This window comes from Boleophthalmus pectinirostris, unplaced genomic scaffold (assembly GCF_026225935.1).
Source record: "Boleophthalmus pectinirostris isolate CB_2022bp ecotype Guang Dong unplaced genomic scaffold, ASM2622593v1 HiC_scaffold_16, whole genome shotgun sequence".
NCBI lineage: Eukaryota > Metazoa > Chordata > Actinopteri > Gobiiformes > Gobiidae > Boleophthalmus > Boleophthalmus pectinirostris.
This window is the reverse complement of record NW_026571095.1, coordinates 8,246,160-8,380,894: the sequence shown is the minus strand read 5'-3', so window position 1 is coordinate 8,380,894 and position 134,735 is coordinate 8,246,160. Positions and strand designations below refer to the sequence as shown.

The following is a 134,735-nucleotide window of genomic DNA, read 5'->3' as shown; positions in this document are numbered from 1 at the left end:
TTAAACCAGGAAAGACTGCAAAAAGACTCTTACTGCAAAATTAAAAGTAAATCCAACATTATAAAGGCTACACTTCATCTTGTTACTGGAGTAATTTGAAAATATTTTAGTGGATGGTGTACCAAGGTTTGTTTTCAACAATAAAAATGTGCCACGACTCAAAAAAGGTTGAAAAACATTGCTGCCATAGCCCAAGCAGCAGTGGTGGAAAGTAATAAAGCACAAAAGTAAAAGTGCAATACTTAAGTGCACATTTCTGGTATATGTACTTACTGTAGTAAATTCACTGTTGTATACATTTTACTTTTACTTCATTACATTTGAGAGCAGTAGGGTGACCAGATGTCCCTATTTACCTGAGACAGTCCCAATTTTAAGCCCTGTGTCCTCTGTCCCTGCAGATTTATCCAAAACCATTGATTTGTTCCAGTTTCACAGAAGAAATGCTCCAGATGTACCTATTTGTGACAAATATGATACGTGCCAACAATAAAGCGAGGCAGAAATAGTTATTTAAGTAAAATACAGAAAAGCTGCTTGTGCTGGTCAGTCCCGTATACTGGGCACAGAGAGTCAGCCAGTCAGAATGAGCCTGTCATCTGTGTGCTGCTGTGTTGAAGCATATCCAATCAGAATGCAGAGATTAGTGCTCGTTCATAAAATAATTGCCGCAGACCTGGGTTCAAACCCTGCTTGGATCTGAAAACAAAACTGCAGTACTGAACAAAAACTAAGATTTGATCAAATGTTTAAGTTAGTTATCACTGTTTGTACATTTAAAAAGGTTAAGTATTAATTTAAAGTACAGAGCATACATTATTTAGAGAATCACTACTACATTTTGGACATTTCTGGACTGAGAATTATGTACTGGGTACTTTTCTAAATAAGTACTTTTCTTTATGGTTTGTGGTTTATGGAGGACCTGCTGAAATGGCAGAGACTTTATTTATTTATTTATTTTTTAAGACATTTAATTTGAGTTTTTGTGCCAGCTTTGAGCAACACAATACACAATAGCTAAAAAAATAAGTCAGAATCACTTAAAATCAGTAAAATTCCTTTTTCAAAATCACAACATTTCATCCTTTATATTCTAAAAATCTCTGCAAAATACGTTTAGTTTTTACTCTTTAAGTACATTTTTAAACAGGAACTTTAACACTTTTGCTTAACTAGATTTTTTCATGTGATACTTTTGCTTGAGTAACTTCTTGAATCTGAAATTTTACTTAAGTAACAAAATTGAGTACTTCTTCCTCGGCTCAAAAAAGGTTGACAAACACCGCTACCATTGCCCGTGTATGCAGCAGACTAACTTTTCTGCAGTGTCCGATGATCCACAGACGGGTCCGATCACTTCTATGTAAAACCACGTGTGCTGTTGCTAGGTAACCAGAGCGTCAACAGAGCGCGCTGCAAAATGTCCAACCCGCGGAGGAAGAAACTAGTGCTCAGGCCGTAAGTACACTTAAGTTATGTCATATTTGTAGTTCAGTTTGAGGAGCTAACTCTGCATGCTAACCGCTAACGCTAACCGGTGTGGTGCTGTTGTGCAGCTCGTCTCGGAACGTGTCCGTGTCCCACAGCAGACTCACGGGCAGCAGGCGCAGCTTCAGTCTGGGAGCGGCCAGTAAACTCCTGGACAAGAGCACCGTGCCCACCCCGAGGCAGCACATACGGGTAAAACACAGGCACACCGGCCGCTAATGTCGCCTCCAACAAGTTTTCACGTATTTAACTTTCACATGGACACTTTCTGCTAATTCCTCCAGAGAGAGAGGGATGTGGCTGCAGACCTCCACCCAGAGGTCCCACCCCACAAAACTCCACCAGGATGCACCTTCACTGACTTCTCTTTTCTTCTCTATTCTATTTTATTTTATTTTATTTTATTTCACTCACAAATATTATTCGGTCCATAGTTACAAAGAAAAACTTAATTACTAAACATTTATAAACTACTTAATGACACTTTATATCAGTTGTTGCCTTAGTTCATTTATTAAAGGCCATTAAAGTTGATAAAGGTGATTTCAAATTTCTTATAACAAAGTTTTTCAAAGACAATTTATCTCCAATAGGCTGGATTTGTATTTATTATAAATATTTATCTATTTCTCTGTTTGTTTATTTATTTTTATTTGTTAAATTTGATTCAAATGATTGGATCATTAATACTTATTAATATTATCATCATTATCATTACTGTTAGTATTTATTTAATAGTATTTATTAATATTCTAACAGAATATTAAATTATGCTCAAAATGTGGTATTTTCAAAGGATAGAGCAAAATCATATCTGAGGGAGCTCAAACAGTTTCATATTCTCACATAAAACTTTTGTCACTTTAGAATTACTCACAGCAGGAAGAGGAACCCAAACTTTCAAAGCAACGTTTAATGTGCACTGTGTAACTTTTCTGGTAGAGAGCCTGCCAGTTATTAGTCTCCATGAAAAGTGCTTTATCTTTAGTATTCCAAAGTATGGCATTACATTTTTAAATCCCCATAGAAACAGTAGGAGACAACCCAGGCCAATTTACAAGTGAGATCTGTGAAGAGGCGATCCCGCTCACAGTCAGGATACCTGTTTTTAGGTATTTTTGAGCTATAAAAACACATAACTGCATAAATGCATCTTATATAAGTTTCATACCATATTGTGGAACATTAAAGGCAAAGCAATAGCATCTCCATGGTTGCAGACCCACAACCTGAGAAGTTTCGCAGTGCACATTTAAGAGCCCTGTTACTTCATACAAAATACGGTATTTCTCAAGCTAAAGTAAAACTACTATCCACCACTGCAACTATTTGTAGGTGTTTGATGAAGAGGAGAATGATGTCACTCCCCAGCCTCTTTACCAGGGGGAGAGTGGAGCAGGTCCCCCCAAAAGCAGTCGCTTCTTTCTGGACGAGATCTCGGCTGGACTCAGTCTGGACCAGATGACCACCACGGGCAGCAGCTTCAGCCTGCCCTTCTCCAGGTGAAAGGGACTACACCAAAAATACCCCTAACCCTAACCCTTCAGTTATAGTACTATTTATTTGTCTTGACACGATACTATGGAATCAATTTTTACTGGCTATGTAAATGTAATCGCTGAGAGGCCTCCAACAATACCATGTGTTTTAGCCATCAGCATTTAGCACAATTGGTCTATTTTATTTAAGTTTTGTATTGTTATGTATTTTTGCTTTATTTTTCCCTGTAGGTCCATTTTAAGCAGCAGTAAATTCTCCAGTCAGTCGTCCTTAGATTCTGTTAACCTGGAAACAGAGGACGCCCTCTCCAAACGAGACCTGCCCCTCCACATCCCAGGTTTGAACAGATTGTAAATTATATAGACCCTTCTCAGAGTGACATGTTTAAAGTTCATGTTAATAGGACAGTGAAATAAAAGCAAACAATTTGACACATGAAGACAGCACAGACAAATTAATTGTTCCATAAATGTTTTACAGTCAACATCTACCATCCAGCTCCAGTTTCTAAAACTCACTAATGTATGCAGGATTTGTGGTGCTGAATGAAATAAAGCTTAAGTTCAGTTGTCAAACTGTTGCGGTGCACTATATTTTTGGTGCATATTTATCCTGTATAATGTTAGATTTAAGAAATGTTTATTACATATTTGTTATGTTATAATTTATGTAACTATTTTTATATCGTAATGCTGTATTACTGCATCCATACTTCGTGAAATGTTTTGTAATTTTGTCCTCATATTTCAGATGTTCAGAATAAGAAGGTCCCAGTGAAAGAGGAGGTGACTGGACAAAGCCTGGATGATGTGCTGGACGTGTTCCTCACAGAAACAGACACAATCTCACTGCTGGACCTGCCCTCCAGATATGTGTCAACTGAGGCTGCAGATGCAGAGACTATCACGTGAGTTTACCTGTCCTCACCTGTCCTCACCTGTCCTCACTTGTCCTCATTTGTCCTCTCCTGTCCTCACTCTGTCTGAAGGGTTTAAACTGGACCTAAACTCTAAATCCCCTTTTCTGCTACTAAATAATGTATATGGGGTTTTGATACACTGTAAAATCTAAAAAGTAGACCTTACTTGAAAAAAACTAAAACAAAAAAAACCTGTGAACTGTGAATCTAAAACTGAGCTTACAAGTAATTCCTCAGTGTAGTGTAAAGTAAATTCCTCTTTCATATAACTAGGTTGGGCAAGTTAAGTTAACTAATCAGTCAGTTCCTCAAATCTGAAATATGTAGTAACCTTTACTTTAAGAATTAGTTCATCTTACTTGGTAAAACCATGGAAACCACGTGTCTTGAATTGAGCAAGTAAATGTTACTTATATACACAAGTTAGAGTAAAAGCAGGTTCTATTCTACAATAATGTCATCTAGATCTTCATCAGGTACAAGGATTTGAATATTTATTAGTCTTTGAAAAAAACTTAGCAAAACTTTTGTTCATCTTATGTTCAAAACACATCGTAACATGTGTAACAATAAAATAATAGAGCTCGGTCATTCCATGTCAACTCAACCAAGGCCTTAGGAAGGACTTAGGAAACAAACAAAACTACACAAAACAGAAGAACAGGTGTAATCCAGTACAGACTGACTGAACAGAGGGAGGATAAAGGGACAGCACTGGGAGATGAGAGAATGAGTGGCAGCTGTAGGAAAAACAGGGAGGTAGCAAAAGGAGGACCGGAACAGACTGGGAAATGAAGCTGAACTGGGGAAAAACATACATCACTGTTGAAGTTACTTCTCTCATTCAAGCTGACCTTAGTCTAATTGTAATGTTGTAAAAGTAATGTGCGTTTTTCACCCTGAAATTTACTTTACCACAATCATTAAGATCCACAAATTGGTAGCTGTGAGTAAAGTAAACGAGCTAAATGCGAACCCTGGTGTTAGATTTTACAGTGCAGCGTTATCTGCTTTTTCTTGTCATTTTTTGTTCAGGTCAGTTTGCAGCTTTGTGGTCAAAAAACCTAAATCAATGTTTGTGCTGCCTACAGTGGCTTCTGTAATTTCCAGCAGTTGGTGACATCACACAGAATTACCTTAATTAAACTTAATTAAAAGGTGTTTGTATCAGAAACACCTGGCAGTAATCTGGGCAGTCCTGCGTAATGTTACATAGTACTTGAAATTGCAAATGTCACTGGAGGCAGCACAAACAAGTGCTGATTTTGACCACAAATCTGCAAATGTACATTGTTTGCCCTAAAATTGTTCAAAAAAGCCCCAAGAACAGTAGATGCTGCTATGCAAAGCATCATATGCAGAGTTTAGTTATACATTTTTGGTAAAATTTTTGGTTTAGTGTTTAGTTTTACTTTAAACATGTATACGTGTGATGTGTGTGTGGGATTAGGGAGAGGAATAAGAAATATGCTGAGATCTGCAAGAACAGACCTGGCAACGAGAAGTACACAGAGCGCTCGATGCAGACTCTGGATCCTCCGTCCAAACATAAACAGATCCAGAGTGAGAGTGTCAACACGGCAGAAACAGGTGAGGCCAGAAGAGGGAGGACATCAGTGTTTTAGCTCTAGAAATGGATATAAAATTGAATACTTTGATTTTTTTAGACTTTACTGTAAGGTTGACTGTACTATATCTAATTTTGAGCAATAGAAACACCTGTAAAGAATATATGATATACAGATATGTTTAAAGTCATACCATGGAACATTCCAGGCAAAGCATTAACATTTCCATGGAGACAAGTCAGTAGTGGACCCTCCACCAGAAAAATGGCGCCATACACCTTTAAATCATTTAGCGTTCTTTATTTAAATAAACTGAGATAGATTATAAAATGGCTGTGTGGTTGTATGTCTTTCCCATGCGTCATGTCTGACCCACAGGTACATTTGTGTCCACCTGGGAGATGTTTGACTCACTGTCCGGTCTGGAGCAGGAGGGGGCAGTGGATGCAGAGACAGAGCCTGATCACCAGGGGGCAGAAGGGATCCTGAGCTCCAGTCAGGCAGAGCACAGCACCTCTCTGAGCAGCTCCAGTGGGACAGGTAACTGCGCCATGCACTGTACACAATCTGAACAGAGGTGGGTAGATTAGACAAAAGTTGTAGTGTTATCATCACTAATGTCAGACTGTAAAATACTTCTTTACTCTTACTTGAATAATTTCTTGGACTGCTTTTCACTTCTGCTTTAGACTAATAATATTTTAAAGTAACATTACTCTTACTTGAGTATATTTTTGGCTGCTATACTCTGTTCAGAAAGTGCCTCGAGCTCTGTGAAGGACTTGGACGTGTGTGTGAATGAAGGCCGACCTGCAGCTGCTCTTGAGCTCAGACTCTCTGCTCTACAGTCTGATGGTGATGGAGAGGAGTCTGGTGAGCAACACTCTACAGGACAAACTGGCTGCATACAGACTGTTGCCCGTCCTACCAGGTCTGTTCATGAGTGTAGCTGTAATGACATGTTATCCCTGCAATATCTGAAATTTTATAAAAGCAATTCATGTTCCACAGTCCCCTGTAAAGCTCTCATCATACTTCTGTGCTGTAGACCCAGATGCAGCTCCAGTGTGTGAAGCCCCAGAGGAAGAGGCCCCTCAGAGGTCTCCAGAGCCTGAGGTCTCTGGTCCAGCTCTGGTCCATCTGTGGTCCTTCTCATGTGACCTGACCCAGGGCCGCAGGGTCAACAGCATGGTCTGGAACAAGACCAACCCGGTATGTACAAAGAGGAAGGCTACACACAACTTTTTTAACACAAGTTTGACATTATCAATGTTCACAAATAAAATATCCTGAGGATTAATTATATATAATTATTCTCATTATAATGAAATAATATAAATATGCAAACTTTTCAAAATTAACAATAGTTCAAAAGACGAAGATGAGTTGTCTAAAATCAGAAGCACAGTGGCCTCACAGCAAGAAGGAGTTTGTTTGTTCCTTTTATTTAGAGAGGTTTCCTTTGGGCTCTTCAGTTTTCCCCATCAACACAAAACATGGACCATAGATCAAATCCTCCAGCTAAGGCAATCCTGACCAAAAAGAGATCTGGAGCTGGCTTCTGGCCAAAAACATTTGATACCGGGGTGCAATGGATTATACTGAGTGCATATAGGCAAGACTAACTGACAGAAAACCAGACAGGCCACTATAAGTGCTTTAATGTCCTTTTTGTGAATAATGTCCTTTTATGAATAATATCTGTCTCTTTGTGTGATGTACAGGACCTGTTGGCTGTGGGCTATGGAGCGTCAGAGTGCAGTTCCTCTCCAGGTCTGATCTGCTGCTGGTCCCTCAAGAACCCCACTGTAAGAACCCCAGGACACTAGAGTCAAGCATGAGTATAAGTATGAACATATACCAAGCACTGAAAAAAGATAAAGCCACACCTGACACAGCTGAGGTTGGCATCTCTCACATGATTTAAATGGGTTGAAAAAGAAGAAATGGCACCCCGTTTTTCAGTCTTCATTCCTTATGTAGCATCTATCAGACTTGGCCCTGAGTCTTCCCTTGTGCTTATCTGTTGTTTAAATGTGTGGTGCAGTGGCCGGAGAGAGTGGTCTGGTGTGACAGCCCGGTGACCGCTCTGGACTTCTCAGTGAAACGTCCATGTCAGTTGGCTGTGGGGATGCAGGACGGGACAGTCATGATCTGCAGTGTCCAGAGTCACCATAGTAACAGCTCTGCCCTTCACAGCAGGTCAGGGCGCAGTACCACACATGGACACAAGGAGCACTACTACATAGGGTTGCCAAAAGTATTGAAAATCAGATACTAACTGATACTAAAACTAAAATCATCTTGGTATCAAAATCAGTATCAAGTCAAGGACTTGACTTGATACTGTATGTATTGAATTTGAATGAGTTATTCTTTGATTATAAAACATAGTGTGTGGTGTTTATTTGGTGTGATTTGATTCCAGGGCGTGTCACAACAAACACGTGGACCCAGTGCTGCAGGTGAGGTGGACCCTCCAGGAGGTCAGTCTGAGAGAGGACAAGGACGAAGCTCTGGTCTCCGTGGCAACAGACGGACGGGTCTGCAAGTGGTTTGTGTCCAGTAGCGGACTGGACTGCACAGGTGCTGCTATACTACAACTACAGCTATTAACTACTACAGTCTCTACTACTACGAGCTACTTTCTACTACTACTATCACTTGCTACTACTAACTGCTAGGGATGGGATGAGATCAGGTGCTTCCGTCTTTACACTTGGCCTAGTCATGAAAGGTTTACTCCTCACTCAAGCTCTGGAAAGTTGTATCTTTGAGCAGCTGTGGCTAAAAGACTCCTCCACATAGAGACTTGTAGCTCACACATTCAGACAGAGAACACTTAAACTCTGCCCTTTTTTATTTTTTTTTGTGATAAGACCACTGATGCAAATAAGCTTTGTAGAGCTTTGTAGAAAATTTGTAGAGCTCAGAGCTTTGTAGAAAATTGTCGTGAAAAAATACAATAAAGCACAGTACATGTAACTGTAACTTTAGTGGTGTAGGGCCTGTCAGTTGCTTTTCCCCATGGAGCTGTTATTGCTTTGTCTGGAATGTTTCACAGTATGGCATCATTAAACATTTTTATCTTCATGGAGACCAAACCAGACCATGTTACAAATCAAATCTGTGGAGAGGCGACCCTGCTCACAGTCAAAATACCTGTTTTTGAGCTATAAAACCACCTGTAACAGGTGACAGAACCCCAGCTGACACAGTGCACCTTTAAGTGAAAAGTTAAACATACTGTGAAACAAGTTAAAATCCCTACTACTAAATGTTAAGTCTAATCTAGTCAGAACATTTGACTAGAACGGATAACTGAGATAAATTACCAGTTTTTTTTTTCTTTTTTTCATGGTACCAGATTGTAAGCATGGTAGTATAACATGGAAAGAGCAGTTCTATTCTGACTTCACAGCGATTAATAACTGATATATTTTTCTTGCAGATATGATGAAGCTGAAAAGAGTTAAAAGCGCTAAAAAGAACAACGCCGAAAACAAAAACGAGACTAAACCTGAGAATATTCTATCAGCTCTGACCCCAGGAATGTGCTTCGACTTCCACCCAAAGGTACAAAAACATTTCAGTAAAGTCTGTCATATGTAGGGTTGTATAATCAAACACTAATCAATACTAAAACTAGAATTGAAACTAGATACACCTCTGAGCCAATATCGATACCGATTTCCTGAATGTATTTAGAATGCTCTTGAGCTGTATCAGAATAAGTATAAGAGCACATAGACTAGTATATAAAATATGTAATATTGTACTGTATGTATTTGTGTTTGCGTGTGTGTTTTGTGTGTGTAGGAGTCGGGCTTATACCTGGTGGGGACATGGGAAGGGCTTATCCACAAGTGCTCTGCCTCCAACACTCAGCAGTACATAGACACTTACAAGAAACACTTTGTGAGTATTTTCTTTTTCAGTATTTTATAATCTTCTGTATCTCTTAAAATAAATTTATTAAAATGTGATTTATCTAATTTAATATATGTTACCAAAAATTGTCTCTTGTGAGCTTTAAGCCATCATCAGAAACAGACCTGGAATTTTGTTTTGTTTCATTCACACATGAGTTTGAATAACCCTTTATTATTAGACTCTACATCTCCAAAGCTCAAAATGCTCTGTTCCACCTTGTGATGTAATGAAGATTTCTCATGTAGTTTTGAAGTTATCAAGTTAAGAACTGAGCCTAAATATGCAGGGTTTGTACGTTAAACATGTGCATTTAAAGCTGACAACGTTTTACTCTGACTTATAAACCAGACGTCTTCACTACAATGAATAAATAAATCTGAATGATCTATTTTCCAAAATATCAGACAACTTTATTGAGCATATGAACTGAAGATCTGGCTCCCTCTCCTTGAGCTCAGATATGGTCTGTCTCTTCAGTTCTGCTTTCTCTCAGCTCGAAGAGCCTAACAGACATTTAACTCCACTTACATTATTTCAGATAGACAATTTCAGACTGTCACTACAACTACTAACTATGCTACATTTACCAATCACTGCACTTCTCCTGAACTTATTTTATCAATATGCCTTTTGTGTTATCGGAACATACTGGTAGAATTGGATATCCACATATGTTAAATTACTTCAATTAAGAATGTTATTTTTCTTGGAGGAATTAGACAAGTTACTGTTAGAGAAAACTACTTGCCATTTCTGAAGCAACTGTATATTAACAGTAGATGGATTAAATGTAAAATAGCTCTGTCTTCTAATATTCAGTGTCATTCAGAGACACCTTCAACCCTCTCTCACCTGATGAACAACATTTTGTGCTTCACCTGTTCATGTTAAAACTAGCTCACATTGTTTCTCAGCCCTTTCTCTGTGTATATATGTTTCATTTCTAAAATTCCTTGATGCATATGTGAGACATAAGACAAGACAAGCAAGAATATGGGGTCTAAAAACAGATTTTATTTTCAAAACAGAATAAAAAGACAAAATGCAATGTCAGGTAAACGCTGAAAGTTAAAAACAATACAACGAAGAACAGAAGAGCAAACTTCAGCAAACATATGTATCATACATCTGTATACGTGTCTATATATGTGTCTACATACACGTCTACATACATGTCTATATATGGTCTATATACGGTCTATATACGGTCTATGGCCTTACCTGAAGTAATCGCTGCAGATAGTTGAAATTTTAATCATCTGCTCGTTCCAATCGCTTCTTCCAATGGCTTGTAACAAGACGTCTCTTGTTTGCCTTGAAAGGGGTGCGAGTTGATGGAATTCTGTAAAACTTGCACATTTTGTTGCTTTTATCAAAACAGTTTGTGCATCCAACAACGCAACAAGACATGGCAGCAGCTCTTACTGCAAACAACATGCACAGTAGAGCAGCAAATGACATAGTCTGCTAATCCCTTATTGACTGTTAAACACATTTGTTCATGAAACGCTGTCAGAACGATCTCAAAAATCCACAAATAAATGCATAGGTAGTCACAAATATGTACGTGGGTTGTAAATGCAGGTTCATGGGTTTGCAAATAAATGTAACTGCACTGACATTTGCGAGTTGCGTAACATTTTATTTAGAGTCAAGAAATGCTTTTGTGAATGTTGTTACATTTATTTGCAAGTCTTGTGAATATCATTATTCTTCTGGACCAAGAAATGTATTTGTGAATCACGTGATATTTATTTGATAATAAAGACACTAATCGATCTCCAGGTATGTTTATGAGGAGGAAACATTATAACATAGAAAATTAGTGTAATATGGGCCATTCATGGTATGTGGGATTCCTTTTTCACTTTAACATTACAAACTCAACCTGATACTGCACCTGTCTGATGTTTTTTGTAGTGCTGTCATCATCGTAACTCTCGGTTCTTCAGGGCCCGGTCGTGAGCGTGTGGTGGAGCCCTCTGTGTCCTGGGGTGTTCCTGAGCTGTTCTTCAGACTGGACGGTGCAGTTGTGGAGAGAGGAGCGTTTCAGCCCAGCCCTGAGCTTCTCCTCGGCTCACAGGGCTGTCCTCGATGTGCAGTGGTCCCCCAAAAACGCCACTGTGTTTGGGGTTGTAAACGAGGCCCAGTTGGAGATATGGGATCTCCAGCACAGCATGTGAGTGGACATTACTGTTGATACCCAAATGATGTATATTTTCAATATTAGACAATATTGTAATTTTCATCACAAAATAATTGTAATTATTCATTGCAGCCTTACACTAGTTCTGATCAAATTCAAAATGAAACTGTTCAGGAAAAGTCCAATTGTATTCAGTTCTGTGATTTATTTTTAGTATTTGTATGTGCTTAAATGAGTATCTAGTTTTGATACTAGTTTTAGTATCAGTTAGTATCAGATTTTTTATACTTTTGACAACCTTAACCGGTCACAATGTCAGCCTGGGGCATAAGATGATTAGGAGAGGAGAGTGTACGTAGAGGGGATTGGCTGAGACAATTCATATTTTTCTTTGACTTAATTCAAGATCAGGCATGTTCAGAATATGGCCCAGGGGGCAAATGCAACTGTCAGACCAGTTTTCTTCCTGGAGAAATTTTCTATCACAAGTAGTGCATTTTTTAACAAGTTTTAAAAATCTGCCTCTTATAAAGCCATTATTAAACATGTGAGTATATTCTTTTGATGTTTGGCTCAGTCTAACGTCTGCTGAATTCATCCATTTTAATTATTGTCTGTATTGACTAGAGATGAGACACAATTTCCACAAGACAAGACAAGATTTTAACATAATTCCTATTATATAATTTCACGATTCAGTTTCCTTACAATTTTTTGTTTTTCACATATTTTTGTTTCCATTCTAGTATTGCTTTTTGGAACTGTAAGAGATGTAACTCACCAACACGTATCTCTTTTTTGTCCACTCCAAATCTAAACACTTGGAATAAAATCTCAATACAATTTTGCTCACATGTGTATAATCTTGTAGCAATTTTGTCTCACGAGATCTTGTGGCATGAGATCTTGTTCCATCCCTAGTATTGACCACCAGCCTATGCTCCTCAATCGACCCTTCATTTAATTCTATATGAACTGAAAATGAATACATTACTTTACTGTCTGTTACGACCCAGCTCGTTTGGGTAAGGGAAGTAACAAAATTAAAACCAAGATGTAAAATGGAATAAATTAAATTATGTTTAATTAACAGGAATGTAAAGGTAAATTAACAAAAGACTAAAAATATACAGAAAGCAACCTAAACTAAGAAACAGAACAATAGAATAAACAGAGTTTTGTGCCACAAAAGCACGCAGGCTTACAGAAAAAACGAGTGGTAAAACTTAGGGACACACACTAAACCAAAACACAAGTTCCCCAAATTAAACCGCATAAACCCACAAACAGAATCAAGTGACCAAATCAAAAAAGGCACAAAACAGAACTAAACTAAACTACATACACAGAAACAAAATGGCATACTGGCCACCAAGGCCGGCAGCCCCAAACAGGTGCTGGTAATCTCCTTAAATAGGGGGAGGTGGCTGCAGGTGAGGTGGCCGTGGACTTGCCCCACCAATCACAGACCAGGGCTCGTGCAGCAGGAATCAAGAGAACTCTGCAGAAATATTAGAACTAAGGCCTGGGGCCGTAACACTGTCCCATGATTCTCTCAATTTTTCATTGTCTCCCATAAGAATCATTCTTGAAGTGTGCATATGTTTCAGTTTGGACCCCCTGGTGGTGCTGGTGGCCCCTCCTTCTGTCAGCCTGACCTCTGTGCTCTTCACGTCTCACACAGACTGTGCTCTGGTGGGGGACACCAGTGGATCAGTGTCAGTGTATCTGCTCAGAAACATTTACAGTGCGCAGGGGGCACAGGTAACTCAGCACCATGTCATTCAATAGAACTTTATTTAACCCTGAAGAGCAATTTAAAGGTTCTATATTGTGATTTGTGAGTTCTTAGCCATGTTATAATGTTGTTACCCCATCAAAACCATACCTTGAGTTGTGTTTTGTTTATTCTCACATGTTTGATTAATCCTGGATTATTAATCTGTCCAGGTCTCCAGGTCTGTTTGTGATGAGGAATAAACATTAGAACAGAACAGTATATTGGCCATGACTAAAAGTGTATAATTGTTATGCATAGTATGTTTTTCCTTTCTTTCAGGTGGAGGTCTTGGAAGAAATCATCAACTCTTCAATTTCCAAATAAAGACTCATGACCAGAAACAGGACATTTGTGTAACAGCGATATTACCAATTGTTTATTAGAACAAAGTTTATTTAAGAGTGAGGTGTGGCCATATATTTAAGAGTGAGGTGTGGCCATATATATATATATATATATATATATATATATATATATATATAGTCGAGAGACCAGTGAGGGGAGTGGGGATGGGAACAGCTTGTAAAAAAAAATGCAATGTAGATGGTAGATTTAAATTCCAACTCCATTTTTATTTCAGTTGGATTTGTAGTGCTTTATGAAATAAAAGCAAAACTTCATGGTCAAACTTCTGTTTTTATATTTTAGAATTTTTCTACCTGATAATGTTCCCTCATGAAAAAGAAAGGACATTTGTGTAACAATTACAAATTCTTTATTATAAAATAGTTACAATAGTAGTACAATTAGCCAAAACAATTTTTACAGATTCAGATGTATTGTAAATATCTTATTACTTTGATGTTGAACTTGCTAAATTACAATTATGCAGACACAGATTTAACTGAAAAATGTCAAGTAATTTTTCTGATTTCTAATATACATTAAAAAAAACTATTCTTGTATATTCATTATCAGTCAATATTCTGCACTCTGTTAATGTTAATCAGTTTGTTCACAGATGCTCCATAAAATATTATTGCATTTTTGTTATAGTAAAATGCCTGATCCTTCCTGACTCCAGCTTTTAGAGGTGCAGTTTCTTGTCTATTTTTGTCCATTTAGGCCTCTGTAGAAAGTGTGAGGACTTGATTGTGATACTAAGGAACAGACTCAATACTGATTCTGATAGCACAATGATAATAAAAACACTTTAGACTATAATATGTCATTTTCAACAATCATAGTACTTTCTTTCATAATACCCAGATACAGCTTAGGATCATTGTAAAGCTTCAGGAAAGCTTCATTTCTATCCTGTGAATGTGCCATTTTTATTTGTATCGTTACCTGCTCAAATGAGTATCTAGTTTCTGATTTTCGATGCTTTTGACCACCCTAGTGAGGACCATCAAGTCTTCGACCTCCTCAAAGCCCCAGTAAAAGATCCGACCTCCGGACCAGGCTCCACATGAACGTGAAGAACCAGGAGATCAAGCAGATAAGAGCCGGACGAGTGCTGAACAGACTGAACGGACTGTGGACACAAAATATTGAACAGCTGATTTCATTTAAAAAAGATGTAGCTGAAGTCATCAACCTTCCCTGGAGGTGGGACGCTAACTGAAGGCACAGCTTTGTCTGAAATCGTGTTACTGATGTTAGACTTTAAGATGAATTTCATTTCAACACAATTTGAACAGAAAGAGCTGATATAGTTGGAACTATAACAGGTGAACTGATTTTTGCTGTGATCTCGATTCACCGGAATATTTGTCATTTCACATGAACAGTTGAGCGTGTCCATTGACCCACCTCTTGATGTGATTGGAGGACAGGTGACGGACGGTCTTTGCAGAGAAGGGCAGGGGAGGTTTGACTGGAAGGAGGGCAGAGCCTCGAGGCACTTTGGACAGGTTCAGCCTGAAATAAGGACACAAGAATAAACATGCATATTCAAGGAGGGGGAATCTAGGGACTTTTTTTTAATACAAAGTTCAGTCTGGTCCACACAATACTAAGGAATAGGGACTGATTCTGATACACAATTTCTTTAGACAATAGAATGTGATTTGTCAGCATCAAATCATAGTATTTTCTTTTATATTACCACATGGTCATATATGTGTCTAATCCCTCAGTGGTCCATGGTCGCCTACTAGTCTATGTGCTCTTATATTTATTTATTTTATTATTTAATTTTATTTATTTATTTTAATTCAGTTATTAACAAAGTAAATTATATTTCACATCTTTTTCAGTCATCTCTATTTTTTTCCCCTTTTTTTCCCTGGTAAGCAGCCATATTTGTTTTAATACATATAGACTATGCTTGTCTCTGATTGGCTAATCCACCTGTCAGTCCTACCCATCTGAACTCTGGAAGATTCACCAGTGATCAGACTCACATCTTTGTAAAGTATTGGAGAAGTGTGTATTCTGGATCCCAGGCAACAAAACACTGTGTGCAGGATTTACCTGGAGGAGGTGGAGAGGGAGCGAGGAGGGCGCCCCCCCTTCAGAGCACACAGTCTGTCCCCCTGAGAGAGGCCACTGTCCTCACATGTGTTCTGTTCAGGAAAGAAAAACAAATAACATATCTTAATATAATAAATAATTTTCATAATCATTCATAGTGAATAACTGAAAGTAAATATTTTCCCAACACTGTGACTTGTATGTATGTATTTTCTGATCTATGTTATAATGTTGTTTCCTCATCAGAAACAGACCTGGAGCTGGATGTTTAACACACAAACCCTGCATAGTTAGGCTGAGTTCTTCTCAACGTATCAACATGATTTATAAGTTTCACTTTTGTTTTTGATGCTCTTAGACTCTTTGTGTTAAGTCACTCCCCCTTCAGAGCACTATCACGACACAATCAGCGTGCATCCTGCCAATGAACCTACTGCACATTGTTTGTGAAGTTGTTCTGTTCAGTTTTGTATCATGATTTTTATATATTTAGGGAGAATTGTCCTAGCCTGATTCATCCGCCGGTTTCGCTTTGTGGAAATTGTCTGACCTCACAGCATTAGGATTCGTTCGCTTGATGATAGGCAGGTACTTTTTTAATTTAACCAATCGCTGCTGTTTGGTTGTGGTGTATGTAATGCGCCAAATCCCGTAGGAAAAAGGGCAATAACGTCTTTCCCCTCGATAAAATTCACCAAACAATCTCTTTGTTTCGGGTTTAAATCCTCGATCTCGGAAATCGTTGCCAACACAGAATGTCTGTCTTTGTCTACATCCATCTGTTGTGCTGTACCACAAAAGGGACCCAGACAGGCACGATGACAGCTCTTTGCTGATTGGCCAGTGTGCGGGCTACAACTTCTGGGGTTCTTGCAAACTGTCTAGTGCATTCTGATTCCTGACCTAGTCGCTGGAGACTAGGTTAGAGTGTAGGAAGAGCATTGGACATAATTTTATAGCTAACCATAAGGAGGTTTTGGATAGGTAAATAGGTAGTTGCTAAATTACTGGAACATGCATGGACCTTTTCACCTCTTCAGGCAGGTTTTTGATAAACATTATAACATGGTAGAAAGCAAAACAAAAACAAAAAAACTTTTCATAATGACACCCTCTATGAAAAACTGTAATTAAACCACTGAGGAATAGCATTAAACTAGTTCATTCATCTAATTGGTCATTCAAACCTGTTTTTACTATGTACATTGTATTTTCATAGTCCTGACCTCATCGTAGCTGTAGGACCTTTGGAGGCCGTTGCTGTTGATTGACAGGTCCTCTACGCCATTGAGGAGGCGGGACATTGTCTCCGGTTGGTGCTTCTGATTGGTGGAGGCGTTGTCTTTTCTCTGCTGCAGTTGTTGCTTCCTGATCTGCCTCTGCTCCTGGAGTTTCTGTTTGGAGCGAAACACGTCTCCCTGCACCCAAAGGCTCTGCTGCTTCCTGCACACACCACATTTGATTTTTGGTGATTGAAAGATAGAAGCAAGATCAATTCAAGGTCGTAGTGTGGATATTATGTTATTTTCAGATCTGTGTTATAACATTGTTTCCTGATCACAAACAGACCTAGAGTTGTTTTTCTTCATTCGCACTTGTTTAAAACACAAACCCTGCACACTTACTCTGAGTTTTTCTCTCAAACTGAAAATACTCTGCTCCAACTTGTGATGTCATGTGGTAATACAGGAAGTGCTCCACTGTGTTTTTAAACTCCACACACCTTCACTAGAATCATTTGGATCATTTCAGCCCTGGAATTGTTAACCTCTGAAGAAAACACAGCAAAAAGTGGACTGTTAAAATTGACTCTCACAGAATCAGTTTTAACATTTTCTCTGGGTTTATATGAGTCCAATCTGTTCTAGAGTTAATTTAACATTTTTGGAAATGTTAATTAAGTAACACTGGACCAAAGTTCCTGATTAACCCCGAAATCAGGAGTTATATTATTGTTTTGAAAGTAAACACATAACACTTTGTAGGGCTATCCTGACTTAGCTAAACAACACACAGAGGTATTTTATTTTTACACTTTATTTTAGTTAATTTAAGATGAATTTATATACAAAACTGGTTCAAACTGGTCATCTCTCGCGGGAGTTTGAAGTGGTGGGTGGGAGGTGCCAAATTAACACTAAGGCAAGTTGACTGAACACAAGGGAAAGTTGAATTCACTTCAAGCATATCAACAACTTGAGCCCCCATTTAACTTTCAAATAGTTAAAATAATGCTTTCTGTGTTAAAAACAACTCTGAAATATGTTACCCTGAAATTTTATCCCTCCAGTTTTCGCTGTGAAGGTAAACGGAGCTGTTGACTTAATTTAAAACTACCACTACATGACATCACGAGGTAGAACAGAGCATTTCGAGATTTAAATATGTAGACAGACTAATAATAAAGTGTTACTTAAACATGTGTGAATGAAACAAAACACAACTGCAGGTCTGTTTTTGAGGAGGTAACAACATTATAAAAAGGCTTAATGGTGCACTATGCAGCTTTTCTGGGTCAGGGTCTGCCACCTCCTTGTCTCCATGGAGATGCCAGCATATTGCTTTGCTTGCTGTATTCCACAGTAGAGCATTTAAATGTATCTTTCACCAGTGAGACAGCCGGTAACACAGCTAGGCCATGGTACAGGTCAGATCTATGGAAAGTCAAGCACACTCAAAGTAAGAGTGCATGTTTTTCAAGGTGTTTTTAGGTCATTAACACAACTGTTACTCAGTAAAATATGATGGATAAGTTTAATGTTCACTGGAACATCCCAAGAAAAGCAATATCTCCATGAAAACCCAACAAAAAGTTACACAGTGCACCTTTAAAGCTCACAAGATTCAATTTTATGTACTATAGGTATAACTTTTCATGGGAAGGATCCACCGCCTGCTTGTCTCTGCAATGACTTTATTAGTTTGTCTGGAATATTCCACAGTACGCCATTAAATGTATCCATCTTCCATTCATAAAGTTGTTTTTATTGCACAAAAATACCTTTATAAACATGCATTTTACTGTGAATGTAGTCATCTCTCCATAGTACTGATCTGTAACTTAGCTTGATGGCATCGCATACTTGTTTTTATGGAAATAGACAAACTTACACAATGCACCTTTAATAATTATGTTTTTTTTTCACCATAGCGACGTAACCACAGTATCAGAGACTCACATCAAGAGGAAGTTCTGCTGGGGTCCGATCACAGAGCCGGGCCGACAGATCCTGATCCACGCGATAGCCTCCGCTGCCGTGAACCAGAAGTGCTTCATCAGGTAACAGCCAATCAGAGTGCCCGTCCTGCCCAGGCCCGCTGCCATTGGACGAAAAAAAGGAACAACAGTTTAGAAGGAGTCATATGGTACAGAAGTACAGGAAAAGAGAGGCTGAGGAGGCAGGTGGGTCTGCTGCTGTAGTGGGGATGGAGTGAAGGAGGCCTCCCTCATGTTTACTCCTTCCTTCTGTGGTTTGCTGCCTATTCATTATGACATGTCTCTATTTAGACGTGCTGGTTTTCCGACACTTTTTAGTATCGCTATACTGACATGTCACCTGTGCATATTCAAGCTGCTGTCCATGGTGCTGAATGCAGCAGATCGATCAGTAGGTAGGTAAGTTTTTTCCCCAAATATAATTAGCTTATGCAAAACAGACATCCTTAGGCTTATATGTCTACAGCCCCGTTGCCCCCTTCTATCAGCCTAATATCTCCCTTTTGCCAAGTTTCTTATCTGTTCTGTAGCGGTGTGGTGTCCAAATTGCAATGCGTAGCCAAGCTTGGCCAGCAGCCACCTAGATGAGACTGATTTGGCCAAAAGAAATAGGGGCCTAATCCGTCTACAATCAAATTTCATCACCGCGTAGGTTGTCAAATATTTGTTTTGGGCTGCGAGAGTGTCATCTCATTGACCTGGTGCAATGAATTTGACTAATTATTTATTTAGGCCATATGGTGTTCTCCGCAGATGGCCTAAGTGACGAAATGTACTACTCCACTCCGACAATTAGTCGTTAATGTCAATGTCTAAACAGTGGCATGTTGAAACAGCAGCATGTAACTCTATGACACATTTGATGGACAGCTGAAAAATGTGGCCTGGCTCTCCTTATCATCAGACTGAGCTAACCTTTGCAGTGCACCGCCACAGCTCCGGGGGCGCTCTCGCACACATGCAGAAACCTCCGCATGATGAGGTCAGAGGGCGTGGAGCCATCCAGGAAGAAAAGATCGTGATGAGTGAATCCGGCTCCATCAAACCTGCGAGCGTCGTACATCTTTTTGTTGAGCCTCACCACATCTGTGACCCCGTGCTGCCTGAAGAAAGGGAAGTATGCCTCGGGAGCGTGCACTGGATAACCTAGCAACGCACAAACAAAAACATTTACCTTTTTAAAATTTTATGGAGAAACAATAGTAGTTTTGCTGCAGCTTGTCAAAGCCTGATCCTGTCAGATCTCAGAAGCTCAGCAGAGCTGGGCCTAGTCAGTATTTGGATGGGAGATCACTGGGAACACCAAGTGCCTCAGTGGGGTGCTAGTGGTAAAAAAAACAAAAAACATAAGCACCCACATTGCATAGTATGAAAGTGGTGTGAGCGTGACAGATAATAATGGTTGGAGGGACCGATGCTGCAGATAGGCAACCTTGCTTCTGTCAGTCTGCCCCAAGGCAGCTGTGACTACAAAAGTATCTTACCACCACCGAGTGTGGAGTGAATGAATAATGATCTGAAAAAGCGCTATATAAAACTGTTGCATTATTATTATAATTATAGAAATACAACTGTACAAAATTTGCTTTATTGACTTTTGATGCATTATTTATTATTAACAAAAGGTAACTATTAACTTGAAAACTACTGCTTCATGACATCACAAGATGGAACAGAGCATTTTGAGCTTTGGAGACAAACAGAGTAATGATTACATTACTCAATGAAACAAAACACAACTCTAGGTATATTTTTACAGAGGTAAGAAGATTCTAACATGGCTTAAAACTCACAAGAATCCATTTTGAGTCATATAAGACCTTTAAACTTCTGAGTGAACAGGAGCATCTGTCCCTGCAGAAGATCTACAAGCAGCCCTCTCTGCGACAGGCCCATAAGATCCCGACTGAGGCTCTGCTGTTGCTCAGAGTGTGAGTCAGGGCTCCACGCTGTCGCATGAACAGACTTAAGAATGCCTGTGTGCCAGTGTCTATTAAGCTACTGAATATGACTAGGCAACTGTTGATCATGCACTTTATATGGAGCAATGAACTGTAATTAACTTGTGTTTATTCTGTATTTATGGACTACTTCACAGTATATATTGCATTGATTGCAGCATAGGCGGAGAGCCTGAGACAAATTGCCCACTCGTGCAACCATGAAGTTAATCTTGATCTTGATCTTATTCTCAGACATCACCTTCGTCATTAGAAACTCACATGTTGTTTCCTGTTGTAAGGAGACTTCCCAGCAGGCATCTGTGCTCTAGTGATCCTGTTAGAGCTGGATTAAAACATCACCACAGTGACCGGCAGCAACAAGCCAACCTACTTTTAATGAGGCAGTCTATGTAAAGCTGAGTCTGACTCAGACACTGAGCTGAACAGACTCCAGCAAACAGCAGAGTTTAAAAGGCCCTTGTTGTGATCTATGTTCTAATGTTGTTTCCTCATTAAAACAGACCTGGGGTTGTGTTTTGTTTCATTCACACATGTTTAACACACAAACCCGGCATTTTTAGGAGTTCTTCTGTTCACTCTGTTCCACCTTGCAACGTCATGTGGTAATACAGAAAGTGCTCCACTGTTTTTACATACATCTTCATTAGAATCATTTAGATAATTTCACCCTTTGGAATTGCCATTTTTTTACAAAACAAAAGGTAAAAGGAGCTGTTCACTTGAAAACTACAACTACATGACATCACAAGCTGGAACAGAGCATTTTGAGCTTTGGAGATGTAGACAGACTAATAATGATGGATGACTCAAACATGTGTGAAACAAAACACAACTCCAAGTCTGTTTTTGAGGAGGTAACAACATTATAACATGGCTTAAAGCTCACAAGAGTCAATTTAGCAGAATATATGGCCTTTAAAATGATTGACTGATGTCCAGTGATCTCTCTATGATTTAAAATGGTCCATATATCCTTTGTTACTGACCATTGTCCATCTTGCTGCGCTGGTGTGGGCTGCTGAAGGCCAGGAGTTTCCCCGGGATGATCCAGTTCAGGTCCCCATTCTCCACTCTCTGCAGAAGGAGCACATGGTCACACATACACACACGAACAGATAGAGATATGGTGGTAGTTTGGAGGTGGGAGCGGTTGTTCTGACCTCATAATGCTCATAATCCTCCACCTTAAACTTGTCAAAGTCCAGGAAACCATGCTGCACAGCCTGAGGGAACACACAGACAAAAACACAAAACATATAAACAATTTATATTCTGACAATAGACCTTTTGCACAATGGCTGGAGGTGCCCCACTGTAGGTTTGAGGAACTTCCCGTTGATACAAAATATCTGTGGAAATGTCTCGTGTATTCTCAATCAGCTTCATAAATCTGCCCCATCACCAAATTTTCATCCAACAAGGTCCACAAAGGATAAATTATGTCCATGAAGAATTTATCCACAACTATCGAGGTAAGAAAGATGAAAGCTTAAAGGCTAAAAACAACTAGCATTAGTGAATTACTCCCGAGCAAAACTAATGTTATAATCATGAATAACGTGAGTAATAAGTCATTCTTTAAGAGGGTGGGTAAATAGAAGCACATGCCGTTCACAGACACCAGAATGAACATATTCACAGTTCATTCATCAGACAGTAATACAGTGCATTCAGTTCATGTTCGCCCAAAATATGATCTCGTTCATGAACTATCATTCAGTGAACGCAATTATGCACAACACTGGTGCTAGGTGATATCAGTCCGCCGCTGCCAAGCTTTCGATCAGCAAGTACAACTGCTGCTGCTCAGACACAAATCCTTCAAATGCAAGGTTGGTTTTAGTTCTACAATTATTCTATTGACACAGACATTCACATCAACAGTCTGGTGTTATAATTGTTTTGCCTCGGTTTTTTTGTGAAGTAGGTAAGTCTGTTTTTAGTGGCAGGCTAACTATGACCATTGACATGCACTAGCCTAGCACCAGCAACCTCTGCAAATGCAAGGACTGAATTGAATATTTAAAAAAGCATCTCCACACGTCTCCAACACTCTGGCTCAATAGAAAATGAGGTCCTATGTCCAAAATTCCGAACTGTCCCTTTAATAATAAATGATAATACATAGCACTCGTATAGCGCTTTTCAAGATACTCAAAGACGTTTTACATGAGGAGACAGACGCAGATTTCTGCAGTTCAAATGCTACAGATGTTCACAGATTACATGTCTAACATTCAAACTGCACAAATTTATCTATGTTAATACCTACATCATGAAATCGATTTTTAATATTCATTGTAGAATCAGTCTGAGTTAATAAGTTACTTATGTTTTATTCATGACCATAATGTTAGTTTTGATCAGTAGTTCACTAATGCTACTCTCGATTTGCCTTTACATTTTCATCTTTCTTACCTTGATAGTTGTGGATAAATTCTTCATGGACAGAATATGTCCTTGTTGAATGAAAATACGCAAGACATTTCCACAGACTTTTTGCCATAGAAAACCATTAACCGAAAGTTCAGCTAAACCCTACAGCGGGGCACTTCTGGTCGCTGTGAAAAAGGTCTGTCCATCTATTTACCCTGTACCCATTTTTTTCACAGTGTGTCATAGTCCAGTACAGATAAATTGTATAAGCAACTCTTAAGCCAGTACTGTCTTTATTATTAATTAGAAAGCAATTTATTGTTCAGTTATCAGGTGCACATTAGCATTCTAGTTGTCCACTGTTGTGAAAGTGGTGGCTTCTTTCTGTATGTGGTACCTTGTGTATTCCATGTAAACAGTCCAGCACAGACAGGTTAAAGGAGCACTCCCCCGCACCAGCGTCCCTAAACACAAACAACACAAGTCTGTAAATGTACTGCGAAAGACTACTGCAGTACTTTACTTTATTGTGAAGTATGGTGAAAGTCTGTTGCCATGACACCGACCTGAAGCAGATGAATCCTGAGCAGTTTCCACTGAGCAGACTCCTGTACGCCTCGTCTGGACCCCTTTTCAGGTAAATTACCTGGAGAACAGGTACAACTTTAGTTAGAGCATAATGGAGGTGACAAAGCTTTATATAAAATGCCGGGGTGACATCACATACTATATTTTTTTGGAAAATTCTTGTTAGTATATGGTATTTTAGTGTTACTTTCTTGGTTATAGACTATTTTCAGTAAAACTATTTCAATAATAACTTGTACTGACATTACAGGGATGGTATATGCGTTTTCAGTTGTCAGCACTAGGATTTCAGAGGATTTCCTGTTTAAAATTGTATAAAATAATAATAACAATGTGCATATTTAAAAACAAGGTAAAGGGACACAATAATGAAAGCAGGTTAGACATTGAAAGCAGTTCTTAACAGATCTGAGGTTTTGAGCAGTTTCTTGATGGTGGAGAGTTCAGTGCAGTCATGGATTTAGCTGAGGTAGTGAGTTCCAGAGTTTGGAGGCAGAGATGGAGAAGGCTCTGTGTCCCCAGGTTAGGAGCTTGGTCCTACAGGGGATGGACTGGAGGTTGGCGTCAGAGGAGCAGAGGGAGTGAGATGGAGTGTGGGGGTGCAGCAGCTCTGAGATGTAGGAGGGGGCCTGGTTGTGGAGGGTTTTGAAGGTGAGGAGGAGGACTTTGTGGATGTGCAGAGGGATGCAAGAATGTTTTTCTTTTGTCTCCAGTAAGTTAGACTACTGTAATGGCCTGCTGGTCCTGACTTGAACCAGGAAGTACGAGCACATGCGTCCTGTACTCAGGTCTCTGCACTGCCCCCTGTGGCTCAGAGACTTTAAAGCGTCTCTGCTTGTGTACAAGTCTTTCCATGGTCCAGAACCAAAGTATATCTGTAACATGTTAGTGCTGTATGAACCATCTCGCACTCTGAGGAGCTCAGGGACCGGCCTCCTGCTGGTGTCCAGAGTCAGGACTCTACTCTTACTCTGTTTGAATCCAGACTCAAAACAGTTCTGTTTAACTGTGTGTATGACTGAAAGGTTTTCATTTTTCATTCCGTACTCTTCTCTGTCATTTAATGTCTCTTTCTCTTTTTAATTTTATGATGATTGATGATTTTAATGTATTTCTTATTCTATAAAGCACTTTGAATTACTTTGTGTCCCATTTGTGCTATACAAATGAACTTGCCTTGTCTTTAAAGGCAGCAAATGGAGGTGTCCTTGGCACAGAAGTGCTATTGTCTATTCAAGTCTTCCATTGTAGGGAGCATTATACCTCAGGCCAGATAAAAAGGTCTGCGCTGGAGATGTCTTGGCCCAGTAGTTGAATCTCCCTGTCAAAGATCGTATGTATTGAAGGTTTATATACTCACAGCGTAGGCCCCGATCAGAACAGCAGCGTTGGCTCTCTTCTTTGGGTCATGGGAAGTGAAGTGCACCAGCTTCTTCTTGGACATGGTCAACGACTGTGGAGACATGAACGCATCACTATCGTCGTACATTCAAAGCTCCTTAAATAAACAGACTGTACATCTCCATAAGTGAGTTCTGAGCACTCACCTTGAGCTTCTTGTGCAGTTTGGTGCAGTAGCGGTAAAGCATGGCCAGGTTCAGAGGCCCGAAGTCTGAGTAAAAGCTGAAGGAGAGACACATGCGGGTAGTTAAAGGGAAAAGTTGATACTTTGCAGCTGAAGTCATCAATATTCCCTGCGAGGTTGAAGCTAACTGGAGGGACTGCTCCGTCTGAAGATATGTTAGTCGAGTTAGTTTTAATCTGATCTTTGTTTTAGCACAATCTGACCAAAAAGTCACCAGAAAATGTTTTTTTTTTTTTTCTTTTACTTTTTTTTGGCTGTGTCTTTTAATGTGTGCATTGTGTCTCCATGATAACTGCTGAGCATTCCACCCATTTTTTAAAAATTATTATTTATTTAAACAAGACAAAACTAAATTAACAACACTAACAAAAAACAAAACAAAAATCTACATGTACATATTTGGGACCTGGTGCTCAAAAGGAATAGAATGAAATTTAAAAAAAAAACTTCCCACATCATTAGTTTACACAAAGTTGTATTTCGATTGATTCCAGTGTGTTTGAGTATTCCAGTATTGTCCTGCATTGAGGCTCGAGTGCTTAGAACATTTCTGTTTTCACCTACCCCCTGGCTCCACCCATATCCCTGTATTTAGTTGAAGTTATTCAGACCCTGCATCATATGTAGGGTTAAAAAATGCCACATTGCCAAAAGATATAACATCTTTTTTTAAATGTAAACTTTTCTTTTTCTTACAACATAGTATCTTAAAACATACAATACTATCTTAAAATAATATGAAAGTTTTCTTGTTAAAAACATCATATTATTCAGCTGAAATGTTTTTATAGTTAAGTGCAATTACAGTTTACACTTCCACAGAACGCCAAGGCTGAGGTATCAAAATGAAATAAAAGAAATGGTTACGTCCTAATTTCCATTCAGAAGTCAGCTCCATTCACAGCCTGCTCCCATAATCCTCTGCTCCTCTAATCCTGGTCCAGTTCTTTCTAAACACGCCTCGCACTCTTATATAACACTCAAATCCACTTTATCAGACTCACCGAGCACTCGGAGTTCTCATTACATTACATATTTATTTATTTGTTTTAATCCTGATCGCCATGACTACCACTACTACTACGCCGCGGGGGCAGTGGTCGGTAGGTGACGTCCCATAATGCACTGGGGCGGTAGTATTATCATCAGCCCCGTGTCCTGTTCTAAATCCTCCCCTGTGTCAGAGAAACAGCTCATCTGCTCCTGACCTGGATCTATACACAGCACAGCACAGACACGAAAAAATTAATTAAATTAAGTTTGCACTATGTAACTTTGTGGTTGGGGGTCCGTCACCTGCTTGTTTCTATGGATATGTCATTGCTCTGCCTGGAATGTTCCACAGTATGACATTAAACAGCTCTACCTTAGATTTATTCAATTACAATATGTAGAAAAACAGACATTCTGACGGGGTCACCTCTCCATAGATCTGACTTGTAACTTGGTCTGGTTTGGTCTCTATGAAGGTAGAAAGGTTTAATACCATACTGTGAAACATTCTAGACAAAGCAATAACATCTCCATGGAGACAAACCATCAGAAAAGTTACATTAAATTACATGAATTACATTACTTTACATTACATTAGATCCTGTTGAGTGGGTCTGGGTTATTTGATCTTTTTCTGATCATTGTTTAAATCTGAACAGGTTAAGGTTTCTAGATTTGCATGGACCTGTGTTAGTTCTAGTTTAGACCTGGTTAGGTTCCACATATCAGAGTCCAGGTTTAGATTCAAGATAAACTTTTAAGTTCTGATTCAGACTGCTTGGAATTCTGTGGTGGAATTTGCTGTTTAACTCAGATTGCAGAGTTATTGCCCTGATCATTGACCTGATTTTTGGCTCATATCTCTGTATTACTGGGTCTATCCACATGAAACAAAAACAGACACATATCTTCTCTGTCAGTATAAATCACCAGATTTTTTCTCTAGGAGCTGGACTATGGCTGTGATGGGGGGTCGGGGTCAGGTAGGCAATATAACAGAATTGTATGACCCTGATGATGCAGATTATATTCTCTGAAAACCTCCACATTTTCTTTACATATCAGACAAACTGCATGCTCCTTACATTGAACAAAAAATAATTGGTTGTCAACTGTTCTTTTGAAAAGTCCGCTCTCTCTGTCAACTTTTTGTACTTTAACACTTGCCATTTTACTGTCCTTAACTGCACTACACAACTCTGTGTGAGCGTTGACTCTCACTCTTTGATCTTGAGGTTGTCAGGTGTCGAAAACTTGGCAGCAAATGTAAATACGTTGTATAATAATTTAAATATAAATACTTCGTATAAATATAATTTTTAATTGAAAAAATCTACAAAATACGAGATGCAGACGTGTTATTATTTGCCAAAAAATAAATTAAAAAAATAGGCCATAACAATTTTTGAGGATTGTCTCATAGGGCCAGTTCAAGTGGTGGGGGGCACAGGGGCTGGGGGGCTGGTCATAGGGGCGTGGAAGGCCGGAGTTGGTTGGTTAGTTTGATGACCCCTGGTATAAGTAAACAAAAGTCAAATTATGGTACCATTACGCACCCCTAAAGATGTGATTGTTGTGTTGAAATTACTTTGAGCCATACTGCAAGTTTTTGAAGCTCATGATAAGGTTCAACATTTGTGAATTTCTATTTTGGATATTTCTTTCAAAAACAAAAACTATCCTCCATCAGAAATTATTACATTATTAAATTACTCATACCTTAATACTGTAGAATGCAAATATTTTTTACTTGTGTAATCTTTTTGATCAGACGTTTGTATATTTACTTCAGTAATATTCTGCTGAAGTACCTATGCTCTTACTTGTTTTGAGTACCCACCTCTCATAGACAAACTCCTCATCTGAGCTGAAGTAGTGAATGAAAGTAGAACTCTTTGGCTTGATCCTCAGAGTGGTAAAATACAGACGATCTGTGGGGGGAAAAGTAAAAGAGTGCTTCAATAAGTTCATAAAAGCAACATGATAATAATATGACTTATGAGTAGTCCAATGTAGAGCTGTCAAAAGTATCTAAAATCAGATACTAATCAGTACTTAAACTAATATTGAAACTAGATACTTGCTTTTCGCAGGTATTGATACTAAAAAAGTCCCATTGACAGGACAGAAATCGGTATCGGAATCGGTATTAGTATTGAGTCTATTCCTCACAGTTTTGATTCAACACTATCCAAATGCATTACATAACATTTAAACCCATCAGCCGGTGAACAGAACAGGAATTCACCAGTTTTCACCAGTGTCCCCGAACGCCTCACAAGTTACTTCATCAGATTTATACAACCTAATCCCACATCACCGGGAAGTCATTCAAACACGCTTAACTTTTCAATCAGTGAAGTAATTCTAGAAAAGGTAACTCATTTGAACTTCACAGAGGAGTTTTCAGACACGATAAGTTTATATTTGTGAATGAATAAAGTAGAAAGTTTAGTAGAAACTATCATCAACAGTCATTATAGAGAGCCATCCAACAATTTGTTCAACTTAAAGTGTTAAAAATGCATAATACTGTTGATTTAAGTATCCTCAAAGTCATGTATAAAGCAAAGTGCGATGTATTACCTGTAAATATGCAAAGACTGTTTAAGATGAGAACAGGCCACTACAATTTAAAAGGAGCCTACATTTTTTTAAAGCAAACCCAGATTCAGAACCAAGGTTATGGAGCGAAGCGTTGCAGTGAAAGGAGTTAATTTGTGGAAGAGTCTTGACAAAGATATAAAAAAATCAAATCCCGTGCAATGAAAAAAATATTGCAATGTGTATGTATGAAAAAGAAACTAAGTTGTTGTGCATTATAGTGAAAATTTTCTAAATAATTGTGCCTGAAGTGAAATTTTTAGTAACAGTTGGTGCTGATGTATTGTCTGGAAAAGGGAAAAGGGAAAAGGTGGCAGATAACATAAGATAAGATCTTTCTACTCCTTTTCATTCATTTCTTGTATGTTTGCTTTTTTATACTTTACGAATGAAACAAATAAACAAAAAAGATAGAAGTTAAAAGGAGAAAATTAAGCAGTGAGACAGACCTGTACACACATTCGCTCTTAACGCACTTGCATAATGACTCCACAAATAATTAATCCTTTACAGTTTACATAAAAGTATTTGTTGTAAATCTCCTCGTGATTTAAAGGGCATATTAGGCTATTTTCTGATGTTATAATGTTTTTTCCTCATCACAAACAGACCTGGAGTTGTGTTTTGTTTCATTCACACATTTTTAACACGCAAACCCTGCAGATTTAGGTTCTTCTCAAACAGAAAACACTGTTCCATTTTGCAAAGTCATACAGGATGTGCTCCACTGTGTTTTCAAACTCCATACACCTTCATTAAAATAATTTGGATCATTTCAGCCCTGGAGTTGCCAATTTCTGCTTAATAAAAGATAAAGAAAAATCGCGCACACTGTCTTACTTGAAACATTTCGGCCCTAGGACAAAGGTGGCACGGTTTGTCCTAATATATCTCTCATTTTGCAAGTCAGACAGTGTGCGTAATTTTTCTTGGGCTGCTCCCTCTCCTCCAATGCGCCCATCTCAAGTAATTGACATGCACAATTCTCATTCTTTTATATTACTTAATAAAAGATTAAAGTAGTTGTTAACTTAAAAACTACCACTTCATGACATCACAACAGAGAGTTTTGAGCTTTGTGGATGCAAACAAACTACTAATAAAGTGTTACTCAAACATGTGTGAATGAAACAAAACAAAATAACAACAACAAAACTCCATGTTATTTGGGGAGGTAACAATATTCTAACATGGCTGTAAGCTCACAAGAGTTAACAGGCTCTATTCACAGTTATGTCACAAACCAGGAAGACGTTTGGAAAGATGCGATTACAACTTATAGTGTAATTCCTGACAATGGGCTTGCCAAACATGGATCTATTAAAACCGACTGTGATAAAACCCACTGAAGTGAATGTGATCAACGGTAAAATGAAGACTGCATACGTATGTGTTGTTTAGAATCATCTTGAATTTGACAACTCATCTCTTCTAATCACATGTACCCAGGGCGCTCGGAGTTGTGTGTCAGTTGGGAAATGATGAAAACTGAGGTATGATTGTAATTGTTGATGAGTTAAACATAACGGAGCACTACAATGGCATGTAGATGAAGAAAACTGAGTCTGGGAAGTTGTAATCGCAAATTTCCAAATGTCTTATGGTTTTATGACGTAAGCGTGAATAGAGCCTATTTTGCATAATTTAGAACCTGTAACTGCTTCTTTCCCAAGATCCAGCCACTGCCCAGTACTACAATCCCAACAAAACCTCCAGAATTCCCTCCCTGAGCTGCAGAGGCTGAACTAGCACTGACTCATGACTGGTGCAAGTGCTGGGGTTTTGGTTCGGGAGTGACCATTCAGATCAGACAGAGGCATTTTAGGTTTAAACCAACTGGATTTCAGCGTTGAACCAGTAACCCAAATGAGAAAGTCATGTGAGGCTCATTCTGCTTTCTGATTGGATAACTGTCTCAAACCAAAACAAAATTATAACATAAAGAAGTCTGCCATCATGTCCAATGTTTTTGTAATTACGAATAAATCAGCATTACAGTTGTTATGAGTAAAACCTGTATTTGATTTGAACATGTTTACCCCATAGGTCACGAAATTTGATGTGTGCAAAACATTTTCTACTTTTCTGTATAGTTTTAAGAAACATTTATTTGGGAAACACGCCCTTACATGACTTACTTACGAACTATTACACACTATGTCATCATTATTGAACCTTACTCTATATTCTGTGACACTGTGACATGATTTAAAGTCACACATACATATACAGTCCATGGTCATACATTAACAGAGTTTTTATTATTTGTTTGTAGGTTTGTCTTTTTTGGATTCATTCTAAAATCTAAGTTAAATGTTACATCTAAGCAGCTTGAAGAGGCATTGTGTAACTTTTTGGTTACGGGTCCATCACTTCCTTGTTTCTATAGATATATCATCGCTCTGCCTGGAATGTTCCACAGTATGACATTAAACAGCGCTACCTTACATTTATTCAATTACAGGTGGTCTTATAGCTCAAAAATACCTAGAAAAACAGACATTGTGACTCTGAGTGGGGTCGCCTCTTCACAGATCTGACCTGTAACTTGGTCTGGTTTGGTCTCCATGAAAATGGAAAGGTCTAATGCCATACTGTGAAACATTCCAGACAAAGCAATAACATCTCCATGGAGAAACGCATTTGACGGAGCCTCCACCAGAACAGTGACATAATTACTTTAATACTTTTTTGTAATATCCACCTTTTACTCCAACTTCAAAATTCAAGCAATTCTCTTAGCAATTTTGAACTTTTTACTTTTACTTTTTTTTATGTTTTTTTTTTTTTTATTAATGTAAATATGTATACATTTTTAACAATTTATGAACAAATCAAAAATTAAAATAAACTAGATAACCAAAGTATTGAACAAAAGAGGTTTCAAAAGACAATTAGTTGTAAACATGTACGATAATGAAATGGAATATTGTGTTTACTGTGCAAATACATTATACTATATATAATATTTATAATAAAATTCAAACAAGTTGACTCACCTTTAATTATCTCAGAAGCAGAGCTCTGGTCAAAATCTTCGGCCATGGCTCCAGAAACAAAAGAACTCCAAAAACTAAAGCAAGTCCAGAATCCACAAAGTTTAGAATCGAGTTCTCTGTGGACAGTTTAAAGAGAGACACAGAGAGACAAAGAGACACTGAGATTGGCTGTGTCCAGTGTCCAATGTGCAGATGATGTCCACAGTGAGAAGGAGGAGGAGAAAGAGGAGGAGGATTGGTCAGAACAGTCCAGGCGCTCACACAGGATTATCTACTGCACATGCTCAGTACACACACGTATACACACGTATACACACGCACACACGTACACACTTCTTGTGTTTATCCAGGGCTGGGTCACAGAGGCAGCAGTCTGAGCAGGGTCTCCCAGACTTCTCTCACCCCAGACACTTTCTCCAGCTCCTCTGTGGGACATCAAGGCGTTCCCAGGCCAACGCAGAGACAATCCCTCCAGTGTGTCCTGGGTCTTCCCCGGGGCCTCCTCCTGTGGGACATGAGGGCAGGTGTCCAGGAGGCACCAGGAACAAAGCCTCCTCAGATGCTCCTCTTGGTGTGGAGGAACAGCAGCTCAACTCTGACTGGGACTTTAATATAATATAAAATGGTGGATGGAGCCGTGCCCTGTTGCCCTGTTGCCCTGTTGCCCTGTTGCCCTGTGGCAGTGGTTGAATGGTGAGTTAAACAAACACAGAAAACATTTAACCTACAGGAACAACAAAAAAATCCATTCATTTCAAAAGTCCATCCCAGTTCCACCTCATGATGTATGACTTTGAAGACTACAGGTGTAAATTAGTTCCCATGTATAACCTGCATCTACATTTTTCCTATGACTGTACAAACAAAAAGAATACCTAACATAATACTTATGTATGACCTATGACTTTACAAACACCAGGAGAAAAAGCCATGACTAACTCTAACAGTACAGGTGTAAATAGCTAAATCATGCAGAATAAACCTACATTTGATTTGACAGGAATAAGATGTAGAGTTGCATAAAGTTCTGACATCCCACAGTCCACCACCAGAGGGCCCCAGTTTGAGAATCTACATAATATAGATCAGCCCATCAAGCCTGTTAATACTATTATTTGGGGCATAACAAAAAACAGAACTATTAAATTATCTCCAAATGCACGGTTTTGTTGTTGAGGTGCATGTCTGTGTGACAATCAAAGCCTGACTCCATTGGCTCACCGGGGTGCACAGAGCAGTCCGCTGTCCGCGTCAAGGACAAACCAGCAGCGCTCGTGCCTCTGCCCGCATGGTGACGTCACACAGCCCACCGCCCGCGCGCCCCGTCCGCGAGCATCAACACAAAACTACGGCACCTCCATCATCCACCGTCATGAACCGCGGTTAACACGATCCACGACGAGGACGCACCGAGCGGACGCGTAAAGATCCACGCAGAACCGTGTCCCGATGTGTCCTCGCTGAAGGAGACGAGGAGGCAGGACGGGGAGGCAGGACGGGGAGGCTGAGGTAGGATGGATCCCGGAGGAAGGAGACCCGCAGCATCCTGTGGCCGGGGCACTGCGGATATCGGCGGTGGGACGTGTTCGGATCGACATCTGTGCCGAAGGACGCTGCTTTTACGCACGTTTGTCCGGGATATAACGGTAGATCGCCCGTGCCTCGTTCTGCGCGCGGTGCCGTGGTCCTTTTGTCCGTGGCGCGGTGCCGAGTGTTGCATTGTTTTGGAGACTGCAGTGCCGTAGGCCTGATGCGCGCTCGGATCACACGGGCCCGTACACTCCAACGTAACCCACTGCTACGGTAAAAGGATAGGCCGCGTCTTCAGCCTTTGTACAATACTGAAAATATATTTAGTCACAGAATACTGAATACCTGCATTAACATGTACTTTGTATCGTATTCTGATACATGGGCCAATCAGATTACTGTATTCTGAATGCAATACCTTTACATCGAGTTGCATTAAAATGATAGTGTAAAGAAGCAATTTAGGATTAAAAACAGCTTCATGTTTATTTCCATCCTTATTTCACTGTTTTTAAAGATTTTCCTGTCACTCATTGGAGATGGAAAAATCACACACGCCTCACCACAAGAGCAGTGTTTCATCTTTCATCTTTCTCTCACTGATTCTAAGCAGTTGAAGCCTAAATTATATGAAGAAATACCATAATGTGTTCGTTTGATTTTAGAAAAATGGAACATGATCAAATAAAGAAGTAACTGTACTGGAATATAAGTACTCTTCTGAATACCTATTCTCAGTACATGTATTCAGTTAGTTCCAGACACTGCCAGTACATGCTAATTTAATACTGTTAGACATGTAATTCATAATGGATCACAGTATTGTTTTGTTTTGTAGACTATAGGCTGCTTTTAATGGTGCTTTTAATGAGAAGACTGCGCATTCAATAGTCTATTGATTTTTCTTAATGTACGCTAGTCTGAGGTGGTAGAGTAGCCAAAGAAATGCACTCAAGTAAGAGTAACGTTACTTCAAAACAATATTACTCAATTAGAAATATAAAGTAGTGGTCCAAGAAATTACTCAAGTCAGAGTAACATGAAGAGGACAGAATTTAAAGGACAGAATGTTAAAAAATGTTGCATAAAATCTGGTATGTTAAAGCATAGGCACAAAATTTTAAAAACTAAATTATAGCACTGCAAAAAACACAAATGTTAAAATCATTTTATATTGTCACATAAAGCTTTTGTCATTTTAGACTTACTGACAGTGGGAAGAGGAACCACAACCTTTGCACAAATAAGAGTACTGTTACTTTAAACAAAACATTACTGAAGTAGGAGTAAAAGTGTGCCATTAGAAAAGTACAATTTGTTTAAAAAATTACTCACATAAATATTGTTATCTTTAAGGGATACACTCCAAGGCCACTTTATTAGGCACACTAGACTCTGCCTAACACATATAAGTTACTTCCTTCTGTTGCTGTGTCCTAAAATATTAAGACACAGTTACTCTCGTTTCCATTCCAGTGCAACCTCCCTCTGCAGAAACCTCAGTCTCAATGAAGTTTTCACAGAATTTACTTTAAAGAGTAGGTATTATGCATAACAGACATTATTTTGTAATCTTTTTATAATGTTATAATGTTGTTTCCTCATCAAAAACATGCCTGAAGTGGTTTTAGATGTCATCCGTGCATGTTTGAGTAATCTAGTGATCTCTCCCAGGCCCTATTCAAATCCTGCTTAGGGTTAACAGTCCGATTCTGTCCTAAACTCAGCTCACAAACTTACGTCACCCACGCTCCCACACGACAATTCTCCAGAAATATACAAAAACATGATACAAAACTGTAGACACTTCACAAACCTGATGCGATGTGCAGTAGTTTCATTACACACAGATTGTAATGTGATAGCGCTCTGAAGGAGGGGTAACTGAGCACGGAGAGCAAAGATAGGGGAGGGAGGGCTCAGAAAACTAAAATAAAACTTATAAACATGTTAATACGTTGTTTTCAGTGAATACAGCATTTTCAAAACAATAAAAGGTACCATGGTGATGTAAATGTTATACGGCAGCAGTTAATAGCCAATAAGTGTAATACCCCCTCTTTAAAATGAACCAATAGCCTTCCTACTCCTCCTACACTCTGTCGGAGAGCTGTGACTCTACTCAGAGCTTACCAGTTTATTTTATGCCTCAGCTTCTTGCCTTAGTGCTTAGCTTTGCTCCACAGGACTTATCACTGTAGCAATTTTACTTCCATGGGCGATTCACTGCTTACACGCAACAGATTTAGACTATGTTACCTTTTATTGTTTTGTTTCACTTTTTCATTTTTGACCTTCTGAGTCCCCCTTCCCTTCAAAAGTCACATAATTAAACCACTGCACATTGCATCAAGTTAGTCAAACTTGATGTATAATCTTTTTGTATATTTATTGAGAATTGTCAAGTGGGAGCATTCGTTTGCACACAAAATAATAGTATTTGTTTATTATGCCATGTGGTTTTTAATCTAGTTCTGCAAACTCAAGATGGAAAGAAAAGAAAATTTTATATGTGATACGTGATATGTCTTTTAATTTGTATCGATAACCGCTTAAATGAATTAGTTCTAATACCAGTTCTAGTATTGACAAGTTCTAGTTCTAGTACTCTAGTATCTGATTTTCATTTTAGCCCTCACTCTGGACCCAAAAAGCAAATATTCATCTTACATTTTAATATATTAATTTTTAAATGAAATGCAGTTGAAATGCAGAGTTCTTGGTCTCTCTCTGAGTGTTCACAGTGGACCTTGATTTCACATGAGTCAATTAAGGCACGCGGTGAATGCCAAGAGAGGACTGTCCTGTCATCAAATGCAGAAGTACAGATCACAGGAACTACTGTCACCATACTAACTCTTCAAACTCCATTTTGAGAAAGAAGTCACTCAGTCATCAGAGTACTTTCTTTTCTATTCCTATGTGGTCTTATATGTGTGTGATCCTCAGTGGTCCAGGTAGGTTCCATAGTGGTCCATGGGTGTATACTATCTAATCTACTAATCTATGTGCTCTTAAACTTGTTCTGATACAGCTCAAGACATTCAGGAAAGCTTCATTTGAACAGAAATTAACCTTTCCTGAATGTCCTGAATGTCTTGAACTTTTTTGTATCAGTACTTAACTACTAAACCAGGACTAAACCTTTGCCGAAACCACAGGTAACAATTTTGTAAAGAGGTAGACTCATTCTTGGATGCATTTTAAAATGATGGGTGTCCAGTTGTGTCCAGCTGCTACTCAGTGTTCCTCAAAACATTACAAAGTGTGTGTTTGGGGTATAATTTTTATTTTTATTTTTTGTATATTTTAAAGTATATTTTCATTCAATAAAGACTCTGAAATCAAACTGTTTACTTGAGTATGTTTTGATTTTCCTTTACCAAATGTGAAAAAAAAAGAAAAAAGACTCATATATAAAAAATACTATGAATATTCATATATAGAATACTCATATAAAAGAAGACACATACATATGGTCTATGTACACTACCAGCATCACCATAGCAACGGGTAAACAAAAAATGAACCACAGTTAGGAGGGACTAGCTTCAACCAAAATAGAAATAAGTAATGCTTTGAACATCCACAGACAGCCAAAAGGATGTCACAGTTAAACGTGAACTCGTTTGTTGGACCATGGTATAAGCAGATTAAACACAAATAAATAACATAATAAAATACAAAATATTGCTACAAAATCAAATAAACATTGAATGAGAGGGTGTGTCCAAACTTTGAACTGCCAGTGTAGCGTAGGCTTATTAAACATGGCCAAAATTATGACCTGAACAACACATTTTATTTATTATAATGTGAAAATTGTGTCTCATCTCATAGAAAATTGTGTCTAATCCCTCCCCTAAAAATTATCCGACTGAAATAATGAAACAGTGTGTAGTAGACTTTAGTAGAATATAGTAGACTGTTGTAAATTGTAGTAGACCATATTAGACTGTAGTAGAATGTTGTAGACTGCTGTAAATTGCAGTAGACTGTTGTAAATTGCAGTAGACTGTTGTAAACTGTAGTAGACTGTTGTAAAATGTAGTAGACTGTAGTAGACTGTAGTAGAATGTGGTAGACTGTTGTAAAATGTAGTAGACTGTAGTAGAATGTAGTATAATGTAGTAGAATGTTGTAGACTGTAGTACAATGTAGTAGACTGTAGTAGAATGTTGTAGACTGCTGTAAATTGCAGTAGACTGTTGTAAATGCAGTAGACTGTTGTAAACTGTAGTAGACTGTAGTAGACTGTAGTAGACTGTAGTAGACTGTAGTAGAATGTTGTAGACTGTAGTAGAATGTGGTAGACTGTTGTAAAATGTAGTAGACTGTAGTAAAATGTTGTAGTAGTGTAGACTGTAGTAGAATGTGGTAGACTGTTGTAAAATGTAGTAGACTGTAGTAGTAATGTTGTAGACTGTAGTAGAATGTTGTAGACTGTAGTAGAATGTGGTAGACTGTTGTAAAATGTAGTAGACTGTTGTAGTAAATGTGTAGTAGACTGTAGTAGAATGTGGTAGACTGTTGTAAAATGTAGTAGACTGTAGTATACTGTAGTAGACTGTAGTAGAATGTAGTAGACTGTTGTAAAATGTAGTAGACTGTAGTAGACTGTAGTAGACTGTAGTAGTATACTGTAGTAGACTGTAGTAGAATGTAGTAGACTGTAGTAAAACTGTAGTAGATTGTAGTATACTGTAGTAGACTGTAGTAGACTGTAGTAGACTTGTATGTAGTAATTGTAGTAGAGTAGACTGTAGTAGACTGTAGTAGACTGTAGTAGATTGTAGTATACTGTAGTAGTAGTACTGTAGTATACTGTAGTAGAGTTGTAGTAGTAGACTGTAGTAGTAGACTGTAGTAGACTGTAGTATACTGTAGTAGTGTAGATTGTAGTATACTGTAGTATACTGTAGTAGATTGTAGTATACTGTAGTAGTAGTATTGTAGTAGATTGTAGTATACTGTAGTAGATTGTAGTATACTGTAGTAGACTGTAGTATACTGTAGTAGACTGTAGTAGACTGTAGTATACTGTAGTAGACTGTAGTAGTAGTAGTAGACTGTAGTAGTAGATTGTAGTATACTGTGTAGTAGACTGTAGTATACTGTACTGTAGTAGATTGTAGTATACTGTAGTACTGTAGTAGACTGTAGTAGTATACTGTAGTAGTATACTGTAGTATACTGTAGTAGATGTAGTAGTAGTATATAGTGTAGTATACTGTAGTATTACTGTAGTAGACTGTAGTAGTATACTGTAGTATACTGTAGTAGATTGTAGTAGACTGTAGTAGACTTGTAGTAGTAGACTGTAGTAGTAGTATACTGTAGTAGTATACTGTAGTAGACTGTAGTATACTGTAGTAGTAGTAGACTGTAGTATACTGTTAGTAGATTGTAGTAGACTGTAGTAGATGTAGTATACTGTAGTATACTGTAGTAGTAGTACTGTAGTATACTGTAGTAGTGTAGTATACTGTAGTATATGTAGTAGTAGTAGACTGTGTAGACTGTAGTATACTGTAGTAGATTGTAGTATACTGTAGTAGATTGTAGTATACTGTAGTAGACTGTAGTATACTGTAGTAGATTGTAGTATAGTAGTAGTAGTATACTGTAGTAGACTGTAGTATACTGTAGTACTGTAGTAGATTGTAGTATACTGTAGTATACTGTAGTATACTGTAGTAGATGTAGTAGTAGTATACTGTAGTACTGTAGTAGATTGTAGTATACTGTAGTAGATTGTAGTATACTGTAGTAGACTGTAGTATACTGTAGTAGATTGTAGTATACTGTAGTAGATTGTAGTATACTGTAGTAGACTGTAGTAGACTGTAGTAGACTGTAGTATACTGTAGTAGATTGTAGTAGACTGTAGTAGACTGTAGTATACTGTAGTAGATTGTAGTATACTGTAGTAGATTGTAGTATACTGTAGTAGACTGTAGTATATAGTAGATTGTAGTATACTGTAGTAGATTGTAGTATACTGTAGTAGACTGTAGTATACTGTAGTAGTATACTGTAGTAGTAGTATACTGTAGTATACTGTAGTATACTGTAGTAGTATTGTAGTATACTGTAGTAGATTGTAGTATACTGTAGTAGACTGTAGTATACTGTAGTAGACTGTAGTATACTGTAGTAGATTGTAGTATACTGTAGTAGATTGTAGTATACTGTAGTAGATTGTAGTATACTGTAGTAGATTGTAGTATACTGTAGTAGATTGTAGTATACTGTAGTAGATTGTAGTATACTGTAGTAGATTGTAGTATACTGTAGTAGACTGTAGTATACTGTAGTAGACTGTAGTATACTGTAGTAGTAGTAGTATAGACTGTAGTAGATTGTAGTATACTGTAGTAGATTGTAGTATACTGTAGTAGACTGTAGTATACTGTAGTAGACTGTAGTAGTATACTTGTAGTAGTAGTAGTGTAGTATACTGTAGTAGAGTAGTAGTATACTGTAGTAGATTGTAGTATACTGTAGTAGTATACTGTAGTAGAGTAGTAGACTGTGTAGTAGATTGTAGTAGACTGTAGTAGACTGTAGTATTGTAGTATACTGTAGTAGTATACTGTAGTATACTGTAGTAGTAGTATACTGTGTAGTATACTGTAGTAGATTGTAGTATACTGTAGTAGACTGTAGTAGACTGTAGTAGTATACTGTAGTATACTGTAGTAGTAGACTGTAGTAGACTGTAGTAGATTGTAGTATACTGTAGTAGATTGTAGTATACTGTAGTAGATTGTAGTAGACTGTAGTAGATTGTAGTATACTGTAGTAGATTGTAGTATACTGTGTAGATTGTAGTATACTGTAGTAGTAGTAGTATACTGTAGTAGATTGTAGTATACTGTAGTAGATTGTAGTATACTGTAGTAGATTGTAGTATACTGTAGTAGACTGTAGTATACTGTGTAGTAGTACTGTAGTATTGTAGTATACTGTGTAGTAGTATTGTAGTAGACTGTAGTAGTAGTAGATGTGTAGTATACTGTAGTAGTATACTGTAGTAGTGTATACTGTAGTAGACTGTAGTATACTGTAGTAGATTGTAGTATACTGTAGTAGTATACTGTAGTAGTAGTATACTGTAGTAGATGTGTAGATTGTAGTAGACTGTAGTAGACTGTAGTAGTAGTATACTGTAGTAGATTGTAGTATACTGTGTAGTAGATTGTAGTAGACTGTAGTAGTAGTATGTAGTAGTATACTGTAGTAGATTGTAGTATACTGTAGTAGATTGTAGTATACTGTAGTAGATTGTAGTATACTGTAGTAGACTGTAGTATACTGTAGTAGATTGTAGTATACTGTAGTAGACTGTAGTATACTGTAGTAGATTGTAGTATACTGTAGTAGACTGTAGTATACTGTAGTAGATTGTAGTATACTGTAGTAGATTGTAGTAGACTGTAGTAGATTGTAGTATACTGTAGTAGTATACTGTAGTAGATTGTAGTATACTGTAGTAGATTGTAGTACTGTAGTAGATTGTAGTATACTGTAGTAGATTGTAGTATACTGTGGCTGTGTGCATGTGGGGCAGTGGGATTATAATGAGCAGATTACAGCTCCTATTTAAACCACATGCCACAGCCTGCTCTGTCCCTGTGCTATAGACTACAGTGAAATATCTGAAAATGTAGAACAAAAACCTCAAAAATCATCCACATTCACTGGGGGTGTGGTGCTAACAGTAGGCACTGCTCTGTCTGAAGCTCTGTTAGTCAAATTGGACTTAAATCTGAGTTTTTAAAAAATTATTATTTGTATTATAAGTTTATTTATTTCATTCATATAGTATAAAAGACATTAGCAGTGTCATAACATTAAACATAGAAAAAATTAATAAAAAGGAGCAGTCATCAGTTGTTTTATGTTATCTGCCCCCTTTTCCAGACACTAGATTAACAGAGAGAGTTCCTTTTGGTTTTAATTTGACACAATCTGAACAGAAAGAAAAGATTTAGAACTATAACAACTGATCTGATTTGTGCTGTCAAACAAGTCCCACTCAAATAACATTACAGTCACAAGATAGTGTTAGGTTTTCAGTTAGTCACTCTCACTTTTTTGTTGAAAATCAAACTCCTAACCAGGACCATGAACACTTGTATTGATTACAGCCTCCTGAAAATGAGTTAGGTAAATCCATTTTGTATTTTTCTTGAGTATTTTTCTGGTCACCTTGGTAACTACTGAACATTTTGTCATAGCCATACATGTAAAACACCTCCAGTGTGTTGTCATTGCAAAATATCAATAGACAAAACAAATGGACAATTAATTCTTATTCTATATTGATAACAACATGAGCACTGCACAGGTATTCTCTGAACCCACCACCACTGTCTTCTAGATTAAAGTGGTCAAGTTTAATCTAGAAGGTTTATAATTCTCCAATTTTGACTTCATTTGGCAAAATAATGTCTGTTGTAAATGTAAATTAAAAAGCAGGTATTAAGCAAAATCAAACTGTACATTCCACATCTGCACTTTGAAAAGGCCGTTCATGCATTTGTGACCTCACGACTGTAACTCTGTGTCTGCTGCATGGACCAGGCTCAGCTCAGCCGCCTACAGACTCCAGAATACAGCAGCTCACCTTTTAACTGGAAAGAAGCAGAGAGATCACATCACTCCTATTCTAATCCCTGCACTGGCTCCCAGTATATTTTAGAATCCATTTTAAAATTGTAATGATTGTTTTTAAGAGTCTTAATGGCATGACACCTTCCAATTTATTTGAACTCCTCCAGCTCCATGTCCCATCCAGAGGTCTGAGCTCTGCAGACCTGCACCTCTTGGTTGTTCCCAGGACCAGGCTGAGGACCAGAGGAGATGGGGCTTTCTCTGTGGTCGGTTTGCCCAGAGTTAGGAAGAGACACTTTGGCACCTTGCTGTTATTATTATTTTTATTTTATGATTTTGCTTGATTTGCTTATTGTATGTTTTATTTCACTATAAATGTAGTTCAGCACTTTGGTAAGCTTTGGCTGTTTTAAATGTGCTATACAAATACATTTGACTTGATTTGGGCTCTTAACCTGCTCTGGTCCAGGTTAGCGCTGCCACTCCTGCTTGACACAGGAAATCCAGGGTTTTAACTTAATTAACCCAACTTAGCCACCTCTCTCACTCAAAGACGCAAATACAAATTTTAATATGCAAAGTCGTACCTCTTCAGTGGTAGAGCCAAGCGAGATTACGAGTCCCAAATAAAGCCTGATAGTTTCATTGTTAATTGTGCATATGCAAAACTACCACAGGAAACAAGGATGGACCAGAGCTATGGCCTTACACTCAATCTGTGCTTGAAAGAGCTGTTCCTGAATTTAAAAATGTGAAAACACAACTAATTCAATTTGAAAAGTTATTTTTCACTTATCTTATGCATTCAAAGCATTCTAATTATTCACCACGATGAGTTTATAAGCGCTTTTCACAACTTCCAGTTGCCATATCAGACTAGTATGTTAACAGTGCACTTCCTGATTCTCATAGGTTAAAATGTTTTATAATTAAATACAGAAAACACATAGTGGTCTGATTTCTACCTTAAAAGCTGCTTATATATGCTTATAGTATTGTTGTCACAATACAAAAATTTCAAGCTTGATTTCGATACTAAGAGATAGATTCAATACTCGATACTGATTCTGATATCATGATGATATACCCATGTGGCCTTATTTAACCAGGTAAGTTCCAAATGTTCCATGGGACTCGAAATAAGTGCTTTGAATTTGTATATAGTGTATATGTAGCAGTGAGTGTGGATATGTGGTGTTCACTCCTGCCGCCAGAGGGGGGCGCTATCACTCTGATATAAAAGCGCGGTGAGTTCGTTACTCGTTTCTGCTGGGAGCTCCTTTGTAGAAGCAGGTTGGAATATCACCCTTTAGATTATACACAGCCTGGATGTTTTAGTGACTGTAGAACTGTTCTACTGTAATAGTAGTCTATCTTTGTTTTATACTGTACTACAGTCTACTGTAATACTGTAGCTCTACTGTATTTGTTTAGCTCAGTTATTTGTTTATTTGTTTTTTTTATACTGTACTACAGTCTACTGTAATACTGTAGCTCTATATTGTTTATTATTGTTTTTATACTGTACTACAGTCTACTGTAATACTGTAGCTCTATATTTGTTTTATTATTGTTTTAATATTGTACTACAGTCTACTGTAATACTGTAGCTCTATATTTGTTTCATTATTGTTTTAATATTGTACTACAGTCTACTGTAATACTGTAGCTCTATATCTGTTTTCTCATAGTTTTTTATACTGTACTATGGTCAGTGTTGTGCAAGTTCACACTTTTCATGAACTAGTTCAAAGTTCAGTTCACACTTGTTCAAAGTGAATAGTTCACGTTCATAGTTCACAATTTTAATTTTGAACTAGTTCAAAGTTCAGTTCATTTTATATTTAGATGAGATCTGTAAATGAAAGGCTGCATTTATTTTTTTCAAACTGACTTCTAGTTTACAACAACTTTACAAGATACACTGTTGGACAAGTGACTTTAAAACTGTAATGTGTTATTTATGACTTGTTACTGTCATTTCAAAGTCATTTGTTACATTACAATATTACTGTATTTAAAATGTAAAACATTACACGACTATTGCAGCAGCACTTTTAATTTACTCTCACCAAAAGAACTGTTAAGATGCTGAACTTTTGCACCGTATATGGACTGAACCAGGACTGAACCTAAACCAGGTCTAAACCTGAACCAGGACTAAACCAGGAACCTCTAAACCAGGTCTAAACCAGGAACTAAACCTAAACCAGGACTAAACCAGGTCTAAACCAGAACTAAACAGGAACCAGGACTAAACCAGGAACTGAACCAGGACTAAACCAGAACTGAACCAGGTCTAAAAGGACTGAACAGGTCTAAACCAAACAAACCAGGACTGAACCAGAATTGAACCAGGTCTAAACTAGGACTGAACCAGGACTGAACCAGGACTGAACCAGGACTAAACCAGAACTGAACCAGGACTAAACCAAAACTAAACCAGGACCAAACCAGGACTAATCCTGGACTAGAACTTGGAATCTCGGACCGCCCCTGGGAGAACCCCGAGTGCGATCGGGCGTCAGCTGCGTTTATCTCGGTGGAGCGCGGACTTCTGCGTCGGTCCTTTCGCTCAGGATCACGGTCTACGCGGGCGCACCTCTGGTGTTTCACCGCTGCTGATATCGCGGTGATTTTAGCAAATTTGTATGAAGAAAAACGAAAAACCCACCATTTCAATCCAGGTTAAAAAAGCATTGTGACGCGCGTTACTGACATATGTACCAAGTAAAATAATACGCGCGCGGAGCAGCACGTCCTGTGCGTGTAGATTTCAGAAAATAGGATCCATCCTATTTTTTGACGCTCTACACGAGCGTCCCCGTCAAAATCCACAGAGAGCATGTATTGTTGTATTTGTGCCTTTACCATCAGCACATTGTGCTCCCTGGGCAGTTGTGTATCATGTGAAAGAGCCCAGATCCACATACACTGTTAATTAGTGCTTTGAAATTTACTTTTGAAATCCTTGCGTTTGCCGTGGTCAGCCTGTACAGAAGGTAAATACAAGCAGCTAAACGCGCCCAGTCAAGTTTGATTGACTTCCCATTGAGAGACACAAGAGCCCGTACGTTCCGCTAAAGCTGCCGGTGGAGTCGCCTTCGCGTTGACACGCGGCTGTCTACTGTAATACTGTAGCTCAAGGGTGAGCAATTATTTTTTGCAAAGGGCCACATGAGAAACTGAAAATATTGTCAAAATGCTTAACTCAAGTCTTCATAATATTAATTGTATTTCTTTATAAAAAGCAATAAATATTGTTTTGACGAGCTGGTCAGACTGGTAAGAGTTGATGTTATGACTAAGCACTGAAAAAGTGAGGCTGCCTTACAAAAAATATAATTTAAAAAAGACATGTCAAAAATAAAATCAATGCAGCTTTAGTCCGAGCATGAGGTCAAATTCTAAAATATGTTTATTTTGTAATTCAAAATTATCTTAATTATCTTATTTTAATGATTTTAATTTGTCTTAATTGTGGCTGCTCAGAGTGAACCAAAGGGCTGTATGTGGCCAGGTCTGCTGTAGCTCTATATCTGTTTTATTTTTGTTTTTATACTGTACTATAGTCTACTGTAATACTGTAGCTCTATATCTGTTTTATTTTTGTTTTAATACTGTACTATAGTCTACTGTAATACTGTAGCTCTATATTTGTTTTATTTTTGTTTTAATACTGTACTATAGTCTACTGTAATACTGTAGGCCTATAGTTTTAGTAGAGCTTTCTGTGCTGTTACAGACACATGTGGACAAATCATTATCACTGTGATGTTAAACCTTTTTTTCTGTTCACAGTAAAGTCCAAAATGAGCCCCACTTTGCTGCTCCTGTTTTGCCTGGGTAAGATCAAACTATGTTTAATGCCCTACTGTGGAACATTGCATAAATGTACACAGTGCAAAGCTGATTGTATTTATTACTTATATTTAATATGAATGCTTTTTATTATATTTGGGTATATTTTAGCACCATATTTTTCACTGAAAATGGAAATACAAGCTTGTCTAATCAGAAAGGTGCATGAGCCCCTTGCATTGGCTTTCCAGATTCTAGACATGTTTATATTTAATATATGGACGATTATGACATATCATAATCGGCCATATATGACTAAAAAAATTTAACAGAACTGTTCAAATGGACAGCACCTTTTATATGAGTCTTTTTAAAGAATACATATAATGCAGATTTTACTTTTGACATGGTTAAATTTTAACCATGTCATACAAATAAAAAATATATCTGTAGTTGTATTTTTACTTCACTCTTGTTTATTTAATTGAAAACAATTAAACCAATGCAATTGGCAAATGTTTGCATTTTGCCCAAATTGTTGCACCATATGTAAAAATCTAGACTCCGGACTTCTGAGGTCACAATGTTGGCATAGCATTTACGTGATAAGAGCTTCATTTGTTTACAGTCGGCCTCATTAGAAACTGAGGTGAAGTTTAAAAAATGTATTTCCCCAAATCTAGACATTATTTGAAGTTAAGACTGTAGGCAACCAAAATCCAAAATCATGAATCATTTAATTGAAACTAGACTTTTCTAATCTAACAGGATACAGTCTGGCTGAAACTGCTCTTCGGAACTATCACTACGTGAACATTAAAAAAAGCTGGTACGAGGCTCGGAGCTACTGTCAGCAGCACTACACAGACCTGGCCATCTTCTCTCGTGTGGAAGACACAGCCCTGGCCGTCAGACCTGCCGTCTTCGACACCCTCCATGCATGGATCGGACTCCTGGATGAAACTCAGGACTGGAAAGGATTCATGACAAATAAGTCAAACTCTTGGAAATGGTCGGCAACAGGCCAGGGGAGTAAAACTGGATACCAAAACTTTGACCTTCCTACAGAACCCAACTTCAGCAATGCTGCAGAGGAATGTGGCATTATGGCCCCTCTAGGAACATGGAAAGATTCTAATTGTGCCAATCTCAAACCCTTCGTCTGTTTCACTGGTGAGTAACAGCGCCCTCTGTTCCTTTTTTTATCTGTTATTAGTTCAGGACCACTGACCTACCTCAGGTGTGAACTGTCACCAGAGTCATAAAAAGGGCCCATATTACACTATTTTCTGATCTGTGTTATAATGTTGTTTCTTCATCAAAAACATACATCAAGTTGTGTTTTGTTTCAATGACACAAAGCCTATATTTTTTCAAACAGAACACACTCTGTTCCACCTTGTGATGTCATGTAGTGTTACAGGAAGGGCTCCAATGTGTTTTTTAAACTCCATACACCTCATACACATAATTTCAGCCTCAACTGAACAAAAGGTAAAAGGGGCCAGTTGACTTGAAAATTACCACTTCATGACATCACAGGGTGGAACAGAGCATGTTGAGCTTTGGAGATATAGACAGACTAATAATAAAGATTTACTCAAACAGGTATGAATGAAACAAAACTGTTCTTGAGGAGGGAACAGCATTCTAATGTGGTTTAAAGCTCACAAGAGATATTTCTGTGTAATATCAGCCTTTAAAAATGAGTTACGCATCCAGTCACATCTGGAACTTCAAAATTTTGAAAGTCATCTACCTCAGCTTTATTCTTACTTTTGTTACAGAGACCACCAGCAGCCCCTTGTACACATACGTGGCCTCTGCAATGTCCTGGTGGGATGCTCTAGCTTACTGCCGACAGCACCACACAGACTTGGTGATGATCGAAGACGCTGAAACCAACAGTGAAATCTATAACCTAAACCCAGCAGTTGACGTGTGGATAGGAATGTCCCGGAAGCCCTGGACCTGGGCGGACGGGAGCTCTGTGATGTACAACGGTTGGGTCAATGGGAAAACAACACTTGGAGGAACATATAACTGTGTGGCAGAAACTAGTGCCCACAAGTGGAGGAACGCACAATGTACATATCTCAACTGTTTTGTCTGCCAGGAAGGTAACAGCTTTATTTACTTACACACTCTATCAAAACCCTTAAAGGTCCCATATTACACCAAATTGACTCTTGTGAGCTTTAAGACGTGTTATAATGTGATCTCATCAAAAGACTTGGAGTTCTGTTTTGTTTCATTCACACATTTGAGTAACCCTTTATTATTAGTCTGTCTGTCTACATCTCCAAAGCTCAAAATGCTCTGTTCCACCTTGTGTTGTCATTTAGTGGTAGCTTCCAAGTTTTTACCTTTTGTTCAGTAAAGATTTTAAATTGGTTGAAATTTTCCCAATGATCCAAGTGAAAATGTATGGAGTTTTTAGTACTTCAAACTGTATTTAAAAGCATAGGGTTCAAAAATGACTCATAGACACTTTTCAAGAATACAAAAATCAAATGTTACTATGATGAGGTTTTTATTACATTAAAGGACTAAAGTAGAACATTTCCATTTCCCAGATATGACCCAGAAGACCACAGTGACCATAAACTTTCACACCACTGCAGACCTCACTGACCCAAATATAATCTCACACATCCTCCAACAGGTAAGGCTCAGGCGCCTTCAAAATAAAAGTCTAGGAATGTGAGAGCAAAATCATTTTGATGGTTTTATTTATTTATTTATTTTTTGTCATGAAGTGGTAGTTTTCATGTTAACAGCTCTTTCTACCTTTTGTTCAGTAGAGATAGGATATTTCAGTGCTAGAGTTATCCAAATAATTCTAATGGAGGGGTATGGAGTTTAAAAACACAGTGGAACATATCCTGTGTGGCAGACAAGATGGTTCTCAGCAGGACACTAGATCATGTTCATCATCATCTGTCTCTTGTCTGTAGCTGGATGCAGCACTGAGAGGAAATGGATATACAGCCTTCAAAATAAAATGGACCTCGGAGCCACTGAAGATTACAAGGACTGACGCCCGGAGATAGTTATTACTTCAACAGAGTACCTTTCATTCCATTGTTTTTATAGATTTTTATTATTTATTTTTTTATTATTACATATCCATAGATAACCATAGGTAACTGTTGGACATGTTACTTTGAAAAAGTAATGAGTTATATGTCAAGGAATTTACCCTAAGACATCAAATTACATTAAATAAAGACACACCAAAACGAGACAGTTAAAAGTAATACTTGCGCAAGGAGAGAGAGCTGTCAGAGCCTGTCAATACCACTGGCTGAGCCTCTCTACTCTACTCTACTCTACTCTGCCAGCTCTCCTCCCAACAGCAGCTTTTATTGCAGTCATTTCACAGATAACAGTACAGTACATTATGTTATATCACACAATGGTTACAATGATCACATGCTAACAATCTTTACGCTAAACCACCCTCCCATTTCACACTTGATTACAGGCTCCAGGTGATAAACAATTTGGTCAGTTTTCTCCCAAAAACTTATGCTAACCACATGAGGGGAAAAACCCTTAGCTGTCTTCTCATGGGCGACTCAGTAGATTAGCTTAATGAGTCAGAAGTTCTTGTACTAGGACATATGATATACATATGGTAAAACCCAAAAACGCAATTGTTGATAACTTTAATCACACACACAAATGATTATGATTTTAAATGATTCATAATAATTAAAATAACACAGAAATTCTTTCACATTATAGTTACTAGTTACTTCTCCCAAAAAGTAATTGAGTTAGTAACTGAGTTACTCCACTATAAAAGTAACTAGGGAAAGTAATTACTGTGGTACCTTTTTTTTAAAGGGAGCACTCACACTAGAACCTTAGAACGTACCATGCTCAAGCAAGATTGCACAGGGTTCTATGTTCCACACTCACACATGCACAACTGAACTGGGTCAGAGCCCAATGAGGACAGGAGGAGTGAGGACAGGAGGAGTGAGGACAGGAGGAGGAGTGAGGACAGGAGGAGGAGTGAGGACAGGAGGAGGAGTGAGGACAGGAGGAGGAGTGAGGACAGGAGGAGAAGAGAGGACAGGAGGAGGAGTGAGGACAGGAGGAGGAGTGAGGACAGGAGGAGGAGGAGGAGTGAGGACAGGAGGAGTGAGGACAGGAGGAGGAGTGAGGACAGGAGGAGAGTGAGGACAGGAGGAGGAGTGAGGAGTGAGGACAGGAGGAGTGAGGACAGGAGGAGGAGGAGTGAGGACAGGAGGAGTGAGGACAGGAGGAGTGAGGACAAAAGTAGCAGTGAGGACAGGGGGAGTGAGGACAGGAGGAGGAGTGAGGCTGCAAAACCTCTGTCGCTGTCCACAGTCCTTATAAGGTAAATGTAATTCACTGTATGTTTTGGAGCAAAGTTTATTCATTGTTTTCCTCCTATGAGTAACATCAGCGCAAACACAGGGCCTGTATAGTGAAGTCATGCATGTGCGTGTACATGAGCATGACCTGTACAGCAGCACGTGCAGACACAGTACACAGACACAGTACACAGACACAGTACACAGACACAGTACACAGACACAGTACACAGACACAGTACACAGACACAGTACACAGACACAGTACACAGACACAGTACACAGACACAGTACACAGACACAGTACGTGCCGTGCTGTGTCTGTGTGAGCCAAGTTGGATGACAGCTTGAATGGGTAGCTTCAGTAAGGTGCAGTAACGGTGTGTTGGTAACGGTAACAGCACTGTAACGATAAAAAAGTAATTAGTTAGATTACTCATTACTGAAAAAAAGTAACACAGTTAGTAACAACGTTTATTTTAACGCCGTCATTCCCATCAAACATGTGATTGTAAGAAAAGTCAGTGGGAATCTATCATCAGCCATTTTGACCTCTATCTTAAAACATTTGCACATTTGTATCATGGTTATTAGGGATGGGACAAGATTTTGTAAGAAAAAGTTGCCACAAGATCGTGCACGCATAAGAAAAATTATCTCATGCGATTTTTTTTGCAAAGGTTTACATTTGGATAAGACAAAAAAAAAAAAAAAGGGGTTAAGTGTTTGTGAGTTACATTTCTTACAGATCCAAAAAGTACTGGAATGGAAAATAAAAAATGAAATCAAATAAATACAAAAATGTGAGACAAAACTGGAAACTGAATCACAAAATTATATTAAAATCTCGTCTTGTCTTGTTCTTGTGGTGCTCATCTCGTTTCTTGTTTCGTTTTGTGGAAATTGTGTCTCGTCCCATCCCTAATAGTTATATAGAGTCACGCATGTATATTTCTCTATTTTTTACATTAATTCACAAAAAATGAACAGTATATTTTATTCAATATTTCCCTCAGAAATAACTGGATGGTAAAACTTTTCACTTTTCACAAACATATTTTCATCATCGTCGTCTTCTTCATCACTTCTGCTGATATATTCCTGATCGTCGCTCATATCGTCGTCTTCGGAGCTGCACCCATCTGGACAGGGGCCTGGTGAGGTGATATAGGACAGGCTCAGAGATTTGGTGTGGTGATGGTAAAGGTCCACGGGGCGGGCTCACGTGTGTGAGAGGGACTAGTAAATAGTTTTTCAGTTAGTCACTGTCACTTTTTTGTTGAAAATCAAACTCATAACAGGACCATGAACACTTGTGTCGATCACAGGCCCTTGAAAATGAGTTATTTAAATCCATGTTGTATTTTTTTCCTGAGTTTTCTCTTATCACCGTGGTAACTGCTGAACATTTCATCTTAGACATACATGTAGAACACTCCCAGTGTGCTGTCACTGCAAAATATCAATAGACAAAACACATGGGCATGGGATTATTACTCTATATTGATAATAACATGAGCAATGCAGAGGTATTCTCTGAACCCACCACCAGACGGAGCCACTGTCTTGTAGATTAAAGTGATCATTTGCAAGTCGAAGTGCGTATGACAGGTTTACATGAGAGGAGTTTTGGACACCAGCATGATGTCATTTTCCAAACAGGAAATAAAAGTTAAATCTGAAAAATGGCTAAAGTGGGTATGTTTTGTAGCAAAAAGCATAATGATCTTAACTGTGTTTTAGTAAAAGTACTCTAAGTTGTCATGGGCATTTTAAAGATCCTATATCACAACAATCGATTCTTGTGAGCTTTAAGCCACGTTAGAATGTTGTTACCTCAAAAACAGACCTGGAGTTGTGTTTTGTTTCACTCTCACGAGCTTGAGTAATCCTTTATTATTAGTCTGTCTACATCTCCAAAGCTCAGAATGCTCTTTTGTTCAGAAGAGGGAGAGACACTTTATTGATCTGGAGAGAAATTCAAGTTTTGCTGCAGCAACATTTGCACTGTGCTTCTCACTGGCCTTTGTGTCTCAGTCAAAGGACTCAGGTCAGTTTATATAGCACTTTTCACAGACGTATGTGACAAAGATGCTTTACAGAGCATTATAGATTCATTATTCTTTCCACACACGGTGATGGTAAGCTACTGTTGTAGCCACAGCTGCCCTGGGGCAGACTGACGGAAGCACAGCTGCCATGCCAATAGGCGCCATTGATCCCTACGACCATCACCGCCACTCACGCACCCACCACTTTCATACTTGGCCATGTGGGTGAAGTGTCTTGCCTAAGGACACAATGACAGTTTCTGTGACTGGCACCCTACTGTGGCACCTGATTTTCCCAGATTTTCCCAGTGGTCTCCCAAGTACTAACCAGGCCTGACCTTGCTTAGCTTCTGAGATCTGATGGGACCAGGCTTTGACAAGGCCGTATGCCCACATAAGTTTAAGTCCAGTTTAACAGGAGGACTGGTCAGGGAGGGTCAGCAGATCTGTGTCAGAGCAGTCTGAGAAGAGGAAGAGCCAAAAGTGTCCCTCCTTTGTGTCCTGGAGCATCACAGCAGCCTCCAGGGGGCGCCAGGTGAACACAACAGGAAAGACCTCACTCCACTCTGGTGTTTCAGTTGGTCCGTTCCCTCAAAGTGTTTCCTCTGGAAGGTCTTCTGCCACATTTGCTATTAGTCCGGTTCCTTATTGTCATTTTTTGACCTTAGTGGGAAGTTTTTGGGGATTTGCTAACCTATATAGTTTTGGAAAGGTTATAGTATATGGAGTCAGAAAATCAATGTTTGCATTTGCCCACATGTCTTTATGGCGGCCATATTGGATTTTTTTTTTTTTTTAATGGCCGCCAAAAAACCCTTTTTGGAATATCTCAGCCTCTGAATAAGTTGAAATGTTGATTTTAACTGCTAAACCCACATTTTCAGGGTCAGGGAACCAAATGGTGCTAGTTACAAACCTGTAAGACCTACCCAAATTAACCCTTAGATGAATAAGTGGGTCAAAAATGACCCGGTTTGGTTGTTTTCTTGCATTTTCACTGTAATATTCACATGTAATACTCCATATTCCTCCAAAAACATGTTTTTCTTATTCTTTTTTTATTATCCTGCTGAAATACATCAAAAATATGGGTAAAACAAATTATAAACATCACATGCAGCTGGTCAGAAAACTCAAAGAGTTTAAAAGTAGCTAACATAAAATTTGGATATTGGATGTAAACACACACATTTAGACACAATATGATTACACAGCTTTTTTATGAGACATTTTCTATACATCATCATTATCATCATCACTTTCATACAACCATAGACTGTATATATGAGTGGATAGATCTAACGCTGGAGCTGCCGTGTGCCAAACAGGAAGTTCTCCAGGAGGCTCTTCTGGCTCCTTCTGCCTCTGCCTCCAATGGACTTACATTAGGATCTTGTGGCTCCTCTCTCTGTACCTGCTGCAGTGAGCCTCAAACATTTTGGTCTTAAAATGTTTGTATGAACCCGCTCTACATGATCCTGATTTTTTTTTTTTTTTTTTTGCTATTTTGTCCATCAAAAAAATACTATTCATAATATAAAGCCCATGGCTGGATGAGATCCATCCTGAGTACCTTAAGTCTCTGGATGTTGTGGGTCTTGGCTGACATGCCTCTTCAACATCGCGTGGCGGTCGGGGACAGTACCTCTGGACTGGCAGACCAGGGTGGTGGTCCCTCTGTATAAGAAGGGAGGTATAAGGAGGGTGTGTTCCAACTACAGGGGAATCACACTCCTCAGCCTCCCCGGTCTGTGCCAGGACTGGAGAGGAGAATCCGACCATGGTTTTCGTCCCGGTCGTGGAACACTGGATCAGCTCTACACTCTCCATCGGGTGCTCGAGGGTTCATGGGAGTTTGCCCAACCAGTCCACATGTGCTTTGTGGATCTGGAGAAGGGATTCGACCATGTCCCTTGTGGTGTCCTGTGGGGGGTGCTCTGGGAGTATGGGGTTCGGGGCCCTTTGCTAAGGGCTGTCCGGTCCCTGTATGACCGGAGCAGGAGCTGTGTTCGTGTTGCCGGCAGTAAGTCAGACCTGTTCTCGGTGCATGTTGGACTCCGCCAGGGCCGCAGCTGTCACCGGTTCCGTTCATTGTATTTATGGACAGAATTTCTCGGTGCAGTCAGGGGCCTGTGGTTTGGGGACCACAGGATCTCATCTCTGCTGTTCACAGATGATGTTCTGTTGTCTTCATCAAACCAGGACCTGCAGCACTGGGGCAGTTTGACTCATGTGTGAAGCGGCTGGTATGAAGATCATCTCCTCCAAATCCGAGGCCATGGTTCTCGACCGGAAAAAGGAGGCTTGCCCTCTCCGAGTGGGTGGAGAGTCCCTGCCTCAAGTGGAGGAGTTCAAGTATCTCGGGGTCTTGTTCATGAGTGAGGGGAGGACGGAACGTGAGATTGACAGGCGGTTCCTTTTTCCTGATATTACCATTGCTTGGTATTGTGATGTCCACCACCACGGCTCTGCTCTGTTTCTTATCCACCACCATGTCTGGTTGGTCCATCTCCATCCTGTCAGTTTGTATCTGGAAGTCCCACAGGATCTTGGCTCGGTCATTCTCCACAACCTTTGGAGGTGTTTCCCACCTTGATCCTGTGGTCTCCAGCTCGTACTCTGCACAGATGTTTCTGTACACTCTGCCCGCCACTTGGTTATGTCGCTCCATGTTTGTTTCCCTGCCAGCATCTTACACCTGCAGTTCTGTGCTGGACTGTGTCAGGAGCCTCTTTGCACAGTCTACACCGTGGCTCTTGTTTGGTGTGGTAAATCTGGGCCTCTATTACTCGAGTGCACAGGGCCTGCTCCTGACCTCCAGAATGAGCCTCTGTGTGTCCTTCAGACCCTCTCAAGCCATTGGGATGGAATCCTCCATGCATGGTCAGGAGCTTTCGCGTCTTAACATCTGTGGTCTGTATCTCCTCCTTTGGCCAGCTTATGATTCCTGCAGGGTATTTGATCACAGGCAGGGCAGAGCTGTTGATTGCCTGCGCCTTGTTCTTGCCATTGAGCTGGCTTCTTAGGACTTGCCTCACTCTTTGCAGGCGGACAGCCGTGGATCTATCCATCTTGTTGAACAGTAGCTAATGTTTATTAAGCAAATATATGCAATAAGTGCATGCGCAGTTTGCTTAATTTAGTTTTCTTTAAATAAATGATGTCATGATAACAGCAGTTGATCCTAATGAAGGCTCAGGGTCCAGGTCCACGGTTCACCACTGCCAAGTACAAAGGCGACTGCAGAACTGCACACCAGAAACTAAAGGTTTATCCTGTACCGACATGTGTCAGTGCAGCAGCCAGTGCCAGAATGATGATGATTCCTAAGCCATGTTGTTGCATAGACTGTATAAAAGAAGTGGACTAAGTGAGTGTGACCCACAGAGTTCAGCGTCGCTCAAATGAGGCTTGTGATGTTCACGGTTACAGGAGCCAATCTGGAGCCAGACTCTATATTATGAATAGGATCATGTGTCGTGGGTTAACACAAACATTTTAAGACTAAAATGTTTGAGGCTCACTGCAGCAGGTACAGAGAGAGGAGCCACAAGATCCTAATGTAAGTCCATTGGAGCCAGAGTCAGAAGGAGCCAGAAGAGCCTCCTGGAGAACTTCCTATTTGGCACATGGCGGCTACAGCGTTAGATCTATCCACTCATATATACAGTCTATGGTTGTATGAAAGTGATGATGATAATGATGATGTATAGAAAATGTCTCATAAAAAAGTTGTGTAATCATATTGTGTCTAAATGTGTGTGTTTACATCCAACATCCAAATTTTATGTTAGCTACTTTTAAACTCTTTGAGTTTTCTGACCAGCTGCATGTGATGTTTATAATTTGTTTTACCCATATTGTTGATGTATTTCAGCAGGATCATTTAAAAAAAAAAACATGTTTTTGGAGGAACATGGAGTATTACATGTGAATATTACAGTGAAATTGCAAGAAAACAACCAAACCGGGTCATTTTTGACCCACTTATTCATCTAAGAGTTAATTTGGGTAGGTCTTACAGGTTTGTAACTAGCACCATTTGGTTCCCTGACCCTGAAAATGTGGGTTTAGCAGTTAAAATCAACATTTCAACTTATTCAGAGGCTGAGATATTCCAAAAAGGGTTTTTTGGCGGCCTTTTTTTTTTTTATCCAATATGGCCACCATAAAGACATGTGGGCAAATGCAAACATTGATTTTCTGACTCCATATACTATAACCTTTCCAAAAATATACAGGTTAGCAAATCCCCCAAAAATTCCCACAAAAGTATATAAGAAACCGAACTACATAGATTGTCACTTCCAGGGCTGAAATCGTCCAAATGATTCTAGTGAAGTGTGTGGAGTTTACAAACACAGTGGAGAGCAGAAAGACTTGTTTAAGAGAGACAGATCAGTCTTAACTATTTCTTTGGCCTTTTTATGCTTCCTTTGGGATCAATATTTGAAAGGCACAATGTTACTTAAGCTGATGATGTGCAAATATACCTGCCACTTCAGACCAGCTGCTCTGTACAAGCTCTGGTGGAATGCTTAAACGAGGTTCAGGAATGGATGCAGTCGGACTTTCTCAGTTTAAATAAGCAGAAGAAAGATGTCATGGAAAAAATTATATATCTGTTGAAGATAAATAATGAATCCATTTGCGAAGCCCGATGAGTTTTTGGAATATAGACCAAGGTTTATTCTTGTTACAGCAGATATGGACAGGGCCTCGGCCTGTTCCAGCCAAAGCCCAACAGCCTCTCCCCACCAGCAGTATGTTCCTACTACATCTCCCACCGTATCTCCCCAGCCTCTCCCCAGGTATCTCCCCAGAGCATTTGAGCTTTGAGTATTTATACAGAAATACAAGTTACATACATATCAAAGCAGAGTGACTTTGGTTTCAGAGGCTGGTGCTAAATTAACATACAGTTGAGGACAACAAAAGGTATCCTGCAGGAGGAGACAGTTGTCTTATGAAACTTTACACATGTTAATGACTGGTCTGGGTTTCAGGTACAAATCACATTCATTTACACAAAGACAGATTGAAAGAAATCTTTCCACAATCTAAATTTCTATCACACAGAAATCAGTGTTTTTGGTCATTCTGATCTGTTGATGAACTGTGACAGTGCCATAGGTCCTCTCCTATGAAAAGGCATTTTTCATAGGAAAAAGAAATCTTGGTGTCTTTTTCTATCATAATTTTGAACTTGAAAAGCAAGTAAGCTCTGTCCTTAAATCAAGATTTTTATCAGTTAAGGGTTTTAAGCAAAATCAAATTGTACATTCCACATCTGCACTTTGAAAAGGCCGTTCATGCATTTGTGACCTCACTACTCAATTACTGTAACTCTGTGCCTGCTGCATGGACCAGGCTCAGCTCCAGAATACAGCAGCTCACCTTTTAACTGGAGATGGGGGAAGAGATGGGGCTTTCTTTGTGGTTGGTCCATGACTGTGGAGCACTTTGCTTTTGGACATCAGAACTGGCAGTGGAGCACTTCAAATTCTGTCTCAAAACACACCCTTTCTCCATGGTATTTGCCAAGAGTTAGGGAGAGACATCTTGGCACTCTGCTGTTATTATTTTAATTTTATAATTCTGTTTGATTTGCTTATTGTATGTTTTATTTCACTATAAATGTTGTTAAGCACTTTGGTAAGCTTTGGCTGTTTTTAAATGTGCTATACAAATAAATTTGATTTGATCTGATCTTGAATAACTTGGGCTCTTAACCTGCTCTGGTCCAGGATAGCGCTGCCACTCCTGCTTGACACAGGAAATCCAGGGTTTTAACTTAATTAACCCAACTTAGCCACCTCTCTCACTCAAAGACGCAAATACAAATTTTAATATGCAAAGTCGTACCTCTTCAGTGGTAGAGCCAAGCGAGATCATGAGTCCCAAATAAAGCCTGATAGTTTCATTGTTAATTGTGCATATGCAAAACTACCACAGGAAACAAGGATGGACCAGAGCTATGGCCTTACACTCAATCTGTGCTTGAAAGAGCTGTTCCTGAATTTAAAAACGTGAAAACACAACTAATTCATTTTTTATAATTTTACTAGTTTTATTTTTTATTTTTCACTTACCTTATGCATTCAGAGCATTCTAATTATTCACCTCGATGAGTTTATAAGCGCTTTTCACAACTTCCAGATGCCATATCAGACTAGTATGTTAACAGCGCACTTCTTGATTCTCATAGTTAAAATACTTCCTAATTAAATGCAGAAAACACACAGTGGTCTGATTTCTACCTTAAGAGCTGCGTATACTATATTGTTGTCACAATACTAAAATTTCAAGCTTGATTTCGATACTAAGAGATAGATTCAATACTCGATACTGATTCTGATATCATGATGATATACCCATGTGGCCTTATTTAACCAGGTAAGTTCCAAATGTTCCATGGGACTCGAAATAAGTGCTTTGAATTTGTATATAGTGTATATGTAGCAGTGAGTGTGGATATGTGGTGTTCACTCCTGCCGCCAGAGGGGGGCGCTATCACTCTGATATAAAAGCGCGGTGAGTTCGTTACTCGTTTCTGCTGGGAGCTCCTTTGTAGAAGCAGGTTGGAATATCACCCTTTAGATTATACACGGCCTGGATGTTTCGTGACTGTAGAACTCTGAAAAGTAAGTCATCTTTTTTATACTGTACTACAGTCTACTGTAATACTGTAGCTCTATATTTGTTTTATTATTGTTTTAATACTGTACTACAGTCTACTGTAATACTGTAGCTCTATATTTGTTTTATTATTGTTTTAATACTGTACTACAGTCTACTGTAATACTGTAGCTCTATATTTGTTTTATTATTGTTTTAATACTGTACTACAGTCTACTGTAATACTGTAGCTCTATATCTGTTTTATTATTGTTTTAATACTGTACTACAGTCTACTGTAATACTGTAGCTCTATATTTGTTTTAGTAGAGCTTTCTGTGCTGTTACAGACACATGTGGACAAATCATTATCACTGTGATGTTAAACCTTTTTTTCTGTTCACAGTAAAGTCCAAAATGAGCCCCACTTTGCTGCTGCTGTTTTGCCTGGGTAAGATCAAACTATGTTTATTGCCCTACTGTGGAACATTGCATAAATGTACACAGTGCACAGCTGATTGTATTTATTTTACTTATATTTAATATAAATGTCACTGTATTTTTGCATGAGCCCCTTGCTTAAGGTTTCCAGATTCTTGACGTGTTTATGTTTAATTTATGGCAGATAATGACATCCTAAAAAGAATGATTTTACAGAACTGTTCAAATGGACAGCACCTTTTATATGAGTCTTTTTAAAGAACAAATATTATGCAGATTTTACTTCTGGGAGACTTTAGCAATGTTATTAAAAAAAAAGGTATTTTGCCCAAATGGTTGCACCACATGTGAAAATCTAGACTCCTCCATTTAAGCCCATAAGTGTCTGCCGGACTTCTGAGGTCACAATGTTGGCATAGCAGTTACGGGATAAGAGCTTCATTTGTTTACGGTTGGCCTCATTGGAAACTGAGGTGAAGTTTATAAAATATATGTCCCCAAATCTAAACATTAATTGAAGTTAAGATTCAAGATGACCAAAATCATGAATCATTTAATTGAAACTAGACTTTTCTAATCTAACAGGATACAGTCTGGCTGAAACTGCTCTTCGGAACTATCACTACGTGAATATTAAAAAAAGCTGGTACGAGGCTCGGAGCTACTGTCAGCAGCACTACACAGACCTGGCCATCTTCTCTAGTGTGGAAGACACAGCCCTGGCCGTCAGACCTGCCGTCTTCGACACCCTCTATGCATGGATCGGACTCCTGGATGAACATAAGGACTGGAAAGGATTCATGACAAACAAGGCAAACTCTTGGAAATGGTCGGCAACAGGCCAGGGGAGTAAAACTGGATACCAAAACTTTGACCTTCCTACAGAACCCAACTTCAACAATGCTGTAGAGGAATGTGGCTTTATGGCCCCTCTAGGAACATGGAACGATTCTAATTGTGCCAATCTCAAACCCTTCGTCTGTTTCACTGGTGAGTAACAGCGCCCTCTGTTCCCGGACATAAGAGGTGCACAGTACAGAACACAAACTATTTCAAAGGACCAAAGTTTTAAGACTGAGGGCTTCTACAGTTCTGACAGGGTTGTGTAAGTCATGCCTTATATAAGTCTGGGGGGAGGAGCTGCAGGAACTACACTGACTAACTACAATTAACACACCCAGTGACGATCCTACACTGATTTACAGCCCAGGCGAGAGCCCGTCCTGGTGCCCCCTGAAAAAAAAAAGGAGGACCGGGTGGGGGTGGGGGGGTTGGTCACCTCAAGAAGAAAAAAAGTAAGTGGAGCAGTGTGCGATCATGTTTGATTTTTTTTTTTTCTAGCACTCATGCCACCCCCTATGAGATGCCGCCCTGGGCGGCAGCCCTGATGGCCTGTGCCTAGGAACACACCCTAGTTTTTTTTACAGTAAGTAGTACTGACCACTGAGGCAGATCCACAGACTTACCTCAGGTGTGAACTGTCACTAGAGTCATAAAAAGGGCCCATATTACACTATTTTCTGATCGATGTTATAATGTTGTTTCTTCATCAAAAACATACGTGAAGTTGTGTTTTGTTTCATTGACAAAAACCTATATTTTTGTGAGTTTTGTGAGTTAAAACTCACAAGAGTCAGTTCTGTGTGATATAGATGTGGCAAGGTCGCTGATCATGTGGTGTCACATGACAGAGACCATAAAGACCATAAAGGTTAGAGGTGAACCAGCTCACTTCCTCTTCTTGAGCAGGCCAACACATGGTTATTTCCAGTGTTGGGAGTAAGGCGTTATAAAAGTAACGAATTACAGTAATGCATTACTTTTTGCTGTAACGCAGTAATGTAAGGCATTACAGGGGAAAAAATAGTAATATTTTACTCGGTACAAATGTGAGTAACGCGCGTTACAGTGTTTTTTTTACCTGGATTGAAGTGGTGGGTTTTTCTTCATACAAATTCGCTAAAATCACCTCGATATCAGCAGCGGTGAAACGCCGGAGATGCTCCTCATAGACCTTCAGGTAACCGCGGGCGAAAGGACTGACAAAGAACTCCACGCTGTTTAGACCCGGTTTAGACCTGGGTCAGTTCTGGTTTAGACCTGGTTTACACTCGACCCTCCCTCTATCGCAGTTCACTTTTCGCTGTCTCGCAGATTTTTTTTTTTTTTTTTTTTGTGCAATTTTGCATGCCCTGTTTTTTTTACATTGTATGAATGCGTATTGCGTTCCTCCCGCTGCGTCCTGACTGGCCAAAGGACTCCTGTCTCCTGTACAGTACAGAATGTGTTCAGCTGCCAAATTTAAATACATGTTCAATCTCTAGCAGTGTGATTCTGAAGTGCTGTACGGTTGCAAGTTTTCTCCCCGACAAAAACCCACAACGTCAACGAAACGTTCTGCACTGACAAAGGCTCCTGCGCTCGCACCCAAAAGGCAGAGGAAGATGCAAACCATCACACAAAAAGTTGGACTTCTGGACACGCTGAAGGAAGGTAGAAGTTACGCGCTGTAACAGAGTCTTGCACCGGCTCAGGTACCTGCAAATAGTTGCTGAAATCAGGGCCGCGAGCCCGAGCAGCAGGGTGACAGCCGCTCTTACCTCCGTGAGGTGCGGAGCAGAGCCGCTCCTTTCTCCTGCGGTCACCTTCGAGCCCTTCCCTACAGTGAGTCCTGTTTTAGTCCTAGTTCAGTTCTAGTTTAGTCCTGGTTCAGCTCTGGTTTTAGTCCTGGTTTAGACCTGGTTTAGTCCTGGTTCAGTCCATATACAGCGCAAAAGTTATTTTGGTGAGAGTAACTTAAAGTAATGCAATAGTAATGTAATGCCTTACATTTTAAATGCAGTAATATTGTAATGTAACGAATTACTTTGAAATGACAGTAATAGGTAATAAATAACGCATTACAGTTTCAAAGTAACGTGCCCAACAGTGGTTATTTCTGGTGAGCCAAATAAATCTGTTTGTTTATTTTAATCTTGTTAAAAAACAAATTTGTATTTTTGTGAATATAATTTTAAAGGGTCTTAACAGTCATTTTATATTAACTGCACTGTTTACAGGCTCACATTGACATTTTTTTTTAGTTTTTAGTTTGAATTATACTACTGCCAATCCATAGAAGCTCTGCAGTGGGTGTAGGCTGGAGATAGCTGGGTGTGGAGGGAGCTCACTTTAGAGGGTGACCTTATTTATAGATAGTGGTGGTGGAGGCACTTGTAATTGGTTTTTTTCAGTTGTGGTAACGGTTTTCTTTGCATTAATCTTGTTTGTTTTTTCACTTGTAGCATGTCTCTTTCACCCCAGCTTTAGGGTGGAGCCTCACCCTTGCAGTGGCATCCCCACCTGTTCCATACCCATCAACCTTAACATTTAGTTTTACCTGTAATAAAAGCTGTCTAATGACTGTTAGACCCACACATTGACTGACTTGCTTTGTTATTAAGGCTACCTGTAGGCCCCATAGGTGTTGCATATGCCTTTAAAAATTTGTCACGCCTCCAGTCACATCTGGAACATCTGGATTTATGGTCTGAAACTCATCTACCTCAGCTTCAATCTTACTTTTTTTACAGAGACCACCAGCAGCCCCTTGTACACATACGTGGACTCTGCAATGTCCTGGTGGGATGCTCTAGCTTACTGCCGACAGCACCACACAGACCTGGTGATGATCGAAGACGCCGAAACCAACCTTGAAATCCTCAACCTAAAGCCAGCCGTGGATGTGTGGATAGGAATGTCCCGGAAGCCCTGGACCTGGGTGGATGGGAGCTCTGTGATGTACAACGGCTGGATGAATGGAAAACCATTACGTGGTGGAACATATCCCTGTGTGGCAGAAAACAGTGCCCACAAGTGGAAGAACGCAGATTGTGCATTCCTCCATTGTTTTGTCTGCCAGGAAGGTAACGGCTTTATTTACTTACACACTCTATCAAGACCCTTAAAGGTCCCATATTACACCAAATTGACTCTTGTGAGCTTTAAGTTATAATGTGATCTCATCAAAAACAGACCTGAAGTTGTGTTTTGATTCATTCACACATTTGAGTAACCCTGTATTATTAGTCTGTCTACATCTCCAAAGCTCAAAATGCTCTGTTCCACCTTGTGATATCATGAAGTGGTAGTTTTCAAATTAACGGCTTTCAAGTTAATCTTTTACCTTTTGTTCAGTAGAGATTGCCTGAAATTGCCTGAAATTTTCCCAATGATCCTAGTGAAGATGTATGGAGTTTTTAATACTTCAAAAAGTATTCAAAAACATATAGGGTTCAAAAATGATTCATAGACATTTTTCAAGAATACGGAAATGAAATGTTGCTATTACTAACCAGGCATAGATCAGTATACTCAAAGGAAAAGCATAATATGTATTCTTTAAGTTTTTACATTAAAGGACTAAAGTAGAACATTTCCATTTCTCAGATATGATCCTGAAGACCACAGTGACCATAAACTTTCACACCACTGCAGACCTCACTGACCCAAATATAATCTCACACATCCTCCAACAGGTAAGGCTCAGGTGCCTTCAAAATAAAAGTCTAGGAATGTGAGAGCAAAGTATTTTGGGGGGTTTATTTTTTAAAGTCCTGTATTGTGCTAACTTGACTCTTGTGAGCTTTTTTAGAACATTGTTCTGTGTTCAAAAACAAACCTGGATTTGTGTTTTGTTTCATTCACACATTTGAGTAATCATTAATTATGAGTCTGTCTACATCTCCAAAGCTCAAAATGCTCTGTTCCACATTGTGATGTCATTAAGCTGTAGTTTTCATGTTAACAGCTCCTTTTACCTTTTGTTCAGAAGAGATAGGAAATTGCAGCGTGAAGTTATCCAGATAATTCTAATGAAGGGGTATGGAGTTTAAAAAGACAGTGAAGCATATCCTATATTACCACATGACATCTCAAGGTGGAACAGAGTGTTTTCTGTTTGAGAGAAGAACTAACTGTGCAGGGTTTGTGTGTTAAACATGTGAAAACTAAGGGGTTAATTAACGAAATGGCAGATGAGATGGTTCTGTGCAGGACACTAGATCATGTTCATCATAATCTGTCTCGTGTCTGTAGCTGAATGCAACACTGAGAGGAAATGGATATACGACCTTCAATATCAAATGGACCTTGGAGCCAGTGAAGATTACAATACCTTAATTCATGAAATATTTGAAAGACCCATGGATTTTTAATTGTTACAGTTATTGCCATGAGCTGTGTGTTGCCCTGTCTTTTATTTATTTTAATTTATTCCATTGTTTTTATTGAATTTTTTGTACATATATTATTATGTATCCATTGATAACCGTTAGAACAAACCTGCGATTAAGCAAAAGATGTTCATTTTGTCTTCTTATATACTTTAACTTCTTGGGTTCTTTTTAAAGACAATGCAGTAAAGTGTATTTACCTTGTTGACATGTTTCGGCTGCTGCTGCGAGCCATCTTCAGAACTGTCACCGGTGTTGGTGGTGACGTGTCGTATATCAGCTGTTGTTACTTCCTGTAGGCGTGGTCAGTGTGATGGACCTGGCAGGTCGCTCAGACTGACCACGCCTCCCGTCGCCCGGTGTCTCTGGAGGAGGGTGTCCCAGGTGTGTGAAAGGAGGAACGCGCCGTCGTCCCGGTTAATGCTGTCCGTGCCTCGTTTCCTGATTTCAATGGCCTCCTTGATCCAGCGTTTGAACTGCCAGGTCCATCAGGCTGACCACGCCTACAGGAAGTAACAACAGCTGATATACGACACGTCACCACCAACACCGGTGACAGTTCTGAAGATGGCTTGCAGCTAGCAGCCGAAACATGTCAACAAGGTAAATACACTTTACTGCATTGTCTTTAAAAAGAACCCAAGAAGTTTAAAACCTGCGATTGTAAGAGAATTCAGTGGGAATCTAACATCAACCATTTTGACCTGTATCTTAAAACATTTGCACATTTGTATCATGGTTATTAGGGATGGGACAAGATCTTGTGACATAAAATTGCCATAAGATCGTGCACGCATAAGAAAAATGATCTCACTTTACATTCGGATAAGACAAAAAAAACATGTGGGTGAGTTACATCTCTTACAGATCCAAAAAGCAATACTAAAATGGAGAAAAAATATGAAATCAAATAAATACAAAATTGTGAGGCCAAAACAGGAAACTGAATCGCAAAAATTATATATTAGAAATGATATTAAAATCTCATCTTGCCTCGTATCTCGTCTCGTCCTGTGGAAATTGTGTCTCGTCCCATCCCTAATAGTTATATAGAGTCGTGCATGTATATTTCTTTTGTGTTTTAGCTTTTTTTCTCCATTATTTCACAAACTTTCACCAATAAGAAAGAAAAAAATATATTAACAAAAGTGTATATTTTATTCAATATTTCCATGTGCAAACAAGTATACAAAAATATATTGACATGTTCTGATCATAAAACATAATCATAGTAATAAAAAAATGCAGACCTTTTCCATTGTGGGCAGTTGGAGAAAAGTGGACTGACTAATATTTGTTATTTACGGACTTATTTATCTGACACTTGGCTTGACTCAAAATAATGTGTCAAATAAACTTAAAGGTGCAGTGTGTAACTTTATCAGAGTATGGTAGGGTGACCAAATTTTCAAAATCAAAAACTGGGATTGGTAGTTGGTAATAATAAAATTGTGAATCGAGGGCGTAATTAAGCAAAACTGTTCTGCACTCATCTCATTCATGACATGTGAGCCAGTATAGTCACATTTTCTTTGTGGTTTGGTCGTTTTTAAGCTTTTCTGTATTTTACCGAAACAAATGACACTTTATGCCTCTTTTTTACTGTTGGCATATATCAAATTGGTAAAAATAGGGACACCTGGGACTAGGGGTGTAACGATATCCAAGTCTCATGATACGATATCATCACAGTATGAACCTCACGGTACGATATCTTCTGCGATATCGTGGGAAATCTCACGATATGGTGGGGAGGCTCACGATGCAACAATATCCAAATCTCTCAGTACAATATTTTCACGATATACATCTCAGAGTACGATATTTATTACGATATTTTGTCGAGGCTAACAAAACTATATATAAATATGCTACTTTTTCATCGTAAAATGCCTTAACATGACTTAATCCAAAGAACTAAGACGTAATAGTGCTCAAGAATTTCTTCTTGTAGTCTACACTGTAATGGAGCAAAGGATCATGGTCTGTGTAGTTCTGTCTTTTTTTTTTTTTAGCTGTTGCTGCACCATAACTCTTAATTTAAGCAAAGATGTAATTCGATATATTGTGATGGTCCATGATATTATTGTGAGACTTTTGACAATACAATATCACAATATTTCGGTTATTGTTACATCCCTACCTGGGACATTTCTTGTATAAAACTGGGACAAATCATTGGTTCTGGATAAATCTACTGGGACAGGGGACACAGGGCTCAAAACTGGGACTGCCTGGTGTAAATATGGATATCTGGTCACCCTAGCATAGACCTGGGCATTGTACAGCTCCTGTTTAAGCTCATTTGAATCACAAAATAAACATATTTTATCATAAGACCTCATGCATGGACTAAAGCTGCATTGTTTTAATTTTAGAGGTGTTTTTTTATGCCATTTTCTGTAAAGCAACCTCACTTTTTCATTGTTTAGTCATAACATAAACTCTTGTCATAAACCAGCTTGCCAAAACTATGCTATTTACTGCTTTTTATGAAGAAATACAATTCATATTTTGTAGAATTGAGTTAAACATTTTGACCTGGTCCTCCAGAATATTTTTCGTTTCTGATGTGGCCCCCATGGGAAAATAATTGCCCACCCCTGCCCTAGCGTATGGTCACCTGCTTGTCTCCAGGACGATGCTATTGCTTTGGATTTTTCACTATATGGCATTAATCTAATTTCCATGGAGACAATCAGATGACGTCACCAAAATTCTTTCATTTTAACACAAGTGGAAGAGCTTTATATTTTTGCAGTCTTTCGCCATCCAATGTTATCTTAATTCTTCAGTCCACTCTTCTCCCACTCCCCTAAATTTACATCAGTAAACTAAACTAAACTAGCTTTTGATACTTTGCAGCTGATGTCATCAACACTCCCTGAGGATGGTGAAGCTAACTGAGGGCACTGCTCTGTCTGAATCCCCGTTACTCAAGTTAGACTTTACTCTGAGCTTTGTCTGTTTTGTACACAATCTGACCATGAAAACTGATTTAGCTGGAACTACAGCTGGTTTGTGCTGTTAAACAAGACTTCAAATAATGTCACAGTCACATGCCAACAGTTTTTCAGTTAGTCACTTTCACTGTTTGTTGAAAATAAAACAACTATGAATGCTGGTATTGATCACAGGCTCCTGAAAATGTTCCCTCAAGTTTTCAGACAATCTTAAAACTTTTCTGGCAGTGTTTCCTAACCATAGTATCTGCTGAATTATCCACCATAGACACACATGCCGAACCCCCCAGCATCAGTGCCAAGTATCAAATGAAAACAGTTTGTACATTTCTTCTTCTACTCTTTCGGCCTGTCTCTCTCGCCGTCCCTCCCTCTGCCTCTCCGTAGGGTCGCGATGGCCACAGCCTCGTCGAAGCACATGCTCTGGGGGCTGTGTCTGGCGTTCTCCTCCCCCTCTCTCCACCTCTCCGCCCCCGCCCTTGACGCCATATTTAAATGCTCCTCCACCTCCGCTCCGTGGCTCAACCTCTCCTCTCGGGCCCTTTCCCTTTGCTGCTGTTGTTGGCGTAGCTTTAGGGCCGTCAGCTTGCAGTGCTGCGGTTTCGGCGGGACGATCGGTACTGCTTTCACTTGATAAACTTTTGGTAATTTTGAGGTTACAACTTTGCTTCCGACGCTTTGCACAGAATGGAGTTCCTTGTCCAGAGGTTTTTCGGTTTGAGATACATTTTGTGGTGTTTCGCCAGTTTTTTCTACTATGTCTTGGTGACTTTGCGCTTCAAAATGTCCATCTTCAAGTTTGATATTTGCTTCAGATTTGTCCTTTCGCATAACAATTGTCTCATTTTCAGCACTATTTACACCTGAATCCAATACACCTTTGGTCTCGCCATTATCCGTTGCCTTTTCTATGTCTTTTGCTTGTGTTTCTATATCCTCAATCACTTCACTTCTACCGCTAATCATTTCCTCCATTATAACCAAAATATTATCAAGCTTTTCAATAGTTTCTTGTTTTCCAATTTCATTGTCAAAAATATCTTCATCATCAGATTGTTCTTGTAGCATATTTACAACACTGTCACCACCGTCCAGTTCAGGTGGTACTATTTGTTCTGTATCTTGACAAACTTCCTGTTTCGCTGGCTCAAAATGGCCGCCTGTGATTTCCTCTTCTTCCTGAAACAGTGGATTGTAAAAGGTAATGTGCTTCTCATCTGCGCGCTCCATTTGCTGGTAAAGTACGTGGTCCACTTGGTCAATGCCTTCATCAACAGGAGTGGGTTCCTCTGTGCTGCTATCTGCTGGTTCAATGCTGCAACAGAAGAGCAAAAATAAACAAGATTATAATATATGAAAACTTTTACTTTTTATATTTCCAAACAATTAAAAAAACATACTACATTTAATTTAAGTATTGTATTGTTATTGTCAAGTATCGTGCATTCATTTTCATAGGCTCAATGACAAACTTTAAAGACTTTGTGATTCAGACAAAGCCATTGTATCCTTGGGCAAGACACTTCAGAATCAGCATGGATGAATTATTATATTAATGCTGCATTTGTGTGATCCTCGGGAAGTCATGATGTCACTGCTCTGTGCACATGAACCAAAATCAGCTGATTTGTCAGTTTACCGACAATTTAACACATTTGAGCTCTTTGACTGAAGGTTTTTACATTCAGGGGTTTCAGGGGAAAGACTCAAGACTACAACTGTTTAATGTTAACAAGCTTAAGTAAACAAATGTTAAGTTTAGTTTTGAGAAGGTAAACGGAACCAATGAATCACGCTGGTGATTTTACTGATGGTGACTACAAAATGCTAGCCTCATTCATCAGCCGGTTTTACTTCGTTTCACTTTGTACAAACCGTCTGACCTCGCAGTGTTAGAATTTGTTTGCTCGACGGTAGGTGGGCACTTTTTATCATTTAACCAATCGCTGCTATTTGGTCATGACGTATGTAATGAGTCGCTAACAGGGCTAACTGGTATATTAAGCTTTTCCCAAATCCCGTAGGAAGAAGGGAAATAACGTCTTTCCTCTTGATGAAATTTACCAAACATTCTCTTTATTCCGGCTTTAAATCCTCGATCTCGGGAATTGTTAACAACACAGAATGTATGGCTCTTCGTTGATTGGCTGGTGCCCGAACTTGCACTTCTGGGGTTTTTGCAAACCGTCTATTGTATTCTGATTCCTGACCTAGTCGCTGGAGAGAAATGAAATTGGGCAGAGGCACTAGGTGGTGCCAGCCTGGCTAACAAAACCCAGATTTCTAAGATAAAAGTACATGAACGCAGAAAAGTCAAAATCCTGTCATCTCTGAATCCTGACTTCCCGAGGACCACATGAACGCAGCATAGTGTGTATTATGTAGCTCGTTTTTGTTTTCAGCAATGGTATTCCACAAGGCACTGTTCTTGCCCCATTTCTTTTCATCTCATACACCACTTTTGTTATTACTTTTGTTTGCCTATATTAGCCATACTTTTGTTTTAATGCATTTGATTTAATTCCATCATTTTAATGTTTAAATTATGCTCTGTAAGGCTTCCTTGAGGGCTCTAAAAGGTACTCACATTGACCACTCCACCAACCGTGAAATCCCTATTGAATAAAGATATAAAATAATAATAATAAAAAACAACTCACCTTGTAACTCTTGCATCTATTTCCTGAAAATGGTCTTGTTCCTGTGTTTTCTCTTCATTTGCAACCACTTCCTGTTTACACTGCATTTCCAAATCTTCTAATTTATCTGAACCATCCATTGTGTCTTCCTGCATTACCACACTTTCACTTTCAGCCTGCAAGTCCTCATTCGCTGGTTCATGAGTTTGATATAGCGCCTCTTGAATTACATTTCCTGTTTTGTCCTTTGTATTTTTTGAACTCTGTCTGTCTTGGTTTCTTTCCTCAAATTCTGCATGTTTTTCAGTTGACTCCAGTTCATCTTTGTGGATCACTACAGTTTCACTTCCTATATCGTGCAAGTCCTCATCTGTTGATTCATGAGTTTGATTTTTGATTTCCTCCTCCACGAAAATCTCATCTTTTTGGTCATCCTCGAGTTGCATTTCCGTATTTGGCAAATTATCTAGAAAGATATTGGATGATAAGATGTTTTCGTCAATTTCTTTGACCAAAATCTCATCTTGAAGACTTTTTGAAGCTTCCGATACCTTTTGTTGTGTATCTTCCAAGTTTGCATCAGCTAAGTTCTGGCCTTGTATTTCCGTGTTTGTCAAATCATTTAGAAAGAAATCACAAGGTAAACTTTTCACAAACATATTCCCATCATCTTCTTGGACCAAAATCTCATCTTGAATACTTCGTGAAGTTTCTCCAACCAATACATTTTGCTCTATATCTTCCAAGCTTGCACCATCTAATTTTTGGTCCTCCTTGAGTTGTATTTCTGTATTTGTCAAGTTATTTAGAAATAAATCAGACTCTTCATTTTTCCCAAATGTATTTTCATCCTCCCTTTTAACCAAAATCTGATCTTGAATACTTTGTGAAGCTTCTCCAACCATTACATTTTGCTCTGTATCCTCCAAGATTGCACCATCTAATTTTCCGTCCTCCTCAAGTTGTATTTCCGTATTTGTCAAATTATTTAGAAAGAAATCAGACGGTAAACTTTTCACAAACATATTTTCATCATCGTCGTCTTCTTCATCACTACTGCTGACATATTCCTGATCGTCGCTCATATCGTCGTCTTCGGAGCTGCACCCATCTGGACACGGGCCCGGTGAGGTGATGTAGGGCAGGCTCAGGGATTTGGTGTGGCGATGGTAAAGGTCTGTCGTGAGGTGACGGGGCGGGCTCATGTGTGTGGGAGGGGCTACGGGGGAAGTGGGAGAGACTGTGGCAAGAAGGGAAGGGCTTAACGGCATAGGACTGTGATGTGATTGGTCCATGGTTTCGTACTCTTCGTCATAGTGTCCCGGAGGCTCCACGGAAAATTCATTAATCTGAAACAAACAAAAATGCATTTAAATACTAGTATATACGTTACAAACCGTTATACTCTTCATTCACCAGTGTTGTTTGCCCACTTAATTAAACTTCCCTATCTCTACTTCCTCATCTGAGTAATATGGGCCCTTTGTATTGACCTTCAAAGTTATCCCAATTTTTTTCTGATTCAGTGTCGTAAACAAATCATTCGTGAGAAATAAAGATTTAAATGAGGCTAAATACAGACCTGGTTGGACACGCTGCAGTCCATGATGCTGCAGTCCATCTGGTCCAGGAATTCAAAGTTGTCCTGCACGTATCCAGACAGAGTGAGGTCGTCCACTTCTGTAGAGTTTAAAACCTCTTCTGGATCAAACGCGGAGGCTTCTGCAGCGTCTGGTTTTGGTTCATCGTGATGGTGGTGGTGATGTCCTTTCGTCCCCCCCTTCATATCTGCGGAGAGGAAATGATCAATGTCTAAAATGCAGTCCAAACATAAAATCGAGAAGTACTGTTTTGCTAAAATGGTTGTACTAAAGAGTAACTTTTCTCGTGGAGGGTAAGCAAACAGCTTGTGTCCAGAAGTGGACAAGTTGTGGACACAAGCTGGAGAAGTTATCCAACCCAATTTATTTATATAGCACGTTTCATGAACAAAACCAATATAACAAAAAGTTATATTGCTTTTGCTTTGCCTAGAATGTTCCACAATCCAGCATTACATTTCTATCCCCCAGGAGTTAATCAGGTAGAGCCACCAGATCTATGGACAGGTAACCCCACTCATTAACTGATGTACACTGATGTAAAAACATAGTTCTAATTTAGTCTGGGTTTTGTCCTGGTCTAGTCCTGGTTTATACCTGGTCTAGCCCTGGTTTAGTACCTGGTTGAGTCCGGTTGAGTCCTGGTTTAGTCCTGATTTAATCTTGGTTAAGTCTGGATTTAGTTCAGCATGAGTCTTGGTTTATACCTGGTCTAGTTCTGGTTTAGTGCCAGGTTTAGTCTGGGTATAGTCCAGGTTTAGTCCAGGTTTAGTCCTGGTTTAGTCCCTGGTTGAGTCCTGGTTTAGTACTAGGTTTAGTCCAGGTTTAGTCCAGGTTTAGTCCTGGTTTAGTACCTGGTTGAGTTATGGTTGCATCCTGGTTTAGTCCTGGTTTAGTCTGGGTTAAGTCTTAATTCAGTTTGGCTTTAGTCCTGGTTTAGTACCAGGTTTAGCCCGGGTTTAGTACCTGTTTTAGTCCTGGTTTAGTCCATGTTTAGTCCTGGCTTAGTTCCTGGTTTAGTCCTGTTTAATCCTGGTTTATTCCTGGTCTAATTCTGGTGTAGTACCTGGTTTAGTACCTGGTTTAGTATGTGGTTGAGTCCTGGTTTAGTCCTGGTTTAGTTTTGGTTTAGTCCTGGTTTAGTTTTGGTTTAGTCCTAGTGGATTCTTACTTGAGCATTGTGAGTAAACTTTGTAACTTCACACTGGTAATGTTACTGTCTAAAGGGAAGTTGTAGTAATACTTCATCTTTGTGAGCAACATCGCTGAGCTACTCTTCAGATCAGAAAATAGTGTCTTCTGGGCCCTTTAAATGTTAAAGTAGAAAAATCGTTCTACCCAAAGTTTGCAGGTGACTTACCCATGTATTCATCATCTTGGTTTTCATCTTTCTCTTGTTCTTCTGAGTTTGATGCTTCACTTTTTGTTCTTTTTGTGATCGTTGGCTCCTCTTCCCACTGACGCTGTCTTCTCTCCATCTCCTCTCCATCCTTTCCTCCTCTCTCCTTTTTCTCTCTCTCCTCTTTCTCTCCTCCATCCTCACTATTTTCCAATCCAGTCTTTCCATCCACTTCCTCGTCCTCTTCCTCCTTTTTCTCCACCTCGCTTCCTTTCCTTTCACTTTTTACATCTCCTTGCTCCCTGTCCCTCCCTCTGTGTATAACCCGATCAGCCCCTCCTCCTTGCAGAACTCCGAACGCCAAATTTGAAGTGATGTGCAGAGGGACAGTGACCATGGTCGGGCCCGTTATGTGCATGGCGATCCTGCGTCCTGCTTTGGTCGAGAGTCCTGGAGATCTGGTCTGGACGGCTTCTGAAGGAGGTGTTAGTCCTTCAGGATCTAAGGCTGTGTAGGTGCCCTGAGTCCCGGTACTGACCAGCCCGGTGCCCCTGCGGTAGGTGACGGCGTACATGCTGCCTCCCTGCGGTGAGGAGGAGGGGGCGGGGTCGGGCTGGGCCATTGGCTGTGGTTGGGGGATGGAGAGGTGAGTGGAGGGAGGCCGTGGGGAGCGTTTGGGGTCTGGAGAAAGAAGAGATCATTGTTAGAGACAAAAATGTGATCGGTAGCTGTTTGTTTTTATTCATACTTCTGCTTTTTGTTATTATATTAGTTGTGAAGTGTGAATTCCCTTGTGGATTGATAAAGTTTTTTTAAAGGCCGCCACACACTACAGGATTTTTCAGTCTTAAACAGTTTTTAAATGCATGACAAAAAGCGCACCCCACAGACACGAGGAGAATTCTATGAGATTTTAAATCGCAAAGACTGCAGCGGGTTACGTCTGCTGACCACAGGATATAAAGGTGTGAGCGCAGTTACATCAGCTGTTTCCTGTCTACAGTAAAACCACTTGCTCTGAGACTGTTCAAAAGATCAGAGCACAGCACTTTTAGTTTAGATACAAGTCAAAATTGTTGTTATTATTTGTGAAATGTGGTGCAATATTTCAGATACATGATTTTTAAAGCATAAAAGATTGGCGGTAAAGTCCAAAGGAAGTAGAGTGACTATTACTAATCTGCAGCTTTACCTCGATCCGTGCTCTGTGTGGATGTAAACAGACACACATGAAGAACTACTCTCACCTTTTTACTTTTAAAGAACGCCTCAAACTGGATTCACAGCCTGGTTTTGTGGACTAGGTGTCATTATTTGCAAAGGACAATTTCTATGGATAATATGGATGAGAAGCTGCAGTCTAAATTTACCACTTTACAAGAAGTGAGGAATAAAGTCTTCTCATTATTTTCACTATATCCAGAGTTTGTAACTTGCGTCCGTCACTCCTCTGCCCCTGACGCTCTGTTATATTGGCTGTTGCTGTAGCATTGCTGATGTTTGGTGGTTATGATCTGACAGAGCAGCTCAGAGTCACACTGACACCACACACACACACACACACACACACGAGGAGCACAGTGGTTTCAAAATCGTACACTAAGACAAAAAGTCGGATCACACCTCCCGGAACTCAGGGAGAAACAAATCGCAGCCAAAATCAGGCAAATTCTCTAATAGTGTGTGTCGGCCTTAAGTCAAAGTAGGGTGTTCAGGTTCTATACTCTATAAAGAAGTGGACAAAGGAAGAGCATCATCATCCACAGTGTTTAACCCCAGTCAAATGAAGCTCATTGAGGCTCGCAGTTGTAGCGGAGCCAGTTTCCACATTTGGAATTGTGACCACGAGTACCATAGCAACCAAAGAACCAATGCAGAGTGAAGATGTTGAAGTTTGACTGCCGGCACCTCAAAAACCTCAGGATCATGTGGAGCAGGTTAATATGAACATTTTAAGACCAAAATGAGGAGCCTGAGAGCAGCAGTTACAGAAAGAGGGGTGACATTATTTCAGTAGAAATTGATTTAGAGCCAGAGTTGATGGAACCAGAAGCGCGACAATGCTCACATTCTATTTGGGACGCAGCGGCTAGCGGGTTAGCTACGTCCATTTATATATAAAGCCTATAGCCTTATATACTAACTGCGAGAGCTTTATTGTTTTCGAAAGAAATATCCAACAAATGCTTCAAGTTCTTACAACCAACAACAATCACATCTTTATGATTTAAAGGGACAGTCCGGAATTTTGGACATAGAACCTCATTTCCTAATTAGTCAGAGTGTTGAAGATGTGTGGAGACACTTTTTAAAATATTCCATCCAGTCCTTGTATTTGCAGAGGTCGCTGGTGCTAGGCTAGTGCATGTCAATGGCCATAGTTAGCCTGTCACTAAAAACAGTCTTACCCACTCCACAAAACACCCAAAGAAAATCTATTATTACACCAGACTGTCCATGTAAATGTCTGTGTTGATAGAATAATTTTAGAAGTAAATCCAAAATTGCATTTGAAGTATTTATGTCTGAGCAGCAGCAGTGAGTTGTACTTCCTGATAGAAAGCTTGGCAGCGGCGGACTGTATCACCTAGCACCTATCTTACTGATAAAGTAAAATTCTGCTGCTGCTGAGAAAATAGTCCCTCAACATACAACGATTCATGCGATGCAAGGTCAGTTTTATTTCAAACATTATTCTATCAACACAGACATTGCAACCCTAGCCCTCTCTTATTTATCTGAACTGACAGAGAAAACTCAGAATTTTGTGGATAGAAACATTTATCTTAAGAAAAGCATCATACCGTTATTGGAGGGAGAGCTGAGAGAGTCCATACTTCGCGCCGACCTCAAGGTGGGATGTTCTTTTTCTGAAAAATAAGTTAAAAATGGGATCAGAAAACGACTCACAGACGTCAATGCTTTGTCAAGAATGTTCCGCAGTATGGCATTCAATGTATCTTCATGTAAACAAGCAGGACATATAAGTTACTGGTCAGGTCTGTGGAGAAGCAACCCCAGTCACGGTAAGAATGCATGTTTTTGAAGGTTTTACATAAATTAAAATAAAAACAGTTGAGCTGACTAAATACAGGACATATATTTATAGCCATAACTGTGTACAATTCAAAGAAATACTATAATGTCTCCATGGAAACAAGCAGATGACATAAAAAGGGCCAAGTTACTGGTCAGAGCTGTGGAGAGACGTCCCTACTCACAGTAAGAATGCAAGTTTTTCAAGGTATTATAGATATTAACATAAAAGTGGTTGTGTTTAATAATACAAGACATATGTTTAATGCCATACTGTGGACAATTCCAGGAAAGGCTGTAACATCTCCATGGAGACAAGCAGCTCTCCAGCCAGTCTGCAGAAAAGTCACACAGTGCATCTTTAAAGCGTCTGTACCTTTTGTGGAGTGTTTGTGTTTTCTTCGAGTCTCGGTTATTCGTCCTCCGATGTTAAAAATGGACATCCACTTCCTGCCCTTCAGAGACCCTTTCCTCCTGGAACACAGACACAGTAACATTATTGATAAATGTGTTACAAAGACAATCTAGAACTCTTTTTCTAAGGGATGACTACAAATACAGGACCAAAACTAAACCAAGACTAACACGGAACTAGACCAAGAGACAGAAACCCGTCAAAAGCAGAATAATTATTATTTTTTTCTTTACATGTGATTAAGTACAATATAGAAGCAGCTCTTAGTGTCAAAATGAGGCCACTTTGTTCTGTCTGCATCTTATTCAAACATATTTTTATGGTCCATGAACCAGGAAGTAACTGTGGTGCGTAGTTTGCATGCTAGTTGTTGCTAGCGTGGCAATGACGCCCACTCTGCAAATTCTTTGAGCTGGCCAAGAGTTTAAAACTTACATCAAGTTATTCATCTTACTTTATTATGTACTTACTAGTAACAAATTACTACTTAATAAATTAAAATCATATTTTATGTTGATTTATGTTGTTTCAGAAATTAAACCTGTCCTCTACATTTACTGATTCATCACCAATTATAACTGTTGAAAAATGTAAATATCTTGGTTTATGGCTTGACCCATCACTCTCATTCAGTGCCCACATGCAAACTATTACAAACACAATTTCACACTGATTAAAATTATTTTACCAATCCATCAATTGTTTTAGCTTTTCTGTTAGGAAAAAGATTACCAAAAATGTTATTCTCCGCTGTCCCTTCAGAACTCACTCACTTTAAATGCATTCATCTCAGTTATCCTGAATATCCCAAACAGTATTTAATTCCATTCAGATCCTACAGTTTACGCAACGCAGAACAGATTTTTTGTTGTTGTCCCAAGAGTCAAAAAACAAATAGGAAAAAACTAACTTAAATATAAAGCTCCTTTGATTGGAACAATCTTTCCTCATCGATTCGAGCATTAACTTCTGTCCCTTCAATTAAAAATGCTCTGGTACAACATTTACATAACTTGTGTAATTGTTTTTGATCATCTTGTTGAATTTTGTTGTTCATATTGTTGCATTTTGTGACTATATTTGAACTCTGTCTGAGTTTTTGCTCAAATTAGATTTATTCTGTGTCTAACAGTCAAGTGTGAGTCTGTGTGTGTGTGTGAGTCTGTGTGTGTGTGTGTGTGTGTGTGTGTGTGTGTGTGTGTGTGTGTGTGTGTGTGTGTGTGTGTGTGCGTGTGTGTGTGTGTGTGTGTGTGTGTGCGTGTGTGTGTGTGTGGTTGTATATTTTATTGTTTTGTTTTTTCTATCTTTATTTGAATGTATGTAGCCTCCTGTCTGCTCTACTGTATCTGTCTTCTGTTGTTGTAACTATGACGACCGCCTTGAAAATGGGATGGCGAGACTCTTAATCCTCCAAACAAATACAAACAAATCCTCCAAACTAGTTTGCTGTCTCAAACTAGTTCTGGGATGCTTCATTTCTAGTCTAGAGGTAGTTTATTTTAAGATAACTTGCCAAGTAAAATGATTTTGCTGCATGGATAGATCATTTCATTACTTTTAAGTCATTTTCTGATAGATTTATATCTTAAATTTTGGCCAAGCTTTTTTGCAGTGCAGTTTCCGCTTTGGCCTCTGAAAGTTGTGAAACTCACTATAACACAGTGAATAATTAGGACGTTAGGAATGTGTGACATATGAAAAACATTTAAAAATAATTAGTTTGTTTTTAAGACAGCAAAAATCAGGTGTGTTTAATTTTTTTTAACTCTATAAAACATGAATTGACTAATATATTAATAATATATTGGTATAAATGTTGATTTCCTCACTTGTCAGTGCCCTCGATGATTGAGTGATAGGGTCGTATGGGCAGAGGACCGTCTCCAGGACTCAGGTTGCCGATGTTCACCGTCGGTTGTGACTTGAAGAACAGCTCATCCTGATTGACCAGGAGAGATGGAGAGGGGAGGGACTTCCTTCTCTCAGTCGACACACCTGAAACACACGGCACCTTTATGTATGAGGAGCATTAAAGTGCTCATTAAAGGGCTGTTTTCTGATCTATGCTCTGATGTAGTTTCCTCATCACAAACAGACCTGGAGTTGTGTTTTGTTTCTTTCACACATGTTTAACACACAAACCCTGCAGATTTAGGCTAAGCTCCACCTTGTGATGGTGATGTGATCATGTGGTAATACAGGAAATGCTCCACTGCGTTTTTAAAGTCCATACACCTTCACTGGATGATTTCAGCCCTGGAATCTTCAATCTCTACTGAACTAAAAATAAAAGGAGCCCTTAACGTGAAAACTGCCACCACTTCATGACATCACAACATGGAACAGAGAATTTTGAGCTTTGGAAATGTATTGCAAAGGAGAAATTCAATTTGTCAGCTGACTCATCCAAGCTGCTTCCTCAGTTGTGGTTAGACGCTGGTGGACACTGTCTTATATCTGCCTGAAGGGAGGAGCTAACTACACTGAAACTACTCTGAAACTAACACATCTACCTGTTATTTATTTATTTTGCACATATAACATAACAAAAAGCGCCAGAAGAGGCAAAAAACCCAAAAGGGCTTATATTAAAGCCTCCACCTTATGAATACATTAAAAATTGAACATTATCGCTGTGCATAAACATTTAAACACCACACATTACATTTAATTAAACACCATGGATTAAATTAATTTGATTCAAACATGGATTAAAACACAATGAAACATCCACAATTGAACGATTATCAAACATCACCATGAAATATCAAACATTTCTTCTCTTTTTAAACAATGCCTCTGATGTGCCATGACTAACCAGATGTGAAAACTGGCTCCTGAATTTACAGCGTCTGTATCGCAGACAAAACTGAGCTCTTGATGTGACACATTTTGGAACATGAAAATGATCATTTTGACGAGTTTTGCATCTATGAAGCTTTGCACTGTTGACAAGTAGGTATGAATTTCTCCTTTTGCAATGGAGTCTACCTGGACGACTGAGGGATTTTACACACATCTTCAGAACAACTTTGGAGATGACGACAAACAATAAAGAGTTACTCAAACATGAAACAAAACACAGCTCCAGGTCTGTTTTTGAGGAGGTCACAGGAGTCTAGTCTGCTTAATATATGATTTTAAAGGAGGGGTTAATAATAGAAAAGTGTGAGTAAACATCACAGCAGCAGCAGAATAATGAATGACTAAACCCTGGAACAACAGAAATCTGCATTTTAACAGTGTTTATTTTAGTTTTCCACATCTGTGTTAAATATGATGGCCCTGGTAAATGTTGTGATGTTCCTGTCTCTCCTCAAGGCAGGGTTCACACTTAAGGAGGAAACAAGGAGTTGAAGAGGTGAGTGAACAGAAATGGGACACACCCCAAGTTGTACGAATGTGACTCTCTATGCAGAAGAGAAAAGAGGTGGGACTTCACACCTGTCAATCATCACTAAGAAATGATAGATTAAAAAAAAAAAAACTGAAATAGAGTGAGAAACTGAAGGGTGTGGGTGAAAAAAGATGCAGATAAGAGAAATGTTGATGGAAAGATATTTTTGTAAAAGTAAATCTAGAACTTTTTCTCAAGGGTCCTCCACCTGCTTGTCTCCATGGGGTTGTTATTGCTTTTCATAGAATGTTCCACAGTATGGCATTAAACATATGTATCTCCATGGAAACAAGCAGCAGGAGACAGTCACTGTAAGAACGAATGTTTTTTAAGGTATTTCTGAGCAATAAAATCACCTGCATTTGAATAGTTAAAAAGTTAAAGGTTTAACTATGAAACGATTTCTACTGTGTCAGCCACCTCCTTGTCTCCATGGCGATGTCATTGCGTTGCTTAATATTTTCCACAGTATGGCATTAAACTTATCTATCTCCCTTTTGGTGCCACCAGGTCAAGTTATGGGTCAGATCTTGTTTATCAAGGTTTTTAGAGTAATACAATAAACTGTAATTGAATAATAGTTTCATTCTATACTGCGGAACATTCCGGGTAAAGCAACAGTACTGTATTTCCATGTAGTTAAGCAGATGGCAGACCCAGAACCAGCAAAAAAGTTACATAGTGCACTTTTAATACTGATTTTAGCTGCTATTACGTGATCCCCACTGCAAAAAATAGGACTAAACTGGAACTAAACCAAGATTAGACCAGAACCAAACTCGGACTCAAACCCATCCTTAAATCAGCGACTCTCTTACGGCTCAGATCCAGACTCAGAGACTGACCTGGTTCAGGAAACAGCTGAGGGACGTGGGTGAGGATGAACTCCACTACGATGGACTGGACCCGGACCTCCATGAACGCCGCTGTGCCGTTAAACCCAGACACCTCGATCTCCTTCGACCTGTGCACGAGAATATGAAGAAGAAAATATGAAAACGAAAAATAGTGATAAAATACATACACATTAAGAGATAGCAATTAGAAACTTCTAAATATCAGGAAACAAAACATCACTTTTCATAATGTAATATATTCCTCTATAACATGATAACAAAGGACTTTAGCTGCAGATTAGTATTATGATATGTTGAGAGGAAATTGGGCAAAAACTGTTGAGAAAAGGAGTTTAGGAGTTTTCCTGTAGTGTCTTAAAACAATATGTCTGGTTTTATTATTAAACAGTGCACTGACCGGAGCAGGTTCGGGGCCCAGACGATGGCCAGGTTTCTCGAGTGCATGTTTGTCTCTGAGGCGAAAGAAGCCACTCGAACCAAGTGACGCATCAAGAACTCCAATGTCCTGAAGAGAGAGAACAGGTCAGAGGTCAAAGGTCAGTATCACACAATGCGTTAAACTAGAGCTTAGTATTGCTGGGAATCACAATTCAAACTGTTACATAATACGAGGATCACAATGTAATAATATCAGTATTCTGCCATGATAATAGGTGGGTCGCAAGAAATTTTTTTGGGGGTCGCCTTGTCACGATTTACATGTAGGTCTGCAAAATACACTTCTGACACATGAGAGAGCGAGTGACTGTTTTGTTCCAGTATTGCTGGTTCAATTGAATGTTGAAAAGGAAAAGAAATGCAATAAATTTTATGTCCAAATAGGCGACTTATGGATCCTTTTATTGCTGCTTCAATGACTGTTTTTCATTGTTTAAAACTTGAGTAATACTAATTGTTCAGAGACACGATCACTCAGTCAACAATAAAATATCCTCATTAATGTTCAGTAATGGTCAAATCCAAGTTTATTTTGTGATTTAGGAATAATGTCTATTGACTTGGGTCATGAAGGTTTGTGACTTTTCAAATATGGGTCCAAAGGAAAAAAGTTTGGAAACACTGTTGTACTGCATGTCTCTGTTTGAAGGGGACTGTTGTAAGTACATTTTTACAGCAGTATTTCTTTGTTAAACCACTAAAGGCACATTCTGTTCATGAAAAACACTTGATTTAAACTTTTAATCCAAATATGACGACTCTTTACTTTCTCTGATTAAACTACAAAGCTGTTGTTCACTGATGATGGTGATAAAACAGATTCTGATTCAACAGGATGAGAGGATTTAAAGCCCCCACCCTCTGACATTATGACTATTATATTCTTTTATGGAATGTCCCATTCACCTGTAGTGAGGAGGGGGCAGTTCTTTGAGCACGTCTCTGATCTTCACCAGTCTCGCCTCCTCCAGCTGGAGCGCCACAGCCTCCTGTGTAAACATTTCAACATGATTTAAACATTATAAACACACAGTCAGAATAATAACTGAGGTGTGTGTGGTGTGAGGGACTGACGGCGAACTTGTCGTAGAGCTGGTAGGTGAGCAGGGGGTTGGGCAGTTCTCTGAAGTAGGCCTTACACAGAGAGCTCACACAGTGGATGTCCTGGAGATAAGTGTCTTTATTCATGTCCGGAGAGGACTCACTCTCAAACTCCGACCTGAAACACAAAACAATATCACCATTCACATACACTTTAGAACAGTGTGTGAAGTGGTTCAATCCCCCTTCCAACCTGTGCCCATACTGTTGTTGTGTCATTGGGCAGCACACTCCTAGCCAGGCTGGCGCCACCTAGTGCTTCCGCTCAATTTAATTTCTCTCCAGCGACTAGGTCAGGAATCGGAATACACTAGATGGTTTGCAAGAATCCCGGAAGTTGTAGACAGTGCACTGGCCAATCAGAGAAGAGCTGTGAAGCCATGACGTCAAACTCAAGTGTCTGTCTGGGTTCCTTTTGTGGTACAGCACAACAGTAAACAAAGTGGTCGAGATGGATGTAGACGAAGCCAGACATTCTGTGTTGGCAACGATTTCCAAGATCGAGGATTTAAAGCCGGAACAAAGAGAATCAATTTTATCAAGGGGAAAGACGTTATTGTCCTTCTTCCTACGGGATTTGGCGCATTACATACATCACGACCAAATAGCAAGCGATTGGTTAAATCAAAAAAGTACTCGCCTACCGCTGAGTGAACGAATCCTAATGTTGCGAGGTTAGATGGTTTCCACAAAGTGAAACCGGCTGATGAATCAGGCTAGGACACTCCACCTATCTGTGTATGAATGTGGTGTGTGTGTGTGTGTGTGAGTGCTGGTGATGTTCGAAGGGGACAGTGGCAAATATTTGCAACCTCACATCCATCACTCTGCCCCAGGGTACACACAAGGCATTGTGGCTGAAGTGTCTTGCCTAAGGACACAACTGCAGTTTGCACATAGCCACTGCTGCCTCAAAGCAGCACCTGGAATTCCCAGTGGTCTCCCATCTCCCGCTGTGTAGTGTGTAAATGTAACTGTTGCGTGTTCCTGTTTACATGAGAGGTGAATGTGTAATTGTGGTTGATTTTGTCCCACCTGAGCTTCTGTATGTTGGAGGAGACCCCTGACAATCTGTAGATCCCGTCCACGATGCCATGACTCTCCACAAACTCACTGCAGCTCCTCAGCACCACAGGGACTGAAGGACACCAGGGTTAGGGTTACACTCCAGACACATTTGAATCCAGACAGAACTACTACTTGCTTACATTTAGTTGAGTAACACTTTTAAGAAATGTTACTTTGCAAACTACTTTTCTAGCTGCATACTTTTACTTCTACTTGAGTATATTATAATATTATAATATTATAATATTTTTATTGAAGTAACAGTACTCTTGGCTACTCTTCCCACTGTGAGTAAATTTACAAGGGAAAAAAGCTTTATGTGACAATATGAAATGATCTGAACATTTATTAAATATTGGAGATGTAACGATATCCAAATCTCTCGGTACAATATTTTCACAATATGCATCTCATGGTACGATATTTATTACGATATTTTGAAAAGGCTAATATAACTTTTTTGCTTTTAAAATACCTTGACAAGATTTGGTGCAAATCGTTACTGTCACAATCCCAAGAATTCAAGAATTCAATTCATTCAACATATTTCTTCATCTTGTCTGCACTGAAATGCATCATGGGATATGTAGTTCTTTATGTTTATAAGCTGTTGCAACTATAAAATCATGCATTTAAGCAAAGGAACTTGTGATTGGATATATTGCCCATGATATTATTGTGTCTTTTTAAGATACGATATCACGATATTTTGGTTTTTATGGCATCCCTATCAGATAAATATAATAGATAATAGTAAATGTAAGAGTAAAAAAGTATTTGGGAAAAGTACCACTATTGTACTATCTGATAAAACATTTTAAGCTAATGTAATTTAATGGACAAAACATGAAATAATGAATAATAAAATATGATATTTTCAAAGACACAAAAATGAGACAAACTAAATCATATCTGAAGGAGAGTTGCAAGAAACACAAATGTTCAAATCATTTCATATTGTCACATAAAGTTTTTGTCACTTTAGACTTACTCGCAGTGAGAAGAGGAACCATAACTTAAGTAAGAGTACTGCTACTTCAATTAAAATATTACTCAAGTACCTACCTACCTCTGATTAAACACATACACCTAAGAAATCCATGGTACTATATACTATCAGTGTGTTCTTTGACTCACTCTCTTGGTTGGTGGCCGTGAGGTGCTCCATCAAATCACAGCCAAACACTTTCTCCTTGTTCGCTCCTTTCCTTCGAACTCGTCTCATTTTTGCTTTTTAAATATTCCCCAAATCTTCTTTTCAAAATTTCAAAACTAAAACCTTGAACATTTTATAAACTTGTCTTCACCGAGTCCTCCATTTCCTCCTGTGCGCCTCTGTGCTGACTTCTTGCAGGTTTTTGCTCCTCCCAGATTTATTTTTAGGACATTTTAAGCTTTCACCTACAACAAAAAAACACAAAATGAACTTAAAATTACAATGAGACCATTTCAGTATCAACTTGCCTATAACTTGATTCTCATATATATATTTTTTCAAATCTTGACCACACCCTTAAATTATATCTACTCATATACTTTCAAAACACTCTTTCATAACTACTCCTAAGCCAATTTCAAATATTTTAACACATTTGCAACCAAAATTTTGATAAACAATTGAACCAAAACTTTAATACAAGGCTGTACTGAGAAACTACCAACTGTCAAAGGCAATGCGGTCCATTTTGAAGGTACGGAAGTCAACTAAATACCATACACTGTAAATGTGCAAGCAGTCTACCTTCTCCTATACACTCTGGTAGCGTTCAGAGAGGTATTTTCAAACAATAAAGTGGATTTAAAAGTTGAAATATAGTGGAAATTGTTTTTCGTACCTTAAGTTTGCGAAGTGAAGCTGAATTCACCGATGACGCAACCTGACCACTTCCCTTCTCGACTTCCTGGCTTGTTCACGATGATATGGAAATCACTTCTCTGTATTTGACAAGTGCAGTCTCTATAGCAATACATACAGTACAATAAATGCAGAGGGCAATGGGTACATCTGTGTGCACTTCTCAATGACTAAACGCAGACCAAATCAGCACTAAATCAAGTCTAAACCAGGTCTGGACCAGATTTAATCAGGTGTATAAGTGATGTATAATTTATTACAGGTCAGTGTACAGTGTACAGCGACCTGTGAGTGCGTGTGAGGTGATGAGGGAACTAACAGGTGCAGCCTAACTCTGAACTAACCCAGGACTAAACCAGGTCTAAACTAGAACTAAACTAGGACTAAACCAGGACTAAACCAGGTCTAAACCAGGACTAAACCAGATCTAAACTAGGATTAAATCAGATCTTAACTAGGTCTAAAACAGGACTAAACCAGGTCTTAACTAGGACTAAATCAGGACTAAACTGGGTCTAAACTAGGACTAAACCAGGACTAAACCAGGTCTAAACTAAGATTAAACCAGGTCTAAACCAGGTCTAAACTGGGATTAAACCAGGCCTTAACTAGGACTAAATCAGAACTAAACCAGATCTAAACTAGAAGTAAATTAGGACTAAACCAGGTCTTAACTAGCATTAAATCTGGATTAAACTAGGTCTTAACTAGGTCTAAACCAGGACTAAACCAGGTCTAAACTAGAACTAAACCAGGCCTAAACTAGGATTAAACCAGGTCTTAACCAAGACTAAATCAGGACTAAACCAGATCTAAACTAGACATAAACTAGGACTAAACCAAGTCTGAACTAGAACTCAACTAGGATCAAACCAGGTCTAAACCAGGACTAAACCAGGTCTAAACCAGGACTAAACCAGGTCTAAACCAGGACTAAACCAGGTCTAAACTAGGACTAAACCAGGACTAAACCAGGTCTAAACTAGGACTAAACTAGGCCTAAACCAACCAACCAAATGCAATTTGAACCCTCACCTTGTCAAGTTGCAAAGAAAATTGGTGTATGGGCAAGTCCTTGCCAAGAAAAAAGAAATCTCAAATTTTAGCATGATTGGACCAACGGTTTCCAAGATATTGTAAGTTCCTTTTTTTCACTTTTTTGCATGGTCGCCGAATTTCAAATTGCATTTACTCTGCAACTACTAGTGTGATATAAAAAAAAACAAAGTATCTCCGAAAAGGGGACATCATAAGAAATCCAAATCTGGCAAATCTTATTTTTGCATTTGAGTACTTTTGAGATGACTTACCTTTTGACCTATATTTTGACCTTCAAATTGGCAATAAGGGACACACCCGACCTCAGTGACAACAATTTAGATTTCTTACAATTTCCCCTTTCCAGAGTTACCTCGGTTTTGATATCGGACCAGTAGTTGCTGAGTAAATGCAATTTGAAATTCGACGATCACGCAAAAAAGTGACATCTCGGAAACTGTTGGTACGATCAAATCAAAATTTGAAATTTTGGCTTTTCTGACTATGATTTACCTACATACCAAGTTTCATCAAAATTTGACAAACGAGGGTTTAACTCATTGGGTGAACTGAAGTGGACTGATCCTGAACAAGGTCTAATCTAGGTCTAAACCAGGTCTAAACTAAAACTAAAGTAGGACTAAACCAGGTCTAAACTAGGTCTAAACCAGGACTAAACCAGGTCTAAACTAAAACTAAAGTAGGACTAAAAAAGGTCTAAACTAGGTCTAAACCAGGACTAAACCAGGTCTAAACTAAAACTAAAGTAGGACTAAACCAGGTCTAAACTAGGTCTAAACCAGGACTAAACCAGTCTAAACTAGGTCTAAACTAGGTCTAAACTAAAACTAAAGTAGGACTAAACCAGGTCTAAACTAGGTCTAAACCAGGACTAAACCAGGTCTAAACTAAAACTAAAGTAGGACTAAACCAGGTCTAAACTAGGTCTAAACCAGGACTAAACCAGGTCTAAACTAAGATTAAACCAGGTCTAAACCAGGTCTAAACTAGGATTAAACCAGGCCTTAACTAGGACTAAATCAGAACTAAACCAGGTCTAAACTAGAAGTAAATCAGGACTAAACTAGGTCTTAACTAGGTCTAAACCAGGACTAAACCAGGTCTAAACTAAAACTAAAGTAGGACTAAACCGGGTCTAAACTAGGTCTAAACTAGGACTAAACCAGGTCTAAACTAGGTCTAAACCAGGACTAAACCAGGTCTAAACTAGGTCTCAACTGGTTCGCCTGTATTCAGCCTCACATTTTATTGTGTCCGGTTATGTATTTTAGCGTGTGAGTGTGAGTGTGTGTGTGTGTGTGTGTGTGTGCATGTTTGTGTGTATGTGAGTGTGTGTTTGGGTTGTTTGACTATGTGGGGTTGGGGGTGCGGGGGTTGGGTTGGTGGGTGGGTGGTTGGGTGGTTGGAAATGCGGGACTGTTTTTAATCACTGTAAAGCACTTTGTGTTGCATTTTGTATGAAAAGTGCTTTATAAATAAAGTTTGATTTGATGATTTGATGATAAACCAGGACTAAACCAGGTCTAAACTAGGTCTAAACCAGGACTAAACCAGGTCTAAACTAGGTCTAAACCAGGACTAAACCAGGTCTAAACTAGGTCTAAACTAAAACTAAACTAGGTCTAAACCAGGACTAAACCAGGTCTATCATGAGACTTTCTAACCCAGCTAACAAATGGAGTTGTTCAGCTGTGATTTTTGGACCAAATCAGATTTAAACCAGGATTAAACTGGACAAAAGCAGGACTAAAACAGAACAAAAACAGGAATAAACCAGGCATGTCTAACCCAGAACTAAACCAGGATTTAATCAGATCTAAACCTGAACTAAACTACAACTAAAACTACATCAAACCAGGAGTAAACCAGACTAAACTTGGACAAAACCAGGTCTATCAGTGCATGGGGTCTAGATTATTGAAGAAAACACAAAACTCAGACTTTAGTTAAAAGAAAGTTGTTATTGTATCATCCACACATCAGTCATATACTTACTTCAAACACCATTTTCCACAAATATGTACAAAAATAAGACATATGCAGTTTTTACATAAATATAGAGCTCCTTTAGTCTGAACAGTGTAATATATATATATGTATATATATATATATATATATATATATATATATATATATATATATATATATATATATATATATATATATATATATATGTAAGCTGTTTTTGCATAGAGAGAGTAGACTTATATAGATTATATATAAGAGCTGACTGTGCATCCACTGTCAAATTAAGGAAATAATGACAATTAGAGAAGGAAATTACACTAAAGGAGACATATTATGATTTTCTTTTCTGGTTAAGTATCAAAAATCAGATCAGATAGTAATCTATATCAAAGCCAATATTGAAACTAGACACTCATTTTTCACAATCTATTGTCTAAATAAGAGTGTGTTTTTTTTCAATTATCACCGTGGTATCACAATTGGTACTGAGTATCGAGTCTATTCCTTAGTATCGACATCGAGTTTGAAATTTTAGTATTGTGACAACACTATTTAGTATCAGTACTCATTCAGCTTGTAAACTCTAATGATCTAAAATGGTTTGATAATACAAACAGGTTCATTGACTTTCTGTTAAAATTTTGTTACTGTTGAAAAATTACTATATAACATTTTTAAACCCTCTATAAAGGCCCTAAAGTCTACATTATCTTAGGTACAGAGCAGTGGGCGGGGATAGGGGGTAGGTGAAAACAGACAACCCAGGATTACTCAAATATACATGAATCAATCAAAATACAACTCTGAGCATAGGCTGATAATAAAACAACGCTGTGAAAAGTGTTCATTAAAGTTGTATTTGTGTAATATGTCTCCTTTAATGCATTTAAACAAACTGGAAAACGGTTGAGAAGTTTTAATGACTGAAATGAGAGCATATTTATCTTAATTTGGGTTTTGAAAAGGTAAATCTGTAGCTTTCTGTTCAAAAGTGCCTAAATCTAAAAGTGTGCTGTCTTCACTGGCCTCTGGGATTTCAAGTACTTGCTGACCTCACACAGAACTGCCCAGATTACACTCAAGTATTTGTAAGGGGCTCCCCTGACTCTCCACTTTAGTCCTCCAGGTACTGCCCAGTTAGGAGTTTAGGTGTTTAGTCCCACTTTAATATTAAAACTAACCAAATGTCGGAAAGTTCTACAGTGCACCTTTAAAGTTCCTATACCACACAAAATGAGCTTTTAATCATGTTAGAATGTTGTTACCTCCTCAAAAACAGACCTGGAGTTGTGTTTTGTTTCATTCACACATGTTTGAGTACCTCTATTATTAGTCTGTCTACATCTGCAAAGCTCAAAATGCTCTGTTCCACCTTGTGATGTCATGAAGTGGTAGTTTTCAAGTCAACAGCTCCTTTAGTTCAGTAGAAACTGGTACTTCTGGTAAGGCTGAAATAACTCAAATGATTCTAGTGAAGGTGTGTGGGGTTTAAAAACACAATGGAGCACTTCCTGTATTGGTGGTTTTCAGATTCTAGAATGTGATAATGTCATACTCCCATTTTCACAAAATATCCAAAAGGTAAATTTACAAATCTTGAACCTGATCATTTCTTTTAGTGACAAGACCCAAGATCTGACTGTGTTACAACAAAAATTTGCATTTTAAATAAATGAAAATATATGTCCCCTCATTTATATTAAATAATATTGGCCTACAGTTGTTGTGATGTCATCTGAAACCAAGCAATTACCACATGACATCACAAGGTGGAACAGAGTTTTCTGTTTGAGTCTGAGAGAAGAACTCAGCTTAAATCTGCAGGTTTAGTGTGTTAAACATGTGTGAATGTAACAAAACAAAACACATCTCCAGGTCTGTTTGTGATGAGGAAACAACATTAGGACATCAGAAAATATTGTGAAATGGCCCTTTAAAGCCAGAAATGAGCACAATCAAGCCCAAGAGGGAAAATAAAAGTTGGATAAGAGCCAATTTAAATTTTAATGACTGAAAACCTTTAGACCAAAACAACATAAATAACCGTATATATCTGATTAAACCATTGAAAACTGAAATGATTTTACATGAACATTATTATAGTTGATTGACTTCATTGCACCTCGAGTAGACTGTGTGTCATACAGATTAAGAAGTGAAAAATGCATTTACTGGAAATATACTAAAAATAAAATGTGACTGTTTACATAGAGGCTGAAGACTCCGAGGGCACAAGTGACTGAGTGGAAACAATGAGGCAAATACCACATTTGAACAATTTTACCCCACTGGATTTCAGCATTGAACCAGCAACCCAAATGAGGGAGTCATGTGAGGCTCATTCTTCTTTCTGACTGAGTCGAGTTTATAGAATTTAAATTCCAAATCTTACACAGTTCCTTTAATAAGAAGTAAAATACGTTTAAACATTTTAAATATGTATGTTATTAGTATTAGACCCTTTTGCATGTTAAAAGACAGGAGTGTGCAATTTTTTTGTCTAAATAAAATTGTGCATCCTTTGCTTATGGAGTTCATTCTGCCAAATTCTACCCAAAATGCCACGTGTGCCCTTTAAACTCTCCGACCTCCGAAAAACCCTTAATGTGTGGAGTGAAATTAGGACATGTTATTCTTTAACATGGTTCAAAGCAAAAAAATCAACTCATCTTTAACAGAGATCCACAGTCAAAGCACTTCAGGGTAAAGACCTGAAAAAACAAGAGTATGGAGCTGCATTCACACTCTGACCAGGACCTCAACAAGGACTAGACCTGGACTAAACCAGGACTAGATTTGGACTAAACCAAGACAAGACTTGAACTAAACCCAGGACTAGAGACAGACTAAACCAGGACTAGACTTGGACTAAACTTGAACTAAACCTGGAACTCAAAAGGACTTGACTTGGATGAAACCGGGACTAGACTTGGACTAAACCAGGAATAGACTTGGACTAAACCAGGAATAGACTTGGACTAAACTGGGTCTAGATTTGGACTAAGCCAGGTCTTGGACTAAACCAGGACTACATTCAAGTTAAACCAGGACTAGACTTGGACTAAACTGGACTAGATTTAGACTAAACCAGGACTCGACTTGGACTAAACCAGGACTAGATTCAAATTAAACCAAGACTCGACTTGGACTAAACCAGGACTAGATGAGGACCAAACCAGGACCAAAAGTGTGAATGTAGAAGGTTTGGGTAAACTAATGATAACCATAAAACTATATGAAAAGTTACATGGTACGGCATTAATTAAACTTGACTATTTTGAAAAATGTATGGGAAGAATGAATGGGAGGTCTGATATTACACAAAATGGACTCTTGTGAGCTTTAAATCAGGTTATAATGTAGTTACCTCCTCAAAAACATCCTTTATTAGTAGTCTCTGTCCCACCTTGTGATGTCATTTAGTGGTAGTTTTCAAGTGAACAGCTCCTTTTACCTTCAGTTCAGTAGAGATGGGCAATTCCAGGCCTGAAATCATCCAAATGATTCTAGCGAAGGTGTATGCACGTCCAGTATTACAACAAGACATCACGAGGTGGAACAGTGAGTGTTTTGTGTTTTTGATGAGAAAAGAACTTTAAAACTTAGATCAGAAAAAACTTAATATAGGCCCTTTAAGTTGCTATACCGGGAAGTGCCCTTTGACTGTTGAGCTCTGTTCATACGCACCATAAACACAAGGAGAGTATCAAAAAACATCAACAAAACACATCTATTTTATAAAGGAAAGAATCATCTACATCACAATTTAAATATAAACAGTTTTCCAAAAATAATTTCCCATTTGGATTCCGGTGAAGTTTCTTTGTGCTTGTTCTTCTCACCTGAAATGTTCATTGGAATTCCGGTGGATTTCATTTAAGTCTCAGGTACGTTCTTGTTATTTATGTGAAAAATAAATCAGTGTGAAAACGCCTTTAATGTTGAAATGTTTCAGGTCTCACTTTTGTTCTGTTTAGATTTAATAAAAGATCCTGGAGACACGTGTGCACAGGTGGAGTGTGGAGCAGCAGACAAGAGCAATGTAGAGATATTCACTTGTAAGTCTGAAGAAGGGCCTGATCTCAAAACAACAAAACAAATCTGTCCTCTTGAACAGCTTAAAGGTCAGCACACACACGTAGTGAATATGAGCGTGCACACATTGGGAGCACTTGTGCAGTGAGCACATACAGCTCTCTGCTCTGTGACACACACACACTCTACACTAGAGGCACTAGAGGCTCAGAGCTGCAGCAGAAGCAGAGGAAGCGCCGGTGCTCAACCTTTCCTCTCCTGCTTCTCTGTGTGCAGGAAACTCTCGTAGACTCACTAAAAACCTCCTCAAATCACAGCCTTTCCTCTGCTCTGTCTTTCATTTTTAAGTGATCTGGAGATAAAACTCCTGTTTAAAACAAGAGTTATGGCCTGGGTCAGTGTGTGTTGATGTGTGTGTTTGACATGCCTGAGTACACCATGCTCTGGTCTGCATCAGCCTTCACACATTTCTGATTGACATAAAACTGTCTGAATATCCTTATCTGGATACTCCAAAAATATTGACCCACCCATTTACCAAAAACATGTGCAACAGGTCAAATCCTCCAGCTGTGGTAGACCTGACCAAGACTCAAGATCTGGAGATCTGACCCAGAGACACTGAAGTACGGGTCAAATGCAGAGGTCAGATTTCCCTAATGGAGCAATAAAGTGAACCTAAACCTTAACCCTACTGTAGAACTTACACAGAACTGACCCTTGGCTCACTAGTACGCAAGGACAAATCCACTGTAGACATATTTAACTCTTCCGTTTCTTTGCTTCTGTCTGCTCCTCCAAACTCCACTCACATCTTCTCTTTAAACTGTAATAAATGACCCCAAACTTCTCCAGTAGCAGACACCATTTAAACCACAGCCAGTCAGTTTAAGCTTGTGGCTCAGTGTCCTCCAGGCTGCAACAGTCCATAGCCTCTGTGCTGTCTCTCTCAGAGGGGTTCATAGGAGACCAATCACCCCCAAAGCTGCCCTCCTCCTCCCCCTCACTGTCCTCTACTCCATCTGCCCCTCTCTGCCTGCAGAAAGGGGGGATCTCCACCACCACGTACTTCTTGGCCCATCCGCTCACTGGCGCTCTCTGCCTGGGGTCGTTCACTGCTGGAACGGCGTCTGATCTGGAGTTCACCGCTGCAAAAGGAAAATGACAAGAGTGAACTACTGCACCTGTTTATACACACTTACTGAGTTAAAGAAGACATGTTATGTATTTTCTGGGTATTTAGTATTAAAGCAGGCCTATTATGCAAAATGTATAGCTTGTAACCATGTTATAGTTGTTTCCTCTTCTCATTTCCCCTCCTAAAAGTTGTATTTAGAGTGATTCGTGCATGTTTGAATCTTTAATCACTTATTTTCAATAGGCCATTTTTCTGATCCATCCATTGGACCTTGGGCAGGTTGACAAACTGATCTGTAAAGCTGGTCATGTGATCGGCTGTGAGCTGGAGACATTTATCACAGTGAGGGACAGGAGTACAATGGACAAACTGCTCTCCATCATGGACACTGCTCACTCACTGCACCAGAGTATAGAGGGGCAGATAATACTCCCTACAACTGTACAACAACTCAGCCTTATGTAACAGATAATACTCCCTACAACTGCACAACAACTCAGCTTTATGTGACAGATCAGACGGAGCAGAGTCTCACCTGCGCTGGCCGGGGGCTGGTTCGTGTCATACGTCACAGAGCCACAGTTGTTGTTAGCGGCGACGGCGGCCGATTGATGAAAGGAGCGTGGTAACCGTGGAGACACCGGCACTGAGTGACACTGTCGTCCCGGTAACTGTTGCCATGAGTACGACCCCTCTGTCACCGGGCCGTTAGCGTTAGCATTAGCCTGCAGTTTACAGAACACACTTCCTGGAGGAGAGTGGAGATCGAACACTAAAGAGAACACAGATTTAGTCGGAACATCAAAGAACTTGATCTTTCCGCAGAGGTCCTCGCGAGCCGTGAAAGGGTTGATTTTGTGAGACTTGGAGCTCCTCTGGTTCAGCGGGGGGTTGTAGTACGGGTCCTGCACGTTGACCTTTCTTCCTGGTTTACATGAGAAGACGTCCGATTGGCTGCGGCTGAGCCAAATGTTGCGTCGGGGCCGGGGTGATTTGGGCGGGATCTTTCCGTCGGGGAAACCGAGAGGATTCAGACGCTTGAAGCCCTGCACCTTTTCACCTGAAACAACACACAAAACAAGGACAAAAGTTAAACACAATGAATGACAGCACAATATCTCACTAACAGTGTTGAGAAGTAACTGAACATTTTAGTTTCAATATTATCAAAATTATTTTATCTAACATTTAAACATCACAAATATTCTGTATGTAGAAAGTTAGAAGTCTATAATGAATTGAAAAACATAAATCAGTATAAAGGACCACTAGAGGGCAGTGGAGCTTCTGGCAGATCCACTGAACCAGGTGGAAATTGTGATACACATGGACTTCTGAAAGTATTCACTACTTTAAACACAATATTTCAAGAGAAAAACATTAAAACAACTGCAAACATTAACAATTTACATTCCTTGTAATATACACAAGGTTCCCACTCTTTTTTTACTAACATAATTTCAAAACTTGTCACTTTTTCATGACCTAAATTGAATTTTCCATGACTTTATGGTAACTACAGGTGTAGAATTGATCAGACTTTTAGAGCTGAAAATGAAATGTTAGTCCTTTCCCCTCACCTTATGGTTTGGTATTATAGTTCTTTTAACATTCGAAATCCTGACAGTGCATTTATTGTCGTCTCTCAAAGACGTTTGGAAATAATCATTAGCCTCATGAGAACTTAACAGAATGCTGTAGTTGCGTGAAAGAGATAATAAAATTCCATGACTTTTCAAAAACTTTCCTTGAATTTACAAAATTCCTACCTATACCTATACAGACATATAAGGAATAAACCAGGAATAAACTAAGACTGAACGAGAGATACAGCAGCTCTTGCTCGTGTCTGCTTCTTCAAACTGGTATTGGTGGCACGGTGGCTGAGTGGCAAGCACTCATGCCTCACAGCAAGAAGGTTCTGGGTTTGGTCCTCGGGTCGCCCGGGCCTTTCTGTGTGGAGTTTGCATGTTTCTCCCCGTGTCTGGATGGGTTTCCTCCGGGTGCTCCGGTTTCCCCCATCAGGTCTCCATGAACAGTTGACAGTCAAGGTCCGATAAATCCAATCAATTCAATCATTGTGTCCTTAGGCAAGACACTTCACCCACATTGCCTAGTATGAAAGTGGTGTGTGTGTAAGTGATGGTGGTGGTCGGAGGGACCGATGGCGCCGAGTGGCATGGCAGCCGCGCTTCTGTCAGTGTGCCCCAGGGCAGCTCTGGCTACAATAGTAGTTTACCATCACCAGAGTATAGAGTGAATGAATAATGCTGAATGAATAATGCTCTGTAAAGTGTCTTTGGGGACAGAAAATGTCTGTGAAAGCGCTATATAAATAAAGACTTACTTACTTAAAGAGAACAAGTTACTTTTCTCTTTAAAATACCAGACTGTGCCTTTAAATTTGAGCCATTGCCCGTATTCTAATTTTTCATGTATGAGCAAAATTAGTCTTGCCCCAGTACAGATATATTGTTTTAGCAGCTCTTGGGGTGAAAATGAGTCCTGTGAACTGTCTGCATCTTTTATTGTCTGATTAAAATGGTCACGTTCTCATACAGTGATTTATCACCTTCAAGACTCAAAACGCTTTACACCAAGGAACAACTCACCCATTCACACACATACACACACACTCATACACCAGTGTACACAAACACTAGGAGCGAGGGGGTTTAAGTGTCTTGTCCAAGGACACAGTGGCAGCATTCATCTGTAATCATACCGCCGACCTGTGGGCCAGCAGATCTACCCACTCTACCGGCTGAGTTACTGTTGTCCAGAATAAACCAGGAATAATAATCAGGAAGTGTGTGATTTAACATGCAAGTTGTTAAATGTAAGTTTTACGGTGACACTACAACTCCAATCTGGTCTCTGAAAGTTGTGAAAAACGTTTATAAACTCATTGTGATTAATAATTAGGATGTTCTGAACGCAGAAGGTAAGAACTATTTCTGTTTTTCATATTTTAAGAGGGTAAAAATCATGTACAATTTAAATTTCTACAGTTAAAACCACATTGATCCTCGTCTTTCAGTTTTTATGTTCGACAGTATTACATTAAACAGCTCTACTTTATATGTATTCAGTTACAGGTGGTTTTATAGCTCAAAAATATCTAGAAAAACAAAAAAAGTTTTAATACAACACAATGAAACATTCGAGATAAAGCAAAAACATCTCCATGGAGAAAAGAATTTGACGGACCCTCCACCAGAAAAGTTACGCAATGCACCTTTAATAACTGTGGGTTTACATAAGGTTGTGTTGGATCATTCATTCCTTTGACTTCCTGTTTAGTCTCATAAGTCAATATCTGTCCTCTAGCTGTGTTCTGTCTCTCTCATTTCACAGAGTTACGTAACCACCGGCGGACCCCAGCGCGGTCGTAACGGGCAGGCTCCAGTCTTTAGGATAGAGCTGCACATATTAGAAAAACAAGTCATCTTTCATAAGGGAAACTGATATTATGACAGCTAAATTATTACGAATTCTGGATGTACTCCTAGACACAGCATTTTGAGTGAGATTCAAACTAAATGTGACGTAACACAAGACTGAACCAAGACTAAAAAAGGCAAGATGAGCATTATATTATAACATTTAAAACACTGAAGCAAAGGGACAGTTTGGAATTTTGGACATAGGGCCTCATTTCCTAGTGAGCCAGAGTGTTGGAGACATGTGGAGACACTTTTTAAAATATTCCATGCAGTCCTTGTATTTGCAGAGGTCACTGGTGCTAGGCTAGTGCATGTCAATGGTCATGGCCTGACACTGAAAACAGGCTCACCCACTCCACCAAACACCTGAAGCAAATCTATTATTACACCAGATGTCTGTCAATAGAATCATTTTAGAAGTAAAACCAACCTTGCATTTGAAGGATTTATGTCTGAGCTGCAGTGAGTTGTACTTCCTGATAGAAAATTTGGCAGTGGCGGATTGATATCACCTAGCACCAGTCTTACCAGCAAAGTAAAATTCCGCTGCTGCTGAGAAAATAGTCCCTCAACATGCAACAATTCATGTGATGCAAGTTAGTTTTATTTCAAACATTATTCTATCGACACAGACATTCACATCGACAGTCTGGTGTAAAAATAGATTTGCTTCGGGTGTTTTGTGGAGTGGGTAAAACAGTTTTTAGTGGCAGGATATCTATGACCATTGACATGCACTAGCCTAGCACCAGCGACCTCTGCAAATACAAGGACTGGATAGAATATTTTAAAAAGTGTCTCCACACGTCTCCAACACTCTAAGTTGGAAATGAGGTCCTATAACCACAATTCGATTGTAGTCACAGCCGTCCTGGGACAGACTGATGGAAGAGAGGCTGCCAGCGAGGTGGATGACGTGTCTTGCCTAAGGACACAACAAGCAAAAGCTTGGTCTGAGCAGAAATAGATCCTCTGACCTTTGTGCTGACCACTGAACAGACACTAGAGCCCCAAACGACCTCAGACTTCCTGTTACAAAACGCAATACTGTCCTTTTGAATACTGCACAAACCCATGATGTAATGCTCGTGTAGATTGACTCCACGGACTCTACTTCTGTCAACACTTTGAACTTTAACCTCATGAACTCCGCCTCCCTCGGACCCTCAGACTGGAGTTTCTTGGTCAGACTCAGTGACTCTAAATTAGAAATGAATTCCTGGACTGTGCGTATCACATGTCCCAGAACAGACTGCACCGAAACCTGCTGAGAGACACTAAAGCTGCTTATTAGGCTTTATTCAGGCCACAGAGCCACAGCCACTTAACATACATGACAGTGTTTCCAGTTTTGAGAGAAGAACTCAGCCTACATCTGCAGGGTTTGTGTGTGAAACGTGTGAATGAAACAAAACACAAATCCAGGTCTGTTTGTGATGAGGAACCAACATTAGCACATAGATCAGGAAACAATCTAATACTGATCTTTAAACTTGTCCAGTGTGTATATTATTATTTTCTAGTTTTCTAGTGGTAAAACTACTACCAGAAAAATTACACAGGGCATCTTCAATAATGTTTATATCTTTAAATCTCTTAGTCTTTCTAATAATCTGTAACCGCACTGTATTGGCTGTACACTTGTATTTTCTTTGTTGATCAGTGGTGGATGAAGTACTCAATTTTGATACTTAAGAAAAGTACAGGTACAGAGGCAAAAAGTTATGCAAGAAAAATTTAAGTATGACATGAAAAAATCAACTTAAGTTAAAGTATTAAAGTACCTGTTTAAAAATGTACTTTAAGAGTAAAAAGTATTTCAAGTGTTGTTAATTTGTTGAAATGTAGTGATACTGATTAAAGAATGGTACATACAGAATTTTGATTAACAGTTGCAATACAAATCTATTTCTTATTTTTCTTATGAATTTTGTGTGTTTATTTTTGTTTGCTGAAAGCCGAAGCTTAAACTCAAAACCTTTATTCAGGATGTTAAAAAAACATAGTAAAAAATAACCCTTAAATCATATGAAAAGTACTTTTTACTTTTCAGTCCAGTTCATAAATGTAGTGGAGTAGAAAATACAGATACCTGCTCTCAAACACAGTGAAGTAAAAGTTCAAAGAAACCACTTCAAAATGTATTTAAGTAAAGTACAGATGCCTAAAAAGTACTTAAGTATAGTACGGTAATACTTTTACTTAGTTACCTTCCACCTCTGTCTTTGACCCTTCACTCTCCTTCCCTCTTTACCTTTATTGAGTGCCTTCTTGTCGTTGCCGTCGGCGACAGAGTCCTGCTCCATCTCCATCAGCTTCAGCCGAGCCTGGATCTCCTCCAGAGTCCTCACGATGTCCGGAAACAACGGACGCAACTTTGGGTCCATCTGAAACACCGCAAAGCAGAAATTAATACAGAGACCAACAACAACAACAACAGTAGATTTAAGTGAATTAACAAAGAACTAAACAGAGACTTTGAAGATTTTATTAGAATTTGCAAAGATTAGGGATGTATTAGATTAGTGTACATTTTTTGCCTGACCAGCCAGTCACTTATACATTCTGTATGATTCCAACAAGTGTGAAAACCAAATGCAGAAGACATCTTTAAAAACTTCGTGTAATGTTCAGAACAAAATATATAACTTCTTTTACCTGAAATAAGTAATAGTTTGGTGTTTTGATTGTTGATTCTGTAAAAATCTGCTCTGTTTCTTAGTCCTTGATGTAGATTTTTCTCCTTTATTAAGTGTAAGCAGCCATGTTTGTTTACGAAGTGAACAAAGCATGCATCTCTCTGATTGGTTAACCCACCTGTCAATCACTTCCTCTGAAAACAGGAGAGAGGAAACTCAATATCCGCTCGTCTTTGTCAAAAAGTAGGGTTTAGCATCAAGTTTTAGCTGCTGAACCGTCTCCCCCTGAATACGAACTATTTGAGCCATTGCCCTCTGCCTTTGGATTCATGAACTCTCTATAACACCTGTCACAGCTAAGTTACTCCCCCTTCAGTGCGCCATCACATTACTATCAGTGCTCATCCCACCAATAAAGCTACTGTATATCGCATCAGGTTTGTGAAGCTGTATTGTGGGGGTCTCCAACCTTTTTCTTCTGATGAGCTCCTTTACAAAACAAAAATGCCAGAGAGATACTAATGTTAGCGATTCCAAGTAACTGAGTGAATATAAGAGCTTTAGATGGGGTACACTTTGATGCTTATAAAACATTTACACCCCTATTTATTAATTATTAATTTGAGTTATTCAGTTAGTTATTAATATGTATGATTCAGAAATCCCTTGGCGAGCTACATGGAAGAAGGTGGAGAGCTACCGGTAGTATATACTGGTCTGTATATTTCTGGAGAATTGTCCTGTAGGAGCATGGGTATGGAGTAGGAGTATGGACGGAGCAGTGGACAGAACCTTACAGTTAACCATGAGAAGGGTTCGAATAGAGCCCAGGAGAGATTGTTAACTGATGACATCTAAAACCTCCTCAGGCATGTTTCTGATGAGGGAAGAACATTATAACATGGAAGAAAGCTTAAAAAATGATTTTGCGCCACACCCCCTCTTAAAGATAGAGTATTAAAGGGTTTAATGTAGATCTATGGGGTTGTTTTGGGAAAATGAAATTTGATTGAGTAAAGGATTTGAACGAGCTTAAGCTTTAGTACTATTAAGGATTGGGATGCACAAAGTGGATAATAGTGACATGTGCCTTAAGCTTCTCTTTACACTTAAAGCTGCACTATGTAACTTTTTGGTTCAAGGTCTGTCACCTGCTTGTTTCTATGAAGATGTCATTACTCTGCCTGGAATGTTCGACAGTATGACTTTAAACATCTCCACATTTATTCAGTTGCAGGTGGTTTTACAACTCAAAAATACCTTAAAAAAAAAAAACAGGCATTCTGACTGTGAGCGGGGTTGCCTCTCCACAGATCTGACCTGTAACTTGGTCCAGTTTGATCTCCATGAGGATAGAAAGGTTTAATGCCATACTGTGGAACATTCCAGATGAAGTAATAACATCTCCATGGAGAAAAGCACTTGACGGACCCTCCACCAGAAAAGTTACACAATGCACCTTTAAGATAGAGTATTAAGGGATTTAATGTTGATCTATGGGGCTACTTTGGGTAAATGAATTTTGATTGAGTAAAGGATTTGAAAGAGATTACGCAGCAGGATGTATTTAAGCTTTAGTATTAAGGACTGGGATGCATTAAGTGGATAATAGTGACATGTGCCATAAGCTTCTTTTTATTCTTAAATCTGAGACAATTTAGAAATTGTAATCGAGCCAATGCAGTATAATAGTTCAGTCAAATCAATTTGATAACAGTGGTTTTGTAATTTAAGGTGTAAGTTTACAATATATGAGTGTATGAGTAAGTGTAGGATACATAGGTTTAATTAAAACAACACATAAATATGGCTTTCGTGAACTATTTCATCCTATATTAAGTAAGATGGTTGTGTGTGAGCTTTAAGACATGTTATAACATGGTTACCTCATCAGAAACAGGCCTGGAGTTGTGTTTCGTTTCATGCACACATGTTTGAGAAACCAAAGCGGAAAATGCTCTGTTCCACCTTGTGATGTCACGAACCAGTAGCTTTGAACTTAACCTTTTTTTTTTTTCCTTTTGTTTAGTACAGATTGGCAATTCCAGGTCTGAAACTATCCAAATGATTCTAGTAAAGTTTAAAACACCATGGAGCACTTCTTGTATTACCACATGACATCACAAGGTGGAACAGTGTTTTCAGTTTGAGAGAAGAACTCAGTCTAAATATGCAGGATTTGTATGTTAAACATGTGAATGAAACAAAACACAACTCCAGGTCTGTTTGTGATGAGGAAACGGCATTATAAATTGATCAGAAAATAATGCAATATGGGCTCTTTAAACTAGACAGATTTTCAGGTCAAATGTCTTCCTCCAAAGTCTGAACTCTGCTCCAAACCATATGTTTTTATAGAGGACTGGCTGTAGATCTCTCCTTTACAAAGACCTAAGCTGATCTTTGACCATTTAATACGACTGAAATTCCACTGAAAGCTTAGCTCTATAGAACCACTTGAACAGATCTGCTTGTAAATAGTTGATGGCTCAGGTCTGACTCACATTGCAGCAGTTGAAGGCGAGCTGCAGGAAGTCGTGGGGACAGTCTCCGACCATGTGCTGAAATGTGTGATAGTCCAGCCCAAAGTTCTGAGGAAGAGAAAGTGGTGATAGGGTTAGAGTGTGAATGAGAGTGTGAATAATAGTAATAATACAACTACTTCTAAAACTGAGCCCCTTCAGACACCCCCAGAAACACAGTACACATTGATACTTCACAGTGACATCGCACTAGGGGGGTTCCACATGTGTCTATGGTGGAATGTTCTGCAATTACCACGGAGATACAATGCAAACATTAGTATACACGGCTAAAAGGGCTTAAGACTGTCTGTAAACTCAAGAAAAAAACACATAATGTATATAACAACACATTTTGTGATCGATAAGAGTGTTCAAGGTCCTGTTTAGGAGTTTGATTTTCAAGAAAAAGGTGAGAGTGACTAATTGAAAACGTGTTGACGTGTTGACCTTCAGTCCGCTCACACAGACCCAGAGGAGCGCAGGGGAAGAGCAGATCCATCAGATTCATGTGTTACTGACAGCAGCCGTCAACACAAACCTGACTTACTCCAGTTTAACCCTCTGAGCCTGTTATTCTAATCTCAGCCTGTAACGCTAACTGTGCTAATGCTAATGCACTACAACACTGTTATTCTGATCTGAGCTCTGCACTGAACCAGGCTGATGACAAGTTCAGTTCACAGCTGGTTTTACTGGGGGTGACTGTCTGCTCATTCACATTTACAGGGTTCGGTTGGTTTCTTTTAGCGTTATAAACAGTGTTGCCAGGTATACGGTTTTCCAGCGGAATTGGGTTGATTTTTAAGAGCTGCTGTGGGTGAAAAATATTGTCCGTGGGTTTGGCCAGAGCAATTTTACACGTAAAGTGTATTGATGTTAAGATAATCCAATTGGAAGTCCTGAATTTTGGGGACGGGCCTGTGTCAAGTTTTTCAGATGCTCTTGTGCGGTTTGGGTCACTGAAGCCTGGCAACCATGATTATAAATTAGGTCTTTATAATTAACAGAACTTCAGCACAATTTCGACACTGACCTCCGTCCGTGGAAGAAAGTCTGGATCAGCCTGGACTCTCGCGATGATTTCACACAGGACTATACCGTAAGAGAACACATCCGCCTGAAACAAACACAAGTAACTTTGGTAAAGATTCATTCTGTTGCAAACAAGAGCAATAAAAGAACAAGCAGAACAGGAAAATCTGAACCAAGGTAGACGGAGCATGAATCGAGACAAGGGAGCGTATACTCTATCACACACAGGTTGCAGTCCTGAAGAACCCGTCAGACAATAGGGGGTGTAAGCTTCCCCTACCGTCTGACAAAACCAAGTAAAGTAGCCAAGACACGTCTCTACAGAATCACGCAATGTTTCCGAGGAAGGATACAGAAAGTACCTGAAACATGTAAAGCAGGTAAACAAACTCCTGTCTGACTAAGAAAATCATAAATTTTAAGTCAAATTTTAGTATATATGGTACATTTAGGACAGGGTATGAAATTGATCCAGCTTTATGGCTAATATAAGGACTCATTTGTACCTTCTCGTTGTAGCGTTCTCCTCTCAGAACTTCAGGAGCCATCCAGAACGGAGAGCCCACCACAGTCAGCTTCTCCGCCTCCGCCCTGAACACAGAAATTGAAGCTAAATACAATTCCAGGTATGTTTCTGATGAGAGAAAGTTTTAAAAATGCATGTCGTGATGCATGTGCATATTTTAATATACATTAGAATTGCATATATTTAAAGATATATCACAATGCATAATGTTTTAGCTGCTTAGCCTCTGTGCGTCTTTGAACTCTTAATATTTAATTATTTTCAAAAGTCTATGGGAAAAAGGGAAAATTAACTTCCTCAGCTGTAGCAGGCGATCACTGTTGAGCACCATACTCTCTTCAATAATCAGTGTTATCTATTACCTTATTGGTAGTAGTAGTTTATTTCAGTTTTGCTGAGATGTCCAAAAAAAAGTGCAAATGCATATGTGTCAACAATTGATGACATTACATTTTCTCCCCATTTGCGAGGCCACTGTACCAAAGGAAATCTCCACATTGAACACTAGATGGTAGCATTAGGAGCCCTGACAGCACCTCTGATGCATAGAACAGGAATGTAAACTTAATGACGCGTGCACAGATTTCTTACGTGTTGGTCGGGATCTTCTCGGCCAAACCAAAGTCCCCCACTACTGCAGAGTAACCGTTCTCCTCACATTTGATCAGGCAGTTCTGAGGAAAGACAACATGATATCAATAAAATATAAAATAAACATGAACACGCCTTAGGCACATTTAAAACAATAAGACGCTCCAAATACTAAACCACACCAGATCAAACAACTGAGATATGATATGATGTACTTGTATTATGTGAAGTTGACTCTTGTGAGCTTTAAACCATGTTAGAATGTTGTTATATACTCAAAAACAGACATGAAGTTGTGGTTTGTTTCATTCACACATATTTGAGTAACTCTTTATTATTAGTCTGTCTACATCTCCAAAGCTTCAAATGCTCTGTTCCACCTTGTGATGTCATAGTGGCAGTTTTCATGTTAACAGCTACCTTTAACCTTTAGTTCAGTAGAGATTGGAAATTCCAGGGCGGAAATTATCCAAATGATTCTAGTGAAGGTGTATGGTGTATAAAAATACAGTGGAACACTTCCTGTATTACAAAATTAGAACATAGACCATAAAGTAGTGGTCTGAAGTTCTTCCTCACTTACCGTATGCATTCAGAGCATCCTAATTATTCAATTCTCAGAGGCTGCTTTGTTCTGTCTGTACCTAATTATAAACTGTTTTTTAACTACGCACTAATCAGGAAGTGTGTGGTTAGCATGCTAGTTGTTGTTTGCAGTACTTATTTTCTTACACTGGCTTATAAACTCATCTTGATGAATAATTAGGATGCTAAGAATGCATTAATATCTGTATTGTAGTTGTTAGAGCCTAAGCCCAGTTTTGTTTTTGATTTTTGGTCATTCTTTAAGTTAAAAAAATTAAATAAAAATTACATTTTCTTTCAATTAATTATTGCTAATGTTAATCATAAGTTTACTCAAATAATGTTTATTTTTTCTAACAGTCTATGGCTCCTTATTATCCTTATGAGTGCAGGTGCATCATGGGGGTGTGAAGTGGAGCCAAACAGTTTTTTGACCTCCTGTCGCCTTACCTGTTCCATGTATGACATTAAACACATCTATCTAGTATTTATTCATTGTGGTTGTTTCTGTTGCTTAAAAATACAAAAGTTTTCTCTGTGAATAAGGGCGTCTCTCCACAGATCTGAGAATGTAGCCTCTAGTTGTCTCCTTTGAAATAGTTTTAATCTCTACTGTGGAACATTCTAAACAAAGTAATAACATCTCCATGAAGACAGGTGGCGGACCCTCCACCAATGCACCTTAAAAAATGACAACTCTAAACCAAATGCAGGCGTGAACTTTGACCCTTGGCTGTTCTCTGAAGCTGTGGCTCTGAGTCAAAGTGAAATTAAGATGAAGGCTGCTGCTCATTACCAGCACCAAGAATAGAACTGCTGTTAAAGATGCAACACAAGAAGCAAGTATCTAAATAGTATTATGTAAATCAGTACATATTTGTTAAGTCATTTAAAAATATCTCATACATTTAAAGTGGGCTGGTTATGCAAAGTCCAGCTTTTGACCATGTTTTATTAGTTCCCCCTTCTTCTTTCCCCTCTCAGCGTTGTATTTAGAGCGATTCATGCATGTTTCCATCATCTTTATACTTCCTGTATTCGTCATTGCTCTGATCTACCCACGTTTTCACCGGTACACGCCCACTCCAGTTTTATTTTCTATTGGTCATACGCATAGCATTCATCCAAGCCTCAGGGTTTAAACATGGCCGCCCATGCAAGTCAATGATTTGAGCTCAACGGCACATGTCTCCAGATTAGCCTAGCCCGGTGTTCTTTCGAAATGGGCTGCCCCGTCGAAATGAGCCCCGAGCAGCCTAAACCGACAGTGACGTCAATCAATTCACGTTACCCTGTGAAAATAAGATACCTTAAATTTTTCCGTTTACAGTTGTATAGATCCAATAAAGCCTAACCCTAACCCTAACCTCTACAACATATTTCTAGAGACAGCGGGTTTGATGCATAGTTCATTTGGACAGTCGTATTATGCTCACCTAGGGCTCCGACTAAAGGGAGCACATATCGACAGGCCTATTTAGCCATCAAATAATGCTCCCACTGTAGAATCACCATTATTCACTCATGCAGATGAATTTGGGTAGAGGTAGCTCATTCCCACAGGCCTATATCTTATATCAAATAAGAGAAAGACCTTACTGAAAACACTGAAATCTTTATATTAATATCATAGGCTACAGTGTGAATTTCCTATTACAATATAGTGATATTTTATTTATACAACATCTTTCGTTACGTTTTCTACACATGGAAACAATCTACACAATGTCATGAAAATGAAAACAATAAAATCAAATATTAAATCCAAACTATACAATGACATAGGGATTCTGCTGCAAATCCAACATGCACATGTCGTTGTTTACATGCTTAACTGGTCAAAACATACAATAAAACCAATACACTTTTAAAATGTTACGTGTTACTTCACTTCTGCCTTGGGAGCTCAAATCAACAGGTAGCTCAAATCGACAGCACAACAGCTAGGTACTTCGGGTGGCTCCCTGCCTACTGAACATAAGCAGTAGCGCTCTTTTCTCATGGGAGGCATGCGAATGCACACGAGTGTACATGAGGAGCACTGTCTTGAGTACCACAGGACCACTTTGACCAATCTGAGCAGGGAGAGCAGAGTGTAGCCAGAGCTAACATTTAAAAAACAGTTTTTAAGACAACTGAAGGATTTTGAGCCAAGAAAAGGTTTATAATCTAAAAATAGGTAAAAATTTCCACAAAATCCAACCTTTTTGAAAACTGTAGGACACAATAAAACACAAGCAGTTTGTGATTACATTGCGCTCTATGGGGGGGGAAAAAAAACTGCTGAAGTACCAATAAGTCACTACGCTAACTCAAAACAGCTACAAGCAGCAATACCCTATTCAGTTATTTTAATAGATCCATGGATTCATCAAAGTCGCATAGTCACTTCAGCAAAATATAAAAAATATGCTCACCGCTAGCGTGATCTGCAGCTATCCATTAAAGGTGCCAACTTGTTATGAACACATTTACAGCAATGCCAGCTCCCACTGGGCACTGCAGTTTTCTAAAGCAGAAATCAGTGGACTTGGTTCTTTTATAAAGTCATTTTAGATGAATCATGATCCACGGGTGTCACAGATTTTACCCATATAGCAGACACAAGCACAATATGTCTTCTTTAAGTGCTTTAATTTCAAATACAAAGTGTCCCAGGCCATGAAATAACAAAAACATGCTTTTAATAATTACTTAATCCCTTCCTTTCCTTTCCAGGTTCTAAACATAGACTGCATTCACACGTGTTCTGGTTTAGTCCTAATCTCATCCTGGTTTAGTTCTGGTCAGGTTCAGGTTTAGTTCCGGGCTAAGTTCTAGTTCAGTCCCAATATTATGTAGTTTATAGTAACTTTTCTGGAGGCGGGCCCACTATCTGCTCGTCTCCATGGAGATGTTATTGCTTTGCCTTGAATCATCTACAATATGACACTAAACTTCTCTAACGCCATAGAAACAAGCTGATGCCAAAAGGTCAAGTTACAGGTAAGATCTGTGGAGTGGTGACTTTGGTCACAGCAAGAAGAATTGTAAATTGAAAAGTAATTGAACAAATGCACGATAGATAGGGGTGTGCAAAAATATCGAAATATTGATATACTGTATCGTTTAATGTGATGACACAGTATCAATATCATGGGCTGCTGTATTGATATATCGCCAAGAGTATTTTGTGGTGTATTTTACTCAATTATTTTGATATATCGCTACAATTTTGTTGCTTGTTCAGAGGAAGGAAACTCTTTTACGCAACACATTTGACATTTTCACTGTTCTGATGATTAAAATGTGTGTGTTTCATATTCACTTTGCACAAGAAGTGGTTTAAGAAAGACTTTTAGTATCACAGCCATGATTTAACCATTATTTTTATCGAACTGTATTGAATCAATATTAAATATATTGTATCGAATCGAAAGCTCACTGTATCAAGATATGTATTGTAACGTGGCCTATGTATCGAGGTATGTATCATATCATCAACCTCTTAATGATACTCAGCCCTAATGATAGATAGGTTTCATGCCACACTGTGTAACATTCCACAGACCCCACCCCAAAGTTGCACCTTTAACCAAACTGCAAAATATAGCTTTATGTTACTGGATATGGAAAAAATAACAGATCCTGTACTGAATATATGGTACAGTACTAGGCTCATAAGATCCGTGTAAACAAATTAAACTGGTAGCAAAAGTTAACCTTTTCTGTGTTTGAGCTGTGGGTGGTGACTACAAATTTGATTCACAGTTCTATTAATAGGCAAAAGTCTGAGAACATACAGAGAAACGTCAATAGAAAAATCAATGTACGTGTCACATTTGAGTCTGACACAGAAGCTAAAAATACCCAGTGTCGGTGGGTTTGCCTTTATAGGATAATGTGGTTTAATTACATAACATATAGACAGTAAACGATAAAAAGAAATACAAGACGGAAATGTGATATAAAATAAAGATGTTTAAAAGTGCACATGTGACTGGTTTGCCTGAAATATTCCACTGTATGGTATTAAACAAAAAAAATTAAGCCTTGAAAACCCATCTCTTTAAAACACCTTTCATTAACTGTTTTATTTCTTTTGTTTACTTTTGTTTGTCTCTTCACGTTAAGCGTCGTTGAGCATCTTGAAAAGCGCTAGACAAGTGTTATGTATTATTATTATTAAAATTGTCATGGAGACAAGAAGGTGGCACGACCAGTTACAGGAAGAAACGCACCAACACAGCTTTTTCAGTTCTGATACTTACTGTATATCAACCAATACCAGAGCAGAGACTGAAAACAGCGCTTTAACTTTTTTTTTCCCAGTTTGGCAGTTTTTTAGGTTTAAAATTTTAATTGCTGGTTGGAAATCATGACATTACACTAATTGTTACCTAGCATTGGGCCAAATCTCCTCCAGTGTACACAGAAATTATGATTTGATGAATAAAAATAGAAGAAAACATCTTTATTATGTTGAAATCATGATTAAACTGTAAGAATACTTTGTTTTTTTGTGTAAATTGTGCCAAACTTTTAGATAGAATTCTCCCAGTGTGATGTCATCAGTTTGGAAAAATAGAACTCTCTACTTCCTGTAATTTTTGACATATTTTCCAACTTTTCTTTGCAAATTGCTTCTCGATTGGTGTAAAACTATCATTTATATTTACAACAGCTTTTATTCTACCAAATTAAAAGAATGAGCACATCAGTTACTTGAGACAGGTGCGTTGGAGGAGAGGTAGCAGCCCAAGAACAGAGAGAAAAATCCCGCACACAGTCTTACTTGCAAATTGTGTGATTTATTAGGATTTATTAGGTTCGTCCTAATAAATCTCATAACTTGCAAGTAAGACGGTGTGTGGGATTTTGTCTCTCTATTCTACCAGATCAAGTAAAAAAATGAGAATCATCAGAACCTGTCATACATAAAATTAGACAAAACTACTCCAAATGTGTTATGAGTTGTTATTTATCTCTCAAGTCACTACAGAACAGCTTTGTGTAAATAAAAGTAAAACATTATGAGAGTTCCTGGGCCAACTACAATGAGTAAATAGTAGAACAGTTAACACATTAATAAGGTAGTGCTGTCATGCGATTAAAAAAATTGAGAGATTAATTAATTATGATCTGTAATTAATTAATCTAATTAATCTCTTTTTAATCTCACCTAAAAATTGCTGAGAAAAGCCTTCAATTTGAGGTATTTTCATTTAAATTCATTATTATATTATTGTGGCAGATCAAAAGACTGATATAGAACAAAAAAAAAGTGACTTTATAAAGTAATTTATTGTTTAACAAACTTTAACAGATGGAGTCACTTACATTCCACAGTATCATCATTATTATTACAATTACTAATCTGCAGTGTTGGGAAGGTTACTTTTAAAATGAATTCTCCTACAGATTACAGATTACATACGCCAAAATGTAGTTTGTAACTTAATCCATTTAATTATTTAAAGTGAGTAACGTAATTTGAATACTTTGGATTACTTGATATTGTCATGCTTTTTAAAACTACATGAATGTAGCAACCGCATCCTGCAAATGTTGTTCTTGTTTGTTCTCTTCAAATTGGCTGTTGAGCCCAAGTCTCCATGAATAAGAAACTGTTTGCTGTAAAGTAGCAAAGATGAGGAAATCTGACCATAATAACTTTTGTCGACTTAAAGACAATAAAAAGTCCAGTCTTTCCTTAACCATATTAAAAATATTATTGATAGAGAAATGCTTTATATATGAGATCACTGGTTTTAGACCTGGTTTAGACCTGCTTTAGTAATACTTTAGTCCTAGTTTAGCCCTGGAATGGGTTAGTCCTGGTGTTAGTCCTGGTGTTAGTCCTGGTGTTAGTCCTGGTGTTAGTCCTGGTGTTAGTCCTGGTGTTAGTCCTGATGTTAGTCCTGGTTTAGACCTGGTTTAGACCTGGTTTTAGTTCTGGTTTTAGTTCTGGTTTAGTCCTGGTTTAGTCCTGGTTTAGTCCTGGTTTAGTCCTGGTTTAGACCTGGTTTAGACCTGGTTTTAGTTCTGGTTTTAGTTCTGGTTTTAGTTCTGGTTTAGTCCTGGTTTAGTCCTGGTTTAGTCCTGGACTGGATTAGTCCTGGTTTTAGTCTTGGTGTTAGTTCTGGTTTAGAGGCGCACAGGAGGAAGCGCGGTTTACGCAGCGTACGCGAGAAAACATACGCGGCGCACGGGAGGACAGCGGTGTCCGCGCAGTAACTACAGAAGGAAATGTGGTCCTCGCGTTCTCAGGTTAATGACGATGATGAAGGTGTTTGTGTGTGTGTGTGTTTGTGTGTTTGTGTTTGTGTGTGTTTGTGTGCGTGTCCCCTCATGTGGCAGGTCACTATAGGACAGTAGTGCAGACATCATGAGCCTAGGCAGGTTGTTCTCAGTGACATTTAAGTTGTAGGCGATTTTATATTTGTTATTTTCTTTTATATTTCACGTCGGGAGAATCATTTCCAAGATACGAATGTGTTTTTACCTGTGCACTGCTGACTCTGTTCTACTGGCTCTTCGACCTCGTCCATTGTGCGACTGACGCCGCCAACGTTAACATGTTTACATCGCTCTTACTGCGCCCATTTTGTGTGGGTTTCCGGCAATGAGTGGAATTACCGAAATAAAAAATATATATAAATGTGTTTTTTTTTTGTGTGTGTGTTGTTGTCCCAACAACACATAAAAACAGATTTTATAATAAAGCAACTCGCATACAGAAACACTAAAGTTAGAGATTAAAAATGAGATTAACGCGATTAAAAAACATAACACGCTAAATATGACTGTAATTAATTAATCGCAATTAATGCGATAATTTGACACCCCTAATTTAAGGTTTTACTAGAAATGTTGTCTACTTTTGTTTAGTTTATCTAGTTCTAGTAACCGAATGTAAATGAGTGTTTAAACTAGAGATAAGTCAAAATATTGGTCTGATATTTGCACTTTTCAGCAAATCAGTTATCTGTATTAAATCTCCAGCAGAGGCCAATACTTCGTTTTGTTTACCTGCTGCTTAAAGAATATGCAAAAAGCTTTATTTGAATACTATGAAAAGATAACTGCACTAAACATGACTACACAGCTCTCTTAAATGTTTGTGGTAAAAAAAAAAAAAAAAGGGGGTATTTCCCAGTGCTCTTGTTTTCTTTGTGTTTTGGGTGGGGAGAGAGGCTTGGGGTGTGGAAGTTTTTAAATATTTTTTTAATTGTCTATTTTTTGTTTTTGTTATGTTTAAAAAAAATGAAAAAGTAAAATAAAAAAGTAATGTGAGTGAGTTAGAATGAGAAAATAATCAATATCTACACAAAACTAACAGCAGATTTCAAGTTTTAAAGTGTCAAAAAAATGCCTTCCTTGCGCGAAAACTGTCTGCATTTTAGATGTAATGTTTGATGTTGCTGACAGAGAGGCTACATTCTGTATTTTTGCACTTTTATTTCTCTTTTTTTCCACAAACTGCCACTTAACTTATATAAAATTCTGAAGAATACAGATCATATTTCCGCTACATTTCTTATCTCTTGCTACAGTTTTAATTTCAGTTTCAAACACTATTCCCGGTTGAATGCAAAACAATAAGCTTGAGTTACTAACAGGATTATTTAATTTGGTGTCTGGGGATCTGTAACGAGCAGAGGTCCCATTTGGGTCCTGCTCTTTCACATGTGAGGAGTTAATTGGAGGAACGAACCTTGGAGGTGAGGTCTCGGTGGAAGACTCCTTTAGAATGGAGATAGGCGAGTCCTGATGCGATGTCCAGGGCCAGCTTCACTCTCATTGGCCAACTCAGCTGTTTGTTACTGTCTAAGAGCTGCTCCAGGTTACCACCATTTATGTACTGCAAAAAAGACAGACAGAAAGAGAGAAGGAGGAGGGAGTTAAAGGAGGGTATGTGGCCCCAAATTAGAGTTGTCAAAAGTAAGTACCGAATCAATACTAAAACTAGATATTTGAGCAGGTAGGTTGTGTCGTTCTCGTAGATCCAATCTCGTGTCCCACTCCTCTAAGAGCACATTGACTAGTATATGCCCATGGACCACTATGGAACCTACCTGGACCGCTGAGGAATTACACACATATAAGGACACATGGGAATAGAAAAGAAAGTACGATGATTTAATGTTGAAATTCACATCATATTTTCTACAGAAAGATCATCGTCTTATCGGAATTGGTATTGAGTATTGCTTAGAATCAAAATAAAATTTGATATGTGGAAGGAACATGTTCAAACCACATAGAATTTTTAAACAGTTCTAATGCTGATTTATTATTAATTACAAAAACATTGGCCATGATGGCCATATTGTTTATGTTATAATTTTGGCTCATGACAATTATCCAAACAGAAAACATCATGCATAAAAACGTGCTCAAGAACAGGCATTGTGCTTGTGCCAAGTTTCCACCTGCAGTCCCTTTCAAATGGCATATGTGCCAATAAAATACAATAGAGTATCTACAAGTACATGACTCTCATTTGGGTTGCCAGTTTCAATGCTGAAATCCAGTTGGTTTAAACCTAAAATGCCTCTCTCTGACCTGAATGGTCACTACCTGCAGCACCTGCACCAGTTATGAATCAGTACTAGTAAGTAAGTTTTTATTTATAGAGCTCTTTTCACAGACATATGTCACAAAGACGCTTTACAGTGCATTATTCATTCACTCCATACCTGGTGGTGGTAAGCTACCATTGTAGCCACAGCTGCCTTGGGGCAGACTGATGGAAGCGTGGCCGCCAATCTGCCCCCTCTGACTACCACCAACACTCACGCACACCCCACTTTCATACTAGGCAATGTGGTTGAAGTGCCTTGCCTAAGGACACAACGCCCCACTGTGGCACCTGATTTTCCCAGTGGTCTCCCATCCAAGTACTAACCAGGCCCAACCTGCTGAGCCTCTGAGCTCTGACAGGATTAGGCTTTTGACAAGCTGGTATGGCCATGCTCGTGCAGCCTCTGCAGCTCAGGGAGGGAATTCTGGAGGTTCTGAGCTTTCACTTGAGGCCTGTCCATATACTGAGATGTTATTTGAAACGGCAAACAAACTAGTCAATCATTTTAGGGCTGCATAACATATATTGTTAATGTAAGACTGGATCATGAAATAATCAATATTGCATAAAGTAAATATATAAAAACAACACAAAGTCATCAATCTGACAAAAATGTACTTTAAAAAAATGTAAACGTAAAAAGGGGATGATGCTTCTGACTTAGGTCTCATTTTGGTCTTACTCTCTGTTAAGTTTTAAACATTTGATACAGTTTTACCCCAAGGACTACAGCGTGTCCTAAAAATGATATACAGCTTTTCAAATGTTTTTTATTATTGTTGAACGCTTGCATCCTTCCTGACATGGACAGTTCCAAACAGCTGACTGAATGCATTAGCCTGGTGTCTAGTGGGAGGGAGCCACCTGTGTCTCCACTCTGAGCCAATGTGATTTAAATGAGCTCCATCTGATCAGGTCTGCAGCCAAGGACTCAACACAGAGGCAACAATCTGTCTCTATAGATATATGCATATGTCACAATATCATACACAGTACTGGTGTTCAAACTGCCCAAAAGTATCTTGAAAAACTGGGCGAAAAAGCCTCTCCACAGATGTGACTTGGTGTAACCTGGCCTGGTGGCATCTCCTGCTGGTCTCCATGGAGATAGGTATATAGATAGGTATATAGGAATATAGAACATAGATCAGAAAATAGCGTAATATGGACCAATTAGAATATTACAAACAAGTGGTAGATTCCCAACCAGAAAAGTTACATAGTTCACCTTTAAAACTAATAATATCTTAGCCATAATAATAAAACGCTTCGTGTCATCAGTACTTCTCCATACGCCCTGAGTCTTATCCCCAGCATGTGTTTATACAAATGCACTGAGTGACGACGTTCCCTGTAGCCCTAACATCATGATTTAAATACTAACACAGCTCTCACCTCATCGCTCTATTTGGCCAAGAAATTCCACTGAACGCACTCAAACATCTGCTGTGTGAGGTAATGGGCTATTAGGGGACACTGTAAAGCCCTAATTTAACAAATTTTTAAAGGTACGTTGTGTAACCTTTCTGGTGGAGGCTCCGTCAAATGCTTTTCTCCATGGAGATGTTATTGCTTTGTCTGGAATGTTTCGTAGTGTGGTATTAAACCTTTTTTTTGGATTGATTTATTAGTTTTTTATTTTGAGTTTGTGCCAAGAGAGAAACAATAATCATAAACATACTACATTATAAACAACAGAAAAGCACATTTCTTGGAAGTGCGAAGGAGAAAAATATTAATATTAATCCACCACTGTTCATGACATAGTTTCAAAAATTATGTGGTTACTTATGTAAATTGATCACAGAACTTTACAGATATTTACATATAGCTAAATAAATAGCATACTATGCATAATAAATAAAATTTAACCCAAACACTTTTTTTTTGCATTGTACTGTATCACCCAGTGCTGTCACTCACTCTTATACCACGAAAGCAAAAAATCTTTTATTTCTTTTGAAGCTGTGAATATTTGGGCTCTGCTTCAGATTTTCTTCCAACCCATCCCACAGACCAACCCCACACAAAGACAGATACGCATCTGTCATCACAGAGACCAAACCAGACAAGTTACAGGCCAGATCTGTGGAGAGGTGACCCCGCTCACAGTCAGAATGCCTGTTTTTTAAGGTATTTTTGAGCTCTAAAACCACCTGTAATTGAATAAATGTAAACTAGAACTGTTTAATGTCATACTGTAGAAAAGAGAGATCACCATGTTACCTTTTATTGTTTTGAAAGTGCTGTATTTGTCACACAAAAAAAATGCATTAAAAAGTTTTTGTTTTTGATGCTCTGAACTTTTGAGTGGATCAAATTGTCTGCCATTAATTCAAAGTTTATGTTTGTAAAATTTTAAGTGGAAAGACACCCCAAAATTATTTATTCATTAGAAGAGCTCCAAATTTCTTCCTCTAACTGAACTCCTTTACTCTCGTGGCTGGAGTTGTTCGTAGACACAGCACACGTGGGTCTTGTAGTGATCACTGATAATGCAAAGCGCCAAAGGAAATAAGAAAATAAGAACCAGATGCCCAGTAGATTTGGTGAGGAGGTTCTGGGTTAAACTCTCAAACAAAGAAGTCTTGTTTATCAATGTAAACTACTCCAATGCAGGCCCAGGTCAGAACTTACCCTCAGCCCACATTATCAGTGCTCTTGAGTTTCCTACGAGGTGTACTGGGATCTGGCTAATTCCCGGAAACATCATTTTCCATGCTACTGTTTTGCATGCTTGTTTGCTTGGAAAGCTTGTTTTCCAGTATTTATTCTCAAAACATGATGGTGTGAAGCAAAACAAAAATGATAACTTTTTAAAGACATGTAGATTATTTTTATAAGGGTTGATGATTGCAACTTTCATCACAAACAAACCAAAATAGCAATCTGAATAGGCTAGAATAGAATTAGCCAGTTGTAAAGATCGGAATTTTTAAAGTACCATAATTTCCTCCACAAACAATAAAATCTCCTGTTTTATTGCACTGCATAAAAAGTTCATATTTCAGTCTTTATGTCAATTTTTCTGGTCAAACTTAAAGGGACAGTCTGGAATTTTGGACATAGGACCTCATTTCCTAATTAACCAGAGTGTTGGAGATGTGTGGAGATGCTTTTTAAAATATTCCATCCAGTCCTTGTATTTGCAGAGGTCGCTGGTGCTAGGCTAGTGCATGTCAATGGCCATAGTTAACCTTCCACTAAAAACCTTACCCACTCCACAAAACACCTGAAGCAAAACAATTATAATGCCAGAGTGTCGATGCCAATGTCTGTGTTGATAGAATAATTTTAGAAGTAAAACCAACCTTGCATTTGAAGGATTTATTTTTGAGCAGCACCAGCAAGTTGTACTTCCTGATAGAAAGTTTGGCAGCGGTGGACTGATATCACCTAGCACCAGTCTTACCGGCAAAGTAAAATTCCACTGCTGCTGAGAAAATAGTCCTTCAACATTTGACAATTCATGCGATGCAAGTTAGTTTTATTTCAAACATTATTCTATCAACACAAACATTTACATTGACCGTCTGGCGTAATAATAGATTTCCTTTGGGTGCTTTGTTGAGTGGGTAAGTTTTTAGTAGCAAGCTAACTATGGCCATTGACATGCACTAGCCTACCACCAGCGACCTCTGCAAATACAAGGACTGGATGGAAGATTTAAAAAAGTGTCTCCACACATTTCCAACACTCTGTCTAACTAGGAAATGAGGTCCTATGTCCAAAATTCCGGACTGTCCCTTTACAATGTGAACTTTGAAAGGAATCCTAATATTAAAAGATACGCCGCAATAAGATATTATTTGCAAATTAATAAGGCCAATTAGACACCATTAGACATCCGATGTCACTGCTTGTATCCATAGAGATATTACTGTTTTGATTATTTCTGAGTATGGAAATAAACTTGGTCATCACAATGGAGACAGGTTAATGGTCAGATCTAAGGAGAAGCAAGCCTGCACATGGTAAGAATTCATGTTTTTTGTGTATTTTTGAGCTATAAAACACCTGGAATTAAACAAACACGAGGGAAATATGTTTAATGCGCTACTGTGGAACATTCAAGGCAAAGAAATAACATCTCCATGGAGACCAGCAAGTAGCAGACCCTCCACCTTAGAAGTTACTCAATGCACCTTTAAATTTTATCAATATAACCAGTCTCTAACTTATAAAACTACAGTGCTCATTAAAGTCGTGCGATCTGACACTGTGCTGTACTGTGGGGCTGAGCTGTTTGGGGAAAAATATGTAATTGCAATTTCTCTGACAAGCACTTTGTTTACATTTGTGATTTACAGTATGTTTTAATAATGGGATTCTGTTCAAAGTTCACATTTCCATGCAGCTAAAAGAATTTACAAAAAGAAGAAACATGAACTGGCAAACGAATACAAGAATCACATTTCAGAACGTGTCTGTACAGATATAAACTACAGGGTTAGCTGATTTTATGCACGATAAAACAGGAGATTTTGTGGTTTGTGGAGGAAATTATGGCACTTAAAAAATTGCAGTCTTTGCGATTCGCTAATTACATCCATTTAAAATGCTATTTCGATTTGTTTATGATTAATGTTGCAGTCATAACACTTACAAAAATAATCTACATATCTTTAAAAAATTATTTTTGCATTCCTCCACTCCCGCTAAAACATGTCTTGTTTTTACGATAAATAGTGGAAAACAAGCTCTCCAAACAAACAAGCATGCAACACAGTAGTTTGTACACATCTAAATTACACGGTTAGCTGATTTTATGCTGTTTGAGCCTTTATAGAATTGGACTAAGGGAGCGAGACGTCACCCACAGTGTCCGGCTCCATTCAAATGACCGAATTTGATCCATATTATAATCAAATTAGGAGTAGGATTTTTTTTTTTTTTTTGACTGGACAAAATAGGGAAATAAAAACACTAGCATCATGGGTGAATGAGTTAATATGGACATTTTAAGATCAGAATGATGAGCCTGACAGCAGCAGTTCCAGAGAGAGGGGAGGTGTTTTTTCAATAGAATGCCAACTGGAACCAGAGCTCAAAAGATCCTCTTTAGAGCATTATGTCCATTTATATATACAACTTATGTGTAATACAGAGAGTTCATGGGTCCGTAACTGATAGAAATGATCTGGTTCAACATTTATGAATTTACCTTTTGGATATTTCATGGCAAAGTACTTTGTAATCAATAGGGAAATCTGCCTTTTTTTTCCAAATTCTTAATTTAATCAGATTTGGTTACAAAGAGAAACATTTGGAAGTCATTTTAGACCACAATGTTCTGGTGTAGATATCACGCAAAGCAAAACTTTTCCTATCAAAAAACAAAACAAAAAAAAAAAAAAAACACAAAAAACTACAAAAAAACCAAAAACAACCCTAATAATATTTGCTAAATGTTATGAATTAATTTAGATTCCAGTTCAAATCCACACCAAGTTAAAATTAAGACCAATTAAAAACGAAGATCACACAGAGAAGTACCTACACTCTGAAAAATATTCAGTGTTCCTGACCAGGATTCTGGCACAGATCTGAAGATGGGCCCAACTATTTTTATTTTTTTTTCATCAGATTTATTGCATATATACCTAGAAATTATGATATATAGGGAAAACTCTCCTGCCCCTCGTCTGTGAGTATGACATCATCACATGCTACAATCTGAAAACCACCCATAACATGCATTTCCTTTTTTTCCCGTGGACTGGGTGTGTTATTGGGATCAGGTACCAAACATGACACAGGAGCTCTGTTTACCGCAGACCTCCCACAGTTACACGAACATGTTTCTAAAAGCAGCCGCCCCTTTAAGCCCCACTCTTAAAACGCATGTCTTTGGAACTGTCAACATCACTTACTACGGGAGTGGGGTTGTCACGATATGGAAATTTCAAACGAATAGACTTGATATTCAATACTGATTCTGTTACCACGATGATAATAAAAACACTCTCTAGGCAACAGAATGTGATTTTCAACATTAAAATCGAAGTACTTTCTTTTCTATTCCTATGTGGTCTTAAATCTGTGTATAAGACCATATTGTTGTCCAGGTAGGTTCCATAGTGGTCCATGGGCGTATACTAGTCTAAGTGCTCTTATACTTGCTCTGATACAGCTCCAGATCATTCAAAAGCTTCAGGAAAGGTTCATTTCTGTCCTGTGAATGGGACTTTTTGTTAGTATCGAAAGCTACTCAAAATGTATTTAGATTTGATACTACTTTTAGTATCAGACAGTATCTGATTTTCAATTTTAAAAAGTCTATTTACTTTCACCAAAACAGTCCAAGCAACTGCTGGTGAGACTGGGGAAGTCCTGTAATAAACCCATGACTGACATCAACGGACACTAACCATTTATTTGCATGCATTTGGGTATTTTCTAATGTGTGACGCATCAATTTTCATATTTCTTTTTTCACTTATCATTATCTAGATAAAGGAGCTGTACCTGACTTTTACTGTCTTAAAGGGACAGTTCGGAATTGTGGACATAGGGACTCATTTCCTAGTTTGCCAGAGTATTGGAGACGTGTGGAGATAATTTTTTAAATATTCCATCCAGTCCTTGATTTGCAGAGGTCGCTAGTGTTAGGCCAGTACATGTTAATGGCCATAATTAGCCTGCCACTAAAAACAGTCTTACCCACTCCGCAAAGCACCCGAGGCAAAACAATTATAACACCGCGCTGTTGATGTAAATGTCTGTGTTGATAGAATAATTTTAGAAGTAAAACCAACCTTGCATTTAAAGAATTTATGTCTGAACAGCAGTAGCAAGTTGTACTTCCTGATAAAGCTTGACTGATATATGAGAAAATAGTCCCTCAACATGCGACGATTCATGCAATGCAAGGTTAGTTTTATTTCAAACATTATTCTGTCAACACAAACATTCACATTGACAGTCTGGTGTAATAATAGATTTGCTTTGGGTGTTTTGTGGAGTGGGTAAGTTTTTAGTGGCAGGATATCTATGACCATTGACATGCACTAGCCTAGCACCAGTGACCTCTGCAAATACAAAGATGGACGGAATATTTAAAAAAGTGTCTCCACACGTCTCCAACACTCTGGCTCACTAGGAAATGAGGTCCTATGTCCAAAATTCTGAACTCTCCCTTTAACAATGTGAGAAAGAGAACTAATTAATTGTAAACAGTTTGCAGTAGTCCAAAGTTCTCCCTCACTTACCTTATGCATTCAGAGCATCCTAATTATCCACCATGATGAGTTTATAAGAGATTTTCACAACTTTCAGAAGCCAGGGATGAAAAGCTAACAACAGCTAGTATGCTCACTCAGACTTCCTGATTCTCAGACAATAAAACGCTTTATTCACCTTATTTCAGAATTTGCCTTGGATACCTAACCTTGAGCAGTAGGATGGATTCTCATAATATTTCTGACTTTACATTTGGTCCAAAACAAACACGGTGACCCCAACAGATGCACTACTAGACTATTTTAGCGTCAGTTGGTGGTTTTCAGATTCTAGAATATGATAATGTCATACAACGAGATGGTGGCAAGAGACAGATTTTTATAATTATAACATTGTACTTTGCCACGACATATCCAAAAGGTAAATACAAATTTCTATGCGTGATTCGACTGAAGAACTCACTGTATTACAACAAATATCTGCATTTAAAGAATATTAATTTTACCTGCACCTCCAGCTGTATTAAATATGATTAGCCTATAGAATGTTGTGATGTCAACATGGAGTATTTTATTTTTGAAAATGTGCAGAAGAGAAGAGCTTTGTGCATTTGTGGGCAAGGAAGATGTCTGTGCTTTTCTCTCTCTTTGATTTTCCAGCTCGTCCCGCTGTTGTGACACACTGATCAATCAGATTCTCGCTTTTCCTGATAGCTATCTGTGTGATTGCGTTCCAGCTTGTTAAATGTGTAGAGCTCAGTTGAGTTTTGCACGTATGACTCTTGCGTGAAGAGGGTTTTTGAGTTTTCTTACCTCTGTCAGGGCGTGCAGCTGCCCCTCATGAACGCACACGCCCATGAACCTGAAAACAGAGAAAAACATGTCAGAATACAAACTCTGACTCAGATTTCTCTTCAAGGTGCATTTGTGTAACTTTTTGGTTGAGGGTTGTTTCTATGGAAATGTCATTGCTCTGCCTGGAATATTCCACAGTATGATATTAAACAACTCTACCTTACATTTATAAAAATACTGGTGGATCTATAGCTCAAAAATACCTAGAAAAACAGGCATTCTGACTGTGAGCAGGGTCATCTCTCCACAGATCTGACCTGTAACCTGGTCTGGTTTGATCTCCATGAAGATAAAAAGGTGTAATACAATACTGTGAAGCATCCCAGATCCACAAAACCATTTGACGTACTTTCCACCAAAAAAGTTACACAATACATATTTAAAAGCACATATTTATCACTATGACTACAGGACTTTAGTCATTTAGTAGATTAATCAGTTGAAAAATTTGCATTAGTCGACTAATCATTCCATTTAGTTTATAAGGATTTATATGAGACAGTTGATATTTGAGAGGAGAACTGATAAACAAATTCAAAAATCCCACTGGATGTTGTATGTTTTAGCACCATTAGTTCCTACTTATCTTTAGTTAAATTTACAACATAAACGCTTAGTCCATAATAACTACAGATTAATTTATTTGAATTTATCTTATTTACAAAAAGCTAAATCTTCAATGACTACTGCTACCGTGACTACTACTTCTGTTACTACTTCTGCAGGGCAGAGCTAAACTGAGTAAAATTAAGGAGTATTTCATGTTATTTCCTATGTTTACTGTTCTAACCAGTGTTTTCATTTGCCTCATTAACAGTCATTCATAAACAAATACTGCCTGTCTACTCCTGTCTGCTCCTCTTTGCTCCTGCCTGTTCCTTTCTGCTCCAGTCTGCTCCTCCTTGCTCCTGTCAGCTCCACATTGCTCCTGCCAGCTCCTCTTTCCTCCTGTCTGCTCGAGTCTGCTCCTCATCACTCCTGCCTGCTCCTTTCTGCTCCAGTCTGCTCCTCTTGAATTCTTATTGCTCCTACCTGCTTCTCTTTGCTCCTGTCTGCGCCTGCCTGCTGCTGTCTGCTCCTCATTGTTCCTCTCTGCTTCTGCCTGCTCCTCATCACTCCTGGCTGTTCTTTTCTGCACCTCATTGCTCCTGGCTGCTCCTGTCTGCTCCTCATCGCTCCTGTATGCTTCTGTCTGCTCCTGCCTGTTCCTGTCTGCTCCTCATCACTCCTGTATGGTTCTGTCTGCTCCTCATCGCTGACGCCTGTTCCTGTCTGCTCCTCATCGCTCCTGGCTGTTCCTGTCTACTCCTCATCACTCCTGTATGCTTCTGTCTTCTCCTGCCTGTTCCTGTCTGCTCCTCATCGCTCCTGTATGCTTCTGTCTACTCCCGCCTGTTCCTGTCTGCTTCTGTCTGCTCCTCTTTGCTTCTTATTGCTCCTTCCTGTTCCACCCTGCTCTTGTCTACCCCTACCTGCTTGTATTCGCTCCTCTCTGCTCCTCATCACTCCTGCCTGCTCCACTCTGCTCCTATCTGTCCCCTCCTGCTCCACTCTGCTCCCGTGTTCCCCTGTTTGCTCCTCATCCCTCATGCCTGCTCCAGTCTGCACCTGCCTGCTCCTCTCTCCTGTCACCCCAGGATTAAGTTTTCCAGGCGTCTCAAAGTCCCTCTTTTAAAAATACCTGAGCATCATTTCTTTGGTGGGAGTTCAGTGTTAGTGAGGAATCCCTGGGCATGATCTGACAGGCTCCTGCAGCTAACTACAGCCATAAAAGTCCTCTCTTTACTCACATTCCTATCTCCATCCCAGTTTGAACACAACATCTGGTTTTAGCATGTTCAAATCAGTCCGTTTTATTGTTTTAAATATATATTGTACAAAAGAAATGGATGTGAAATAGTACCTAAACTGGAGATGCACAATATAAGAAAAAAAAGTTGAATCTGACCCACATAGATTAGTATGGACCACTATCTGGCCCACTGAGGCATTACACACTTATAAGACCATATGGGAATAGAAAAGAAAGTACTATGATTTAATGGTTCTAAATAAAGAGTGTTTTTTTATTAGCATCATGGTATCAGAATCAGTATTAAGTATCAACTCTATTCCTTTGCATCGAAACTGAGCTTGAAAGTAAAATAAATAAATAAAAGAATATAAAAAAAGAAAAAATACACAATTTGTATTTTGACCATTGTTATCTGGACTATATAGATTAACAAAACCATCTTTTATTACAAAGTCTGTGACATTATGAAATCAAAATATTAATGAATGATTACAATTTTCATTAATAATACACTTTATTTGTAAATATTCACTATTTCAAAGCCTTCAGTCTCCATATTTGAACATTTATTTGGTTAAAAATGTGAAGGAAGAATCAATTTGACTGGTTTAAAGTTTTATTATAAAGTAAATGTTAAGTTTTATTATAAAGCAAATGTTAAGTTACTCTTTAAAGCTGCATTGTGTATGCAAATGCTTTTCTCCATGGAAATTATTGCTTTGTCTGGAATGTTTTACAAGTATATTAAACCGTTCTATCTTCATGGAGACCAAACCAGACCAAGTTACAGGTCAGATCTATGGAGATGTGACCCCGCTCACAGCCAGAATGCCTGTTTTTCTAGGTGTTTTTGAGCTATAAAACCATCTGTAATTGAATAAATGTAAGGTAGAGCTGTTTAATGCCATACTGTGGAACATTCCAGGCAGAGCAATGACGTACCCATACAAACAAACAGGTGACCCTGAACCAAAAGTTTACACTGTGCACCTTTAAGTTACTCTTACTTGAGTAGTACTTTTTTACTCGTCTTGGACCACGACTTTGTACTTCTACTTGAGCAATATTATTTTGAAGTAACGGAACACTTACTCATGTACTTGCTTTGGCTACTCTACCTCCTCTGATTGTAATTCTGTTATGTTTTTTGTTATGTTACGTTTTATATTATGTTACGTTTTATGTTATGTTACATTTTATATTATGTTATGTTTTATGTTATATTATGTTATATGTTATGTTATGTTATGTTACGTTTGGACCTGTTTGAGCCAAAATCGCCAATATTAGTCTAACCAAATGAGGGGCATGCTGAGTCAAGACCAGCTCTTAAACTGGAGCTTTGTGCGATTGGAGGCAAAGGTCAAAATGGTGGGTCGCGTTTGGATGTTAGCAGAACAATGCTCTCCTATGTGATGCTAGCTCGTTAGCAAAGAAACACAGAGGCTAAACAAAAGAGGGATTGTGAAGGACGAGTGCAGAGAAGTGGGGACAAAAAAAGATGCAGGAATCTTAGTGTGATCTCAATATGAGCGGTCTCCTCACATGACCTGAAAAACTGTGTATTTACTTAACATGATGATGGTTAGCACGCTCTCCTCACAGCAAGAAGGTTCCAGATGGGTCTTTCTGTGTGGAGTTTGCCGTTTGCATGTTCTCTCTGTGTCTGAAGAAGGATGTGCCCAGATGAAACCCACCAAGAAACAGGAGAAAATGCAAACGCCACACAGAAAGACCTTCTTGCTTTGAGTTGAGTTGAGTTGTGACCGCTGCTCCCGTGTTTCAGGACTATGCCTAACAAACAAATCGCAACTTCTGTCTTTAAAGCCACAGTATGTAACTTTTACTCTACAAAGAAAGCACCAAAAAACACGCTTCCTTACTGTGAGCGGGCTTGCATCTCCATAAACCTTATTGTTATTTGGCCTGGAATAGGGGCTGTACCTGCTTGTTTCCATGGAAATATCGATCCTTTGGCTATAATCTTCCACAGAGATCACATATCTTGATACAATGAGCTTATATTTCAGCTTGATTTGATACGGTTCAATAAAAAATAACGTCTAAATCATAGTTGTGATACAAAAAGTCTTTGTAAAAGCAATTGTTGTGCAAAGTTAATATGAAACACACCCATTTTGTGACTATACCGGCTTGTCAAAGCCTGATCCCGTCAGATCTAAGAACCTCAGCAGGGCTGGGCCTGGTTAGTACTTGGATGGAAGACCACTGAGAAAATCAGGTGCCATAGTGGGGCGCTAGAGCAGATTGGCAGCAGTGCTTCAGTCAGTCTGCCCCAGGGCAGCTGTGGCTGCAATAGTAGCTTACCAGTGAATGAATAATGAACTGTAAACTGTCTTTGTGACATATATGTCTGTGAAAAGCACTTTATCAAAACAATGAAAATGTCAAATGTGTTCAAAATGTCAAATGATTTTCCTTTCTCTGAACAAACAACAAAACTGTAGAGCAATAAATAACACAATAATTTAGTATAATATGCCAAAAATACTCTTGGTAATATACTGATACAGCAGCCCACAATACTGTATCATCACATTAAACGATATGATATATAGATATTTCAATATTTTTGCACACCCCTAATAGAGAATGTTCTGAAATAATAGGGTTTTAAGTTTCTGTTAGGGCAAGAGTAGCTCACTTGGCAGTGCGTTTGTCCAGTGATCCTAAAGGCCTATTCATACTTCATAAGAACATAAGAACTTTGTTCTTGAGGTGATAAGAACAAGAACAAAGTTCGTTTGGGCTCTGACATTTCATACTTCAAAAGATGTTCTGCTGTCGAACAGCCCCCGCCCCTTCACTCCTAAGCTAACTATTAATAGCTCACCTCCATTTGACTTGGAATAATAGTCATATTGGTGGACTTTTCCCTGTGTTTGATGAAGGAGTCCAGCCACTGCAGGGAGGTATATAGCAAGGGCAATTCTTCTTTTTTGGGGACCTGCCTTTTGGCTTTCGCAAAATTGTCACGTAGATTACACCAGACTTTTATAGAGTGATTTTCATCCGAGCCTAAAATGTCCACTATCTCCCTCCATGAATTTCTTTTATAGTCATATAGTCCACACTGGCAAAGAAGCAGATAAACCAGGCCCACATAAATAACCAATCATAGCAAAGATGTTGGACAGTGCTGCTGTACTGCTGAACAATGTTCTGCTCAGCCGTGGTGTCGAGAGCAAGCCGCAAGACCTACCGAACCAGGGCTGGCTAAAAAAATGACTCCACTTTGTTTGGCCAGGACTGGGTGCAAGAACAAAGTTCTTATGTTCTTATGAAATATGAATAGGCCTAAAGGTTGGCAGTTCGAATTCCACTTTTGACATTAACATCACTGGAGCAGTCAGATCCACTAATCCACAGGTTGCTGATTCAATTCCATTTAATATTGCTGTCATGTCCTTAGGCAAGTCACTTAACCCACCTCCACCTGAGTGGTTCTTTGATGTAAAGCACTTTGGCCATTTACCATTTATTTCCTTGGAATCATACAGTTCCACCTTCAGAAAGTTCCATACTATCACTTTAACTCTAACAGTGGCACAGTGTCACTCAAAGCTGAGGCCTGGGGCTGCAGGAAATATAATGTCTAACTGAATTCACTGGAGGAGAAAATCTATTGTGAAAAAGCTTCACGTTTGACACAGATTTAACCAGGACGGAGGAAAAGGGTGACAAGGACAAAATAGAAACAGAGGAACAGAATATATGGTGGGGCTGCAGGACTAATTAAACAACTGAATCCAAATTACAATTTGAATGCTAAAGACAATCATTTAAATAACAAAATTCTCCTCTGTGAACAGCTAAACACTCAGCCTTATGCTCTATAAAAACCTGCAAACCCTGTAGTTTAAACCTCTACAAATAGTTCTAAAATGGATAGGATGGGTGCTCCACTGTGTTTTTCATCTCCATGCACCTTCACTGTAGAATAATTTGGATGATTTCAGCCCTAGAATTTCCAATCTCTACCAAACTAAAGGTAAAAGGTAGCAGTACATTTTAAAACTAGCACTACATGACATCATAAGGTGGAACGGAGCATTTTGAGCTTTGGAGATGTAGACAGACTAATAATAACAAAAGACAACTCCAGGTCTTTTTTGCTAATATAGGACCTTTAAAATCACCTCCACTACTAACCTGAAGATACAGGGATAAATGCTTCACACTGACCTGAGAATAGAGGGGTAAAAACTTCACACTGACCTGAGGATACAGGGGTAAATGTTTCACACTGATCTGAGGATACAGGGGTAAATGCTTCACACTGATCTGAGGATACAGGGGTAAATGCTTCACACTGATCTGAGGATACAGGAGTAAATGCTTCACACTGACCTAAAAATACAAGGGTAAATGCTTCACACTGACCTGGGAATACAGGGATAAATGCTTCACACTGACCAGGGAATACAGGGGTAAATGCTTCACACTGACCTGAGGATGCAGGGGTGGGAGAGGCGGTTCATCAGTTGGACCTCTCGGAGCATGTTGGCTCTGTTACTGCTCAGTTTGTTCATTTTCAAAGCCATGATCTGATCTGACGCTCGGTGACGCACCTGAAACACAACACACACACATTTAAAACTACTATCAACTAAAATGACTGCAGCATTTCATGTTGGCAAACTCTGTACACTGAGGAAGTTCAAGACAGACATTTACTCAGATTGGTCAGACATGTAATTTAACTTGGGGTTTGTTTAAATTCAAAAGGCACAACAACATTTCCCTGTTGAACATTTCTGTTTAGGTGTTTCCTCAGTCTGCTCCAGGGTAGCTGTGGCTACGCAGAAAAAGCTCAACATTGGAGATAGAAAGTGCAAATATCAGTCCAAAATATCAGTCAAACTGTATATCCATCAGTACATATAACAAATGAATAATGTAACATAGTTTTGTTTTTGAATGTCCAAAGAAGTGATGATCGATTATAGATAATGGATAAGTGGTGAGGGGCTGGAGAGAGAGAGAGAGAGAGGAGTGAAATGGGGTCGGAGTTGTTGACTTCAAAATGTCCAGAGAAAACAATTGATTTATTGTTATGGTTGTGTGGGTCACTCTTTCCACCTCGACGTCGTGGCTCAAACATCGGTCACTTCCTCATAAAAACTAAATAACATGGAACTAATACAAATTATCTGTGTTTAGTACTTTATTAGGAACTATACCGGTACACAGACAGATATTCTTAGTACAGGCTTTTCTCAGTAACAAGTACTGGTGGCTATAAACACCTGGTACAATGGTATGGGTGTAGCACTAGTAGCAGTAGTAGTCGTAGTAGTAGTAGTAGTAGTAGTTAGGGATGCACCAATACCCTGACTAGTATAATGTGGAACGAATACAAACGATCTGTGTTTACTTAGTACTGTATTAGGAACTATACAAATACATGGACATGATTCCTAGTACAGGATCTTCTCAGTCAGTAAGTAGTGGTGGCTGCTAGAAACAATGGTATGTGTGTAGTAGTAGTAGTAGTAGTAGCAGTAGTAGTAGTAGTGGTGGTAGTGGTATTAGTAGTGGTGGTAGTGGTAGTAATAGTAGTAGTAGTAGTTATAGAAGTAGCAGTAGAAGTAGTAGCAGTAGTAGTAATAGTAGTAGTAGTAGTAGAAGTAGCAGTAGTAGTAGCAGTAGCAGCAATAGTAGCAGTAGTAGAAGTAGTAGCAGTAGTAGAAGTAGTAGCAGTAGTTGTAGTAGTAACAGTAGGACCAGCAGTAGTACCAGCAGTAGTAGCAGTAGTAGTACCAGTAGTAGCAGTAATAGAAGCGGTAGAACTAGTAGTAATTAAAAAAAGTAATTTGTCTTGATATCAGTAATTATTAACAGATTTTTGACAATCCAACATGAGTTAAAACATGTCTTCAAATGTTTTCAGAGGTTTGAGTCAGTAATTACCACAAATCAAATGATTACACCCACACAAATAATTTGAAATGATAAATGACATAGGGCCTGTAATCAAATGTGCCACACACTCAAAACAACATTCGTAATATTCATACATCATTACATTTCCCATTGCCAAGAAGTAGTAACCAGGAATGCACCAATACCACTCTTTTTAGTTCTTTTTTTGTTTGTTTTTGTTTTGAACACCAATATCGATACTTTGACTTATATATTAACTGATACTAGCGCAGGAATTGAAAAAGGCACCTATTTCCAACAAAACAGCTAACTTACTACAAATCTGATCCAGCAGGTAACTGTTGAAAAGCTTTGTGTAAATTAAAGTTCAAACTATATCAAACATTTTAGACTTATATGTCTAACAAAAGCCTTAACCAGGATATCGGCTGAACAGATATATGGAACAAATATCTGATCCAGTAACTATTCCTGGATCTGCATCGATATTCAATACCAGCATCGGTATCGGTGCATTCCTAGTAGTAACTTCTATTTCTATTGTATTTGTGTCTTAATTATCGTTCTTTAAATAATAAATAATTATATATAATTATAATATTAATAGAGTCTAATAGGGATGTAACAATATCCAACTTTCTCTTACAATTTTTTCACGATATGCATCTCATGGTACGATATTTATTGCAATATTTTGTAGAAGCGAACACTGTGAATATACTACTTTTTCGTTTTACAAAGCCGTGACAAGCTTTGGGTCCTGCCATAAACATTCACATTTAAAAGTGTTTAAAAGAGTTTTTTCATTGTGTAAATTGGACTGACAGAGCAAAGGATCATGGTCTATGTAGTTCCCTCTGTTTCTTTTTGCTTAAATGCATTGTTATGGTAGCCTGATTCACCAGCCAGTTTCACTTTGTTGAAACCGTCTGACCTTTGCATCATTAGGTTTCGGTCACTCGACGGTAGAGGGGTACTTTTTTTATTTAACCAGTCACTGCTATTTGGTCGTAACGTATGTAATGTTCCAAATCCCGTAGGAAGAAGGGCAATAACGTCTTTCCCCTTGATAAAATTCACCAAACATTCTCTTTGTTCTGGCTTTAAATCCTTGATTTCGGGAATCGCTGCCAACAAAGAATGTATGGCTTTGTCTACATCCATCTCGACCGCTTTGTTTACTGTTGTGCTGTACCACAAAAGGGACCCAGACAGGGGTTGAAACACTTTTGGATTACCACCTGATGACATCATGAGGTTGAGATGAGTGTTCTGGGAAATATTTTGAGAAGTAGGATTACTCAAACATGTATGAATGATTCTAATACAGTCTAATACTACACAAGAGTCAATTTGAGTAACTTTTATTTCAGTTCTATTTGTGTCTTAATGAGTAGAAGTAACAAAGTTGTGGTTTTGTTTGACATAGATCTAAAATACAGTGGTGGCGCAGCTGTTCTGATGAGTATAAAGGAAAAAGTGTATAAGTGTAAAAACCACAGACTTAAACTGAAAATGGCTGACTCATTTTTGTACCTGAAGCCGTTTCCTGGAAGCATCTACAAACAGCACACACACAGAGTCACATGTGAAGTAAGGGGCTTTCACAGTGGAAGTTACAGCATAAATAGAAAACTTTGAGGAAAACCCGCTCTACATGAGTGGATGCCAGGTGGTAGTGCATGTATGTCTATAGAGGAATGTTTCGAAATTACCATAGAGACACAATGCAAACACCGCATTAGCAAACAATGGCAAATACGTTTTAAGATACAAAATGGATTTAAGTACAGGTTTTTCTCAGTATGCAGCGGTGTTGGCTAGAAACAATGGTGTGTGTGTGTAGTTGTAGTAGTAGTAGAGTAGTAGTAGTAGTAGTAGAAGTAGTCGTAGTAGTAGAGTAGTAGTAGTAGTAGTAGTAGTAGTAGTAGTAGTAGTAGTAGTAATTGCAGTAGTTGTACTAGTAGTGTTCGTACTAGTAGTGGTGGTGGTAGTGGTAGTAGTAGTTGTAGTAGTAGTGGGTGTACTAGTAGTGTTGGTGGTGGTAGTGGTAATGGTATTAGTAGCAGCAGTAGTAGTAGTAGTAGTAGTAGTAGTAGTAGTAGTAGTAGTAGTAGTAGTAGTAGTAGTAGTAGTAGTAGTAGTAGTGATAGTAGTAGTAGTAGTAGTAGTAGTAGTAGTAGTAGTAGGAGAGGAGGAGTAGTAGTGGTCATTTTAGTGGTAGTACTAGTAGTGGTAGTACTAGTAGTGGTGGCGGTAGTAGTAGCAGCAGTAGTAGTAGTAGCAATAGTAGCAATAGTAGTAGTAGTAGTAGTAGTAGTAGTAGTAGTAGTAGTAGTAGTAGTAGTAGTGGTCATATTAGTGGTAGTACTAGTAGCGGTAGTAGTGGTACTAATAGTATTAGTGGTGGTAGTGGTAGCAGTAGTAGTAGTAGTTGTAGTAGTAGTAGTGGTAGTAGGAGGAGGAGGAGTAGTAGTGGTGGTCATTTTAGTGGTAGTACTAGTAGTGGTGGCGGTAGTAGTAGCAGCAGTAGTAGTAGTAGCAATAGTAGCAATAGTAGTAGTAGTAGTAGTAGTAGTAGTAGTGGTCATATTAGTGGTAGTACTAGTAGCGGTAGTAGTGGTACTAATAGTATTAGTGGTGGTAGTGGTAGCAGTAGTAGTAGTAGTTGTAGTAGTAGTAGTGGTGGTGGTGGTGGAAGTGGTATTAGTAGTAGCAGTAGTAGGAGTAGCAGTAGTAATAGTAGTAGCAGTAGCAGTAGAAGTAGTACTAGCAGTAGTAGCAGCAGCAGTAGTAGTAGCAGCAGTAGTGGTAGCAGCAGTAGTGGTAGCAGCAGTAGTAGTAGCAGCAGTAGTAGTAGCAGCAGTAGTAGTAGAAGCAGCAGTAGCAGTAGTAGTAGTAATAGTAGTAGTGGTCGTATTAGTGGTAGTTCTAGTAGTGGTGGTAGTGGTATTAATAGTAGCAGTAGTAGTAGCAGTAGTGGTTGTATTCGTGGTTGTACTAGTGGTAGTACTAGTAGTGGTGGCAGTGATATTACTAGTAACAGTAGCAGTAGTAGTAGTAGTAGTGGTCCACTAGTCGTTCTGGAGCCGGGACAGAGGGGGAATGCCTGATCCACTTTTTATTATAGATCCATGAATAAGAGCCCGTTATATTTTACATTTGACTGTTTGTATTTGCTAACTGTTCTTTTCCATTGCTCTAAAGTGTAACGCTGGGAGCCAATTAGACATATTGAGATGGTGAGATACTGCGGACAAGCCTGGACACCGAACACAAAGGAATTTCATATTTAGTTTCAGCGTGAGGTCTCAGATCTTTCAGACAAAGGCTCATTCATCCGTCACAGAACCGCGATGGAGAGAGCGGTGTCTATTTCAACAGGAAAGAGAAGAGCTCGGAAAACACCAGAGGATTGGAAACACAATGAGTGAAGTTAATAATAGAAGAATCTTAGAATGAGTTAATGACCAGAGAGATCTGATGGAAATTGATTTTTAAAGGAGACATGTAATGCAAAATTGACTTAAAACATGTAATTATAGTTTCATCTTCTCATTTACCATATCAAAATTAGTATGTAGGATGATTCATGAATGTTTGAGTAATCTGTATTCAAAATGAAAAATGTGAAAATTTCCCTTTTCAGTTGCAAATATCGGGAAGTCAGCGGGTGTGTTTCTTTAATGTTGACCTATTATGCAAAATTAAGAATTTTAGTAATGTAAAAATTGTTTCCCCTCACTATTTTCTCGCAAGTTGTATTTGGAGTGATTCAAGGACGTTTGAGCAATCTTTAATCACTTATTTTCACTTCCACAACATACATCGACTGCTTTGTTCTCTCGTTCTGTGTTCTCGCATTTTATTTTCTTAATCGGTGATGCATGTTGGATTTTGCATTGTGGTGTTTGCACTTCGGTACTGATGAAAAAACAAAACACTTGCTGGTGAAGTGATGTCAGCTCCCATTGGGCAGCACAGTTTTCTAATGCGGAAGTCAGTGGATGTTTGTTTGAAGCTGTTTTAAATCAGTATTATTATATATGTATTCTGATAATGTATTCTTAGCAATACTATGAATAAATACAGACTAGATACGTTCAATGCCATGCTGTGGAACAAATTTCCAAGCATTAACATCTCCATGGAGACAAGCAGTTAGTGGAAAACACCAAAAAAGTTACATAGTGCACCTTTAAAATATGACTCTTTTACCAGTGTGATTCTGACATTTATTTATTTATTTATTTAACTAACTAAGGAGTGAAGCAGTTTAAATTAAGTTAAAAACAATAGCTGCTCGTGGGGCTGGCCGATATGAGAAAGAAAAGAATCATGATTTTTTTTCCCACCATTTTGATCAATCTCAATTTAGACATGTGGATTTCAGGCGTAAAGGTCAGGGTCTCAGGATTACTACTACTACTACTACTACTACTACTACTACTACTACTCCTGTACTACTGTCACTTCGCCCTCTACTGCACATGTCTCCTGCAGAAAGGGTCCCTGTCCTGCTGCAAATAGTGAAATAAGCAGTTAAAAATGATACTCGAGCAGTGGAAAGAAAGTTTGGAGTGAGCTAGAAACTTAGACTGGCGAAAGGCCGGGATGGAGAACACAGCTTCACTGTAACAGGAAGGGTGCGCTGTGCAACTTTCCTGGAAGCCATTGGATGGATGGACAAAGCCTGGACTTCAGTGACAACTGAAACCATCCTGTTGGGATTCAGAAAGGCCAGAATAATTCTAACTGGAACTGATGCTGAATCTGATGACAACTACGCAGAAGAGGAAGCCACGGTCCATTTACCTCCAGAGGTCGCTGAGTTGCTCAGAAGTAACATCGAGGATGAAGAATTCAATGGATTTAGTGATTTGGAGTGAGATGGAGAGTTTGGCAAACTTATTCTGTTCTGTTGTTTATGCTACAGTTATCTGAAGAACTGTTCATATGTGACATTAACAGCCTGTTGTTCTCTGTTCTATTGTTATGACTAGAACTTGCCTTTCAACATGAAATGTCGGTTCCTGTTCTTTGATTTTATAAAATTAATTTCACCCAAATAGTGTGACTTATAGTCCGGTGCAACTTATATATGATTTTTTTCTTCTTCATTAATCATTTTTTAGCTGGTGTGACTTATCCGGAGTGTGACTACTCCGGAGCGACTTATAGTAAAATACAGAAGATTACAGTAGTCAAATTGTGCAGATTTAACTTAAAACGTTTGAAAGACGAGGACACGAGAGGAGACATAAAGAGTAGCATTGTTACTCAGACTGCTTTTTCCTAAACTATCCTCACCAGCACCACACGCTCTTAATGCCACATGACTGGCTGTGGACTTGTCAATTAAAATGTGCGTGCCTTATCATCAACATCGACCAAAGCAGAGATCACAATCTAACCATCTTTTGATTCTTGGCATAGCCCTAGCTGCTAGTACTGAAGTTGATAAACTGTAATGAA

The 134,735-nt window shown here is 38.8% G+C and overlaps 4 protein-coding genes across 4 annotated transcripts; 1 reads left to right on the top strand and 3 right to left on the bottom strand.

Annotated features, from left to right (window-relative positions):
* Positions 1 to 1,366: 1,366 nt before the first annotated feature.
* On the top strand, positions 1,367 to 13,743 carry dnai4 (dynein axonemal intermediate chain 4). The gene is given in 18 exon segments (XM_055151902.1): positions 1,367 to 1,461; positions 1,560 to 1,683; positions 2,827 to 2,993; positions 3,222 to 3,328; positions 3,742 to 3,898; positions 5,361 to 5,500; positions 5,857 to 6,018; positions 6,235 to 6,289; positions 6,291 to 6,409; positions 6,527 to 6,690; positions 7,203 to 7,286; positions 7,526 to 7,680; positions 7,907 to 8,064; positions 8,930 to 9,054; positions 9,298 to 9,396; positions 11,364 to 11,590; positions 13,168 to 13,321; positions 13,617 to 13,743. Coding segments are annotated over 18 exon segments (2,280 nt in total). The 5' UTR covers positions 1,367 to 1,423; the 3' UTR covers positions 13,662 to 13,743.
* Positions 13,744 to 14,126: 383 nt separating this feature from the next.
* On the bottom strand, positions 14,127 to 32,234 carry LOC110157824 (dual specificity protein phosphatase CDC14AB-like). Its single transcript, XM_055151868.1, has 14 exons — positions 32,082 to 32,234; positions 28,319 to 28,409; positions 25,448 to 25,523; positions 25,261 to 25,353; positions 23,879 to 23,958; positions 23,710 to 23,776; positions 22,097 to 22,159; positions 21,923 to 22,010; positions 19,888 to 20,118; positions 18,935 to 19,073; positions 16,982 to 17,198; positions 15,756 to 15,847; positions 15,093 to 15,200; positions 14,127 to 14,814 (listed from the first exon to the last, which is right to left on the bottom strand). The coding sequence occupies exons 1-14, from the start codon at positions 32,125 to 32,127 to the stop codon at positions 14,706 to 14,708; spliced, it is 1,500 nt and encodes a 499-aa protein (XP_055007843.1). The 5' UTR covers positions 32,128 to 32,234; the 3' UTR covers positions 14,127 to 14,705.
* A 33,608-nt stretch (positions 32,235 to 65,842) lies between these two features.
* si:dkeyp-68b7.12 (uncharacterized) lies at positions 65,843 to 85,484 on the bottom strand. Its single transcript, XM_020922195.2, has 14 exons — positions 85,393 to 85,484; positions 84,695 to 84,958; positions 83,525 to 83,627; positions 82,463 to 82,607; positions 82,295 to 82,377; positions 81,348 to 81,455; positions 80,939 to 81,057; positions 78,526 to 78,691; positions 76,658 to 76,755; positions 76,050 to 76,115; positions 73,267 to 73,926; positions 71,888 to 72,093; positions 70,327 to 71,654; positions 65,843 to 68,981 (listed from the first exon to the last, which is right to left on the bottom strand). The coding sequence occupies exons 2-14, from the start codon at positions 84,780 to 84,782 to the stop codon at positions 68,003 to 68,005; spliced, it is 4,149 nt and encodes a 1,382-aa protein (XP_020777854.2). The 5' UTR covers positions 84,783 to 84,958; positions 85,393 to 85,484; the 3' UTR covers positions 65,843 to 68,002.
* A 4,935-nt stretch (positions 85,485 to 90,419) lies between these two features.
* On the bottom strand, positions 90,420 to 127,948 carry tesk2 (testis associated actin remodelling kinase 2). The gene is made up of 10 exons (XM_055151647.1): positions 127,824 to 127,948; positions 121,517 to 121,565; positions 112,653 to 112,799; positions 104,372 to 104,454; positions 103,761 to 103,845; positions 103,256 to 103,339; positions 102,202 to 102,288; positions 99,313 to 99,445; positions 94,148 to 94,672; positions 90,420 to 93,622 (listed from the first exon to the last, which is right to left on the bottom strand). The coding sequence occupies exons 1-10, from the start codon at positions 127,916 to 127,918 to the stop codon at positions 93,363 to 93,365; spliced, it is 1,548 nt and encodes a 515-aa protein (XP_055007622.1). The 5' UTR covers positions 127,919 to 127,948; the 3' UTR covers positions 90,420 to 93,362.
* Positions 127,949 to 134,735: the final 6,787 nt, after the last annotated feature.

Bases quoted from the DNA above. Each gene is read 5' to 3' on its own strand.
- LOC110157824 (XM_055151868.1), bottom strand. From the start codon at position 32,127: ATGGCCGAAGATTTTGACCAGAGCTCTGCTTCTGAGATAATTAAAG. The intron at 25,354-25,447 runs GTGAGTGCTCAG...ATGTCTCCACAG, and splicing joins AACTGCACAAGAAGCTCAAG to TCGTTGACCATGTCCAAGAA. The intron at 15,201-15,755 runs GTAAATCCTGCA...TCCTTATTTCAG, and splicing joins TCCCTCTCCACCTCCTCCAG to GCTGAACCTGTCCAAAGTGC.
- si:dkeyp-68b7.12 (XM_020922195.2), bottom strand. From the start codon at position 84,782: ATGAGACGAGTTCGAAGGAAAGGAGCGAACAAGGAGAAAGTGTTTGGC. The intron at 81,456-82,294 runs GTGAATGGGACA...CTCTCTCTTCAG, and splicing joins CTGCCCCCTCCTCACTACAG to GACATTGGAGTTCTTGATGC. The intron at 72,094-73,266 runs GTAAGTCACCTG...TCCTCTCCGCAG, and splicing joins CCAAGATGATGAATACATGG to ATATGAAGGGGGGGACGAAA.
- tesk2 (XM_055151647.1), bottom strand. From the start codon at position 127,918: ATGGCTTTGAAAATGAACAAACTGAGCAGTAACAGAGCCAACATGCTC. The intron at 103,846-104,371 runs GTAAGAAATCTG...TTCTGTGTTCAG, and splicing joins GAGAAGATCCCGACCAACAC to GGCGGAGGCGGAGAAGCTGA. The intron at 93,623-94,147 runs GTGAGACTCTGC...TTCCTTTTGCAG, and splicing joins CCAGCCCCCGGCCAGCGCAG to CGGTGAACTCCAGATCAGAC.